General features: G+C 39.9%; 3 protein-coding genes across 3 annotated transcripts; 2 read left to right on the top strand and 1 right to left on the bottom strand.

The window, feature by feature from the left end:
* Window positions 1-4125: 4125 nt before the first annotated feature.
* Window positions 4126-9534, top strand: KCNK18 (potassium two pore domain channel subfamily K member 18). Its single transcript, XM_071564092.1, has 3 exons — window positions 4126-4342; window positions 5380-5526; window positions 8723-9534. Exons 1-3 carry the CDS (start codon window positions 4126-4128, stop codon window positions 9532-9534), a joined length of 1176 nt encoding a protein of 391 aa, XP_071420193.1.
* Window positions 9535-40156: 30622 nt separating this feature from the next.
* Window positions 40157-66782, top strand: SLC18A2 (solute carrier family 18 member A2). The gene is made up of 15 exons (XM_071563500.1): window positions 40157-40358; window positions 42009-42360; window positions 46907-46965; window positions 48730-48813; window positions 51561-51653; window positions 52038-52127; window positions 52231-52274; window positions 52350-52410; window positions 57069-57164; window positions 60613-60691; window positions 60938-60989; window positions 61422-61485; window positions 62548-62667; window positions 63224-63357; window positions 65289-66782. The coding sequence occupies exons 1-15, from the start codon at window positions 40238-40240 to the stop codon at window positions 65394-65396; spliced, it is 1557 nt and encodes a 518-aa protein (XP_071419601.1). The 5' UTR covers window positions 40157-40237; the 3' UTR covers window positions 65397-66782.
* Window positions 66783-68660: 1878 nt separating this feature from the next.
* On the bottom strand, window positions 68661-119294 carry PDZD8 (PDZ domain containing 8). Its single transcript, XM_071563855.1, has 5 exons — window positions 118296-119294; window positions 102617-102739; window positions 100152-100254; window positions 74278-74440; window positions 68661-73236 (listed from the first exon to the last, which is right to left on the bottom strand). The coding sequence occupies exons 1-5, from the start codon at window positions 119180-119182 to the stop codon at window positions 71045-71047; spliced, it is 3468 nt and encodes a 1155-aa protein (XP_071419956.1). The 5' UTR covers window positions 119183-119294; the 3' UTR covers window positions 68661-71044.
* Between the last annotated feature and the right edge of the window lie 24885 nt (window positions 119295-144179).

Raw genomic sequence — 144179 nt, 5'->3', positions numbered from 1 at the left:
GGACAGAGTGGTAAGAACAGGAGGTGTCAGGGGAACTCATATTCCAGGGGAATATGAAATATGGCATTGTGGGGAGAAAATTAGTTGCAGGGTGCCTGAAAAGCTTGTGCAGCTTATCTTTTAGAATATATACGCTCTGAACAAATGTCATGTGTCTGTGTTGGGGTTGGGCTTGGACCAGCACAGCTTCTGGGCCCCACTGTGAGCTGAAATCCCACAGGCAGAGGCCTCAAAGAGCCTCAGGGATGGGAGGGGTTTGAGTAACCATTGTAGGTGGGAGGTGGGAAAAGGCCCTTGAAAGTGGTCACAGACACTGAAAGGGAAACCTCACTGACAGTACCTCCCAGCTGACCTCACCAATCAATGTCTCAGGATCAAATCTAATGTTTACACAGCCTCGAGATTTCTTTGTTAATGGAACTATTGCTGTTACTTGTTTTTCATTGTTTTGGAGTGATTGGTCTTTTGTTTTTGCTTGGGGTTGTTATCACCTTTATAGAGAAACACTCATTTTTGGGGGGGGCTTAAGTATATTAGTGCATTCTTGAAATACTTTCCAGGGGCATACACTAGTGAAATAGATTAAATCCTCTGTGATCCTTGTTAAAATGTAAGCTCAAATGGAACACTTTTAATTCTCATTGCATGAAGTGCTGCCACGCTGAGGTCTTATCCCTCTGAAAAACAATTTCTCATCACTATCAATGCCAGATGCAAATAAAAACAAACAAATTACCCCACTGCCATATTTTTTGTGTAAAAGGATTTGTTATCCTTCAGGTAATTTTGTTTTTCTTCCAAATATGGAAAAGACATTACACTATTAAACATTTTTCAGTACAGAATGGTGAATCCAAAGGTGTTTCATGGAAGAGGTAACAGAGCAGGTCATTGACAGCAAAGCAGGTGACTTAATGCAGGGAGAGTTTTAATAATTCCTGAAAAACATCTTTCTGCCCAAACAATGACCTTCAAGGTTTAATTTTTGTAACACTGAAACATCACGTAAGGAAGGAATTCTAATACAAGTATATTTGCACTGGAATGATTTAATCTTGCAGCTCTGGTCACAAACTCTCCTTTCAGGCAGCACCTTCAGAGCACTCACATTTGCCCTAATCAAAGAAATGGAAGTTAGGACAAGTGCAGGTTTGTTGTCCATTAATGTGAATAGGAAATGCGTATTGCAAAAATGTCTCTCAATACAAGTACCAGTAACTCAATTTGGAATAACTTGTGGTTAGTGGGATTTGCTTTTAAGCAACTGAGTTCAAATATGTAATACGGCAATACTGGGAAATGGTTTAGATTAAGAAAATAATGTAAAAATCATTTTTGGATTTATTTTTATTAAATTTTCTTCTTGTCACAAGCTCAGAGCCTGATGCTGCAAATGGCTGAGAAGCCCCTGGGAATTGCTAAATACTTTGCAGTACCATGTATAGGAGGCAGCTGAGAAGATTTTAAAGCACTTTGGAGGAAAGATTGTGTCAGAATTGCCATACTGGGCAGTGAAACTCTTTTTTAGAACATCAGTGCAAAGTGTGTTGCCTCAGTCGTGGAGCCCATTTGGCCCAGTACCCTGTTTCCTCTTTCCAGCTGGAAATTATTTTCAGTTTAGGGAGGTTATTGAGCCCTGCATTGTTTGCAGTCAGTGATTGTTCTTCTAAACATTTCTCCATTCTCTTCTTTGATGTATGGAAATCCAACAACCTTTGGCAAAGAATTTTTTAGCTGCATGAGAAACCATCCTATTTTATTTGTTTTGAAGTAGCTTTCTACTTGCTTCATTTCATGGTCCTTCATTCTGGTTCCAGAAGAGACTACAGAGAGCTGATCCCTCACCTGCTCTCTCCAGACCACCTGAGAGGTTGAAATCTACTGTTATATGTTCCCTCAGCTACATTTCCCCCTCCCTGGCAAAGGGCTCAGTCATTCTTCGTCAGAAAACTGTCTATACCTTCAACCACCCTTGTTGCTTGGGAAATTTTCCCAGTTTTTGTCTGTGCTCCCTGGGATCAGAATACCAGAACCATACTGACTCCTCCAGGTATGTGCAAACCAAACATCTGTACAGTAGTATAGAGCTGTCCAAAGTTTTAGTCTCTGTTTGTAACTCGTTATTCCCAACATATGCTTTCCCTCCTCACCATCACCAGTTGTTGGGCTGATGTGTTTGTGGTCCTGTTACATTGTAGCCCCAGATCTTGCTGCTGATGGTAATGGTCAGCCCAGAGCCCATCACTTTGTAAGTGAAATTGGGATTGTTTATGCCATTTTACATGTATCTATATGACTTTTATCTGCCATTTAATTGGCAGGCACCCTCAGGTCCCCCTATAATTCCAATCTGCCCTTAGTCTCACTGCTCTGAAGAGCTCCATGTCATCAGCAAACATTGCCATCTCCCTGTTTGTCCTCTAGCCAGTCTATTTATAAATGTGTGGAGCAGCAGAGCTCCAGCACAAACCCACACATAGATCCATCAATGATCTCCCTCTGCCTTTCACTCCTGCCCTCTGATCCTCTCTATTAGCCATTAATTTTCCTCCTGTGAAGACATAGCTGTTTAATTCTCTTAAAAACCTTTGGAGAGGGACCTTGTCAAGATTTCTTTAGAAATTCAAATAATCTCTTTCAATTTATATGGCACCAGTACCCACTCTCTATAAAACTTTCCCAGCATTGTGCTTCCAGCATGGAGCACCCCACTGCCTACTGCCACTTTGCTCCTCCATCTGTCCCTTCAACTTCTCTGTGTCTCCTGATCCTCTGGTAAGGACACCAAGTATAACCTCTCAGGTAGTTCTGTTGCTTTTGATTAATTGTGAATATTAGCAGTTTTCTACCCTGTGTTTCAGCTCAATGAACAGGAAAAAAAAAAAGAGATTGACTGGAATAAGAGGATTTATAAATCTGTTGTCAAAATGCAACCCTGAGCCAATGAGGCAGATAACCAGAAAAGTAGCAAGTGCACAAGCTTATTTTTGTCTTAACCCTGAAAGCTTCTTTTCTATAGCAGAGACTTGTGTACTGATGAGCATAAAATATCTTCTGATCCAATTTGCTGAGAGATTGAACTAAAAGAAATCACTGAAACCATGTAGGATTTCTTGTAGTGTGGACATGTTGCTTATGTACAGTCAGTAGGTCTTGACTGCACAAGAATGTTTCAATTTCTAATGAAAGATGCCAAGAGATGAAATATTTAACACCTCTTTCTGTAAAGTCCAACTCCCATTACTGCCATTACAAACATTGCAAAGGGCAGTGCTACTGCTTGTTGCTCCAAGTGGTTTAGAGTGATGGAAGGAAATAGAGGTCTTATTTTTAAAGTTGGATGTAGTTTGCAAAGAACACTAACCTTGAACTGAGTTTTGAAGTTCTTACTTACTAAGGTCAGTGGGGGTTTCATAATTGAAACTTTTATTAATATAGGAAAATTTCAATTAAGTGAGAACTAGGCAAAATCTTCTTCTTAACTCTATTTTTTTTTTGAGAAGAATTTAGAATTCAAAAGACCACCTCTACAAACACTGAATGGTATAGAGAGATTCTTTAAACCCTTTGTAAGAGAATATAATTGTTCTACAGTCTGTCCAGAGGTGACATTAATAAGTGCCATCCCCTTATTTTGATTAATTTTAAATTTCTCTCAATTTCTGGGAGAAATCTTTAAAGAAATCCATCCCTTACAGTGTGTATTTTCCCTCCTGGGAGCTGGAAATGTTTCTACTGTATCAATGGGAAAATGTAGTTCAGGACAAGAAACTTTAAACATGAATTGGCTCCAGTGAAAACTGATAGAAACTGGTAATCCATGTGCATTACAGCACTGCCTAATCAATAGTAATTCAGGCATAGAGTGGTGTGGCGTCAACTGAGAAGTATTTCAAGCCTTGATTAGTTGTGCTCCTTTTCCACTGGGACTGTAGTGCAATCTTCACTTATAAAGACATGTGATCTGAAAGCCTGAGGCAGAACAATCCTTGTTTTCACAGGAGAAGCTTTTCTAGGATGCAAAAGCTTTTACATCCTTATCATTCTTTCTAAAAGCTGTGTCTCCTCCATAAAATTATATATTAAAAAGAAAAAGGAAAAAAAACCAAAAAAAGCAAGCTTAGGATGGCATCAACATCACAACCTCAGCGAGGTAAAACGGCATGTAAAAAACTATTTTGGGCAGTGTTTCCTCATGTCTGCTTTATTCTGTCTCTTGTCATCTATGCTTTTCTTGGGGCCCTCATGTTTTCCCACATTGAAGGTAACCGGAAGGTAGAATTTAGTGAAGACTATAGAAAATTTCTGCAGAATCTGACGTACCTCGCCAGAAGTTTATCAGGTATGTACTGGAATTTCAAAATCACTTAATTGTACAGGGACTCACTAATTCTCTCGTTTTTGAATGAGATTTTTTTGCTTTTGAAGACGTTCTTCAAAATACTAACAGCTGACCCTGCAAGCAGGATTTTCCCTCTGCCTTGCTAATAACTGCTGCTTTCCTCGTTAGCTGTGATTTTTAACTGCAAGCTTCCCAACCCCTGTGCTCCTGCCTGAAGTGACTTTTCCAAGGTGCCTGTGTATTCCTCTTGGTTCCCTAAGGTCCTTAAAGACCAGCTGAGATTCCTGTGGTATTTCCTTCTGTTTTCTGAGGGCTGAAGTCTCTATCTCAAAGGTCTCTCCAGTTCCCTCTGCCCTCCTCTGAGCCCCCCTCCCCAGTCCTCTGGAGATGGGATGCTCAGAGTGAGACAGGTGCAGTTCTGCATCCCAGACCCAGCAGCACTGATGGAGGGGGAGAGAGGGGAAGAGAAGGGCTATAAATTCTTCTGGATCTGTGACGGGGCTCATACACAGCCTTGGAGTTGCACTCAGGTAGCTGTGCTGACACAGAGATCTGTTTTGGGCAATCAAACCTGCAGATAACATCCTTTGAAGCAAGGCTCAGCCATGGGGAGGAGGAACAAGGGGGGCAGGCTCCGGAATTCACAGCAGGGTGCTGGGCACTGATATCCAAGCCATTCAAATCAGTTACCTGCTGTTGACTCCACATTTCTGATGCCCTTGTGTCAAATGAAGACCAATCCGGGGAGTCCAAAATCAAACGGGACGTTCAGGCTGGAAGCTGATTATCCAATCTTCCTGCCCTGCTTCTTTATGTTTATTTGTTCCTTTCTTTATTCAGCAAAGCCACTGAATCCATCTGAGTTTTTCAGGAGTGGGGAGATTGAAAGGGGAGGGTGAGAAGGTGAATATTTTTATCTTCTAAAAGAACGTGAGCAAATTCTCAGGTGGAATAAACTTTGCTGGAATAACATGCTGACTGCTCATGGAGTGATGGTCTGCAAATACTCACTGTGTCTCCTGCTGTGACTATGACAGATAACATCACAGAAAATGAAGTCAAGTTTAAGAAAGAGATCCATGATCTTCTCAACACTGCTGAACAAGACTGGTTTGTCAATCCAAAAGAAAAATGGAATTTCTTTGGATCTCTCTTTTTTTGCTGCACAGTATTCACAACCGTGGGTAAGTTCAGAGGTAAAGTAAAATCCTACAGAATCAATTGCTATTGCTGCTTTCTCTAATGTTTTTCTTCCAGAGAACTAAAAAAACTCTAAAGAAACAAACAAAAAAACCCTCCTGAACCCAAAACCCCAAACCCCTTGAATTTTTCTCCTGAATATTGATGACGAATCTGCTAGCAGTTCTGCAAACACAGGCTGCAGAGATGTAGCTGAGACACAGAAACAAGTCAGAATTTAGTAACTAGTGATGGTACACACTAATTAGCTGCATCGTTATGTGTGTACTGCAACACATACTCGTTTATGACGTGTACACAGAACTATTATATTACAGTAACAAGAAAGCTCCATTTTTCAATTCAACCTTATCCTTCCCATTATTCTGTGTTCTCTTCCCTGGAAAAGCTAATGCAAATTGCAAATATTGTCTCTCAACTGCTTCCATGCTATTTATGTCTCACTCAGCTTTGTTCCCCTATAGATCTGTAATTAACCATGGTGTTGTTCACATTTCTCTGGGTTTAACAGCACACAACAGTGTTTAAGTGGCACCTTTGAATTCTTTAATTCTGACTTCATATTTCAAAGAAGGAACTAGATCAAATAGAAACATCTACTCTGATTTTGGATCCCTGTGCATTGTTAAATACAACTTCCCATGCTCATTCCCACAGCAACTTTTATCACTTTGCTAATTATTGCTTTGCTAATCTTTCTCAAATGTTGGCAACTGCAGGAGCTGTCTATCTAAGTTTTCAGAATTAAAACTGGATGGGAAATATTCCCACAGCGTTATATCAAATTGCAAAGACATTTCTCCACTGCATTAGGATACACTCAAGGCCCCAGAATGGGTATGCATTGTAAAGTAAAAGAAAAACTGAACCTTAAAAAAGGAGCTTATTCCATACAAGGAATAGTGTGAGAGCTAATATACTCACTTGGAGCACCTGAGTGCTGTCTGAGTCACTGCAGAAACCTGAACCTCAGACTCTGATGTCTTAGATGACAGTTCAAATTCACCTTCTTGCAGCTCCTGATTTTGAAGACAGTCATCTACATGGTCAGAGACACATACTGGAGATGTGACCAGAACCCTCACCCCTGTGAATATTTCCTTGTGCAAACATAGTGGCTCAGAACTTTTGAAAGGGGATGTTCTATGAGAAAGTTTTGACTTCAGCAAACTGATGAAAAAGTGTTGAAAACATTTTCCCAGTGTGTATTTGCCCACCTCCATTAATATGGGACTTGACAAATGTCCTCATAGACACTGACCCGACATATTTATTTCTAAACTGCCAATACTTTTTTGCCTTCATAGCACTAAATATTAATGCAGCTTCCTCACATTCTGACCTGAGTTTTGGGATCAGTAGAAGGCCTGGAAGATTTGTTCCTGGTAGGTGGAAGAGGTGGAAGGTTTTGTTGTTTGCAGTGTTAGGAACTGATAAATCACCTCATGGTAGAATTAAATTATCTACCTTGAAATGTCCAGGAGAATTGAGGCTTCTAGTCTGAAGTCTGGTAGTCTGAACTGCCATCTCTTCACTGCCTGGGGATGATGCCTAGTGGCTCAGCTAGGATAGATTTCTGGATAGCTACATTTAAGCTCAGGATAAGTTTTAAGACTTGATGCTGCACAAGGTATTTTTAATGCACAGAAATTGATTAAAAGGGGAAATAATAGCACTCTGTGCAACAACTACAATAATTAATCTTCCTCAATTTCTTCAACAGTAAACATTAGCCTCCTCAGTTAACCTGGGGGGAACAGAGTGACCAAGAATAACTAATATTTCAGTGCCTCACAGCAAAGCAGGGACTGAGACTGGGTTCAGACCAAAGGCTATGGCAGCCATTTGTGAAAATGTAAGTGGATGAAGTAAATGAAGGAAACTGTATCTCAGCACATGAGCTAATAATCTTACAGGGTAAGTACTTGGCCTAGAAGATTATATAGAAAAGAGCAATGTTTTAGCAGAGAGAAAATAAATGCTTTATGTCCTTTTGGAAGATAAGGAGAAAAATAGTTGTTAAAATTTAATATCGTTACTATAATACTATTGTTTTCTCTCAATACAATGGAAAAGCACTATCTTACAATTTAATTTTCATATCCAATATATTAGAGGAAGGAAATATAAATACCCAAATAGAATTTAGGGGAAGGGCATATCTTCTGCTAAAGCCATGAGCCTGGTAGTATTTCCCTGTTTGTTGTAATTGATATTTTTAAGCTTTAGAACCTTAAAGTCAGCGTGCATTTCCTCATGTGATAAACAAACGTGTCCTCACCTGAGCCTTTATTGTTCTGAGTACATTTAAGAGATTCTGGAAACTGTGAAGTCAGTACAAACACAATGCCAATGCAACATGTGCCATTAGAGCTAGAGCTGATAAACCAGGGACAATTTCAAATTCTGTTATCCACTTACCATTCGTCACACGCAGTTTTGATTGGGAAATGAAGTTTGAGTTATGAGTCTCATTGTCCCAATCTGATCCATAGTGCTGTCCCAGTTTTACAGTTTAGATAGTCATTCAGATCTGATGGAGTTTCATTTGCAGAAAACATTTAGTCCTGCTGTAAGATCCTGGAGAGTGGCCATGAGATGACCCCTCAGATCCTCCTGCATGGTCCATTACCTTCTCCCAACACCAGCTGTTGTCTCTCTGAGCTCAGCCCTCAGTTCCAATCCTCTGTACAGGGACCCATGGGCCCAAGACCTTTCTTGTTGTCTTGCCTGTGGGTCCTCCTCAACCCAGATTCACAGGTTCCCAGGTCAGGAAATCTACATGATCACAGTCTCCATCAGGACAGAGACTGCACACCAGTCTTGGACTAGCCCAAAACTTTTATTTCACCTCCCTAAACATCCTTTTGTTTTCAGACAGATAAGTTCCACAGCTGATAATTTGCAGACAAGGTAGGAAGAGTTAATTCAACAGAAATGGCAAACTCCAAACCTCCAAGTACTTGAAGAGGTACAATCCTTGCATTAGTATCAGGCATTTGGGACTCAGAAATTTTAACAACTTCAAAGAAAAGCCAAAAAGAACAGTATGCTCTGGACTAAAAATTTGCTTTAAAAGCTGACAACAATAAAAACCTCAGAGGACACGAACACCTAATAAATCCCAATGTTGTCTCTCTTTCCCTTTCCCTTCTCTTCCTTTTCTTGTTATCGTTCAAGGTTATGGCAATACCTACCCTGTGACACGGATTGGGAAGTATCTCTGCATGCTGTATGCTTTGTTTGGTATCCCTCTGATGTTCTTGGTCCTGACAGACATGGGAGACATCCTTGCAACTGTTTTATCCAAGTGTTACAATGAATTCAGAAAACTACAGTCAAAAATTCTAGCCTCTAAACTCTGTTCTGGATCCACATGTAAAAAAAGGAACGAACTAAAATCCAGAGCACAGTCTAAAATAGTCATCAATGAGCCCCTGACAATTATGGAGGTGTTGAAAAGTCAGCAGAATGTGAAAAGGAGACCGATCAAATATCGCAATGTTGAACTTTTTGAAATGTTAATTGCCAGAGAAAAAGAACACACAAAACCAGCAAGAAATAAAAGCATCGAGAGATGGAGTTCATGCCCTGAACTAACCAGGGGAAAGACAATGTCCAGAGTAATTGAGAATTTTGACAAAATAGGGAAAGAGTTAGAAAAATTAGATGTGCCCATTGTATTAATGGTGCTCGTTATCTTTGTGTACATCTCCTGTGCAGCTGCCATTCTTCCAAAGTGGGAAAAGAATTTGGATTTTCAGGAGGCCTTTTATTTCTGCTTTATCACCTTGACCACTATTGGATTTGGAGATACACAGCTGGAACATCCCAAGTTTTTCTTGTTTTTTTCCCTCTATATTATTATTGGCATGGAAATTGTCTTCATTGCTTTTAAGCTGGGCCAAGACCGCTTAATTGTTTTGTATAAAAAGGTGGTTTCATTTTGTGCAGAGAAAAAGGTGCCATCAAAAAAGATATATCCAAAATAAGAGCAGTCATTCCTCCTTCATTTGTAAGCCACTGCAATGAGATGGAACTGTTTCTATGCATGTCTGCCTAGGGCTGGCAGGTGCCATATTTTATTATTGATTTCCTCAGAGAAATTACTGTAAAGTGGCTGAATACCTCAGGAGACATTTGGTGAAGGAATCTCCAGGGAGTACTTTCCAACAGGGTCCCATCTCCTAAACAAGCAAAGAAGATGCTGCGTGATGAGGAAGCTGAAGGCTCTCCCTACCAGTGCTCCCCAACTTATTTTTCATAGCTCTGACTTTCAGCATCTTTTCTGTCCTCCCCACCACAGCAGGTCAATTCAGGATTTTTTTTTTTTCAGTACTTTTCCAAGCAAGGCCCAGATCACCTGGCAGGTCTTGTCTCGCCACCTTCTCTGCAGCCAAGGACAGCCTGGTTGTGGCTGTGGGTACTGAACCGTGGCAGTGCTGCTGCCATCTGATCCATCATCAGAGAGCTGGGGAGGAGAGGTATGAACCCAATTGCTCCTCTGTCGTGACTGTGTGCATTGCAAACATCACACCTTTGTACAGGACAGAGAAATGCTAAACTGAAAGGAAGGACACCGAATATTTACATCTTTGTCACCTGTACAGAAACCAGCCAGAAAATGGTTCACTGGTTCAAGGCTGAATCCACTTCTTTTCCATCATGCTTTATCACAGCTGTACTCAACATGGAGTCAGCCTGTGTCTCATGATGTCCAGTTATAGAGGTGCTCATGAGTATTCTGTTCCTGAGATGGCATCTGGGGAAGGCACACAGGAAACCTGAAGGTGACTGCAGCCATGAAATTTCCATCTCTTTGCTGATAAAGAAGCACGTGTTGGTACATTGATTACAGAATTCCTCACTCCTAATCCAGATTTCACTCTGCACAGCCTGCTTAAGTTCTGGGAGCTCCTTGGTTCACTTGTTGGAAGAAAAGCAAACCTGTTTCACTGCAATGTGGGGACAATCCTGTAGTTACATACTTGTGCACATTATTATGCAAATATTGTTTGTTTCTTCAAGTTTTTGCTTGTATTATTCATATTATGAACTATTATCAATGATAGATTTTATCAGGAAAAATAATAATTTACAATAAAACTGTATAACTATTATAAAAGAAACCACTGACTTAATTGCCCACATTTAAATTGTAGATGGTATGCATGTCCATTGAATGTAAATGACATCTCCAGATAAAGAAAAATGCTTGATTAAGACAGAATGTACTTTATTTTCCTTTAGCAAATGTACCATTTGAAATTGAGATTTTCAGAATATTTATATTGCATTTTATGACTGTTATACTCCATGTACATGGTAATATGTATTCAGCCCTTATTAATAATTAGATGTAATTAAGCACTGATTATATGCAAAATACATAATGACTGATAGTATACAACAAAGTGTTTTATAAAAATAACAATAAAAAATACAGTAGCTGGAAGAAGCTCCAGTTAACTCTTTTATGTTTGCTGTGATTTTGGCTTTACACAGAAAGCCCCTCTGTTCATATTACTATTCTCATATTACTTAATTTCATGTCTTTAGATTAAAATCAGTGCAGCACTTTGGAAGTATTTGGAAATCAATGAAAGGATTTGGATGATTTAATGTTCTTTGGAACAGAGAGCTGCACTTCCTCTCCTCAAGCTTTTTCCTTGTGATATGGCAACACTGTCAGCATTTCTAAGAACTGGTCTTTGTATCATTACACTTGTTTTCTCTTGTATCAGTGAGATCTCATTTGTGGAGAGCAGTTAATCCTCAATTCCTCCCCTATAAATATCTCATTGACATAGTACTTAATACCTTCACATTTACTTTATGGATTCAGGGAATTTTGGCTGGATTTGTAATAAGGATTCTGCACCAAATCATTCTACTTATGGCCAACGGGTGGCAGTAAACAGCTTTCATTCCTATGGAATATGCCTGTTATGGGGAATAAAAATGTATTTTATAGGAGAAGAGAGAACAATTCAAATCACCATTACCTGCTATAAAACAATAATGCACCTGACTGTTGAATATAATGCATAGCTCTGGTCCTTCAGCCCCCAAAGGATATGTAAATTTGGAAAAAGATTATAGGCCTGGGTAAAGGATGAACAAAGATGGGGAACAACTTCCATAAAAGACACATACAGTAGCTCTCTAGTCTGAAAAGAGGTGAGAGACTGATGGAGAGATGTGTAACATTACAAGGGCACAGAGAAGCGAAACAAGAAATGATGGAATGATTTTTAAATGTCTTTCATTATGGGAGCTTGGGCTGCCAAATGAAACCCACATGTGACAGGTTTAAGAAAAGAAACAGAAAGAAGAGAAAATGGTGCTTCACACAACATGTAATTAAGCTGTAGATACTCCTTGGCATGGGAGGATGTGGAGACTAAAAGTTCACATTAGATCAATGGGAGATGGGACAAAACCATGAAAGAAAAACTTGGAAAACAATTAAATACAAAGATAATAATTCTGGCTCAATAATCACTGAATTTCGAACTGGCAGATGAGGAGTATGCCTCTCTGCAGACTTTATTCTCCTTGTGTTCTCCCTTTGTAACCTGCTAATTGTCAGAGACAGAATACTGGTCTGCACCATCTTGTTTGGGGCTGATTGCCACACCTGTAACACATAGAAACATATTGCTTTATATCTAAAAAACTATGCAGCAGATCTGACTTCTGAATAGATATTTAATTTCACATTTGTTAGCTAGGTAGACTAACCAGTTCAAAACACATCACCAAAAGTTGTGATTTAGTTAACACAACACAACCAGTCTGCAGTAAATGTAACATGGTTGTTTGGCTTTCGTCACACACCTAAAGAAGGGTAGAGAGCTGGACGTACCTTCCACTGTCAGGTATAAAAACTATTCATGTCTTCTGCTCAGGTGCACCAAAACATGGATCCCACTTAAACAGGAATATGTGGCCCTGATTCTCTTGTTCTCCAAGTTGGGAGCCAGTTTCCCAGATGACAGAGCAATGTGCTGGAGCCTTGTGCTGACAGGGAAGTAGCAGCTTGGTCTGTGTAGCAGGATCTGAATGTAGCTCAGTAAATACAGTCACAGACTTAATGAAAATGAAACAAAGCAGTGAGTAGTGTCTCATTTAGTGAGCCTCAGACATAAATATTTATCAGTTGACTGCTCTTATCATGGACTGAATCCTGGAAGAATTCACACTCTCTGCCCACAGAAGCTTTTATTCAGCAAAATTGACATGGAGATCAACTTTGTTTGCATCAAAGCAGTACAAAATACTGCTTTTCATATCTTTTTCCATCGTGTCCCACATGAGTTGGTGGATTTGATGTGAAGGGGTTCCTTGAAGAACTTTTCTATCAGGAAAGACGTGACTGATGGGGAAAGAGTTGCTTGATGTGTAACCCACAACGGATATGAGTTATTACAGACCCAGCTGGAGAGCTTTACAGATCAAATGCACTTGATGCTTAAGGATGCTGGATCAATCACTCCTGATTGGGCCAAGATGGCAGCTGTCACGAGCACTTAGGAAAAGGAGGAGAGTATTCCTGGTGTGGGAATTACAGATGGAAGGTTGGTGGAATGAGTGGAAGGAGCGGAAAAATATTCTCTAGGCAGAAGAGTTAGAGGGAAAAATGACAGCAACAACAGAGGATGGGGCCATTTTCTGTATAGACATAAATATGGTGAAGAGATGTTTGAGAGACTGAAAATATGGGGAGGGCTGGTGCCTCTGGCTTGGGAAGGTTTGTGCAGCCAGACTGTGGCTGGAGAGCCCTTCTTAAGCCAGCACAGTGATTATTGTTGATGGGCTCCAATACAGGTCTCACCATCAGCAGAGTCTGTGCAAGGAAGTCCCCTGAGAGATCAAAAAGTGGCAGAAACAAGATACAGGGTCTGGACTGAAAAACCATTAATGAAACTGTCAGAAATATTCCTCTTATTCTTTGTTTTGTCATTTAGAGAATGACAATTCCATCAGAAGTATCTTTTGTATGAGCAAAAGAAGATTCAGGAAATTCTTAATGGGATGTAGGACTTTTCATCTGTGTGCCAGTAGTTCAGATGTAGTCCAGATTTTAGTGGGCTCAGTGTTAGTAGCATCTGATAGCACTTTGATGGTCTTCAGGATTTTTCAACTTGTTCCAGGTGGAGATGGTCCCACATCACAAAAACAACCCCATATAATGAATGCTAACAGCCTGCATGGTGTTAGGCTCAGCAGAGGCAAAGCCTGGGGTTCCAGCTGAGAGCAGTCTCTGCAGCCCTCTTTGCTTCCAGGTTCCTTGCATGCCTTGTGATCCTTATTTCCAGACCACAGGGTGCATCGAGTGTAACATGTGTGGCTGTTGCATGAATTATGAGTGTTTTGTGAACCTAGAAAGGTGGGTATTATCTTTTCCCCTGGCTTTCTTAAATGAAACATTTTCTTTTCCTTTTTTTTTATTTTTACATTTATTTTTATGTATTTTTGTCACTATTCAACTCCACAGGCTGTATTCAGTTGTTCTGCCAGGACATACTATGTTTTAAGACCAACTCAGAGTATTTAGTTAGGCTGCCTTTTGTTTTCTTTCTTACCTTGTGCAGCACATATAAGGTAGAAAACATAGTTCTCAAGCCATCCAAAATGACAGCCTGCATTACACGCAGAGCAAGGGAAATCAAGCTGCTCAGGACAAATTTCAATTATCTTTCTTAAAGTACATAGGCACAGATGGTGACAGAAATACTAGGAATTTGCTCCATCACTCATAGCAAATAATAGCTATGTGAAGACAACAGATCTCTCATATATGAAGCCAATATTTTTAGGATGGCAGCCTGAGGTCTAAATGCAAACCCTCATGAGCAATGAAGTCCATGACTGTATTATTTGTACGTGCCAATAGCTGGTTGTCTGCATGTGGTATTCATTAGACAGTTTTAGGAAGTGCTTGAACAAATGTTAGTTGGCTTGTGTGCTTATGGGTTCACATGTGAATCTGAGCTGGATTTTTTCCTTTGAGTTAAAAATTCAGTCTCTCAGTAGATAAAATCTAGTTCTTTTGAGGTTAGTTCAGGTTTTTTCAAGCTGATGAAACCTTCAGTGTCTGGCCACAGATAGAATCCTTCCAAACATTGAACTAGTGCATACGACTTTATATCTGTGAATTTTCAGAATGCACTAGAGTCCAGAGGAAATGGAAAGAAATAGGCAAGAAGAGAAAGGAAAGCAAAGCAAGGAGAAAAGAGTAGCAATTTGACAGTGAAAAATGAATTGCTGTGTTAAGCATCAACTGATGAGAAATCAGGGTAATGATGTTGTCTAGCAACATTGATTCATTACATTATCTGCTTCCACAAAGTCCTGTGTGAACAGGAAAACTCAGAGAGAGAGCACCACAGAATCAGCATATAAAATTGCCAATGTGCTTGATGTGCTGCTGGAAGAGAGTTATTTGATCTGCTGTGCAATGCAGACTGTCATCATGCTCTCTGATGTGTGCCCTGTAGGGGAAAGCCACCTGTTTACTGTCTTTGGTCACATGTGACAAAAAGATTTGAGAAAGAAAAAGAGAAACTGGGGCTCTCGTGGTGGGTATAAGACACTGATATTCTATATTTTCCCCACTTTACACTTTTCTTGTGGCAAGAAATAGAAGATGTAGCTGCTAAAGGAATTTGGGAGTTTGAGGAATTCAGTGTGTGTATGAAACCTTCTGCTCACCAGCTTGATATTACACATGGTTTTAGGCTGTTTTTCTCTCTCGCAACCACCCAAAGTCTCAGGAGAGCACTGACTGCCTAGATATCACTGATGTTTAATGGATAGTTTTTCAAATACACTTGCCAGCCAAAAGCTGTGAGTGTTTTCCAAACTAATCTGAATTTACAGGGGGATTTTTGGTTGGACCGCAAAATGCTGATGGTTGAAAGAGGGCTTGTGAAAGGTTTTAGCAATTTCATCTTTGAATGGCTCCATGAGGTGAGCCATTCACATGGGTAAGAACGGAAGGAAATGAAAGATAAAGTTCTGTGTGATTCCTCTTTGCTGCCACTGTAGCTCCAGTTTCTCACACAGAGACAGTGACATGTCAGCAGGTCACTTTGGTTATGAGAGAGAACTGGCTTTCTCCAGGGCTCATTCCAAGTTTTTATGTATTTTCCAGATCACCAAACTCTGGTATGATCTACTTCAGACAAAGCAATGTATGGCATTCTTGATAAAAGTCTTTCTCAAACAGTTCACGTAGTGTTAAGGTATGACAGCTTTGTAGTTACTGGGAAGAGAAAATAAGAGAGCAAATGGAGGCTCCTGAAATTTCCTTGGAGTTTAAGAGCAGGACATGATTTGCTGTATTAACTGTGATTTTCTCACTGAGTCTGTAAGCAAAAAGTGCATGCTTGGGCTAACATTTGATAGACAACAGCACCTCTTTTCTAGCTGCTCTGCAAGAAAAGTTATGCTTTTACAGCAATTTGTTCTGCCAAAGAAATGAACACATTTTGTGCTTAAAGAGATTAGGGACTGGCAAGTATACATGTGTTTGTCTTACAGAAAAGCCACTTCTAAATGCTGCTTAAGAAGCAGAGGGCTGAACTCTGAACTTCTTGAAATCCATGGCAAAGCTCTTGGTGCCTTGAGAAAAATCAGATTTGGAAAGAAGTGACAAATAGAATGTTTTGCCATTTATCACTTTGATCCTGGTTTGAGAAGAGCCATTTCACGCCTAAACTGTCCTCTCATGGGAAGGTTTATTTCTACACAAAGCTGGCTACATTACTGATGGTTGTTACTTGTATTTTCTTTTCCTCATGAAAGGGCTGGCTATTTTCCTTTGCCAGCATCAGTGACCTGCAGTCAGGACATGATGACAGATTCTGGATACAGGGAAATTTCTAAATGAAATAAACCAAGTTCTTCTTGGTCAAAATCAGACAAACACTAAAATGTGCCTTATACCTACATTAGGCAGTCATGAGGTTATTAATTATTATTTTTGTGGCTGTCTTTGCTGTAGTCATTGGCTTTGGACACTGTTCCCCATCTCTGTTCCCATCAATAGTCCAGCATGTCCCTGGATCCTCAAATGGAGCCTGAGAAGTGTGAATGCTCCCTGGGACACAAAGATGCATCCTGTGATGGGTCAGAGGTTCACTTCTTCCTGGAAGAAGCCTGGCTATTCCCTCTATTGGCCTTGTTTTCCATTAAAACAGGGAAGCAGAATCAATAATGACAATGCTATAAACACAGCAACTAAGGAAGTCATTAAAATCAGTCTCCAGGTGATTTTAAAGTAGATTTCAGGGATGATGTTCAAATAAACACTTTGACTTGTGCTTAATTGAAGTCTAGTGTTTTTAAAGTCAGGCATTTTATTTTTTCAATTATAAGCTTTTACTGATGGGAACAGAAAACTGTGCTAGGAACTGTTCTCTGAGTTTCAACTGTTTGGAAAAAGGTGTCATAAAAAACATTAGGGAGTCTGTTTCTGTAAAATTCTCCAGCCTACCACTACAGAAGGATTTGAAGTGGCTGTCTTTGGTAAAAGCTGCTTTGATCTAAAAATCTCACCTGCTTTTTAGTCTGAATAGAGTCACAAAGGGGTTATTCAACCTTTCAGAGTAGCTCAATTTTAAATAAGGAGGTCAAAATATCTGGGCTCTAACTCTGATTTCACTTGCAGCAGTTTCAGAGGGAATTAGCTCTGTCAAAGTCAGAAAAAAAGATTAAATTATAAACCCAACATGAAATTGGGGTCAGACTCTTTGAATGCTGTTAATAATTATTATTTCTGGTGTTTATCATCTTGATTATGGCAGTTCCTTGGAGCATCTTAGATCAGGACCTTAAGTCACCATTATTTATCTGGGAGTTTCTCGCTCCATGCCTGCTGCAGCCTGAATCTCTGCAGCTAAAGCAGCCCTTATCATTTCCTGCCTGTGCTGGCTAAACAAGAAAGAAAAAATCTTTATGGCATGTGTACAAATATGTGCCACTGGGTGATGGAGTAGATCTGTGAAGCAGCTGCGGTGTATTTCAAAAAAGAAGAAACCCAGTGAAATAGGAGCTGTGGATGCAGAAACCTCATGGAACACAATGGCATTTCATGCATTGCTTGTCTGTCCACCTTCAGCTATGTCACTTCACCTCACCAGCTGTGGTCCAGCTTGTGGACACTTGACCTGATCAACACTCAATGCCTGTCCAATGCATTAGTTTTGAGTGTTAGTATTTGTAAATACCTTTAGTGATCTCTGCATAAACCTCTTGGATGACTCTGAATACTGAGAAAAGTGTGTGTTTGTCAGTCTTCAGACACTAATTTAGCTTTCAGCAGTGATTTGGATAGCTCTTGTTCAAGGTGCTTGAAGTTGCCTGGAAAGTTGCAAGAGCAGTGTAATCCAGCACAGCAAGAATTTGACAAGCACAGAGCAAGGAAAACACTTTTCCCCTCACCAGAATGAGGAAAGAGAAATGTGATAAATTTGCAAAATTGCAAATCATCAAGCACATTTTATGAAACTGGACTAGAAGGCATGTATGTCAGAGAAGTGCTTATTTAGAACTGTTTATAGTCGTATTATTATATTGGCAAGATTGATTTACAGTAAGAGAATCTTTATTCATGAGTCCAAGAGCATCACTTGTTCACAGACAAGAGTTGCTTTAGAGCCCAGCTGGAACAGGTGCAGAAAAGACATCAATCAGGAGAGCAACCACACTTGAATGCTTTTTATTTGGTGAGAAGGGACTGAGGGAAACCGATAGACCCTCAGAGGAGAGATCAAATGGACTTGCTTAAGGTTTCAACCTAAATGTGTGCTATTTTACATGGATTTTTTCATCTTGATATCCTACTGAGATAAAGAGCCTACATGTGTAAATACTGCACAAAAGTATCTGCTTCCATGGTCTTTGATGACAGGAGGATGGTCCCTGCTTTGCAGGTGAGCTGCTCCCTCACCTTGTCACCACCCTCATCCTCATGTGCTCTGTGACTCCCCTGCTCCTGGGCATGCAAAGTTTAACTGCTCTTCCAACAGCAATAAAAGTTGACATGTCATGGCATACTGTTGATCAATCAAAACATTTTAGCAACGTCAGACTCATTAACCTTTCATCTGAGAGACTGTTAGCACATAAGCTCTGTTGCCTCTGCCAGGTGTAGGGCAATCTTCAGGAGGACAGTCAAAACAAATATGTTATGGGAATGAGTAAGTGCTTAGATTCCTAGAAAGGCTCTCCAAGTAATTGTGTGATTGTGCTCTAACATGGCTCGAAGGCTGTTCTGAGTGAAGGATGTCATTTACAAAGAATTTGGTCCAGGTGGTTTAGCAGGTCATGTGCTTAGCTTGGAAAATAAATAGAGCCATAAATATTAATAAGTATCCCAAGTCCTTACCTAACAACACTGTGCTAGGAGCTAAATTTCTGAATTCTCTTTTTGTTCTGGTGCCAGAGGCCTTCGGTGGAGGCAGTCAGTGAGGTAGGGCAGGCAGGCTCTTTGGGATAAAAGAAATCCTGGCATGATGGCACAGTTCTTGTGTGTACTGGCAACATTTCTGGTTTGATGGCTGGTTCTTTGAAACTCATCTACGCGTGGTCACCATCAAGATGCAAATCTCAGCTATGATATCTGCACCCACTCCCCAATTTTTGCATTTCTAATTTTTCTGAGGGTCATAAATTGTTTCCTGATGAATGAAGCTCTAATTTCTCTGCGTAATATACTGTCTTGAGGAATGAATAATTTGTATTTGAGGAAGTCTATATGTATCTAATAGATATAACCTGGAACTTCACAGCCAAGTGCCTCTCTCTTCCTGGATGCTTTCCATCCTCTGATATGACTCAGTGGATTTCCATGGTGAGAGAACAAGGTGCTATTTGCAGGTAAATTCCCAAACTCAGAATGACTGACAACAATTGCAAAACTCTTATATTCTTCAAAGGAAAAAATAAAGACTTTAAATGTGACTATTTCTGAATAATGCAGTTCCCACCATTTAGTTGTACTTCTAAAGTCTTTGGAGATGGTTCAGTTCATTTCAAAGACAGTACCCTCAGTCAATCCAAGGGGATGGTGACTCAACAAAGCCTGGGAGGTCAGAGCCTATAATTGCCCTCATCTCCATAATGGTGTCTGCAGAAGATTCCTGGTGATTCCTAGGTGTGGGCCCTTCCCAAATCTGCCTCAGCATTCATTGCAACATTAATATGGAAAGTCTTTCACTGAAAAATAATGTGCAATAATAATATCATATATTTCATACAGTGTATAGATGTAATGCCCGATATTTCATGGGTGTATTTCCAAACCTCCCTCAAAGCTATGTAGATATAGTTACTTTATGAAATGGGGTGATGAAGGATGTGGAGGAGTCAAAGCTATGCCTGAGGTCACCCACAGGCAGGGCTCCCTAATCTGCCAGCTCTGGGCTCCCAGAGGAATTAGAGGTCTTCCTGCATTGAATGACAAGAGTAATCTGGAACACACTGAGTGCTGTGAGTTAGGCTGCTCTCCTGAGACTGGGGCACTGCTCCAAGCCTTTGTCTTCATTTTCAAAACAGAGGAATCAAACACTCTCGGCCTGAGTCTGGATTTCACAGAGTTACCACTACGAGCAGAACAGCTCTGCTCCAGTCTTGTTTTGTCTGGGAGATGGGTATGAATCCAAAGGACGGTGAGAGATAAAACAGGACAGGACTGTCCATACCGAAGTTTGTTCTCCAACTTTGGGTAGTGCTTTGGTTGTCTGCTGCTGAGGAAGACTGGCTTTGGCCACCTGCACCCCTCAGGGCTTGTGCCCTTATTTAGTCTGAGTCTTCACTGCTTCCCTTTGGTAGCACCGGCATAAGAAGCTGTGAAACAATCACTGACATCAGTAAATACAGAAATTTTCACACCCTTAAGGCATATTTAGGGTGGTCAAATGGCCAAACAATTGGGTTTTGTGCAGTGCTACAACTTCTAAAATGACTTGAGGAGTCCATGGGAAAGAGCTTAGCCAGCCAAAGCATCTCTCCTAATGGTCAGATATTCATACATCTTCATAGTGGGGGTTAAACACAAAAGGGGTCCCTGGGCTGCTGCTCCTACCACACAAAACCTCATCTCATTGGCATAGCACTGCTCCACCAGTGGTCCTACTTGTGCCAGGACCTTCTGAGTATTGCTGTACTGCCAGGTTTTGGCTTTGCCATGTACGTTAGCCAGATCATATTCTCCCTATCTCAACAGGGGAGATACAGAAACTCAGACCTATGAAACTTGTAGAAATAGGAGTGAAAGTATCAGAGGTAGTTACTTCTGGCAATACTTCAGGAAAAAAATACCAAGTTATTTCATCCCAACACAAACCATGCTGGTTTTGGATTATGTCTCTCATTACTGCAGTTGCCACTGAAAAATAATATAAATGTGCGGTAAGAGGGATGAGATACTCTCTCTGTAGCTTTGCTTTCACAGTTCTACTTCTCTCAGGAGGAAAGCAAAGCTGTCCTTAAGCAACTGCAAAGGAGGGATGTGTGATAATGACAATCTGACATCCATAATCTCAACCCTCAGAAGTGAGGTTGTCCTGATGCTTTTTTATTGTAATATTGTGGAAGAATTTTCCTCCTTTCCTACTTTCTAATGAGTTTTGCATTTTGTGCACTGATTTGTGGCAATATTAATTAAAATCCGTGGTGGGGTAGGGGGATGGGGGAGGGGGGGAGAATTTATTATTTAAAAATTATCCTTACAGTAGTGTAGGTAAGTTTGCTCTTTGTATTTTCTGTGTTCACTTAGAGTTATTACATGAAACAGCGAATGCCTCGTCTCTATTTTGAATTATTCAGGCTTGTTGGTGATCAGGGCTGGGAACAGAAAATCCCTCTGGCTCGGTTACCTGAAGCCACTAGATGGTGCAAGCAGACCTCGTTCCTTCGGGAGGCCCAGTACCACCAGATGGCACGGCTGAGATGGAGACAAACCCCCTCGTTTGTCCCACACTGTTCATCTGCTTTGGTAGAGAATTACCTAGAAAATTCTATGCAACGTTAGGAACAAGCTTCTTTGCACCATAACGGGAGTTGTGAGTTGGGGACTTTTAAAGAAGAAATACTTAACCCTAACCCAGAATAGTCCATCTGTTATTAGTTTCAAAGTAAAAAGTGACTATAAAGATCATTTGGTGTGGTGCTGTGCATTTATCTACATAGAGAGCATAGATTTTAGGATGCTCCTCAATCAATTATTTGAACCTTCCTTTTAGAAAAAAATATTTAGGAAATATTGAAAAATCTTAAATTTCTTAATTATGGCCATCTGAGTAGGTAAACTGAGGCACAGGAGTCTGAAAGCCATACATTAGCTCAGGGCCAGAGCCAGAACCAGCAGCTGGGTCTGCTGACTGCACAGTGGTGCTGTTCCTCTGCTTCTCTGCCTCTCCTCTTCTATTCCTCAGCAGTGAAGAAGAGTTTTCTACAGTGGAACCTGGAGGTTACTGCCCAATGCAGGGACAGAGGAGGGGACAAAGTGTCAGTTCCTAAGCCAGACCCATCTAAACTCACATGGGAGGCAGCCAGTGAAAACTGAGGTCTTTGCAATTCTTGTTCCTGTGTGAGGACAAGAAGGGAAAACCACTTCCCTCACAGCTGTGTGTGCCAGCAGGGGAAGCACTGGCTGATGGCAACAGAGCATGATCTAGAACTGGGCATTTTATGCTCTATTTTTCATTTTGCATCCCTTTGGCTAAATGACCTAAAGCAAATTATAGCCTTCCTTGGTTTTATTGCCCTCATCCATTGAAGTGTAGTAATAACACCTTTGAGGACTGTGGCAAGGCCTAATATGCTGTTTGTTCAACATTGGATAAAAGACTTAATTAACACTGGAGGAGTGACTGGATTCTAGTTCTTTGTTCTCAGAATTGATCTCTACAGGCCTTTCTAACATTAGAAAACAAACATCTCAGACAGAAAGACTTATTTGGAAGTTTTTCCATCTTGAAGTGACAAAAAAGGAATATAAAAAAGGCAAACCAAACCAACTCCCATCACACTACAATTAAAATAATGGTCAAAACAAACCCTAACACAGTCAGAACAATGTTGGCCTCAGAGTGTGTTGGAAGACAGGGAAGCTCTTGTAAGTCATGTCATCAAGCAGATCTCATGTACAACTGGTGGTGTAAGATGGGTAATCACTTTGTGAGTTCAGTGGGAAGGTGTTTGTTACTATTTCAGGACTAGGAACAGAGAAAGAAAAAAAAGATAAAAAACAATCCATTAGTACTTGATTTGCTTTTAGCAATATATTTCTTAAAATCAAGAAGCCACAGAAACTCACCCTTTCTGCTTTCTGGAAATAGTTGAGGACAAGAGTAATGTGGGTTAGGTAGGAATGTGGCTTCCCCAGGAGTTTTGTTTGGACCAGGAGTGTATTTAGAAGGGAATCTCTTGCTTTTTCTGACTTGTTGGTTTTGGATTTGCACCCCAGAGTGGGCACATGGCAACATGCCTGAAGAGCTCCCATTGTGATGGCTGCTTTTTCCACAGGTGCAAACGAGACCTAACCCAAGTAAAACCCCTGAAACAAGGACAGGGTGAACAAGAGAAGACAAGACACTGCCAGGTGTGCCACCCTACAGGCCTGTTCCTGCTGCTTGCTAAGGCAGATGTGTAGAAATTGATGCTGAATCCTCTTGGGGCAAGGTCCATGGAACTACCCCCTGAAGGTGATTGCAAATGGTGATATTCATCCTACATAACTGGAGGGACTGGAGATAGACAGAATCATGCAATCTGAGTCATGTCAAGACCTCTCTGTGAAGAGAGGACAGAAACTGTCATTTCCAACCCGTCTGTCAGCTCTGATGAGGGAGGGAGCTCAGACATCTTTGTGCTTAATGGGTGAAACCACTTGATGCACTTCTGTGCACATGTTCTAGAAAACAGCTATGCCAAGACCATGATTTGTTATTGAGAAGGGGTGAGCATCGGTACTGTGGCACTTATAGTCTTGGCCTTGCCTTCCTTGTCTTTTCCTCCTTTTCTCTTATATCTCATGACCCTTCCAGCCCATTTGTTCCCTGTGCTACCCCACACAACTTCTAACAGCTCTTCTGCTTCTGTGGCTGAGCTGGGAGCTGGATTAGGGAACTGATCTAGTTGAAGGATATCCTGTTTTCTTTTCAGGCATATCAATTCCATGTCCATTTCACACCATGCCCATGGAAACAGCTGAGGGCGAGGATGTTCTCACAACCACTCTTTAAAGCCAGTGTCACCCCTGTGCAGGGCCAGGAGTTGGACTCAATGATCCTTGTGGGTCCCTTCCAACTTAGGATATCCTATTCTATATATACTAAATATCTCATAGCAGCCTGGAGGTGAAATCTGTGTCTCCATTCAGATTCCACACTGAAAAGCATCCCTGAGATAGCCCCCGCAATGCACACAGTGCTTTTTTTCTGCTTTGGAGCCCTGGCTTTTGTTGGAAGCCTCCAAACAGCATTTTTGCTTCCTGGGTTATCTCTGAAGCAAACTCTACCATTTTCATCCCACTGCAAGCAGTGATTTTTCCTATTCTGTAGCTGGTCAATATTTGAATTGGCAGAAAGGTGGGTGTTTCAAAGGACAGATAATCTTTTATTTGTTCTCTTCCATCCTTGCTCATACTCAGCCCAGACTTCTGCTTAAATGTCGCAAGTTTCTCTTATTATTGCTATTTTTAGTGGAATTTAAGTTGCAATGGTAGAGGCCATGGGACTTGAATCAGTCCAGCTTGTAGTCTTGGTAGCATGGCTGATTATAACTCCATGAGGCAGATCTGATGTAAATACACAAAATGTCAGTTCCTGCAGAGAAGCCCCATGCTGGAATAACAATGACCTTACCACCCCTCCAAATGCTGCTCCAGCTCCTGAACTTTCCCTGCCCTGAAAACAGGAGGAAATATAATGCACAGGAAAATAGAATGGCTGCCAGCAATGACAGTCAAGAGGATCACTCTGTTGGGACTGGGGAGGAAAAGATGTTAACCAGTGGTGAATTCTCCTAAGTGTCATTCCTGGGCCATGGAGTAGACCATGTGACCTTAGGGTACCTTTCTGTGAGGAGAGGGGAAAACAGGTGCAGATTCTTGCTGATGCCCCCATGCTGCCCCTTTCCCTGTCCCCACAGTTCACCAGCACTGCAGCTTGCAGTGGTTTCTCAGTGTGTGCTTTTGAAGGACCAGGCAGGGCAGGGGCTGAGCGTGCAGAGCAAACACAGCAGCCACCATGCCCTTCCCCTGTGCCCATCCTCCCTGTCTGCCCCCTTCCCTCTCCCCCCACCTTCTCCAGGACAATTCTCCCATCAGTTCAGACAGAAATCCAGGCAGAAATTAATGTTGAATAGATCAGTGTGAAACTGCCAGTGAAGGCTTCCAAGGGGGAAAGAGTGTGACAGAGAACAGGGCAGCGTGAGCTCTGCGTCCCCTGGGCTGCTCTGCAGATCCAGGACTGCACAGAAGGGTAAAAACTGACCCAAATTCATCTTCCCAACACAGATTTATTACTCTGGGCTTTGTCAATGTCCTCATTTATGTTTGCACAAGCTGTGTTTGTGACTCCATGACTTGGAGCCGCAACAGGCCAAATTTTCCAGGCAATGGTTATTGTCAGATAAGAGTAAGAAAAAACAGAAGTGCCATTCATACACAGAGGGAGATGGTGGCTGTACGTGCACAAAAAATGAGTCCCAGTATTAATTTTGCTATCTGCCCAGTGAATGCTGCCTTTCCTATTAGAAAGGAATGACTGGAAATCACTAACAAAATTAAGTTACACAGGACCAAGGAAATTAGTTTGGTGAATACTAATTAACATTCATCAATTAATTTGTTTTGGACAAAGAAATTTTAAAAAGAGCAAGATCTGTTCCCCAAAGGTACCATTTGAACAACCTATCACCAAACCATTGTGCTTTAAACAGGAGCATATATTCATAGGCAATTCTTGGCAGTGCTTATAGGACCCAGATGGGAAATATTAACATTTAAAAGATGTATTTGTTGCTATTTAATGATCTTCTCTATATATTTCAGACCCTGTTCACTTTCTGATTCTAGAAGTTGTATACATAGAACTTACAAATAGAAACAGAAGCATGTTCTGTTTAATCAAATAGAACTAAAACACACAGAAAAGAGTTTCTAATATTATCAGCCATTTACACTGAATGGCTTGTTGTCTCATAGAGAAATGCAACTGAATTACAATATTAGGTAAATCCCAAGAAGAGATGTTCTGCTTGCACAATATACACAAGAAGTCTCAACTACAGGATATTACTTCTGCTTTTGTAAACACTTTAAATACAGCACTGCTGAATGGTTGCTAGAAGTGCTGTTTGTACATAGGTAGTCGTGCTCAGTCTGCAGTGGAACAAACTGCTCAGCTCAGGGCTGGCTAATAGAGCGGTGGTGCAAACAGTAAATCCCTATTATGTATTAGTTCCTGTATGGAGGTCTTTTGAAGTTCCAGACCAGAACTAGAAGTCTTTTATGCTCTGCACAGCATAACTAAAAATATAAAGGCAATGTCTGCCCTGAGTAGCATAAAATCTACTTCAAACAAGAGAAGCAGGGAGAGCTGTATGAAGGAGCACAAACAGAAAGTAGCATTATCTAATGATCAAGCAAGTAGCAATTTCTATGTGCCACCTGGGCCAAGATTTTTTTACTCATCCTAGGCTGAAAAAGGACCACAGAGCTTCTTTAATTCTTCTTTGGTGAATGCTTTTGGTCAAAAATAACAGAAGGGAAAGGACAATGTATTTCTTAAAAGCAGGAGACCCTGAGGACCATCAGCAGAGTGGAAGTATCCTGGTGGCACAGAACTGCTCAGGGACACACCTTCAGCCAGGCCCTGTGCTATTTGTGGTAATGTGGTTACTCTGGTATTCATGGACACAGCCATTGCACTTTCCAGCAGGTGCAGTAAATGCAATTAGTTGCTATGGATATTGATCCTGCCTTTAGAGTCTAACTTTGAAGTTGGTTTGGGTTAGCTGAAAAACAAAGATGTAGCATGATGCTTTGCCTTAACTAGGATTGCAAATTATTTCTTTTATCCTGAATTTTGCCTTTATTACTTTGCTTTCTCTCTTTTATTTATTCTTGTGAAGAGAGTCTATGCAAATATTGTCATTTGAAGACAGAGGCAATGGAGGTGGCCTGTTGAAAACTCCTTTCATGTAGATGCAGGCTCTAGGAGAGCTAAATCATAGGTAATTTTTTGCAAAAAAAGTGGAAGTACCTGATTATTTTTGACAAAGAGAAAGCATATGGAAAGCAAAACATGTAGTCTTTAACTACAGGTGAAATTTAAGAGATGTTCAAGATGCATTTAGATTCATACTGAGAATGAGAACAGGTCAGAATTCAGAAGATATCAAGCTCATAAAAATCTCAGGGGCGATTTAGAAATATCTAGATGTGAATTTGGAATTTCCAGAACTCCTGAAGTTTACAGGAGCTTGATTCCCAGATCCTTGGCTTGGGTCACCCGTCCCTTAAAGTACCTGGGATCTGCTGCAATATACTTAATGATAATCTTAGACAAAGCAAGGGGAAAAAAGGTTTTACATTTTAAAAATCAGTATTTATTTTAGGAAATTAGGAATATTTATTTTATGAAATTAATCAGTTACAGATATACAATGCTGAACAACTGTGTCCTGTTAATATTTTGGTGCTTCATATTTCTTATCAGAAACTTTTTTTATAGTGATTGTTCACAATGTACTGTTTCAAACATCCTTCATCTCCCCAAAATAAGGTTTTTAATAAGACAATCAGGAAAACTTACTGGGAAACACATCATTAAACAGAAGCCAATTAGCACCTTCTCACTTCTTTGCCTTCTTTACTGTAGACCATATAGATAGTTAATTATAGTTATAATTAGAGTTACAGATATAATTTGCAGCTTTAAGTGGATATATTTAACCTGGATTCCTAATAAAAAAGGCACAGAAAGAGAAGGGGAAAATGAATGAAGATAAACACTCCTGTTAAAATCCAGAATCTTTTTTCCCACATCAGATACCTAAATAATGAACAAACCCAGAGTGGCAGAGAAGATATTCATCCTTAGTACAAGTCAGTGTGCTGCTCATTCCAGTTTCCTTAAAATCCAGAGTATGTGCTCAGAATGGGATTTATACTTTAGAACAGCATATAATTCTTGTGTGAATCACCTGTAGTGCCTGGATTTTGTCCCACTAACTGTAGTCATTTCTGAAATTGCAGGGCCCACTTTCTTTATGTAGCAATTTCCTTTAATAAAATACAAAAAATGTAGCCTGTAAACCTGGAAGGGTTTATTATTCATAAGGCTATTTTTGTTCATAACATTTGTTCATATGATGGGACCCCCTAGAAACTACAAATCAAGAAACTCTGTGCAAATATTTGCCAGCATAGAGCCATAAAACTCAGAAAGGATCTGAAGTTTAAGGGAAGGCTCTCCTTTAATTTAACTCAATGAAGCAAACAAACCTTTGTAAAATGAAAATGAAGAAATCAGATAATGAATAACTATAAAGGCTCATTAGAACTTAGACGTGTTCCCCTCAAATATAATTATGCTTAATATGATTTCATCAAATGTCACTGAGGAGCTGGAAACTCATAATGATGAGAAACACTTTTCGTTCCTTCTGCCCTACACTGAGAAGGTCTCATCAGGCTTTATGAATATTGACAGTGACTGACTCTTCCTGCAGGGAAAGTCTGGTGACTGGAAAATGTGGATCCCTAATCTAATACACAGCCTGGCCAGCGTCACACGCCGAGCACGAGACTGAGCCTCTTGGCCCCATGTCCCACCCATCTGCAGGAGCTGCTGCTGCCTGGCTCTTGCAGCGGCACCCCTGTGTCACAGACGGTTTGCAGGTTGACCTGCCCTACCTGGGACATGAGATCCTGGAGAAGGAGAGGGACAGCGATGCTGCCCCTTGCCTCCTGAGATGTGCTGCTGGCTGGCACTTACACAGGTGGGCCCTCCAGTGATGCCCAGAGGTGGGAGGGGAAGGTCATCTCCATTCACATCTTGAGTGTCAGGATGCTAAACATTTGTCAGGTCTGAATATCCAGCTGTGGAACTTTTCTTAAATATTTAAGCTTTACTGTGATTAACTGACCAGCCTTGTATCAGAACATCAGCTGTGGTGAGCTGCTGTGGAAAGCAGAGGAACTAGAAGGATTTATGACCATGGAAATCTGTCCACAAATATTTCATGTGAGATTGGCTTTGTTCATACAGAAAAACTGAAGGGGAAATTGTATAAAACCATATAGGTTAGACCAAGTTATATAAAGCCAGGATTGTATGACAAAGAAGATATTCCACGTCTCAGAATCCTGATTTGACATAAGTTCTCTCTTTCCTTTTCAGAAAGGCAAAAATGTTATATAGAGAAAGTTTAATACCCTTAATGTTATGCACAGAGGAATCCCTTCACTCCCTTTGTAGAAAGGCTCTTCTGCTCACAGGCTGGTCCCTGGATAAAGATAGATGTACTGAAAGTTTTTAAATGCAGCATTCAGCAAATCACATTTTTCCATTTCATGGCTTCTATGGTCTTATCCATTATGTTGCATCCTGCTATATTAAAATAAAAATCTCCAGTTGCCAAACTAAGAGTTTTTCTTTCAGAGAAAGCTCTGGCTTCAACTTAGTTTTTACAGTTCATGACTTCTCAGTTTGAATAGATGCATCACTTGAGTCAACACTAGTTCCATGATTTGTAGATAACTTTTTAATATCAAAGGTCTGAATCACTCCATCCCTTGGCTCTGTGAAGGAGGTTTGTACTGATCAGTGGCTCCTAGTGACTGAGTGGAGTCTCATCTGAGAGGTGCTGCAAACTCTTGTCTCCCAAACTCTCTCTCTTTATGAACTCTTTTCCCACCTGTGTTAAGGCTGATGGAATTTTGCTCTCTGATACCACCTAATTCACACCTATGCACTCCACTTTCTACATGCCAGACACAACCAGTCAAGATTGCTTGCATTTTATCCATTAATTACTGGTTTGTTAACCATCGGACACCATGACAACTTCCCTCCTGTGTAGCATTAGTACCAATATTTTAATACAATGGCAAAAATAAAGGCATGTAAGAAAGTACAAGTGTAAAGAAACATTTTATTGAACTGCTTTCCCCTGGAAGATCCATGGAAATCCTGTAGCCCATGCACCACTGGGAGATCATCTTAGGACTCCTGAGAAGCTGTCACTGTCAGAAGACATAAGACACAGGGAAAGTTTGGGTCCTTTCAAGAGAAATGTCATGACAATGTGCAGCAACCTCATCAATGGCCAGGACTTTCTTCACATTTGCTTCCTCTTTCACTGAATATATTTAACGTGGCTGCCAGAATCAGAGTTTATTAATACCTTTCCTCTCCTTGTTCCCATGGAAAATATCAATAAAAACATCAGGAAAAGCTCAGTCAAATATGCTGCAATATAAAAGTGCAGTTGCAGTGTATACATTATACATAGTTTTTGTTAAGTAGGGTTGAAAACAAAACTACAGACCACATTTTATATATAGAATGTATCTACATGTACATATATAAGTGTTTATATATTAATGTGAATTACGTGTCGGTGTTCATGGACTCCTGAAGGTACTGTGCAAAATTATCTATCACATTAAGACTGCACAAGACAAAAGCTTAAAACACTGATAGAAAACAGCAGGAAACACAGCCAGTTTTGATGGTTTCTAACACCACATGGGAACTTTTGGTTTTCAGTTATGTCAGCACAGGCCATGCATCACATGTATGGGCAAACCCATAGCTAAGGGAAATATATCCATTAGCAGCACCAATTTATTCTGCTTTCATTTCAGGGTTCCACAAAGCAAAGTAAAATAAGAAACAAAGCAGGCTTTATGCTAAGGGAAATGTAATTTTGAATTTGAATGCATGGGTTCTGTTTTGAGGGCTGATCAGGAAAGAATAATTTGCTCTGTATTTTGGGGCCATTAGTCTGTAAGATAGTGCAGTGCAATCCAGCACAGTCTAAGTTTTCCAGTGATACTTCTCATAGAGCACAGAGCTAATTAGCCCCTCTGAAATTCCTTCTCAATCCCTTGTGGATTTCTTTCTGGAAAACCTCTGAAAGTCAATATAAATCGTCCTCTTAGTGTTCTGCATCTCTAATTAACTCTTTATTTTTCAGTGCAGGGCCAGGAAGAGTATGGCAGTCTTGAAGATTATTCACAGATTATTATACTTGCAAACATTTACACTGTTCTGGTGTTTAGTATTGCAGCCTTTAATAAGAAAGAAAAGAAAAAGGGTTTGTCCTGCTTTGATTTTCTATCGCTAAAGCCAACACTGAAGAAAAGAGGGTAAGAACCTCTGTATTTGTACCTTCAGGCCCAGACTGTAAGTACCACAAGCACATGAACTCTCGTGATAAACTTGTCATGGATTTCAGTGGCTCTTTGGGGAAACCAACAGCTCTGCTTACAACAGGGTGAATGGTTGAACACCAGATGGTTGTACACCAGAGGCCTGTTTTCAGCTGTTTCCTGTACTTACTGATTTTTCCCTTCCACTGTTCACCTCTATTCTGCCCTGCTGGCCATGCCCATCTTTTACTTCTGCCACCTCACAGGCTTTTGCTGAACAACCCTTATGAAGATCCCTCAGCCAAGGACATCCCAGACATGCGGCCTCAGGACCAGTGTTATAAAGCCAGTCCCTCACAATGATTGCTTAGCAGACTGACAACATGTTTTCTCTTCAGCTGAGCAGTACCGTGAAGCAGCTGCAAAAAATTACAGCTGTGAAATCTCTGTATTGTTCCCTCTGCTAGTGGTAAGGATCTCTTGGAGCCAAGTTCCCTTCCATATGTGTAAACTGTTCTCCCCTGGAGTACTCCAGCTAACCCCGCTCCAACCAGCCACTGTTGGATTATTTCTGGGCATTAAAAAGATTTTCTTCAACCAAACACATTTAGGATTTTTAATAGCAATTTAAACCTAATCTGAGAATGTCTGGAAGTGGAAAATGACTTCTACATGCTGAGGATAGTGTTCCATTACCAGTAATTTATTGTCTTTAAGAGCATCACTGGAACATTTATTGACACAACAAAACACAGACATTTCTGGTTTATTGTAAAATCTCATTGTCCTCAGCCATTTGTGACTAAGCACAGCAGTGCAATTTATATTGTCAGGCAGGGCTTCCTATTTTTCCAACTGTGTTTAGACTCATATGAAGACTGTATGATCCAAGGGACAAAAGAATTCTCCTGTTAAAAAACCAGTGCGCCCCACAAACACTGTTGGTGAAAGAAAATCAATTGGATCTTTAAAAAGGAATTTGGCTGAAGAAATTTACTACAGTATTTCTAGTCATATATGCAGGTATCTAAGAGTTTATGGCTGATTTGATGAAGCAAAGGGTTTCAGTCATTATAAATCATGAATCACGTTTTTCTATGTTAGGAGTTATAATTCAGCAAGATCATGTAAGATATAAACTCAGTTTGTGTCTCCTCATTGACTCTTGGAGAGATAATCCAGAGAAACATGATTTCTAATTAAAGGTTGCACGAAAGAGCACTTTACAGAAAATAATTTTTTTCAAATACTTAAATACTTATTATTATTGACAGCACACTTTAGATCCAGCCCTGCAAAGTCATATCATGAAGTCAGGGATTATACATGTGAGTAACTGTTTGGGCTGTCAGAGTATTAGAGTAGAAATCTTCCTTGACTTTCATCCATTAGCAATAGGTGAGGGAATAAGTCCATGGATGGTTCCAGGTGTCTAAGGACATCCAGAATGAGTCACATTTAGCTGAGAGATAGAATTAATATATTCTTACACTTTACTGCAATATTCAGAACAATCTCAGAACTGAATTTTGCAAGAATTTAGAGCTGTTCAAAGTTAATTTTTAACTTTCAGATATTTTAGAGACAATAGTGTATATTTATTTTGAATGTATTTATTTCTTGATACATTTGACCAATCTATCTTTCAACTTGACCTATATCCCCTTCCCAAAGGAAAAATCCCTTGGCTTTTTAGGTTTGTCTGTGAGAGGCACATTATTCCTACTTGCTGATATACACTTCCTTTGGGTTTTTTTTCTCAAGTTCATTAGAGATTTTTTGTTGTGTTTGTTGCCAGATAGTTTCAAATAAAAGAAAACAACTTGGTTATTTCAGGACATCCTTGGTGGAAGACTTTCAAAGATAACTTATATATGTTAAATAAAAAGGCTGTGTGAGTCTACTGGAGATTAGATAAGGAGTGTTACACACTTTATATTGAGGCAGCGAGTGACTATGTTGTGGTTTTGTGACTTGTCCCAAGGTGTATGTGTTGGCATAGAGAGAAGCAGCCACAGAGGGCAGTTCAGGCTTCATTACGGGCAGGCACCCTCTGAAAATGCCTGTCACTCTGTCCTGAGCTCTAAGGGAGCCCAGAAGGGAAGGAAGTGGGTGACAGAAATACCTTCCTCTGCCCTCCCATCTTCCTGCAAGACCAGGATATTTTATGTAAGGCCTTGTCCTTCTGTAAAACTACTGTGATTCCCTCCAGACCAGGCAGACATGGCCTGCACTTGTACAGAATATATTACACACAGGTCTGAAGAGATTTCATTTATGCAGCACTACAAATAAGGACATACAAAAGCTTTTTGTCTCTCAGCTTATCTAGTATCTTTGTTCCTGTTTTACTGTTGTTTGTTTTCTTGCAGGGTCTGAACGTTTCTTTGTGGTCTTATCCTGTAATTATTTCATTAGGACCCATGAGGCTGCTGCATCAGCACAGCACATTCAGCCCAGGTGTTGCTAAAATTGTAATCTATGGGAAGCAATCACAGTATTCAGCAGCCTGCAGGTCACACCTGCTCCATGTGGTTGGCTTGTTTTCCATTATGAATTTTCCACAGGGTTTATTCCAGGATAATATATTTAGATGTAGGTCTGGCAGGCAATTCAAGGATTTTAGAGTGGATTCACTTTCCATGATGGATGGGATTTGCTCTTAAGTGTTAATGAAGCAGGATAACTTTTTGGAACCTCTTCTACTCATAATGGTTGCATATTTGAGGGATTTTACCATACATCATAATTCCTTAAAATGGCAAAAGAAACACAATTTTATTTTGTTGACACTTAACTAGTCCTTTAAAAAGACAAAGTTACAGCTTGGTTTAACATTTTTACACAAGCAGAAGTCAGAAGTGCTAAAACTGTGTTAAAGAACAAGGAATGACTCCATAAGAAGTCACAGGCATCCCACCACTTGCTGAGGCAGTCCTGACATGACTACCATGCCCTTGTCATGTGGTGTGAATCGGGTGCCAACAACAGCCACCCACCCCATGGCAACTGGAGGTCCCTTTACAATGGTCCATGGATATGGCTGAGTCAGCCAGCAGGCCCTGGAACAGTTAATCTTTGCCACACTGGGGGATATTAAAGTGACCTGTCTGCCATGCAAAAAGGAAGGATGAAAATCTCACTAAGCAGAACCCCAACAACCAAGAGCAATACCAAGCCAGGATCCTTGATACAGCTTTCAGTCCCTTACAACACACTGTTTAATGTGACAGCCCAGCAACTGAACTGAAATGCCTATTCATAAGTTTTACCTATCTTTCTCTCTTTGTTTGCACACCCTTCAGTGTGCCAACAGGAGTTTTACAGTTCTATTGGAGATATGGAACCATCTTTTCACTCTTGGCAGTTTCAAGGGTACACAGAAAGAAGAGAGTCTGCCCAGGCCATCAGCTATGTCCTCCTACTGGAGATGAGCATTTCAGATAACCCCCTTCAGTAACTCTTGAGTTATGTCATGAATGTACAGAGTCATAAAATCATAGAATAGCTTGTGTTGAAAGGGTTCTTGAAGATCATCTCATTTCAATCCCCCTGTCATGCACAGGGACACGTTCCACTAGACCAGGTCGCTCAAAGTCCCATCCAACCCAGAGCTCCTTGGGTTAACTTCAAGCAGGATGTTCACTTTAACTGATTCAAGACCTGGCAAAAGTATTTCCCTGTCCAGCATTCCCACTTTATATATTTCCTCCTGTGCACCTTTTAGACTTCATGACTGTTGCTGTCTCTGAGCATTTCCTGTCTTCCAGCCACCCCACAACTGACAGGGAATGCACATCATACTTCCGACTTGCCTAGCCTCACTTTTGGAATCTCTTTTGTTTAGGAGGACCCTGCATTAATGCACTCAGCCTTGGCCAGGTCTCCAAAACTAATCAGTGCTAATGCAGGTCATGTGCTGTATGCCAGAAGAAAGAAGAGGTTGAATCCACTTTTTGATGTAGGGCTATGTTGTGGCAAAGCACTTCTGATGTTTCTGAAATCTAGTTAATCTGTTAACCAGCCAACAGATGTTAAAGGTTAGAAACTACTTAAACCAAATTGACTTGAAGGCTTCCATACGCTCTTAGTTACTATGAAGGCTGATACCTGGTCTGAAAAAGCCGGAAGGTGTTTGCCTCTGAAGCTTGGCCACCAAAGGAGAAGCTGTTGTTTCCTTTCCCCACCACCTGCTCACGCTCTGCTTTGCCTTCAGACTTCCCAGGGTGAGTGGGTTGTGCGCCATTACCTGAAAAACTGATGGACAGGGGTATCTTTACACAACCTCTCTGTTCCACCCTTTAACATATGCTTTTGTGTATATAAATACAAACACACACTGCATTCTTATTACTAACCATATTTCTTCATATATGGAGTTCACAGTTTGTGCCTGGAGGGGCTTGCAAAGCCATCCAGAAGGTGCAGACTTCAAAAGACATGTGGTCAATATAAATGCAATTTACATGCAGTGACTGAATTCCTCTAAGCTCCAGGGATAGGAAAGATTTTTTTTGTCAGATGCCTTTTAGTTTCAGACAGATTTCTAAAGAAAATAATTAGATTTGTAAAACTGAGGCCTGCACGTCTTTCCATTGATCATGGAGTTAACATTGGGCTGCCCTCAGGGTTGTGTTCACTGCAAACAGAATACCAGCTTGAAAAGAACCGATAAAATAAGGCATTATTTAGCCTAGTTATTTCCCAGCTTTTAATGTGTGTGGCAGAGCCACTTTTCTTGTCAGATGAAACGTCTCAGAGCTAGATCTCTCCATCCCTAGCCTGTCAGTAACACCAGAGCAGTTAGACAAAGCCACACAAATGCTAAAAACAGCTTCCTTGGCCATCTTGCAGTGTGATGGCTCTCCTGGACTGGCACATTAAATCCTCAGTATCATGTGGCTCCTGCTAATGTTTGCTCTCAGGAATGAGAAGTATTCTGTGTGCAAAAACCAGCAGAGAAATGATGATATTCTGGGGTGTGGGTCTGAAGGGGACAGCCTTTCCCTCCTTTCCTATCACAGGCAGGAAATAGCAGCAGAGCACAGAAAGTCAGGAGGAGAAATCAGGGTCAGTGTTGACAGCTGACCCCTTTCATCAGTTTTCATTTTCTGTAGCTTAAATTTTCAAGCAAGCCTAAAAGGTGAGGGTACACCTGGCATAACAGGAAACCATTGCCACTGATCAAGCTTTGCTGGTGTTAATTGTGCCATTACTTCAGCTGCTGTATCCACAAATGTAGACAAATACTTCCCCATCTATAGGTAAATACTCTTTTCATGCTATAACATACTATCTTTAGTATTCCAGGCCTTGGGTTTTCTCCAGGGGCTTGGATAGGGAGCATGGTAAGCAGTGGTTTTCTGCTCAACCAGTTCCCCAACTCCAGAAGCATCAAATGCTTTTGTACTCTGAATAGCAAAATAGTTTAAAAAGTGAATTTTAGAGGGGGGATGTTGTGTTGTAGAATGCAATGTCCCAGTTTTGAAACAGACAGAGAATTCCAAATTCTCACTGAAATCCTTACAATACTGTTTCCCAACCATATCAGCTCTTGGGTTTGTTTGTTTTCAGTTCACAATAGTACAGAGCAAATCTGAAGGAAAAACATCTCAGATTGCCATTGCTATTTTGGGTCAATACTGTGTGTGAACAATATTTTAAAATAAGTGTCATAACTTGAACAACTTTACTATTTAACAGGTTAAATTATTTACTGCATATAGGTAGCCCATGTCATTATGTGTTGTGGTCCAGGATTTTGCCCATGACACTTCTGGAAGTCTATAATTTTCCATAAACATTACAACAAAGCATCACCTATTTATGTTCATATCTTCATCTACTCCTCTTACACTACAGCCTTCCTACATCTCTAAAAACTTCCTGTACAGTTTCTTGGTGGATGGGGAAATTTCTGTTCTATATTCTGACATTAAATTTAACACCACTTTTTCTATGCAAAGGGGAGCAAATGATATTTTAGTTTTTCAGCAGAGGCAGATGAGTTGTGTAATCTCTCTTCTCCCACAAAACTTTTTTCCACTTTGAGCCTTTCCAGCTTTAAAAATTATCCTCTGGTAGTGTCAGATCTGGTTATCACAAATCAGTTGTTCAGCTAAATTAATGTTTAACATTATAGATAAATTGGTAAGTGATTCTCTTAAAAGCAAAATTTCTGCTTTTTCTATCTTCTCCTCTGAATATTACATGTCACAGTGAGCAAAAAAATATATATAGATATACACATTTGCACATACACTTTCTGTAGGTTATATGGCAGAGTAAAATACAATGCATACCCCTAATGGCTGGAGAAGAGAAGATGCTTTACTCAGTGGAACTGAGGACTACACATCTTACTACAGAGTAATTAGTAGCATGACTGTCGGGCATAGATTAAAAAAGTCTGGAAAGAGCTGCAAAGGGTGAAAAAGCTGACTAAGTATATTACTTGTTATTAGTAAAACATAAGCTGCCAGGTATGTCTTCCAATTTAAATTGTAAGAATTATTTATAGCAGGAATTTTCCCCAATAGCAATAACTGCAGATGATTAATTCATACAGAAAGTTAATTATGAATTACTGCAAATTAAACTTTAAGCACTAAAAATAAATGTAAATCTTAAAAAGTGACAGCTTTAAAAGGGATTATTTTTACCAAAGAACCTAGCAAGGTAGTGCATTTCTCAGCCTGGACTGTGAGAAACAGAACTATTTTTTTCTAAATTTCAGCATTTAAGGAACTTGTAGGCAAATGAGTAAAATGCCACTTCTCCTTGGTTCTTGCAAAAGAATCACAGGATCACAGGATGGTTTGGATTGGAAGCAATCTTAAAGATCATCCAATTCCAACCCCCTGCCATGGGCAGGGGCACCTCCCACTAGCCCGGGTTGCTCCAAGCCCCATCCAACCTGGCCTTGGATACTTTCAGGGATGGGACAGTCACAGCTTTTTTGGGCAACCTGTGCCAGGGCCTCGCCACTCACAGGGAAAACTTTCCTCCTAAAATCTAATCTAAACCTACTTCCTTTCAGTTTGAAGCCATTTCCCCTTGTCCTATCACTACAGTTCCTGATGAATGACATTGTGCCACTTCCCATGATGTTATCCAGGACATCTTGACTTGGAGGAATTTTCAGCTGAGGTCAAAATTTTGACTGCTAATGAATACTATTCTCCAACACAATTTCCCAGTTGGTGATCATTTGCAGTGCCATTGCCTGTGTGTTTATGGCTATTTATTTGTCTGTGTAGGTCTCTAGGCTACACAAACTCTGGCACAACAGAAGGAGTTCAGAACAATCTGCAATTTAGTGTGCCAAAGCCTGAGAGCCTTATACCACATCAAACCATTTTTCTTCATTATCAGCTTTATGATGCTCCATGTATTTAAAGCTGTGCCCTAAGGGCTTAAAGGTGTTTGACTTAGAGGTAAACATTTTGAAGTCCTCAAAAATTTTATTTCTAAATAAATATATACTTTGGAACTATATTTCAGGATTTACTTATGTTATGGTTTAGCTTGGCAAAATGCCAACTGCCCAATACAGACTCAAAGGGGCTCCTCCCAGGGAAAGGGAGTGAGGAAAAAGAATCAATATTTTCAAGAATCAATATCTTATTAATAGCCTTGATGATACTTGTCATGTGCTAGCATAACAGGTTCCATACTAAAATAATACATGGGGGACATGTCAAATAAAATGAAAACTACCTGCATGCAAATAAGAGAGATGAGCTCTCAGCACATCCTCTCCCACTTTTGATTCTTCTCAGAAACATCTGTGGATAGCCAATAACTCACTGTATTGAAAATTTACTGCCATTCCCAAGGCCTGTTAAACTTCATCCAGAGATGGATTAAGACCTAAGAGAGCAATTTAGACCATAAACAATTATCTTCTAGTGTTACTCACATTGGCAAATTTCCAGCTCAAATGTCTTTTGTTCTCAAACTGTGTGTTCACAGGGTGAAATGACTTCTGCCACAGAGGCACCAGCATAAGCACTGCTTCCTAAGGAACCTGAATTAGTAGTGAAATCACATCACAGTGAAAATGGACACCACTAAACTGATTAACATGCACAGTAGGCAATGTAGCTACAGAAATAAATGACTTGAAGTGATGATGTCATTACCTTCAGAGTGACGTTTGCATCTTGAACTGCTTAAGAGAGTCATCTCCCATTCAATGGGCTTTTCCAAAAGTGAAGCTCAGTGAAGACAGTGCAGCAAAGAACAGTTCACAAAGTGCAGCGCTGGGTTACTAAAAGAAAGTAGTGTGATATAAAAAGTGATATAAAAGACAAAATTTTTCAAAAACTCAAACCTTTGTTAAAACAGGTTTCTCAGTCAGTTCAATGTGGTTAGTTTCTTTTCTAAGTTGAGAAGAAATTGATAAGGCTGAGTCAAGCACTTGGATTGCCATGCAGAGCAGACAAGAAAAATTAAGGGGAGATCTCATCATGGTCTTCAACATCCTCATGAGGGAATTGGAGAGGCAGGTACTGCTCTTTTCACTGTTGTGACCAGTGACTCGAGGAAATGGCATGAAGCTGAATCAGGGGAGGTTTAGGTTGGATATCAGGAGGAAATTTTTCACCCAGAGGGTGGTCAGGCACTGAACAGCTCCCCAGGGAACTGGTCACAGCACCAAGCCTGACAAGGTTCAAGAGTCATTTGGACAAGGAGTCCTGCAGAGCCAGAAATTGGACTCAATGATCCTGATAGATCTCTTCCAACTGAACATGTTCTATGGTTTTATAGACTTCCTAATTTTAGGAAAAGAATCAATCAGTGGCACTTGTTCCATGTGCCTCGCCAACACGCCACACTGACGTGTGCTGAGGTGCATCAGCAGTGACTTTTCCCCACTCTGCACCTGTTTTGGCACATCTCGGTGGGCACACAGAGGTTCTGGTGAGGCCCCGCAGCCGGACCCGCAGCCCTCTGCTTGCCCCGCAGCATCCCTGCCTGGGGTGGGGAGGCAGAGTCGCGGAGGGGAGTGGAGGGGAGAGGAGGGGAGTCCCCCCCGCCCTGCGCCGCTTCCAGCGCTCCCTGGGCTCACACGGGGACCAGAGGTGCCGCCTCCTCGTCCTCCCCTCCTCTTCCTCCTCCCCGCTCCTGCCCTGCCGGCTGGCAACGAGCGGCTGGACGGGGCGGTGCGGCGGGGGCGGTGCGGCGGGAGCGGTGCGGGGAGCGGTGCGGGAAGCGGGGCTGCCGCCCGTGTCCCCCCCCCCGGCCCCGGAGGGCCCCGACGGCCTCTGTGAGTCCTCAGCCGGAGCCGGACCATGGCTTGGGGCGAGCTCGGGCTGCTCCGCTGGCTGCGGGAGAGCCGGCAGTCCCGCAAACTCATCCTGCTCATCGTCTTCATCGCCCTGCTCTTGGACAACATGCTGCTGACCGTGGTCGGTAGGTGGAATGGGCTTGGGTTTATTTTCCTCTCCCGGTTTATGCTTGAAATAATCTCCAGTGACAGATGTACTCGCCGAATGCCTTATTAATGCTCTCAAACCCAGCATTTTCAAGCACTGACTTTTTATTATTTTTTTTTAAAGACAAATAATTTTCTAGGCATTGCAATCACACCGCCGTGGACATCAAAGTCTTGCTTTATTTCCATATTAATTGCAGGATAAGGAATGTTATAAAGAGGTCCTTTTTTTTTCTTTCCATACTAAACACCACTGATACTTCACAGAATGACAGACAACAGTATTTTTAGCTCATCAACATTTTTACTCCTGTGGTCAAGCAACTGAAACAACAGGCTAGATAACATTGGAGATGTCTGTTTCCTTGTGATAGCTCCTCTTTCTCTCATATTGGTCTTAAAATGATAGGTTAATAAGAAAGCTATCTAACTGGGTTTTAAGAAAAGCACTTCTATGAGTTGGTTTGTAAAATAATGCACGTTTTGATAGAAGTTGAAGATGCAACTTTTAATGGTGTCAGCGGCATAGTGTCAAGATTCAGCAATCTACTCAAATAAAACAGCTGAACACTTTTCACTGGTAGTTTTAGGAGTCCTCATATTCAAATGTTTGTATGAATTTAAAGGAAAGGGTTGAGGGAAACCGGTGGCTCATGGGTGTGCACACACAAACACGCACACATGAATGCACATGCTTCTCTCAGAAGTGACTCGGTCTGTGCAGAGCCAGCTCTCAGATGATGCTGCAGAGTCAGCTTCTGAATCAGACTCTTGAATTTCTTGGGGGGCTTCAGCTTGGAAGCTAAAAGCTGAAAACTTATCTATTTTTAATAAGTTGATTTGGGATTTTTTTTAACATGAATATACTTCCTTTTAAAAGTTGTTACTGTTTAATTACTCATTTAGTAATATGTATGCTAGAAGCCCTAGAAACTATTATAATTTTCAGACTTGAGAGGGTGGGCTTTTTCAGGAAGAGGTGCAAGATGGGAGGGGGTGATTCTGTCACAAGTGTTAAAATAAATGAATCTGATATCTGCTTTTACAAATTATAAAGTGCTAATTTAAATTGCAGCTAATATCATGAAGCATATAAAGAAGGTTCCTTCTGACTGATCTTCTCATTGTATGTTATTAAAAATAATGAGATATGCAAATATCAACACATTAGTTCTGATTACTTAATATAAGAATGTTATTTTTCCTTCTTATGTCTGTTACTTATCAGTATTTTTGTGGTTTATTTTTAATATTTTTATTTAATAAGATTTCCAGTATGCTGCTTATCATTCATATTTTCACAATCTAATAAAAGGATTTTATGCAGTAATGAGCAACAGAGAGACTTCATATATGGGTTTCAATACTTATATTTTGCTTAATGATATCTGTACAGAAAATTTATGAAAACTGAAAAAAAAGACTAATATCATAGAACTTTTTGGTTTAAATTGCACTTCTCAGTTATGTGTGTTTTTTCCCTTGAGCAAACTTCTTTCAGTTCTAATGTGATCTCTAGAAAAGCCTAGTATTTCCTAATCAATGACAAAGTAAGCAAGAAAATTTGGTGATTCTATTTACAAATAACCTGATAGTAAGATGCCAATGTGTTTTATTTGTTTTTCCAGTGCCAATAATTCCCAGTTACCTTTACAGCATCGAACATGAGAAAAATGCCACAGAAATCCAGACTACTAAGCCTAACCTACTCTCAGCAACAATGGACAATTTTCAGAGCATCTTCTCCTACTATGACAATACAACGATGGTTACTGGAAATGAATCTGATAAGACAGGACCCAGAGAGTTGCATCAGACTCAGACAGAACAAATGATAGTAAATGTGACTCCTTCCCCGTCTGACTGCCCCAGGGATGATAAGGAGCTGTTGAATGAAAACGTTCGGGTTGGTCTCTTGTTTGCTTCAAAAGCAACAGTGCAGCTCCTGACTAACCCCTTCATAGGGCCACTGACAAACAGGTATGTTACTTCTGATACTCTACAAGTCAGGATTTTATATTGGTGTTTTAGTCCAGACTAGTATTTTGAGCAAAGTATTCCTGATTCTCCTTTGGGACTGGCTTACCAGCCCTCTCACTTTATCTGAAGGAATATATTAGTGAAATACATTTGGTGAACACTTCTAAACACTTCTGACCCAAAACATTCTGTGATTCTACAGTTTACCCCATTGCTTTTTCCCACTCTTACCAAGCTCCCTGTACAAGGCTCTGAGCCCAGCTGTGCTAACACCTTAATCCACTAGAGCCAATGAATGTCTCTGTTGCCATGTCTCTCTCCCCTTTTTTTATCAGCCTGGAAAAATATGCAGTTGTAACCTTGTGCTTATCCATATTGGCCTAAAAATCATTAAAAATTAATAGATATTTAATCATTATTTTTACACCAGCTTGACTACAGCTTTGAACTTCTTCACATGAGAAAGAGGGACTAGAATCACAAGATGTTCATGACCAAGATAAGTGCGAAGAATGAGGCAGAGAAATAAACAGCATTTGTAACTACCTGCTTACAGTTCAGTTCCTATGTAAGGTTTGCTTTCAGGTTTTGATCCCTCTGCCTGCCCTGTGCTCCAGCAGGGACCATGGAAGTGGGGAGCGCACAGACCACACACCCTGTCCCTGCTGACCCTACATATTCTTCCTTACCTTCTTCCTTACCTTCACATGTTTAGGTAAGGAATATGTTAGTAGTTCATTTGTTCATAACCTCGAGGAATATATTCTTCTTGCCATAAATCCTTCCCAGTCTTCACTGCCAGTGAAGAAGACAGCCAGAGTGCCAGCCAGGACAGGCCTAGTAAGGGCAGCTCCCAGTGGTACCCACGGAGCTGTGTGACAACAACGTTGGAATCAGTGGATTTGCAGCACTGTAATGGATAATTAGGCTCTAATAATCCACAGCTGCTAACATGGTCAGTGCAACCTTTATTTTACTGTTACACAGAACCACCAATCTGTTGCCTTACTGTAGTGTAATCTTGTTAATAGGTATAAATCACTTTCTAAGGGTCCTTCAATCTGGGGCAGATGTTGGATTGAAATGGAGTTCATTTGAGCATTCTCCATCTCCTTTCCCTCATTCAACTAATGACTCAGAGTTTTTCAGAGGTCAGAAATACTTATAAGAAGCAGTTTCAGCTGCAGGTAACTTTGGTGAAACATGCTGGACACTCCTTCAGAATTGCTTGGAGGGCTTTGAAAGGAGTGGCCAAGAAAATTACATGCTTGGGCATGATAACAAGAAAAAAGAAGAGACAAGACAGGCTGTAATATTCTTTTCTGTTGAACACATGCAGAGGAACCAAATGTAGGGATAACTGGGAGGGAGTATACCATGTTGAGTCCCAGAAGGAGAATCTGTATATTCACAAGTTTCACATGGCAAGAACATGAATGGCCCAGGACCAAGAGACAGAATCACTGACTGATTGGCTGTTACAGGTGGTGCCTCTCCTTTTTTTTTTGTTTATTTATGTTATATAGTGTAATTGTTCAGGAAAAATCCTGATCTGTGCTCTCTAATATCTGTAGAGCTCAATGAATGCAGCTGCAGATTAGACATTTGTGATAGCACAAATCCAACTAATTACTGCTGCTATTTCAGGTGCAGGCAGGGTTTGCTAAGAGGCAGAGTTTGTTGAGATTATGTAGGAAAGGACAACCTGCATAACTAACTAAATCTCAGCTGGATGTGGGTAAGACTGTCCCTGAGCAAGAGGAACCATGATTTCCAGAGGTTCAGCAACCCCATGCAGGGGTAGCACACCAGAATTGTGCATCTCCACATTGTGGGTGAAACTCCAGGCAATTTTATCATTCCAGAGGATTATAATGACTTGTTTAACCCACCACAAGTGCATGCCCAGTGCTGACCTGTAAACCTTTGCATCGTGTTGTGTGATTGATCACTGGCAACGCAGACTTTGTCTGAAATTACTCTGTACTCACATAGAGTTTAGTTCTGAAATCATTTATTTCTGTGTGGAGGAAAAGGTACTTGTTAGACCTTGGTAAAAGCATCATGGTGTGCTGGGTAGCAAGAGTAGGAGTGAGTTCTGCTCTGGTTCTGCCCTTATTACCTTTTGTTATGTATCACTTCACACCTTGCTGTGAAACTGTTTGTCCAAGGTAAAGGAAGAATAATTTCTGTGACTGCAAAAATTAACAACAATGCTTGAAGAGTATTTCACTGAGCAGTAAAAGTGGCCTCCAAAATACCTGTTTTCTTACTGCCTTCAACAACCAGAAACTTCCCAAGGGTAGGAAGCCTTTTGGAAGGTTGAAATCTCCTCTATATTGCTGGAGTATCGTGTAGAACTACTGAGATAGCACTTCTTGGTGTTTAACTTATTGTTTATGGAAGATCTCACAGCTCATTTCTCTGATTTAGTGATGGAAACATGAATGTGGGAGCCAATTTGGATGGAATTTCACATCATGCAAACAACTGAGTTTTAATTCAGTGTACTTGCAACAGAAACAAATCGCTGTCTCATGGCACCTTGGACAAGTCTAAGAATTGCTTGATTTCTATACTGAAAGCAAACTGCTCCCCCACAGTGTCCATTCCAGATACCTTTGGAATGGCCTTGACAGACAAAATCCTACTTTACTTTGTAATGGGAGAAGGCAGAAGCATATTAACCTTCTGCTTTCATACTACAAAGAAAGAGAACACTAACCACCAGCACTATCCATACCTGCAAGGTCTGGGTTTTTTGGTCTGTTCTCCTATCAGTGCTTTTTTAAATTGAAAACCTCAGAATCAAAGCAATTATGATCAAACTCTCTGTGACCTGTTCCACCTGGGAAGGGAAGTGCTCACTTCAGCTCTGAGACAGGTAAGAAGTTGGTGACAAACAATTTTTATTTCCTCATGTACAAAGAAACACCAGTTGAGACAAATATCCCATCATGTGATGCCTACTACACACACAGCAAGAGAAGAGACAGGCTTAGAAAAAGAATTCTCTTTAAATAAACAGACAAAAAAGGTAGCATTGTTCTCTTATATGCCATATGTCATGGTGCTGGGAGTTTAAAATTATTATCATAAGGCCATAAAGAAATTCTTTGATGAGGATTTAATTTGGTGATACCAGTCCAGTTAAGTGCCACATGAGTAAGTAAAGTAGTCTCTGCTGGATATTTGCAATACTACTTACAAATCTCAACTGGAAGAATCAGTGCAGTGTTTTTGTCATATTTTAAAGTAGTGATGATATTTAAGGCCAAATTGTTCTTCATTCGAGTTTTCTTTGGCATGTAGGAATGTGCTTGCTAGAATTTTTCCATTCACAAAACTCACGGAAATGTTGCAATAAGACAAACAGTGAACATTGAATCCTGCACTTCAGAGAGTTTTCCATTATTCAGAGCCCTTAATTGCATAAAAATATTAAAAAAACCTCCAAAGCTCAGAATAATTATTTTTGGTTTGTCTATGTCATGACTGTTATTATTAAAAGGGCCATTATAGGCTCTTCCATTCTTTGATTGACCCCCTTCAGCCAATGCTGCCAGTATAAATGCCCAATACTGTCAAATCATTGAAAGTTGAAATGCTTTGAAAGTACTCATTTGAAAAGCATCATCCATTGTTGAAGAATTTAGCCATTAAATAATGTCTTGTCAAATACATTTGAGATGCACAATCCTACAGAAAAAGAAGATGTGAACAAAGTGTGCTAATAGAATATACAGGCTGTCTTAAGAACTAACTGGGTTTTGACTCTAGGGTAGACTTTTAATGGTGTGAAAAATAATATATTGTGATTTTCTTGGTAGAAGCTTCAGTTTTAGCTGCCTAAAAAAAAAAGACATTTACTTTTCAACCAGAAAATTCTTTACTTCCTGGAAATGTGAAAATACTTAGAGCAACCAGGCATTTCTATAGGCTGTTTAGAGGCCTAATGAAGAAGTGGGCTGATGAAGACAGCTTTGATCAGCTTCATTTTTACTCCTAAACCCATGGAGAGCAAAAGTATTATTATCAGGCTCTTTGGGACCCTTCCAGTGCTCCTGGCTGAGGCAGAACTTCCAGAAAAGCTGATGACAAATTCTTCCAGTAAAAAAGCCATTGGATCGACTGTGTGTCATTATGGTCATTGTCTCATGAGGATGGAAACAGATGAGTATTGAAACATGACTGGGATATTTCAAAGTTCAGAATGCTCAGACAAGTCTTCCCTTGGCATATCTTTGGCAACCTTGTGGAGGCCCAGAGGGCTTTTATTGGAAACAATTAAGGCAGAACAAGAACAGAGCAATCAGATTCTAATGAGAAGGATTGTTTCCAGGGATTTCAGATACAAAGTCTGCTGTGCCAGATGAAAAGACATTTGTAACATGCACAAATATGATCATGTGTTCCACAATAAATAGTTCAAAACCTACCAAAGAACTGCAGGTTGGGTTTTTGACATGTGTGAACTCATGTAAGTATAACTCAAAACCTCAGTGGAACAACCTCAGAAATGTGAAATATTCATTTTGTTTTCCAGAATAGGCTACCAGATTCCACTGTTTGCTGGCTTCTGCATCATGTTTGTGTCAACAATCAGTAAGTGTCCACATCCTACTTGGTCTGGCCCAGACACAACTTTTAGATAAGTAATCCATAATAATTGTCACTAAGAATTCTTGTTGATGTATAGGGACTGATTTCCAAGGAAAATAAGAGTGTCTGCTCCACGTGCATGGTGGTACTGATGAGATTAAACAAGTACACTCCTATGAACGTGCTCTAAGGAATCATGACCTTTCATCCCACCTCAGTGGGTCTCTTCCTTAGCTGAATCTTTCACGTTCTTGTAATCTGGAATGGTTTTAAGAGACTGTTTTAAGAGACAGCCATGAGAGGGCTGTCAGTCATGAGAGGGCTGTCTTGTAAGGTCCTTGACATCTAGATATTGTGGGGGCTTATCAGAAAGATCGTGAGGCTGCAGTGGCTCATGAGGAGCAAATGAGTCAACAACACCACAGCGTTGCTAAACATCACTGTGGGATGTGCAAACAGGAGCACAGGCTGCAAGTCAGCTGAGATAATTTGTCTGCTCTAATGGCATTGATAAGGCTTCAGCTGCTGTTCTGTTTGGTTTTGGCCTGGCATTTAAAGCTCTGGCCCAGACAGAAAGAGTACAGATCATTAGAAGCCTGTGAGGAATGGTGAAAGAATCAGTTTTGCCTCAGAAGGCAGATGATGTAAGATATATATGAGAGTCCATGACAAAAAAAGGAAGGGAACAAACAGTTTTCCATGTCCAGTGTACATAAGAGAAGGAATAATGACAGATTGCCCAGAGAAGTTGTGGATGCCCCAGCCCTGGAAGTGTCCAAGGCCTGGTTTGATGGGGGTCTGAGCAACCTAATCTAGTGAAAGGTGTCTGCCCATGGCAGGAGGGTGGGACAATGAGATCCCTTCCAAGACTAACCATTCTATGGTCTTAAAACATCAAGGAGACTAAAGAGCTAGAGAAGGTGACCTGATCTTAACATCACTGACATCTCTGCATTGTTAGGTAAATTTTGGTTGGGATGTAGATAAGACTAGTGAGCCTAACTCGTGGCAGAGGACAGAACTGCTGATCTGTTGACATCCTTTCTTCCTTTATTTTTCTTGATTTTTCTCTGTCCATATAGTAGGAATTTTTTAAGACTTGTTGAAAAGCCCAAGAGGCACAATCCCACGGGGCAGGTGGGAAAAGTTCACATGGATCTTGTGTTTAGTTGGTGCATAACATCTTCCTGCAGCTGTAACCTGTCTGGCAAAATTCCATAGGTGGCCAACAGATGGGAGCAGAAAAAAACCTCACTGTAGATTTAATGAGACTGACCATGACATGGGCTCTACAATTCAGACAGGAAAACCTCTCACCACCCACTCACTCATTGGAGAAAACACCAGTGCATTGAGTGGGGGGGGGGTGTTACATCCTGCCTTCCCCGAGCGCCTGGAGCTCCAGACTGGGCAGCCTTAAAGGAAGCAGAGTGGAGAGGGAAGGCTGGAAAGAAAAGCCTTATTACTCCTTCTGTGTGCAGCTGAATCAGAGCAGGATGTAATCAAATCCTAAGTAATTAGTTAAAACTCCTTCAGGCTTGCATTCTGTGTTACCTGAGGCTTAATCACCTGAGAGCAATTCAACACTGACACACCTAAATGCAATAAGAGAAAATAATGCAGTTAGTATTGGAAGTGGCACAAGTCACTGTAAACACTTGACTAAACTGTAGGAAGTTTCTGTGACAGTTTCAAAAAATCTAACTTTTTAACCTAGTTAGAGTTAACCTAATTTAAAAAATTTACCTCTATTTCTTTTTTCTTTAGTGTTTGCCTTCTCTGGAAGCTATGCCTTACTGTTTATTGCCAGGTCCCTTCAAGGAGTGGGTTCCTCCTGTTCTTCAGTGGCAGGTAAGAGAAGAGTTTATAGAATAAAATGCAGATGATTCAGTCATTTTCTGAATTATATTTTGGCTGCACTTTCAATAATTGATATAAAAATATTTAATTAAGCCAATTTCATGTATTTTTTCCTGTCTATTTCATATCAAGTAGCTCAAAAGCAAATGTCTTTTCAGATTTCCTTGGTATTTGGGTTGCAGCAAGGTAGAGCTCTAAATGAACTACACTCTCCCTGGGATTTCTACACCTGTTTCTTGAACATTTTAAATTCATTTTTAGCCATTTTAAAGGTCATTGGGAACTTATGTTGGTACTTACTGCAGTTGGAACAGCAGCTCTGTATGTTACTGAAATTTCATTATAAAACCTTGTTTTCAAGGACTTCCCATGCTGGCTGCCAGTTTGTACTGTTTACCTGAAACACATTTCCAATACAAGCTTTTAATTTTTAAATGAGTAGGTGAAATGGAGTATGGGTTTTCAGCCCAAATTACTTATCCATTTTTTGAGATTGAGAGTGGAGAAAGTATGTTTTGTTCATGTTGAATGTTTCAGTGTTGGAAAAATTCCCTCTGATGGCTGTAGAAATAGAAATTTGGCTTGGGAAAGGAGGTGAATTATAGTGTTGAGTCAATGTGTCTTATGGCTTACTCAGGAAAATCCCCCCTTCCAAACTGGACTGGCCTATATCCAGGGTTCCCAAAAGCTCTGTAGAAGCTTAACAAGAATTTGGTGCCTGCATTCCTTCTGGCTTCCTTTTACAGGGATTTGCTCCAGCCCACATCTGGACAATGTTGCTTGGGACAGCTGGGGTGGTGTAACACTCCAGACTGAACTTTCCACCTGGGAGCAAAGGGCACTTTATTCTTAAGATGGGCTTGAAACTGCACAACAAGCAGTAGTTAATCAGAGAGATTGAAAACTGGATGAGTAGTGGGAAGAGGGGGATGCAGCTGAAAGAGAAGGCAGGGGCTTATATGAGGAGTCAGGGATGGGGAAGGCAAAGACAGGCAGGAAGAGTAGAGACAAGAAAATCCGTCTTCTATCTGACACAGTTAAGGTTACAAGTTAAGCTTTCCAAAGGGAAGACATGCCAGAATCAAAATGATTGTTCAGCTTTACCCAAGTTCTTGTGGAAGTGTTCACCTTGAGGTATGGGCTCTTAAAAGAGTACATGACTTTTTTTTTTCTCAGACTACCTAGAAAATAGAGCAGAAAAGGTCAAAAGACCATCTAGTCCACCCCTTCCTGAAGGCAGAATCAGCTTAGCATCTGTCATTCCTCATGCACACTTGACAGACATGATCTCAGAAGCCTCCAGAAATGCCCTCAGCATCTAGCTTTGTGCTTAAGTACCTTTACAGTCAGGAAGGTTTTTTTCTGATGTCTCATCTGAAGGCTCCTTGCTGTCATGTGAACTTATTTCTGCTTCCCATACTTGAGAGAACATGAACAATGTGGTTTTTTTCTTTATCTTTCTGGCTCTCTTTCATATTGCAAGACTGTTATCACATCTCACATCAGTGTTCTCTTCTGGTTTTAAATTGAAAGTCCTGTAGTTGTCCCTCACAGATATTTTTCTTGCTCGCCCTCACTGACTTTCTATGGATAGTCTTAAGGGCGCTCCTACCTTTCTTCAGAACCAGACACAGCACTGGGAAGAAGCTCTGTCTCCTTACAGGGAGTCATCCCACCTACCTCACAGGCAAAGGAATTTTGGTGTACTGTTGCTGCTAATCAGTCATCTCCTCCTCTGCATCTGTGTGATCATTTCTACCTATGTGTAAAACCTTGTGTTTTCTCTTTTGTATTGCCCCCTAATTTTGTTTTCCAGAATATTTCTCCAAATCTCACATTCATTGTGAATTCTGACACAGTTCTTTAACTAGCTCTCCAGCTGCTCATGCAAACAGCTTGATGTCATCCACAATTTTCAATAAACATGATAATCCACACAGGATCTTTGCTCTTTTGATGCACATGATGGATAGAATTCACTTAATGATCAACTGTGCAGTGTTTTGTTTTCTTTTTCTATGTAGCTGTTGACCTTATTTACTGAGTCCTACAAAAATCTTGATTTGAAAACATAATTATTAATTTATATGAGGACTCTTCTGCAGCATTTACATCTATAGTGTCTGAGTGCAAACACAAATGAATTAGGCTTCATGTTTCCCTTTGTGAAATGAAGGTTTGCAATCAAATGCAGAAATGAGGCATGTGAAGATAAAGGTCAAGAGAATCCCTTAATTTTGGATGCTGAACTTGAAATACTCATTTACAAAGTAATCAGCTCTGCATAAAACCTCATGCCCAGAGCACAGGTAGCACTGACCGCAATTGCAGATGAGTGGTCACCAGACCTTTGTGTCATGCACTCGGAGTATAAATAAATGATGGTGAGTGCTTGCCAAAAGCTTTGTTTCTGCTACTTGAAAAGCATCATCTAAAAGCTCTGTGACAAAGACAGGGACAAAGGATCTAGCAAATAAGGGCATTATTAAATTACCTGACTAATACTGCACAATGTAACATGGTCTTGGAGGCCATGCACCTTGCCAAGCCCCTTTTTGCTTCAAAGTTAATTCTATGAGGAGGGATTATACATATTTATGTTTTATTTATATATTATATAGACAGAAATACTTTCTGTCATTTCTGTATAATGTTTAGCAGGTGTGGCAAATGATGACCATAAACTGTAGTACACAGATGCCTAATTTTGTGTTGTGTTTTTTTCTTTTAAATTGTAGGGATGGGTTTGCTCGCCACTGTATACACGGACGATGAAGAGAGAGGCAACGCAATGGGAATTGCACTGGGAGGCCTTGCTATGGGAGTATTAGGTTAGTGAGTTGGAGGCTCTGCTGGCAACAGAAACCACTCCCCAGCCATCCCAAAGCATGTACTGCTCTGAAAGCAGCAGGAGTCTCACTGAGTGCAATGCTATCATGTAGTCTCCAGATGAGAGTGGTGGTGCATGTTAAGAATAGCTTTCCCCACAGCAGCGCATTCCTTATGCAAGTGCATGTCAAGCAACAATCTATGAGATGCTTGAGTTCTGTGAGGAATATGGTTATTGTCATGATCAATGAGCTTCGTGGGGATTTTTATCCCAAATATTTTTGTCTCTGTGTGCCAATAGCAGAATGTCCAAATGTTTGCAGGGGATGTTTATTCAGAGTCAAAGGTTTGGCTTCCCAACTATGTGCTTTCTTTTTCCCTGACAGTGGGCCCACCTTTTGGGAGTGTCATGTATGAGTTTGTGGGGAAGAGTTCTCCTTTCCTGGTTCTGGCAGCACTGGCTCTGTTAGATGGAGGTCAGTGGATACAAACAGTCAGTACCACCATGTATCCCTTTGATAATCCCACCATCCCTCCCCCTCCTTGGAGGAACATTACACTATTGATTTCCTTTCACAGCTGTTCAGCTACTTGTTCTGCAGCCATCCAGAACACAGGCAGAAGTAAGTATTCAGGTAAAACACTGTAGGCAATGGGTGACACTTTGCCTTTCCTAATCCCAAGCTTTTGTTTCACAGAGTCAGAAGGGGACACCGTTACTGACACTTTTGAAGGACCCATATATCATTATTGCAGCAGGTACAAGATCCCTTGTTTTCTCTTTAAACCACTCATTGGTGCCATTCCTGGCTTCCTGGGGTGCCTTGGGCTGAGCTGCTTTAATAGTATTGTCATTTGGTGGTTTCCTTTACATAAAACTCAAAGTGTCAGCTGGTAATACAGGATGAATATACCACTAGAAGCAAAACAGGCAGAAATTTTAAATAAATGTGTCTTTCCAGCCCAGAGGACACTGATGACTTGCAGGTGCTTGCTGAGGCAATGAGATGTGGCCAGGAAACTTTCTATGAGGCAAGTGGCCAGGGCTAGACTTTCAGAGGGAGGAATGGCCAGCACATCACAGGCAGGCATAGGGAATAACACTGAACTTTGTTTCTGTTTGAAGAGGGAGTGAGTTTAGTCTCTTGAGCATGGATTGCATTTCAGAAAAGGTCTGGGTTCAATGGTGAATGGCGTTTGGTATTACATGTATCATTTGTCTAGTAAGTCTTTTCTCTCTCAAGGGAAGTTTGTCTTTTTGCATTGCATTTTTTTGAATGTTTATTCTAAAGTCTGTAATTAAGCTTGGCCCTTTCTAATGTTGATAAAACACCTGGAAGCAGATATTTGTTTTCATAGGTTTGGTTTGTTTTTTTTCTTAGACCTAACTTGCTTGTCCAACAAAGCAATTCTTCCAGGCATTTCTTGGGTTTTCTATGTCTTGGTCAACTTAGGGAATTATCATAACCTTAACTCTGTGACTAGACACAGGGTTGAGCTGTAACTAAAGTTATAAAAATACTTTTGTTTGAGAAATTCTTGGAGCACTGAAAGACCTTTCCATGAAATAAAAGTATTTGAGGGGAAAAAAAGCAGCTAAGACAATACTTGTCATAAGAGATAAACCTATCATTGATTTTATTTGTAACTTGCCTCTTACAGTGGCCAAAGCAGGTGTTGCAAGGTGAGGTTTATCCAACATTCACCAGTTACATGCAGTCTGTGCCAAGGTTTAGTCTGTGGCAGAACTTGGTTTACACCATAAAATATGACAATGGGTACTTTGTTTGACTAAGTTTATCTGCTAAGCTCAGTCTTGGCCAAGGAAAAGAAAAGGTACCAAGACCATGGATCCTACTATTTTTACTACATCTCATGTCTTCTAAGAGCATAAATGGACTTTGTTCCTAATTTTAACACAGTGCATGGGATTTAATTTCTGCTGCTCTCCTCTGCAGCTTTTTCAGCAATGTTTCAGATTCTGAGCAGTCTCAGAGTCTGAAGTGTTGAAGAAAAATAAGTAGCCTGGACTCAGGATTGTGTGTCAGGGACACCTTTTCTGCCCTGGCTCTTTTTGCCTCCTGCTTTCCTGCATGTGCATGCACCAGTGACTCCTGGCTCCCCTTCCCATCTTTGATCCTGTGCAGCTGAACACAACAGGAGGAGGGAAAGGAAGGATGTACAGACAGGTAGAATCATAGAGACTTTCTCTGTTCTGATCCTTCCTACTCTCACCAGGCATCAGTGCCCAGGGAATGAGAGCCCCGACAATAACCCATGTGAGGGACTAAGTACAGCACCCAGGTCTCTGCCTCCCAGAACAGAGGCTGCCCAGTGCTTTGACAGTACAGATTGTGTTGATGTTCTCTAACCTCAGTTTCTTCTCCTGCTTTATTTCTCTTGCAGACCAAATTTGTTTTTTGTCAGAGCTGAATGCCAAATACCACTTCTAACTTCAGCCTATCTGGCTTATGAGTGCACATCAGTCCTAAAGCAGTTTTCTTGCTGCACCAGGAATCCACAGTTTAAATGTTAATTGCTTCAGCTCTGAAATCACTGCTTTATTTACATTAAAAAGTGTCTGAAAATTTCATTTGCTCTCCCTTACCTAGGATTTGGGTGGGGTTTTTTACTTTATTTTCTAGGATGGGAATTTCTGATCTGGATGCTAACAGGGAGGGGTGGGTAAGAGGTTGGTTGGGATGGCAACTCCATGCTCTGACCCCTTGGGGCAATCAGTCAAGTCCCATTTCCCCAAATCTAAGCCATGATGGTGTTTTCTGCTTCACAAGGATGCTGCTGGTGTAGGTGTCCCACAATGTGCACAGTGTTCAGATACAGCGATTAGAGAGAAGTTTAAAAGTCCCACTGGGTTTGAACTGCTCATTGAGATTAGAGGTTTTGAATGGCTTTTAAGGCAATTAACTACCTCATTAAAAAACTGCCTGCATCGCTAGTGAGCTGATTTGTTGACTACCAGTAAAATCCAGGGACATTAACAATGCTGCAAATGTGTTAACACTTTCAATGCTTCCTCCAACCTGGTTTAAGATACACTAATTTCACGGTAGATTCAGACTAAATCTCATGAACGTGTCTCATCTACTTGAGTCATAATTATTTGTATTCTCAATGTATAAGCACTTTCTGACCAATCTGGTTGGTCAGAATGGCAATTGCACAATATTACTCCTCAGCACAACCTGTCCTTGTGTCAAAGGTGATGCTTGGAAACCCGTGCCATCAGTACTCACTGACCCAGGCCAAAGAAATATGACTGACATGTTTTGTCACAGCCAGGAGGAGCTCAGTGAATGAGGTCAGGGACATTCTTACAGCCAGACCTCACTGACAGGGATTAAAGAAAAGTTAGGTGCTACTGGCTGACAAAGCTGTGTGGACAGACAAGTTAGTTTGAATGATCAGATTCAGAGACAGATATCACCATGGGCATGTGTGTTCTTTGGCATGTGTGTCAGCTTTTCACTGGGTACCTGCTCTTTCACAGAAAAATACCAGGGATGTCTGTGGCATTCTGCCAAAAGCTGAGTGGGTTCTTGGCTGCAGAGGTGGGATTCAGCTGAGAGGATGCAATTTTCTGGCCAATGCAGGACATTTTATGTAATTCAAAGAAGAAAAAATGTAGGATTTATGTCCTTGACACATGACTCTTTAAAGAGAGGTCAGATCCATGCAAAATAGAGGAAAAACCCCATTATCTTCTTTTGGGGAAGTTTTGCTAAGGTAGTATGCTCTTTATGGGACTTTGCCATGAGTTTGCAGAGTACCAGCTCAGGTGCTCTCTTTTCTCATCTGAGTATTTTGGGAAGCTCTGGTGATGCCTCCTGACCTAAGGAGAAGTAGATGCCACAAACATGTGCAAGCATAACTGTTTCTCATTTCTTTGTGTAGTTTGTTAAGAGTAGTATAAGACCTTTTCTATTTAAGTCATCTTTGTCAGAATGGTCCTGCTTCCTCTGACTGCACTCTGTGCAGCCTGAATTATTTTTCTAGCATCAAGGAAGCTGCTGGAGCATGGCTGATTTTGACTCTGAAGAGAACAGCCCCAAGGTGTTTAACTGGGGCTCCTCACAGACAAGCTGCTGGGAGCTTGCACCCAAGTGGAAAGGTTGGCTTTTCTTTAGGGCAAAGCAGTGCTGAACTGTTGCTCCTTGCCCTGGGAAGGGAGTGAGCCAGCAAGTTCATTTTAGGAATTGTGGATACACAGTCTAATATATTCTGACAGGTTTGAGCAAAGAATGACATCAATGCTCATTTTATTTTGAACCTTATGATGAGGAGCTTGTTCCAAGAGAAATAATGTTTCTCTGACCTCAGACAAATTCAGTCTTTTGTGTTTTGATTTTTATTATTTAGAGAAAAAGGTAAAATTTAGATTGCAAATGACTGGGAAAGTCTAGAATATTTTCCTAAATTTCAGATATTGTAAATATTAGAAAGAAAAATGGGAACAGAAATTTCAAGTTGTCACTTCTAGCAGTGACTTCCTAAAACCATTTTGTAAGCAGAGGGGACATGTCCTGTTGCCCTGAATTAAGCTTTGGCTGCCTCAGGGTCTTTTGAGGAAGTGTGAAAGGCATCTTGAATCCAGAGAAATACTGTGGGGTTTCATAATCCCTACACTAAAGTTGAGTGCACCACTGAGGATGGACAAACATGACACAAGCCCACTGGAGCCTGGATCTGCAGGCAGTGGCGTAGAGCAGAGCTGAGCTGGCAGGCAAGACTGAATCAGCACTTCCACCACTTGTTATCCTTTGTGTTTGGGTTAGTAAAGGTCTAGAAATTCAAAAGAGATCTGTAAGCATTTGAAATTCATAGGGCTGGGCTGGGCTGAGCTCAGCTCAGCTTTGCTGCATGGCCTTACTGGCTGCTGGCTACAGGATCTTGACAGAAAATTCCCATTTTTAGGGGACAGACATCTCCGTGGTTGTCTCTTGATATTTTTAGGATCAAGACCTCCACATGTGGTAGAAGCATCATCTCTCAGATGACAGAGGCACAGGGTCAGAGCCTGTGCTTCTTACACAACAGGGCTCTGGTATTGCCCCAGGAGATGAGGTAAAGACCAGAAGATTGTAGTTTCAGCTAATCATTTGTACAACAGTCAGACCTCATGAACTTTCTAAATGTCATCAAGCTCACTGCAAACTTTCACATTATGAAATAGCTTAACCTTTATTGTAGAATTTCTAAAAGAAATATATAAAAAGTTAAGTCTTCAGTGATTTTTACATTGTGTTCTACTTAATGTTAATCAGCATGTGATGCTTGACAAGTAGGTCTGTAGAAAATGTGATGTTTTATGTAAAAATGTACATTCGTTGCATAGCCTTTTGTTCATAGTCAAAATAAATAATTACTATTATTTTTTCTCCTTCCCTGCTTTCTCTAAGGATCAATCTGCTTTGCAAACATGGCTATTGCTATGCTTGAACCAGCTTTACCCATCTGGATGATGGAGACCATGTGCTCAAAAAAATGGCAGCTTGGTAAAGTACAGTTTATTATTTGCATCTCTATATTTTGTCTAATGATTTTCTCAGTTCTGGTCCTGTTAATGATTATATGCTCCAGGGGTTATTTTTTTTTACAATCTTTATATTGTCAGTGTTATACCTGCACAATTCCAAACATTGGTATGCAAGAAAAACAGATAGGGCATTGATGTTATTGCAATAGAGGCTCCAGCAAGGGATACCCACAACTAAAGGAGAAATAGTTGTAGGTAGCCATGGCATTGTGGCTGATCCAGCTCTGTTGGGAACTCCAGCAGCACATCTGGCAGAGTTGGCTGGGGCAGCTGAAGATGCCTCTGGAGCCATAGAGCCAAAACAATTTGTTTGGGCTTTTTTCCTAGAGGGAATACTTCCACAGTTCCTAGTTTGAATTGCCAGGAGAGGCAGCCACAGAAATCTGCAGCAGGTGCTCTGTGTTGGGTGCAAACCATGTTTGTGCCAGGTAAAATGCCCCAAATGAAACTGTAATTGAAGAAAGGCACCTTCATGATAACTTCCACTTCTGTTAGAGTATTTACTTTTGCCTTTTTTGAAAGTTTCTAGAAATAGATCACCTGTGAACAACATAATAAGTAAGCACAGGCTTTTGCAGTTCTCCTAATTATAATTAGCTCTTATACTTTTATACCTTTTTAGCTTTTACATCACAGATTCCTTCCAGGCTGATCCTGCTAACACGTGGGAGAAGGACGCACTTTACTTAAATGCAGTCACAAGGAGCATTTTCCCTTAAATGTGATAGATTTGATGTCCTTCTTGTGGTTACTTAGTTATTCCTTTCAACAGAAAGCAGTGGGAGAGACTTAACTTGGATCTCCTTATAACCTGTAACAGGGACAGGCTTGGGAAACCAGTGTCCATGGGCAAGCAGGGAACATGCCCTACGTATCAAGTTAGACTAAAGTTGGGGCAGTTGATATCTCTTCGAGGTGAACAGGAGAGGGAAATAAAACACCAGAAATTGGACTAAATTCCAGCGAATGTCAAACTGTGTCTGAGAGGTTGATGTGAATATTCTTAACTGGGGGGTGTCCAGCTTTCATATATCTATTTGATAAATTTAATGTCTTCTGTGCTGTGATGTTTCATGAGGGTATTTTTAATATCAGCACATGGCATTTGACAGAAAAAGAAAACATCCTTCCTGCAAATGATGTTCAGCCAGAATCTGACTAATATCCCTGCTCTGTGTTAATGTAGGTGTCCCTACACCGTATAGAAAGCATAAACCTTAGTTCTTAGTAATGCAGTGGAGATCTAGGGTGGCCATGGAGGCAGTTCTTAATGTGCTGCTGTACTGTTGAAAATGGTAGTGACTTCTAGACTGAAAATGAATATGCAAACTTTGATATTTTGAAGGAAAAATAAATATTGTTTATCTACCTCCCTCACCAGTGGTTCATATTACTGGTGCAGTGGAAATGAGATTTATAAATCTCTTTGTTGAGCAGAGGTTCCTAGAGGGAAAAATATCAATTTTAAATTAAGAGTAATTTTACACCTTAATGATACAAGTAATTGACTCCATTACACTTTGTCTGATTTGACAGCATTAATTAAAGTTTTTAAGCCTCTTAAATTCTATCTTGAACCTCAGAGTTTTAAGCAAATGATTATCCTTTGCAATTGGAGATCCAGCTGTTTGAAGCATGATCTGAAGTAAGTATAAAGGAACCTTGATCTGACCAATTAATGTTACTGAGCATAAAGCTCATTTAGACATCAAGATTCTGCTTCACTATACCACAGCTTACACACCAACCTGCAAGTCTTATTTAACAAGCCTTTGCAGTATTATTTCTCTTTTGCAGCTGTCAAGGTTTGCTTTGTTTGGTTTAACCAGATAGCTCCAAGCAGTACTGAAGTAGCTGTGGTTACACAGGTGAAAACAAAATATTTTCCCACTACCACCAGTGTAACCTGCAAGGATTTTAATCACAGGATATTGCTGTCCTAAAAATGACCTCTTGATTTTTTTCTTATGAATATCAGAGAGATAGGAAGAAGATGGATAGGCAGGAAATGAGAAAATCCATATTGCCCTGGTGAAAGATGAGGAGCAAATAGACACCTGAAGGAAACGGTTTGATTGTGTACTCCAATGTCCCAGCTGCTTTCTAAAGCTGAATTACCTGATTTAACAGAGACCAAATGAAGGGCTTGCAATGGCATGCACTAATTTGTCAGACTTTCCTAGTTTTGTCAGGTTTCCCAGTTTGGTTCTTCTTAAGATGCAAAATTTAACAGAAGCAAAATACTGTGTGTTATTTCTTTCCAGACACATCATCCATTCAACACCACTGCACAAGGATCTGGCATTAGACACAACTGCCCTGTTCTCTTTACCTCTTGGGCATTATTCATAAAAACGCCTTCTCCTCAAGGGCAGTCCCTGCCCTCAGACACACCTGCATCATCTCCTAGGTGCTCTGGAGGCAGTAGAGGCAATGGCACACCATGGTCTCCAGCAGCATTTCTGCCTTTGACATTTTGCCTCTGGCTGAGCCCTGCCCTGTCACTTTTGTGTAGGGAGAGAATGAATCCTCCAGTATAGACTAAAACTGGCTTTTAAGCCGGAGATGTTTCTGGTCACTGTGAACAATCACTTACTCCAGATACGGCTGCTGCTGTGAAAACCTCCAGGCTAGAAGAAATTACTGGCCCTGACAATATGGATGTGGGGGATGAGAGTCTGGGTCCCCTCCCCTCAGGGTCAGAAAGGATTTACTCAGGTGCACTCATTGCAAGTCATCACAGATAATTCTGTTTTGGTTTGTTTTAATTTAAACCAAAAAGTCGTTATTTAAAATTAAAAGTATGTTGTCTAATTAGTTTCTAAACAAATATTTTAAGGTTTTTACACCTTTACATCATTGATACATGTTGACTACAGTTGCTGCTTCACCAAGGGCCACATCATGGCACTGCAAACCTGCCTGCAACATGAAGCTTCATGGCATGCACAGGCTTGAAAGGTGATAGACACTTGCAAAGCCACAGCAGCAGCAGCCCTGCTGTCCAGGGGGATTCACCCACCCCTGCCCATTCTGGGCTGCTGCACATGCTGAGCACATGCTCCATAAACCCTGCAACTGTGGGCGAGCTGCTTTCCTTGACCTACCCCAAAGGTCCCTGCAGTTTGAAATAAACATTTTGCTCTTTGTTGTTCTGTCCCCTCTCCCCTTCCAGTTCTTGAAGCTGATGCTGAAAAACTCTTTTCAAAGGCACCACATCACCCCTGCATTTCACAGATGCTGCCCTTAGATTTCATGAGACAAACCGGATATTTGATTCTTTGGGCTGCACACAAAAGCTCCATTAGATGCGCTCAGATCAAAATTGCAGTGTCTGGGATTTATTAGTTTCTTCTAACACTTCACTAAAATACTTGCTGATAAAATATCTCATTCATATTTTTCAGGTGTTGCTTTTCTCCCAGCTAGTGTCTCTTATCTCATTGGAACTAATCTTTTTGGGATACTTGCACACAAAATTGGAAGGTAAGCTTCATTTAAAAATACCCATCATCTTCCAGTCTCTTCGTGTACCATTTCCAGTGTTTCCCGGGGCAGCTTATTGATAATGGAAATTATTAAAGTTTGTTCTATAGTAGTAAAATTGCTCTTTTGAACATGTTGCTACTTTTGTTTGTTAACTCAGCACTTTAGACGTGACTTTGAAACATTCAAGATCAGGTGTAATATCTCATTATCACCCATCTCTGAGTGATGTTTCTTCTTTGATAGGTGGCTTTGTGCCTTGCTCGGGATGCTAATTGTGGGAATAAGCATTTTATGTGTAAGTAGACGATCATGTATCTTTTAAACCATGTGGATGTTTGTGTGCTCATCTTCAAATACGTGCTTTTCCCTTGAGATTTTCCTGAAGTTTCTGCTTTATGACATGGTATTAAACAATGTGTAGTTAATAGGTTCCAGATCAGAGTTTTGAGTTCTTTGAAATTTCAGTGCTACAATTATTTTAAGAAAAGTGGCTCTGAAAGGAGGATGATTCTTTGTTGAGCTGTCACTCACTTTATTCTTGCTGATAATAGAGTGTCAGTGGTTTAATGGCACACTTGGCTGAAATGACAGCTCAGAACAAGGAACAAACTCGCACATCTCTACAAAGTGTGCCACAACTACTTGGAGAATTTATCTTAGAAAAAGAAACTAACCTCATTATGATGTGCAGTGTGACTTCATTAACTGCCTGAAATTTCCTTTACAGGTACCATTTGCTAAAAACATTTATGGGCTTATAGCACCAACTTTTGGAGTTGGATTTGCCATTGGTAAGAAAATTTACAACAACTTCTTAGACTGTGTTCTTTGTGTAAAACTTTTATATGAAGTTACGATTAGTTTTGTTGCCACTCTGATGTGACAGAAGTGGAGTCTGAACTGTGACCCAAACTGGTAAGTAGGATGAGAAGGACTAAAAGGCAGAGCTTAAGGAGTTTGAACCAGGCTTCTTTAGACAAGTTGGATTGCTAAGTCTGTCCAGAATTGCTCCATTGACCTAAACAGATCCTTCAGACTGTCCATGAATGTAACCATCATTTGCAGAAATGAAGCCACGCACTGCCTCAGACCCACAGTCTTGTTTGTTGTGGAATAGAATTATATAGACATCTCACAGAAAAAAAAGGCTTTAAAATTTTGTACATAAAATAGGAACTCCCAAGTCCATGTACTCTGCTTCAAGTAATGTGTGTGAACTTTGCTGGGCCTTTCAAATAGTCTGGAATGGGGACTGGGGCTTAGTTTTCAGTGCTTGGTGGGTCAGAAAATGTCCTGGGGCATCTTCTTGCATGAGTAATGTGTAGTTAGGAAAGAAGTTACAGGCACAATGACAAATCCCCAATGTCTCAGCAGTTTTGTCAGCTGCCTGTGCTGTTCTTGCAAGCAATGAAGGTGTGGCTCAAAAGATGTGATAAAAGCACCATATATAATTTGATTGACTGGAGGATAATGCCATCTCTTAGGCCTAGAGAAAGTGTAAGTTCCTGTCAAATAAATTTCCCCTAAATAAAATCTACTTGACCAGTAATGAGGAACGGAAGCCTTTGCACAGACAGCTCCTGGGAAGTGGTGGATCTGCTCTAAGCCCACATCTCTCCTGTCCTTTGGAAGTGCACATGTACAAGTCTATACATGTCCATAGATGACCTCAGACACAGCAAAGACCTCAAAAAGCAAAGATAATACAGACTATTTTTACACAAATCTTCTGCTTAGTTAAGCATCCTTCTAGCTGGTTTTGCATCTCTTCTTAGCACAGAGTTGGCCTCATTTAAAATAAGACAACAAAAGGCAGCATTTTCCTGAAATATGTTTTCCTCCCTCACAACCAGGAATGGTGGACTCCTCCATGATGCCAATCATGGGCTACCTCGTGGACCTGCGCCATGTGTCCGTCTATGGCAGTGTGTATGCAATAGCTGACGTTGCCTTTTGCATGGGCTTCGCCATAGGTAAGTGGCATTTTCCTGCCTGTAAAGCACAGTTAAATCAAGGCAATCTGCTACAATGCCAGGTGTGAATCCCAGTGGCATTTGCAGGTTTTATGAGCACAGGTTCTTATTTCCTGCAAGAAATAAAGCAGAGGGAATTGTGTTTGGCATCTGTTTCTGTTCTCTGCCATAGTGTCGTGCTCACTTCATTAGCTGTAAGAGGCTTGAAGCTGTCAGGCACTGAACACAAACAGGATATCACTAGGAAAGGGTCCTTGGAACATTTTAAACTGACATCACAGCTGTGCTTTTAATATTCTGTGAGGGAGATAACTCCCCACTGACCCCCTGCCTCCTTGAGTGGATGATACAGATGCCCTTAGGAAGATCTCTAATTTTTTCAGTGAATGTAGAGAATGGAGCCAGGAAAGTTTGTTATAATTACAAACATGTCTTTACATTCCTCAAATCAATTTATAAAGCAGGAGTTTTGTATATAAAATTACCATTTTTTAAAGTGGCTGCTGCTAATTTTGTGTCTGAGTGGTCTCCAGAAAAGGGTTTTTATCTATACAAGGTCCCTCTGCTGGTGGTGCCATTGCAAAGGCCATTGGATTTCCATGGCTCATGACAATTATAGGGATTGTGGATATCCTCTTCGCTCCCCTGTGCTTTTTCCTTCGAAGTCCACCTGCCAAAGAGGAGAAAATGGTAAGTGTAACTTCGTTTCTTTGCTTGGTTTTGTTGCTTTTTGTTTTTTTTTTTTCCAGTGAAACAAATGATAATTTTTTTCCACATCTTTGCCTCTAACTTTCTCAAAATAGGACCAGCACAGTATATTTCACCCTCACATGTCATCTTTGGAATGAACTCCCCCTTCTTTTTATGTCCAAGATTTATAAAGACAAACTTTTTATTAGTTACAGATTGCAAAGTCACAAATTTGGTTATCATGAAACAGGGTCCAGCAAGACATTCCTCTGCAACAGCATATACTATGGTGGAGTCAGTATAGAGAATGCATTTTGTTTTCCCTGAAGAGCCAGTTGAATTAACCAATTGACCAAATTACTCCTTGTTGTGCCTCAAACTGTTTTTTTCACATGGTCCTCTACAGTATATTTTACATCATATTTTTTTCACCTCCTCCTTTCTCCAAACAGTTCACTTCCCATTAATGACTTCTCTCACTCAACCTGTACCACAGGTCTTCTCTTCTTTTCAAGATAAACTTGTCAATATCTTAATTTTATAGAGCTGTCAGTGCTTCCCAGCCACTGTGTGGTGTGGGAGGAGTCATTCTTGGCCACATCAGCATCTTCCCAGTCCCTGCAGCCTGCAGGGGGTCTTTAGGGCTGAGTCTCAGATCAGGTGAACGTGTTGTGATGCATCCCTCAAACTAGAGGCTGAGAGGCCTGAATGAAAAATGACCCTGTGACTAACAGACCTTGGCAGACTTTCTGAACAAGGCTAATTTGGGTGCAAAATGTAGCTGTTAATTGTTTATTTGGGTGAAATGAAACTACTTTTGCAGGGTCATGGTTTTATTAAGCAGTGCCACATCTCTGCAAGGTAAGGACAGCACCTGCTGGATACGCTGCTCACTGTCATGGGCAGGAGCACAGGAGGTGGAAAATCCATCTTGCTGAAATAGTGGCATAGGCTAGGCCAGAGACCTGTTTTATAAATATTTGGACTGCAGAATCCTTGAGATCCAGTTAATCCCTTGTTATAACCTTTGCAGACTCCACTGGTTTAGTTTGTTTCGGGTTTTCTTACACTGACCAAGGCTGAGCAACAGAAAGAAAACAAACAAAAAAGCTGCTGCTGGTTTACTGGCTGTGCAGTTGACCCAGGAGTTTAACTTGTAACAAGAGTAACCCCTGAAGGGACAGGATCTCTCCCCTCAACTCAAACACCTCCCAGTGTCTGACACCTCTAACATATCTTTAAGTGCAAAGTAGCTTCTGTTCCCAAAGTGGCTTATAGCAGTGAATTAATGTGCCATTTCTTTCTGGTTTGAAGAGAGTCAGGAAGGTCCCAACATTCTGCTCTTTTCATAATTAATTAAAAAACAAACTTAATCACATTCTGCACAAAATATGCTACACAACTGCTCCAAACTCCTACAAAAAATTAATTCCAAAGAACATGATATTGCAACCAGTCCCCCACCATGATAATCACTTTTGGCTTGCCTGGGGTTGCATGGCAAAGTATTTGGACCACTGCTCTGAGCAGAGCTCAGGTATGGAGTTCTGGACCTCCACAGAGAGAGGAGCAGTGGGGAGAAAAGCAATACAGGAGTCGTGGCTTGAGGTAGTAGGGCTCCCCTTGACCAGCTTTTAATACATGGAGATTAAATAGGGGAGGGGCAAATTTCTATAACCAGAGAGCAGGGAGATGTATTTCAGTAATACACGGGCTGAAACACTGGTAATAGAAATTTGCTGGTGGTGTCTTTAGGGCCAAGATTGCAACTCACACAGACTTGTAGACTACATTTACTGTGACTGGAATCAGTCTGGGCTCTACTCTCAGGGAGAAGAGGTGCCTCCCTGAATAGTGCACACATGATGTCTGTGTGGTGGATCAGCCCCAGACTCAGCTGGGTAATGCTAATGCATTCTGTTTTCTTTCAGGCAATACTCATGGATCACAACTGTCCTGTGAAAACAAAAATGTATACCCAGAACAACATCCAGTCTTACCCCATAGGTGAAGAAGAAGAATATGAAAGTGATGAATAACAGAAAAGCCATATAACATATTTTGGTGTACAGAATGCTGTGGTTCATGTGAAACATCTCATCCAGAAATAGGTTTTAGTTGTACTGTACATTTAATAGTGAAATGGTCAAAAAACCCAAAGGTATATTATTCATTGCCCATGGTTATAAAGCAGACTGCTAACCGCCTTACAAGGGGGGAAAAGCTTTTATAGAGGATTTGTATAGTGTTAATCTTTGTGTATTTAATTTTATTAAATATTACACTATATTTTTATTAAATGTGTAGTATAAATCTGTATAAACGTAAATTTTATCTGTTTGGTTTTTAAAGTCAACTCATTGACAATATTTCATATTTTATTTGAAGTCATGTTGCTGTTAAGAGCCTTTATCTTTCTAATCTGATTGGAAATTTTCAAAAAGCTGGAAGAAAATCCATCCAATTTGCATCCTTTTAAATGGTACCTTTCTAAGTACATTGAGAGGAGCTGAAGGCTGGAATTCAGTGTGGACAGCACTGCTGCTTTTGTCATCAGCTTCAGGTTGTAATAATACAAATGTAAAAAGAAACAAAAGGATCACTTCTTTGCCAACTTAAAACAATGAGCTCTCTCTGAACCACTCATGAAAAGCTGGGGAAGCAGGATGTTAAACAGCTGATTGTGTTGCTATTCGTAGTGTTTAGTGCAATTTTAACAACCAGTTATGCAAGAGGAAGCCCCCCCAAAACACACCACCAGGCAAACAAGTAGGTATGAATATTCACTTCTCCTTTCCCTTAAAGGGAATGAGACCAGCATGAGCATACTTCTTTATATTTTTATCTTTTGACTCTTTTAAGGTATCTCTATTTTAGTTACATCTTAAGAGATGGGTTAAGAAAAACTGCAGTACTCCAGTATTGAGTTCTACCATGTAGTCAAAAATGAGCTGCTAACTTAAGCAGTTCAAACAAATAACTTTTACATGTATTTGCATACACATCTGGAAAGTATATTTTTTTAATTAGTTAAATTATCAACTTCACAAAAAAGAAAAAAAATTGAAAAAATAACCAGTTGGTTGCCAATCTCAACATTTGGGAGCACAGTCCAATAACCCTAACCCTGTTAGGTAGTCCCTATCTGCACTGAGAGACAACACTTGAGAAGAAAGCATTTTAAAACAACCCCAATGTCCTTCTCATCTATGGTGTATCATTTAATTTGTAAAATTAAAATCTTTATGTGCCTTCTTTCATGTAATTGCAGATGTTTTATGTACTACAGCATAAATACTATGTTTACATATAGTTTTGTAAAGCATATATACTATGGTCAGAAAATATGAAAAATAGAGTGAATCGAACTTTGAAGTATTGCTCTGTCAATAATTATGCATTCAGAACATATTAAAATAAAGTTATCTGACAGAAATTCATGATTTATTGTAATAAAGTGGAAAAAAATTTAAAAAGAAAGGATCCCCATCATCATTTGCCTTATGCATTGTGTTTTACCAACAGAGAGAAAAAGCCAACAATTCTATTTCGGGTGGTGGGAAAACACTCCTCTAAGCTTATTCATTTGTAACTCAGAACAAATATTTTCATTCCAGGCCATAAATACATGGAACTTACTTACAAATAACCGTGATACTTCCAAAATCAGTGTGTCAGGTGCCTGCTGGCCTGAGATTTAACTTTTTGGAAATGGCTAAGGCCAAAATCTGCAGTACCAGGAGACACCCTTGTGTGTTCTGTTACTGAGTGGGAAAAGTCTAAAAAAACATCCTAAGAGGCTTAAATGCTGCGAAAGGCCAAGCAGTATGTCCTGTGGCTGATTTTAAAAACCCACTTACCCATTTTTGTAGTGGTGTATTTTCAATTGCATTCTTTTGAATATATATAACAGATGGAAATCCTTTCTTCAAAGCTGAGAGGTGGAGAGAGACATTAGTACAGCACAAACCAAATTCTGTCACATGTTGAGCCACTAAGTAACAATTGTGTGGATCGATGACTGTTCTTGAGGCTCAGATTTTCCTCTGCCCCAAGAGAAGTTATTTTACTTCACTGAACTCTTTCAGTCAACATCAAATTGTCAATCCTATTAAATTTGAAACAACTATACCAATGTTAGAATTCTAAATTACTACAGGACACATCCATTTTTTTTTGCTCATTGATTAACAAATGCATTGCTTAAATTCCCAAGTATAAAAGTAACTCAAATGTAACAACTTGCATATTTTTAAAAAACACAGAATGGCTTACTGTGTGGCTTGGTTTTGTAGCTTTGAACACATCAAAATTAATAAGTGTTTTCATTAATCTGTAACATGATTATGAGAAGACCCAAGGATGGATTAATTGATCACATTCCTCTTCTGCAGATGGAGCCAGGTTTCTGCTGAGGCCTCAGGAGCAGCACCTTACCCTGAGGAGCTGAGCAGCCCCACACTGCTCATTCTGCCTCCCCCTGCTCTTGCTTCACTAGAAGTTAGACAGAATTAAGAGCCACACAGACACCCATGTTTAGACTCTCTATGCCACCTTTCCCCCACTCCCAAATAGGTATTCAGCAGTTCTTTTTGATTTCTGGAGCATAAGTAACTAAACTCTGTTTGCTGACAGTCAAGAAGAAACTTTACTCACAGAAAATACACAAAAATCCCCTTTCTCTCCTGCAATAATTTGGATTCTTTCCTGTTTTATATATTTTGATCTGTGTCAATTCAAATGTGATAAAGTCAATCCCACTACTTATCCCTCCTCTGTATTTGTAAACTTCCACAGATGCTTTATTTCAAATTTGAAAGGGGAATTACAAGGAAAAGTTGATTACATAAAAATGAGCTAGGAAGAAGTAAAGATTTCTTTATTCATTAACATTTTCTGAAGGGCAGAACCAGTCAAAATAAAACAATTTTCTCCCCTAAAGTAACTCTGTCGTAGCCACTACCACCAGTACTGCCATTAAATTATTATTTGTGCAGTGCTCAGAGGTCTTAAAAAACCCCACGAATGCCCTTATTTCATAAGTATTTCAAAAGATTCTCTAGCTACACAAAGAATCAACCGGAACCAGCATTTTGAAAGCAATCTGTCTACTACTAAACTGTGCAGAATAAAAATAAATGCATATGCAAACAGAATGCAAAAAGCCAAATTAATCCAGTAATCAGTAGTTTAATGCAAATTGTGTTTTTCTCCCCAAGATCTTTCCTTTAAGTGGAGAATTTAAATAAGCTACTGCAATAGAAATGTTTAAAAAATATTGACACAATGCGAAGAAGTTGATAATTTAGCAAAACTATTTTATTAAAGCTTATTCTCATGATAAAATAATAGCCAACAAAATCGTATTACGCAGGTCTTCTGCAAATGTGTGTAGCTGCCACCCATTCAGATATCATCAAGTCAAGATATTCTTGTTTTCTGTGGTATTCTTTATTTTCAGCTATTTACAGTCAAGCATGAAGCAAAGATTACATCAGGAATGTAGAATTACAATTTCCCCCTCGAGACTGACTGTTTATTTTAATTAATGCCAGACAGGAATTTACGTTTTCCTTCTTATCGCTAAAATACAACTATTTTGCCCTTTTCCCATTCTGTATGTTTAAAAATATTGCACTACGTTTAATTTACCTCTTACAATCATCATCATTAGCAACACTAAGTGAGGAAAACTTTATCCAGCTTTTCTTACCCACTGCATTACACGAGTCAATTTAAAACCATGAATGTGTTTTTGAAATCAGTATTTGCATTGTTTTCACAGCTCCTTCATGTGTACCAGGGTTTAAATGAAGCACTTGGATATATTTCAAAACCTCTATAGTAGTCCATAAGAGCAAACACTGATGGGGATTGAATGCAGATCGCCACCAATGGTAAGCCACTGAGAAAATGGAGTGGGGAACTCTTAATATGCATCTCAAGCAAGTACAGGTTAAATAACTTTTCGTCAATAAGGGAAGCTAATTTTGTGCGATTATTTGCTCAAGCTTAATTTCAGAAGTGTGTCACATGCCTATTTTAGCATGGATAGTGTTTTCCATACATCAACTAAGTATCAACTGCCCAGAACTCACAAAAAAGTGCAAGTAGTTGCATGAATGGAAGTCACCATTTTGTTGTAGAAGCCCACATAAGCTGTTCCATGGTGAAAACCATTGCTTCTTAATTTTGTCCATCACAAAACAAACTGAGAAGCAAATCTAAAGAGAGGTACATTATAGACGACCTCAGAAATCAAAGCAGTTAATTACCATCTTAATCTCCATTCCCATAAAGGCCTTTTTATTCTACTACCAGCGATACCAGTGATAATGATACGAGTACCTAGCACAGTATCTAAAATAAAGATGATATTTTATACAAAATTTCTATACACAGAAGATGAAACAAAGACACTTTTACAGGAAATAAATAAGAACAATGACCTTAGCCAGGATATGCTAAGATCCACAGTTTACACATAGCACAATACCAGATAGTTCTTTTCAAAAGCAGCTGGCTGAACTTCCTCATCTCTACTGGACTCACACATTGACTCAAATAAAACATGTTATATACACTATAGGACATTTTGCTAACAAAAGTGATCCTTCTCCTCAGACTGTCTGAAAAGCTGAATGTAACTTACCACTACTATACGATTACTCAAAAGTGTTGAGAGAACATGTTGAGCTAATTTGTAAATTATTTTGTACCTTAAGCTTTCCAAAATGATAGTCTGCAGCAAAATATTAAATTCTTTTTTATATGACTTAAACCATCATTGCATGCTTTTCCACAGAATGCAATGAAACTCCCAACTCCTGTGAAGAACATCTTTCCTTTATCAGGTTATCAGATAATACAACACTTAAACTTATGGTGTGGTTCTGAAAGGCAACCAGCCTCTTATCTCAAAAATATTCCAAATTATTACGAGATACCAGTATGTACTTTGATATCTAATATTATTCAATCAGGATACCACAGCCCAAGGTTCTAAGGAGGATTTATTTTAGCATAGCATTACTATATTTCATGTTAATTACAAACTATGAAAAATTTTTGTATTTAACAAAAATATGGGAAACGATATGTAATGTTAACTTCGGTATTAAGAACAGACAAAATGAAAGACATTTTGGTTGCTTTCACGATATGTTTGGCAAAAAATACACAACTACCTAGAAGACATACAATAAAACCGTGATTAACACTTTAAAGCCTGGCCCCTCAGTGACTTCTGTGTCAGTCATCAGCTTAGGCATGCAACAAGCTTTTAATGCTTTCATCATACAACGGGAACTAAACATTTTGAAAATCCTGCCAGTTTCCCATTGAAAACAATAGCTAAAAAAGGAAAAATAAGGGGAGGGGAAGTGGGGGCAAGTAATACATCAAGGAAACCATACACACTGATGTGAAATGGTAGGGTTATATAATTAGAAAAAAATAAGTTATTAAAAATAAATTTTGAATATAACCCCCAAATTTTAGTTCTAACCAGCCTGTTGAACAACAAAATGATGGTGGCTGTAGCTGGAGAAGAACCATTATTAGCAATTAACTGTGGAGAAGCAGGACACATAGATTACACCAGTGTTTTAATTTAATTTGTGTGTTTTTAGAGTCAAGTGCAAAGTATACTTTCAGTCCATTCCTTCAAAGACTAAATAAGTAAATATCAGTCTACTGATTGAGGTGGATCAACTGGTTCTTCTGATATGATGTTCAATGTTGGAGCCTCCATCAGACTGACATCTTCACCATCCATTTCTTCTGCTATACTGGATTCTTCTGAATCCTTAGTCACTCTTTTGGACTGTCGCTCTGACAACATGCTCTCCAGAGACTCTATATCCTCAATGCCTGCCCTGTAGTGGATCATGAGCAGCGTAAGGGCCTGCAGTCTCTCACCCGACTTTGCCAGTGCAGCAGAAATCAAGGCTTTTTTCCTTGTATCGGTTGTCTCTTTTTCTTCTTTAACGAGCGAATTATTATTTTCCAGCTCTTGGTCTATTTCATTCTGCAGCTTATCCAACATAAATTCTAATTTCTGAAATCGCTCCTCTGTGGGTAAACTCCTGTAGAGATCACGCCCAATTTCCTTAACGGCAATGAAGACACTGTCATCCAGGCCACCCTCCTTCCGGACCAGCTTTATCCCGGTACTTGACGCGCGTTTTGAGGGACTGCTTGGCCCACTGATTTCAGTATCACTACTTTCGTTATCAGAAGTGTTTGGTGTGTGCTTTGGCGAAGGTTCAACCACATCTGACCCTTGCTCAGCAAGGCGAGCTTTGGGCACTTGCCGAAGGTTTAACAAACGGGTGCTTGTGTTGATGATATGCCTGGTCAAACCTGTAGTTCTGTTCACAGACTTAGACTCTGAATCAACACGAGAGGACACGGCTGGGGGAGCCTCCTGTCCTTCGGCTCTACAACTTCCCACAGTTCGATCAAGCCGCTTTTCAGCTCCAACACAAAAGGGCATCTCAGTTAAACATTTTTCTTGACATTTTTTATGGCAAACATAAGCACAGAGCATGCACTGCGAAGCTGCTTTAGTCCATACCTTCTTTTTGCAGTAATCACACCAAGTTGGATTCTGAAACTGAGTATCTTGAAAATTATGCTTGTTCTCTGTAAGAACTTGTCCCAAGAAAGGATCCTCCTTCTGAAGTGCACGGGCTTCTTCTTCAAAGTGACATTCCCTCTCTTTCTCCAGAAGAACATTTGAATCATCTATTTCACCTTCTTTTAAATATTTGAACTGTAAAGTTACATCGCCATAACAAAATTTTTCATTGAAACCCTTATGGGTTGTCAAATTCCTTAATGCTGTTCTAGTGACTGCTGCTTTAGGGGTAGGAGCAGTCAGTTTAAATGTTCTAACAAATTCCATTGAGGATGTAGCTATACAATCTAAAGCAATTTCTTCAAGTTTTATGCTTGCATATCCTAAGCAGATAAAACCACCTGCTTTGAAAGGGTCTCTGCACCACAGTGCAACATTAAGGTACTTATGGTATTCTTCTACTTCAAACAAACAGGAGGATGTTCTCGTCCTTGGCCATCGGCCTTGCCGCATTTTATAGGGAATTTCTGGTGACTCCCACGTTCGATGATCATCGCTATCTTTGCACCCACGTGCATTTTCTGTAAGTCCATCTTTTACTGTATCTTGCTTTGGTGCTGTTACTACTTTTGATACTGCTGGGTCTTCTATTTGATCACTGTTTTTATTTACCTTCTCTGTAGACTTTTCTCCATTATTTGCAGGTGGAGGTGGCCTCTCTGGTTTATCAGAACATACACCTCCAGTTTCTAACATGTTTTGGCTTTCACTAGGAGGCAAAATAGGCCTGCTTTGTGGCCTGGGTGGCACAGGAGGCTTCGTACTGGATCCTTGTGACTGTTTGCCCGATTGCTGAGATGCATCTGGACCCTCACTGGTTTTAGGTGTTGCCACTTTAGCTCCGTCTTTTTGTTGCGTTTTTGACGTTGCCTGATGACCTCCTAAATGTAGTTTCCGATTCAGGATCGGAGATATAGTTCCAAGAGGTTTAGCAGCAAGTATTACAACTGAACGTTTGGGACTCAGAGTTGTTTGTGGCTCTTCTTTTTGGTCAGGTGACTCACAAGCTAAGTCCTCAAATTCTGAATCAAAATCTCTGCTATCAACATCAGTTGATAAACTAGCTTGGTCATCTTCTGGCGGTGCCAGGAAAGCGGTGTCTTCCAATTGTCCAAATCCATCCTGCAGTGCTGAACTGTGCTGATTATACCCAACAGGCCTTTCATAGAAGACTAAAACTCTGTCCCCAGCCTGTCGAATCAGCTTCAACACTTGGACAGTTGACGTGATTTTAACACCTATAAGGAAAGAAAAAAATTATTAAATTTTAATTATGATAACAATGTTAATAATCAAAAATAGCCAACAAACATTGTTGCTCAATAACACAGGAAATCAGTTATGACAGGGCTTAATTGAAATGTAACAGATGGATTATTTCAATTTTATTCATACAAATGTATCACTTTGGAAGCTGGAAAAGATTATAACCAATACTCCAGTTTGCTGTTTCCTAATAACACTGTAATCTTACGAAGAAATGTTAATTTGATATGTTAACATTTTTAACATTGGTCTTGCTATAAGTTTGGGCTTTTTAGCAGCAGATGTTTATTAAAGGACTCAAAAAATGGGCATTTTTAAATACAGTTGTAATTAAAACAGAAGCAGGCTAACAAAGCCAACAGTTCCAATGAGTTAGCAAAATACAGGCATGGTGCTACAGTCTGAGTGTGGCTGAAGAGTGAACTGAACCATCTTCCTCATCAGAACTTTCAGAATAATTTGACGTATTCTCCAGCCTATGGTAAGATTCAACAAATTACATGCACACTGAAATATCTCGATGAGCACACAGTCCAAATAACTAAAAATTACTTTTTCTTTGTTCTAAATCAATCACCAGTTACCTATTTGAAACAACTGAAAACCCTGATGAATCACTAGAGTATTGCAATGGGGATTTAGGCAGTATCTAATGAAAAGAACTCGTAGTTGTTAAGCTCTGGTCTGCAAATCCTCTCAGGTATAACCATTAAACTCCCTGTTGGCACAGCCACATGTTTTGGCTGTTTCTGGTTTTTTTTTTTAAATGTTGTTGCCAAATATTTACTCAAGTTTGTTTTAGATTTTACCTAGCAAGAAGTAAATAAATATGCAAGAAAATGAGTCAAGTGGACAAAACCTCTAAGTGATCATAAATACATAAATGTCAACTTTATTAGGAGTGCCAGGCGTAACTATAATTGTCAGGAAAGGCTGTCTAGCTGAGCTGCACACAGACACATCCTCCCAGTTTGCAAGACAACCCCTATTTTAAAAGCTGAGATGTTACTCACTGCCAATTGCCAGAAGTCTGTCTCCTCTCTGTAGATCAGCAGCTGCAGCAGGTGAGTTTGGAGTCACAGTTTCAATGACAACGTGCCCTGCATCTTCCTCCTTGGACTGTACAAGGCGGAGTGTGAGCCCAACGCTCTGAAGATTCCCTTTCACTAGTTCTGCCTAGAGAGAAGGAAGTTAAAAGTATCAGAATTGCTGCCTGCAAGCTTATTTTATTACTATTATCAGGTCCACTAATGATAATTTAAATAGAGTCATACAATTTAAATAAAATTTACATAAAATTATAGAATAGCTGTTATAAAAATAAAATACATTAGTACATCCATTGACTTTTTCATTAAGCAATTATCACCTAATAGATTAACTGTCTGCCCATTAAGTTTGCACCCTCAGATATCTTCACACAAAGCCTCAGTTCTAAAAAAGCAACAGCTAAACACAACTTCATCATGTATTTTACTGGGAAGAAGTTTTACTATAAGGAGCACTGTACCATCAATCCAGGTATCACTTTGAATACCACATTTGTGCTATAAAACCCATTACTATGAGCAGCTTTTCTGTAGTCTATACAAGAAGGTGTTTGGAGTGAGAAAGCTTATGTACCTACACATTGAACAAATCACAATTAATAACAGTCTAAGAAGTTTCTTCAAAGACTCAAATCCTTCCCTCATAATTACATTGCAAGATAAATATAATTTAAATTTTAACTCAGTAATCTCAAGTATCTTATTCTTAAAAAAAAAAAGAAAAAACAAGAAAAAAAGGAAAACTGAGGTGCAATCTCTGTGGTAGTTTCATAACACATTCTTGCGCAGCTCTTGGTAGTGGTCAATTGTTAACAGACTTCAATGTCTGAGACATTTGGCAACTTTTTTCATAATAAAAACAGTTCTTAATGAATTTAACAATATCCTTTTTCCCCCCCTAAAGCACATTCCTTCTGGAGTGTTTCAAATGACTGTCTACTATCATTCCATCAACATTTATTCTATTTGAAAGGGAACTCACATGTTTCAGCTTCAAGGACAGAAATTTAATTTGCTTTTTTTGATTCCCAAGAACAGAGACAGCCACTGCAGAAAAACCTCCATAGCAAATTCTGTATTTGGTTTCAATTTAGTGAGTTCAGGTAGACAGCCTTCTCCTCCATACCCCTGCATTTACTTTGTTGCTATTCAATTGTCAATGTTTGAACTGTCTGCAGTTGATCCTTCAGAGGATGTTCGTTTACTTAGTTTTGTGCAATGGCTTTCCACAGTGAAGTGGGTTTTTTAAGGTCAGTACATTGTTCTCTCCTTGGCTGCATGGCTTTCACTCCTTTCCTATCATCTTAACAGCACTATATCCTGGGTTTTTTGCTAATTGTTGTTCAGTTCTTTAGAGAAATCAAACAGATTGCAGTTTGCTTAAGAACAGCATCAAGTGTGAAAAAGCAGACTTCCATTAGCTTCCTAAGCTTTATCTCTTATTTTCTGCATTCCCCACAGTTACCTGATTTTTCTCAAACTTCTATTGTGAATACCCAGTAATGAATAACAAGATCATTATAAGCTTAATTGCAATTCCAAGATTCAAGATTTTTCTAGAATGCAAACAAGTAAATAGTTGCCTACTGAAACAACTGGGGGGGCTTTGGGTTGTTTTTCGTTTGCTTGTTTTAATGCCAGTCCCACTTACACCAAAAACTCTGTTACATAATTAAATTTTAAATAATAAACTCTTAAGTGTTAAGAAACAAAGTATTAGAAATGTCTGTGAAAGAAGACAAACTTTTTAAAAAATTGCTCTTCTGCTCTAGTCCTTTATTCATGTACAATACAGCTTTAAGCCAGTAATTCACAAACGTAGCATGTGTTGGACGGAAACAACATGAAGAATTACTACAATTTCAAACAATACTAGTTGAATATTTTAACTGTCAAAACCACAAATGACATGAATTTGCTGTGGCAGCACACAAATCTGCAACAAAAACAACATCCAAAAATCACAAGTATATAGCCCTGCATATTCTTATCAAACAATGAGGAAATTGTTTGATTATTTCTGAACTTTGCTCAGAGCCCAAGTACTCAAATCTCAGTTTTTCTATGATGGTTCCTTTGTAAGTCTTGCTCTAAGTGATTAAGCTTGAAAAGTATTTCCAAATCCTTGTGTTTCAATAAAGAAGAAACTACCATAATGAAGATCAGAAAGTAAACTCTCCCTTAAGGAATGCTGACAAACATGAAAATTAATAAGGGCTGAAAAACAAATTATAATGAAGTTTCCTCCTAATTTTTTTTAGTCCACTGAAGTGAAAAGCTGTTTAGAGAGAGAATTTCAGGAAAGAAATGGTTGCTTAGACACCACAGTGAAGGGAGAAAAAACACCAAGACAAAACCCCAGGTTGGTTTTCATCCCAACATTGTTATTCTGGCCATTTAATGACACTCCTTTAGGGATTCATCTGTTTTGATGATATATAGTTTCATCTGAAATCTCACATTACTTCTGTATCTCAACACCCAGAACTGGAGTGCATTAGTAACACAACATGTTTTAAAGTGTTGGCTCATCCAGGACGGACAATCTGGTTAGTTTTGTGTCACTGCACAAGGGTCATTGCTCTAAGTTTGTTTTCAACATGAGGTGAAACTCTTGGCCAGTAATTCTTTGAGGCCACTGTTAACACAGTCATAGGAGTTGCCTCCTGCAAATCTGCTACTCTCTGGTACAGTTGGGTATTTTCTGCTCCTTCCAAAGACCAGCACAAAGGGATAAGATTCCCTCAGAAAGCCACAAGCCTTAGAGAAGCCAAGAGAGTCAGAAAGAAAACCAGAGGTGGTAGTGCAGCATGGAGTGTTCTGAAAAAAGGCAGCAATGACCCCTAATCACTGTTAGTACTTGCAGTCACCAAAATGCACGACGAGCAGATAAGGAGAAAGGGCATAATTAGATAGTAAAAAGGAAAAAAAGTTACCAAAAGCTCTTTCTCACACAGTTCGTCAGTACAGACTGTCATCCTCTTGAGCATCCTTTGAGTTCCTGGACTTCTTTAAGCACAACTCCACAGTGGATGACTTAACAGTGAAAATATTCTCTACTGCAAAGGACTAGAAACCCCTGAGGTGATTCCCAGTATTTCACCCTTCCCTCCTCCCCAGGATGAGACCACATGAAAGAAACGAGGGACAGCTGGAACCAAAGATCCGTAGGTATCTCTGAACATTTGGCTCCCATGCAGGGACACAGACCGCAGATTACAACACGTATGACTCACTGATGGCAAGGAGACTTCCAATATTCCAGCAGTATCTGATGGAAAGCTGTTTTTGGAAGGAAGAGCTCCTTTGAACATAAGAAGCAAAGTTCATCTCAACTTTTGCTTAACTTTGGCACAGTCACAAGCTTTCTCACAAAGTAAACTGGTTTTATTTATCAACCCAGACCAGATGAATATTTTCCTTGATTTTTCTTTCTGGCAATTGTAAGTAATACCACAATATCTCAGGGAGGCTGCAAGGCAGGTAAAGGCTGTCCCAACCTCTCAAACACTTTCCTCCTCAACAAGTACACTCACAAACCCAAACATCTGCATAAACCCAGCACAGCTACTTTGTCTTTCTGCCTCACCCTCAAATTATGACTTGATAATAAATGTGAAGAGTCAAAGACCTATTGGAACATGCAACAACAGGAGGATGAAAATCAGCTAAATGACACAGAGGTTAGAAGAAAATTGTTGAAAATGAAAGGACATTTATTATCAAGAAAGTTTGCTGCAAGGGAGAAAAACTGACAGCTGAACCCAGGGGAAAGGGAAAATTTAACCAATTACCTATACCATATTAAAGCAAGTTTATTTTAATTTGATCTAATTAATAGTTCTGTTTTACCAGTCCCTGCAAACCTTAGTAGTTATTTCAATAAGAAGCAAGACAAAGCAGATCCTACTTGCTTGTCAACAACAGGCATACATTCAAAGTATTTTATACTCAAAGAGATAGAGCTAAACTGTGTCACAGAACTTAGAAAATATACCTTTTTAAAAATAAAGAAGTAGCTACCAGAATTTTTATTAAATACTTGTTGAGATTAAGATGCAAAAAACCAGGAATGACTATTCTAGAAAAAAAAATGAAGTAATTTCTTTAGTGTTTAATTGTTTTTTAAAAAAACCTCCAACAACAAAATAAGACAAGGGCACAAGATGTCCATTCACTTTAAAATTGATAAAACATTTCAATGTGGAGCTGTGATTGCCTGACTTTTACAGGACAAAGTCTATAAGCATTGATTTCACAGTGCAGGCTCCAGTTCATTTATATGCATCAGTGTATGAGCCTTTGCAGAGCAAAACCCCAGCGCTACTTTCAGTTCAATATTGGGCGTATGCTCTGGAAACACAATGTAGGAGAAAATTATGTTGTGTCTCAGCCTTTTCTTACCTCAGCCTCGTCCTTCTGAAAGCCTGGCAGTTGAATGTCAGTGAAAATCAATTTTTCTAAACATCTTTAAACATCATGATACCAAACTCCAGCACTGCACAGTGATCTCTCAGAAATTTACAGCTTGCTTATATTATTTAAATGGTCAAATATTTACACAAGTGTCAAAACACGATGCAGTTTTAATCTTCAAATGCCTCACTAAAATTATCAGTCTGAAATAATTTGCAAATACAATGGGATTATACATAAACATCCCTTTTATAGGCAACAGACAAATGTGATGCCACCTCATTGACAATTTGCTTCTAAAGCTGCACATACGAAGTTAGATTGTTTTTTAACAGAGGTAAGAATGTCCCCGGTGACGCTGCAGTCTCATAACTGGAACCTGAGTTAACACTGGATATAGCACTTCCATTCAGGATTTCTAAGGCAAGACCTAATAATGTCCACTAATTAATATGGACATTGCAACATCTAGAAAAGTATATGACAACCTCTTACTACTAATGCCACAGCCTTCAGCAAACCTTTAGAAATTATTACTGTATACAAAAATAGGAAGTCACAAAATGAAGCCACTGCAAGATAATTAGAACATAAAGTTTTTCTTTTAAACCAAATGGCTTATTTTCAGGAACTAAAGAGGAAATTGATTTTTTTAAAGTTTAATTTTTTACTCTGTAAATAATATTCCCTATTTGCTTAACTATTTTGTTAGCATTAACATAATAAATCTTTATTAAAATTTAGTAAGCATATATCACATTCTTTTGAATAAATGCTAAAAAAACCCTTGTTCACCCAAGCACAAAATAAGAAATCTTATTTTATTCATTTTACATCAACTACTAGAGTAATATTTTCCCAAATACTTGTTCCCTATCAGGGATATGTAACACCCTGTATGTATCAGAAACTGAACTGAACCCATGTCAGTGCTGGACTGTAGATAAAAATCTGTTTTAATCTAAACCTTTAGTGTTGCCAAAGTGGACTTAGGTATTCTTGCAAGCGTGGTCTAATGTTTTTCAAGGAAAAAGAAGAGATAATGTCTTTGAATGTCTGTAAAGTATTACACTCTCCCAGACAACCCTGCGTGCTGAGAGGAAAGGAAGGAATATTTCATGTCTAAAAAACCCAAAACATTAAAGTGCAAAATTGGGAAGCAGTTTCTTCTCTTCTGAAGACTCAGATATTTGTATTATTGAAAAAAGGTTTTTGGCATATATCTTTAAAATATGGACTTTAATATTATTGCTTTTTTCAACCCTATTATTGAATGCAGTTATTATATATGACCCGCACAGCGAAGTGATTGCTGGATTATTTACACAGGGCAAAGGAGACAGTGTAAGGAAACAGGAATTGCCAAACTCACGAAATGCTCCTTAGTAACACCAGACACAAAGAAAGAAAAGAAATTATTTCTAACATTACAAGAGTATTTCGATCTATGCTTTAGAAAAGGAGACATTTTTCTGCTCCTTGTGACACAGACTCAAAGCTCAAAAATACAGTGCCAGAGTAGCACAAGCCTTTTCCAAACTCTTCTTCAGCCTTCCTGTCCTCAAGACAGGACAACCCTGTTATGGGAGAAACTGTCAAGAAAACCACCTTGCACCGAAAGTGTCTGATGTAAACCTTGACTAAGGAAACCACAACGACAGAAACACTTCAATTTCCCAGGCATAGAGAAAGGTCCCAGTAACAGAAAGAGCAGAAAGCCCAAGAGATAACCTTGTTCCTGGGATGCTTAAGCAGCTCAGCAGTCAACAAAATACGTGCTAGTTATCAGTTTAAACTGTGTTGATACCTGTGCACACTCGCAGAGCTGCACAGAAAGCCATGACAAATTCTGTTCATAACTTGTTAAACAGGCTGTGATTCCCCAGCGTCTCCCTGGTCAGGGACAGTGCGCACTCAAACACTACAAGACAGACACAGACCTGGAAAGAACAAACCTGGAAACTGGTTACCTGACTGGGCATGTGCCTCCATCTCCTGCATCTATTTCCTTTAGCAGCTTCAGAAATGTTAAAACACGCTGACACAAGATTCAAATAAAACGCCATAGTAATACTTACAGAATAACTATACAGCATGACAAACAATGAAAAGGAAGGAAATAATCTGTAATCAAATTAACTCTATCTAGAAAATAACTTTTTTTTAGTATTTATTTTCCTCCCTGCTGGAAATAGGCATTAATTACAAATCATAAGGAAGAGGTTGAAGGTAATCCAATGCAAAAGAGAGGTACTGGCTAAAAAAATATGAGTATACACCACAGACAGAAGTAACACTATATTCTCAGAAACCAACATGTATTAGAAAACACATCTACAAATTTGGAAATTACTGATTCGTGGAATACTTTTTTCAAGTCATTAATATAAGACTGCTCAAATAAAAACGTGACATTGTTTCTGTAATAAAGCCAAATCTTAAATCTAAAGTTGTTACTATTCCAAAATTTTTATCAATAATTAACATGCTCTTTCTTCTATATGATGCTCCCATACAGTTTTAATATCAGATTCCACTGGAAATTTTAATGTACATTTCCCCCATTCCCAGGTTTACATCGATCCAGTTAATTCCAACAAACATGTTGATTTGCCCCCACCATGTTTTTTAATATCTTGACAAAACACGTTAGACAAGTATGTTGAGTGAACATATATTTGTTCTATATATACTAGAATAGAAAACGGAGGGGGGGGTGTGATTTTTTTCCCCCAAAACAACTTCATTTGTAAATACATTTAAATATACACGTATGTAAAAAACTTTCAGTTAGAAATTAAAAGAAAAATATCTGCTTATAAAAAAAAATTGTTGCACAGCAATCGTTGCACAACCCATTGTACAGCAACTACCAAATGGATATTTTTCTACCCATTTTGCCTGAAAGAAATGATTTGATAATATCATTAAAACCTTAAAATGCAAAACCAAAATAAATTGGAAAAAGCCAATAACTGTAGAATGTGCTTTCACCTTAAGTAGATACCACTAAAAATAATATTTCATGGCAAACAGGACTGAGTCAATATAAAAATATGAAAGATTTATCAGAAATCCGTTTCCACAAGGGTAATATGGAATTTATTTAGGTGCATAACCAGAGTTTCTTCATCTCTTCTATGCCACTTGGTTTGATAGTTAAACCACCTCTACCCATGTTCATTGTAGTGTTTGCAGGGGGTTGAAACCAGGCTGATCCTTCAAATTTTAGACAGTTTTAATTAACTGTGTTCTGTTTTCCTCCACTGCAGCTGTTACTCTGCACTGAAAACCCGTGACTCTGGAGGGACTTTCCTGTACTCACACAGCTATACTGAGCTTCTTCAGCTTGTTTCTTTCATTCAATATTGTCAGTTTTGCAATTTCCACATTTTTTAACATATATTTGCATTCCGTATCCTACCAGCTGAAAATGTTTGCAGACTGGAATATACATAACCCACTGAAACACCAATTATTAATCAGATACTAATAGCACTCCAACCACTCATACTGTACACAGACTTATAGCACTGGCTACACCTTTGTGTTGTTTGGAGTGTCACTGGATGGATTCTAAAATCATTACCTTGTGGGCTCTTCCTGTTTCCATGGAAGGAATTTTATAACATTTCTAGCACTATGGATTGACACAGGTGTTCATCCACCACCACCACCAGCCCTGCAAGCTTTGTGTGACTGCCACAGACTTCCTACAGGGAGCTCTGAGCACTGAGGAATCACAGTCATTTTGGAAGGAACAGTTTAAGCTGTAACATTACAAAATAAGCATTCAGAGAGAAGTTAAGAAAGAAACACAGGAGTCCTAATTAATCGCACTGGACATTTTAAAGACCCTTTTTAAGTTGTAAAAAAGACCTCAACTTCAGAAGATTTTTCTTTTCAATTGTGGTTACTGTTCTCCCACTCAGCAGATGATGCAACATGACCTACAAACCACTTTCCCTTTCTTCTCCCCTTCACTAAGAGCAATAAAACCCCAAAGCAACCAACAACCCCCCAGCACACACATGGAACACCTTTGCATTCAAAGTATTTGTTACATTTACTGGCATCTGGAAATGACCAGCAAGTTATTGGTTCTTACCCTCTCCGCTGACTAAAACATCGACATGTACATATGGACTTTAAACCTGCTGGTCTGTGTTCTGATGTCAAATTAGTCAGCAAAAGATGAATCAGCCACTCTGAATTTGATGTTGAAACTAAATTTTAGTACAGACAGGTTTGTACTGCTCAGTTATTTCAGATATATTAGTATTAAGGTGCAGAGCTGCAGTGTGGACCTGCCTTCAGCTGCTTGGAGAGTGTCCAAGATTTTAACCATTCTCCACTGCTTTTAATCTCGTCCATTTAAAATATCTTTAAGCATAACACAGGATTTTCTCCAAGCTATACTGGCAGCAGTTTTTAGGAGACAGAATTCCCCACTAGTGGGTATCTCATATTTCAGCCACACCAATTAATTAAAATTGAAGATTTAATTAAAAATAATTAAAAATTAATTGAAAAAAATAAGCCTGGAACACAATATTTAAAAATCAAACAGCATTATTAATGAAAAAGTCTGTACAGCAAATGCATCACAGAAAGACACATTGGCTTGATGGACTCTCCATCTCTGCTTTCCTACAGAGCTCTGGAATAGTCACTAGCTTTTTGTGGAACATCACGAAAAACAGATTTTTAATAACAATAAAACAATCAAAAAAATGGGAGTGGGACTTTGGACCTTTTGCTGTGAATCTTTCCAGCTATGTGAATTGTGGTCTGTGCATGGGGGGACACAGCTATCTCAGATAAATATTGGATTTTTCATGTTTGGTTTGTTTTACTTTTAGAAATAAGTATATTTATGGATAAATATCTTGATATTTTCATATTAGTCATCTTATAAAGCAAGCTAGTGGGCCTCGCTATTTTCTGTCCTACATGATATCTTGCAAAACCCAAAAATACAATTTAAAAAATATGACGGTAATTTCATTCTGAAGCAAGCTACATATTGGACCAACATCCTATTAAAAGTAGTAATTCATTAAGGCCACAACACTGCAAATGTTATGCACATGTCTAACTTCACCATCGTGAGCTATTTGTCTGAAAATAAATGTGGCAATTCATGGTAGGGAAATTAAACATCTGCATGTCTGCCTGATGAGCATTGAAAACGTTTCACATCTGCAAAATCCAGAACAGGCTCGTTACTAAATAGAATAAGGAGCTATATCTTATTTTCCCCAGTACTTCGTCAAGTTGCAGGTACTCTGATTAAGCTACAACTGAAAACTCAGAGCAGGTTGAGTGAAATGCAAAAAGCAAACTGTTTAGCAATCATCATGAATTGCTGAGGCATTCTTGGAGTAATTACAGGAGTTGAATGGAGGAGTTAAAGACAAACAAGGCAGTAGAAAACCTGCATTTAACTTTGAAGTGTCAAAAGCAGGTAAAATGCAGCTCTTCAGTTTTATGTGGAGCTCTTCTTCCTGGAGCAATAAAGTACAAACACCAATGTAGCTCTTTAAGTGCTCTTACTCACTGACATCCTCTTAGTCATTATTAAACCCAACTGTGATGATTTCCTTTAGTCTTGAAAAAATAGAAAAGATTGATTTCCCCCCCCTAATTTTATATCCCCACTTATGTCTTTGATAAGAAAAAAGCTTCCTCCAATATTGCTTAAGCATGACTCAGTCATCATATAAATAGTTTGTGCAAAATCAGGTAGTCTAATAGCAAATAAGGGTACTGATATTAAGTTCATGAGTGACATCAAACTAATAAAAAATTTACCTAGTTCATAGTTTTTCCTATATAAATTTGTTATGAATCACTGCACATTACAGGGAAAGGAAATTCATAGGAACCTATGAGTTTGTGCTCATGAGAGCAAGGTCAATGCAAGGTTTAGTTCCTCTCTAAGATGGAGGCAAAAAAAATGAAAAACATTCAAGTGTATACATTAAAAGCAAACTCTCTGAAACAGTAATTCTTGTATGCATCTTGGAAGTATCTATTCAATAGTGCTAAAACAGCTACTGTTAATCTTCATGCAATACATGCAAAATATTAGATTATCAGGTAAAAGTCCTTTGTAACAGAAATAATACACACAGTAAAGAGTTTCCTCCACACAGAGAAACTGCTCAGCAGTTTTGACTATCAGACCCAGCAGCATTAACCACCTGAACATACTGACATGGATATTGCCATCAAAACTAAAAATATGAAAAGTTATTATCTGGTGTAGTTACAGCAATATGCATCACAGATGCTGGTCTACATGGAAATAAGATACACAATATAATTTATATGCATTAGAAAGAAGTAACCCTTAGATCTTGCTAATAGGTCACATTTTCAAGGGCTTAGTAGTTACATTTTTGATGGGAAAATGCTGGTGGAATATAAGTGCATTATTTATAGGTTGATTTTATCCTGGAGCAGAAGACTTTCCTTCAGAAACACAGCAGTGCTAATTGCAGAGCTACATCTGAAGTACAATGCATCTTCCAGCATGAGCAGGAGCTTCACAAATACTCCCTGCCTGGAAACCTTCAGCAAACCCCCTGGATTTGGGAAGGAGCAGAATCGCCACTGCAGCTCTGCTTGGTGCTGGCAGAGGCAGGGGCAGGGCCAGGGAGCAGCTGCAATCCCAGGAAAGGCCAAGGCATCAGGCACAGACTGCTCTCCCTGCTCCCCCAGCCCTGCAGCCCCTCACGCTGCTCTAACAGGATCATCAGGTCACGCTTCCTACCAAAATTGAGGATATCACACAGTGTATTTTGACTTATTGAACACTCACTCACACAAGACTGTGCTAAAACTACATAAAAAACTACATCTCATAAACAAACCATTACCACTGCAGGTATTACAAATTAAACTCATCAATAACATAGTCAAAGCAACAGGGATCTCGGATGCACCCAGAACCAATGGAATTACACAATGTGATACATCACAGAACTTAAGTGAACAGTTTGTTATTTCTGCACTGCATAAACACACTGTCTTCTGGGACATTTATCATCAATATTAATGACTAGATGGCTATTAAAGAAAAGCACAAGCCTGAATAATATCCTGTGTGACCCAATGAGTGCTCAGTTTCACATTCCCACTGAACTACCTAAATCCAAAGGAACAAAGTAGATGGAGTAAAATGATTCGTGATCATAACAGCTCTCCAAAGATTAAATAAAAGATCCATCTGTATCAAAATGAAGTTCCTGTTCCACACAATCCCCATCCCGCCCTTTGCCCAGTAACACCAGGCCACCACTTTTCTTCTGAAATTCTAAATTAATGAGGCCAGAAGAAATGAGGATTTATATTCAGCTTATTCCAAATAATTGTTGCAAGAAGGCCAAAGTTTTGTATATAATAATCATTCTGTACCTAGAAAAGCAGCCAAACCACACTGAGTTGTTTTCAATTAAATTCTGGACAAAACACTGCAATATAAACACACAACTATATAACCAGCAAACATTTCCACGACCATACATCTATTTCTGGTTATTTTGTTGAACACATCACATCAAATCAATTTATTTATGGTTATAGGGCACAAGTTGCAGGCAGGCAGTGAAACAGCAGCTCAATGTCACATCTAATTAGCAGCACCAAGACAACAGCACACCTAGAAACCAGATTCTCACACTGTTACCGCTCAGCACTTGTAGAAATTGCCACAACTATTAAAATGAAAAATACTTTCACATCAACTAAGTAAAATTCTGACAATTCACTTCGCCAAAAAAAAATAATATGCAGCTGTACCTCCTTTGCAATTGAAAAATACTCCAGATTTTTCCCCCCAAACACACTTAAAGATCAATTTCTAATATATCCGAAGAACTATTTAGAAACTGAATGTTAGCTGTAAATTGGAATCAACATATGCTCTCCAACTTTGCAGCCCAGCTCCTGTAAATGCTTCATGAAAACCCAAACATCTGAATTTTTCATAGAAGGGACCTTCATGTTGCAGTTTTCTCTCCACGTAATGAATAGGATTGTAACTGTCTGATAAAAGTAGGATTTTCTTTCACTACAGTTAGATGTCTAAATGATGAGAAAACAGAATTTGTGTTACTCTGAGTTCTCCATAAACCAATTTTAGATCCCAAACCACTAATAGTAAAGCATGCAAAGAGCTAAAAGAAAAATATTCCAGAAACAGCTTATTAGGAGTAAAAAAACCCAAACAAACAAACCAAAGTTACAAAAGGAGCAGAACATTACCTATAATGGAAGTAAAAGTTCATTCCTTTTGACTTTTTTAAAGTATCTTCTGGCTCAGGGAAGTAATATATACCATTTCCCGATCTCCCAATTGTAAGGTAAGTGAAAGAATGAATAGGAAATTATGTCAAGCTTAAAAACTTCTTTTCCTTCAGCACTCACTATAACTTCATACACTCTGGTTTTATGCTCCATTATTTTTAAATTAGCAACAGATCTTATTGATAGTTGGTGAAATATATATGAAAAATACCCAGCAGATTTTATAATGCAACATCTTTATTTCCCTTTTCCCCTTCTCTCCTCCACCACCAGAAACTCAGCTTGAGTCTGTGACCAATTACCACCCCCAAAGAACTTACATCTCACTTATTTAAAATAGAACAAAGAATTAGCCAATGCCATAAAATGCCTGAATAATAGACAGAATTTTAAAAAGTCATATTGAACAAGGTGAGTATGAATAATTAAGTTTACTTTATAATTTCAATGACTTCAAAAAAAAAAGGAAAAAACCCAACAAAATTGCATCCAAGAAGTTGATGAAAACATGTGAAATAATTTGAATACTTGGTTCAGACCATGGTGCTGGACTTTGTCAGCCATTGCCACAAGGGCATTGGTGAAAGCCCAAAGAAGGGCACAGTTTATAAATGGTGTATTCAGTACTAAGTATTCAAAAGTCTGAGGTTTCTCTTTTAAATTGATACTTTTTAAAGTATTTTGTTTGAACACCTCCAGGTTTAAGAGATTAGACCTCTACAGAAGAAGCAAATGTGCAATGGGATGCAGGATGAAACACCTTGCAGTAAAACAAAAAGTAAAATCCTGAAAATTTCTAATAGCAACGCTTCAGGATACAAAATTACAAATTTAACCATCAGCTTACTCCGGATTTGTTATACACTTACCTCTCACCATAGATCACAACTGGTTCCTTTTATAACATCTGCAACACACTGAAAAGCCTAAAGCAAAAAAGTACCTGAGAAATTATCTCAGACTAGGAAAAAAAGGAGTAAAATCACAGCATATGTAGAGGAGGTTGGAGACAGGGAAAAAAAATCAGACAGTAACTGGAAAACTGCGGTTTCCAAGTCCGTGGTTGCAGTATCATGACAAAGGCTCCCAATTTCCATGATCCTGATTATTAACATCTATTTTACATCAACCAGCAAGAAACCCATAGATCAAACTCGAATTTCAATTACTTACTGGTGTACAATGTTACACTCAGGCAGAGACCGCCATGTATGTATTACAATGTATTAAGAGGTAAAGAATTCTTTTATTTTCCATGAAAAAGAAAAAAAAAGACAATCTGGGAGCTAAAAAAGTGAAACTATCAGTGCTTTATTTTTTTACTTAGCAGACTGTTAGCCTGCAATGCCAGAAGAAAATCATAATGAAGAAACATGTGTGTTCATCATGCACAGCTTGCCCTTCTTGACGAACTCCTGAAGTCCACAAAAACAGCCTGACTTACAAAATTTCACACCATTTGACCAAGTGCATCGTGAGACAATTAATCCTCAGGTAATTCCACACTGTTAAATCATACAAACACCAAAATGAATTGTAATTTAGATGTTTTCAGATTTTTCCATTTTCATACAAGGGCGCATTTCTGAGGCGAAACAGCACTTTGCATGCAAAAGGATCATAATTGGAATGTCATGATAAAATCAACTCATATGTTGCTTAGAATTATTGAAAGAGCTATGGGTTTATTACACAGCGAGTAAATGTGCCTGCTTCCATGAGGACCATGCCAGGTTTTGTAAAGGCCCATCCCCACAGCAGCTGACAGAGCTGAAAGTGAGCAGAGAGGACAGAGCGGACTCTTCAGCATTTTACAGTGCGTTGGGAGTTTGGCAAAATCAAAAAAAAAAAAACCTCTTTGCTCCACTAAATTATTTTTTGGACGTGCAGAAATGGGTGTATTCCATCCAGGACACACTTCCACTGCCTTTATAGGTGTATTCCATCCAGGACACACTTCCACTGCCTTTATAGGTTACTACTTCCAGCTGTCAAAACAAATTCAGATATAAAACTCATCTCTGTAAAATTAAATTTTGTCTTCTTAGGTAGAATCAGATTCTTGACTTTTGATAAATCTCATTTATTTTCATTCCAATTATTAGATATACAGGAATGTTGCTTTAATGACCTTTCGTAAAATTTCTTCCTCTTAACAGCTCTTTTTAAAGCCCAGGAATTAATTACAATTCATGGTTACCTCAATCATATGTGACCAAGACTGTGGTTCCTCAAGCACTTCTACACATCAGCTGGCAAGAATCTGAATGCCTTTGCTTACAACATCAGCCAAAAGTTTGTTCCTAGTTATTAAGAACATATTTTTAGAATAATGTTATTTCAGATACTCTTCCAATGGCTAAAGCGTCAAGAACTGTAGTGGAAATAGAAACACTTATCATGCTTGGCAAAGACTTTGTTTAAAACAAAAATGAATTCTTTGCTCAAATACTGTTTGCAAGGAATAAAAATCCATCCTAAATGTTCCCATGTCTTGGCTAAATACCCATTATAGCCGAAACAAAGAAATTTAATAAATGAAACAACAATACTACAGATGACATATTTTCTACTTTCTCTCTCTAGCAGGTCTGTAACCTCAAGTGTAGTCTTGATGCAACTTCATTACAGAGTTTTTGGGCTAAAACTGCCTCCAACCTGCACTGCCTGCAACACAAGGAAATCTTACTCCATCTGAAGCCACCCTTAGTGAAATAGTCCTAGACTAGTCTCAAGACTAAATCAGTCTTTCTGTGAATTTTATTTAAGTAGTCAAAAATAGATCAGATAACTCTGCTGTCCTCCCTCCCTGTGTAACAGTATAGTCTGTCATGTACTATGTAGTAAAAGCAAAAATAAAATTTGAAGGAAAAAGGCTTTTTAACAACGAGCACTGCCTGGCTGTGCTCAGGAGGAGAGTCTGAGCCATCTCAGCCCTGATCTGGGTAGAGCTGGGACCAGATTACTTCCAGAGGCCCCTTCCATTCCAGATGACTCTGACTCTAGCCTAGTAATCAAATACCTTGTCCAGATACAATTTAAATTTTATTTTGGATTACATGTATTTATAAAGAAATGCTCAAAATGAAGCCTTTTTTTTTTTCTGCTGAAGCCAGCTGTTCAATGTTTCTGATAGTACAACCACATGCTTCTTGGGAGTTTCTATAACCTACAGAAAACATACATTAATCAGGCACTTTAAAGATTCCACACTAGCCAAATATTTACAGCTACTCTACTCCCACGACCTTACTACTCCTAGGACTTTGTTGGTAGTATTATTCTTGTCATACATCCTCTGCTCTGTTGATGCAGCTGAACTCCTGCAGCTATTTACCCCTGGCCTTCTGCACAGAGCTAAGTCACTGTTTGCTTTTCCTTCCTCCTGTGCATCAGCCTCACTGCACAATCTAAACCCACTGACACATGATCCACTTCCCTGACACTCCAGAGGAAGTAAAGCTTAAACCAGGTTTCAACAGCATCTCAGTTACTTCTTTTCTATGCCCCATGAACAGAAAAAAATACTTAGTGTTGTTCGCAGATAGACCTTTGTGCCAAGGGCAAGACAGTGACTGAATAAATTCTGTAATTTTTTAGCTCATTTGAGAAACAAGAGAGGGAGGAGCAGCAAGCCAGTCAACACTGAAGATGGGAATGTGCAATATAACAGTTGCTCAGATTATCTACCTACATTTGCTTTCTAGTTCAGATCAGGCATGTGCTCTCAAGTCAGAACTTCCCATGGTCCCCACCTACTGCTTTAATTTGCATTAGGAGGTGCTCCTGGAACACATGAAGAGCATTCCCTGCAGAGGCAGCTACACATGTTAATGTGCTCCTAATGCCAACCTGTGAGCATTCCAGAAGGACAAACAGTGGAAGTCCCATCCTCAGCCCCCAGGCTGTACTGCTCACCAAGAGGGGCTGCCCAAGCACCCCACTGTCCACACTGTTTGGGAAATGCACATTCATTTTCCAAACTCTCTTTCACTTATACACACATGTACATAGAGAGGATAAATCGATCTGCAGTCTATACATGGGTCTTGGACCCCAAAATTGAGTAAATGCCTGTTGTACATTTAACAATTTTGCTACGCTGGTGTTTTTCATATTCCTCAAGAACAGGCTAAACAACTCAGATTTTGATTCCACATTTCACAGAAATACCAAGTGACTGAACAGCAATTTGTAACTTAGGTAAGTTACTAGTTATACACTTCACTAGTTCCATGAAATCATACACTCTGTGTAGTTTTGACCCTATTTATGGCATCTGATTTGAGACCAGTGTGGAAATCATGGGTTTGAAAGGGAGAGAGATTACAGTGGAGATGAACCACATGTTTGTTTGCATTAGGAAGTTATGAACACTGTAATCCTATGCTCACTTCACACGTAGTTCACATTGTTATGCAAAGTGATTGTTTTTGGTTTACAAGCTGCTATACAGCCTATTCCTAACATACACCCACAGATGTGTGATTTAACTACTGAGGAGCCTAAAAACAGATTTCTGGGATTGCCCTCAAAACCATCAACTTTGTTGCTTCCTGACTCTCTCATATATCATTGGGGTTGGAAACACTGATGAACTTCAGGTAAGTCAAGTGCAATTCCCCAATGGTCATTTAGTGCATTTACAAGTATCAACATTTTTTAATGCATGGTCAACTTGTTATCCATAATACTTCCATTTAACTGAAGTAGAACAACTGATGTTTTTCACTTTTTGTATATATATGAAGTGCATGTATTTATATATATGTACAACTTACACAAAGTGCACTTTTCTATATATTTTACACATGAAACACTTTATGGCCTCTTTTCGAATTAAAAAGACCAATAAATAAAACACGAAAAATATTTCTGCATATCTGTCTCAGATTCCTAAGGCCTAAGGGGTTTTTCTTTCCTTCAGCCAGAAAAAAATCTATAACTTCAATTAACGGTAAATGGATCTGAGGGTGCACAGACGTGATCTCTGTTCCAAACTAAGCACCTTAAAGTGGAAAGAGATGATAGAAGTATAGACCTGATTTTTGGTTAAAACATCTGTGAAGACATTCATAGTCCAAAGATCCTACTTATCCTACCCAAATTTTGATGGAGGCTGCACTAAGGGAATTGCTCCATTTTCTAATGGTGATTTATCACTGATTACTTCCGATGTGCAGGTGGTCTTTGCAGAGCATCACTCTGCTGTATCTCACCTTAATACACCAGAGTGACCTTTTAGTCATTTAATTTGTATGATGGGAATCAGCAATTCCAGTTTGATCCTCAAGGCTTTTCTAGGGCAACTGCTGTGTTGCCCACTCGTATTACTCTCATTTCTCTCTGCCATCATTACAGAGCTCTGGGAGAACACACACCACTCTTGCCTTACAACATTTTTCCTTATATATTCTTTTAAATTATGGAGAGCATTTTTCAAATGCTTGGTCACCATTAAGAAAAATGAAGCAGAATCACTTATCCTGCACTAATAATTATCTTAATATCCACTTTTGACTACAAGGCAAGATTTCACTCTGGCTGTTCTGCAGCCATAGAACAGACACAGGATTGTAACCAGTGAAAATTACAATGACAACATAAAAACATACCAAACACTGCCCTCATTCACTCTGTGTGGCCTCCAGGTGTTGAGCTCCACTCTACTAGACCTAGAAGAGACTTTTAACACTGAGACAGGCATCTAATTTCTGATTCAGCTTGTGACTGAAGAGGGAGAAAGAAAGAAAAACTGAACAGCCATTTTGAGGTAATGTTCAGTTAAATAATTACATTCTAGGAAGGCAAGGCATGACACATGTAACAACACTGCATTACACCTTGAGTCCAAGAATCTGAGGTACTTAACTCATATGACTTCATAAAAATAGGTACAATATCTAAGAATGCACTCAGAATAAGGAATTCCTCCCACAAAATTAAAGGCTTTCTTTGCAGTCAGTCAGTAATTTTTCTGCCTCTATTTCGACGCTTGAACCATAAAATTTAAAACCACTACATATCAACCATTTATGGTGTATGAAAATTTATTTCCATCCCACTGAAGGGCATCAAATATCTACATTAAAGACTAGTAGGTTAATTGTTTAAATGTTTAATATAATAATTATTTTACAGTTACATATTATTAATTAACGATTTTTTTTATAATCTCCATTTCAAATTTCTTCCTGGTATTCAAACTAATGATGCCTTTGTTTAAGCTAATGTAATTGTTAATTTAGCTGGAGTAAACCTAAAAATAAGAATCAGAGCTAAGCAGATGACATTTCTTCTACTAAAAGGAATGTTTAACTACTAATGGGAATGTATATATATATATACACACACACAGAATGTTCAAGAAGAGTTGCTTATAAATACTCATTGAAACAGAAGGTAACTGATGAAACATAGATAGCTGACCACAATTTTTAGTGTCTTAGCAGGAGCTAAGTGACTCTGTCAAGTCTCCAAACTCAATCTGCCACCTTGTGTTAAAAAAAAAAAAACAACAACAAACCAACAATAAAATTTGGGCAAAATCCTGATAAAAATAATTGATGGCTCCTGGACTCCCTTGCTCTTCATTATTTTGGGAGACATGACCATTCACGAATGAAAGTAAAACAGTTCTTAACATGCCCAGCTTGATGACATCCTGATTTGGTACAAAACATTACAACATGACTAAAATCCATACAGATGGATAAATTAGGTACAATCCAGTTACTACCTCCTTAGTAAGAATAGACCCCAATCTCTCAATATGAAAAGAAAAAACTTAGTATGCTATGAAGATATTTTTACAAGGTTATCTGAGAAAATATATTTAAAAAGTAAACTAGAAGGCTGAAGAGGAAAACAAACTACAAACCAGCTTACTATTAAAGGCAGCCATGGATATCTGTGTTAAGTCCTTCCCCTTCCACTCCAGTCATGTGCAGTGGCCTCCAACCCGCTCATCCAGCCATTCAGTGGTGCAATAGGATGTAACAGAATAGTTTAGACAGTCATTCCAGAAATACTGGATTACCCAGACACCCCTTTGTGTACTCAGGTCAATAGAAACCTGTTATCTCTCTTACAATAGGCCATACTGTTTATACAAACAAAGTTAGGCCCTCATGCATCAGCTATCTATTTATTTAGCAAGATCAACTACCACTGTAAATCAATTTCTTTGCAAATGAGAAACAGCTGCTGCAAAACCCACTTAAAACTCTTTTCTGCATTCAGTATCTGGATGTTGAACAGAGCAGATGACAAGAACAGGAAAAAAAAAATGACCAGCACCCAGTGTGGCACATCTAGTGACACACTGGAACAGTCTTCACTTTTAAAAGCATTTTTAAGGAAAATATATCATTTAGTATCTACTTAATAGTTATACATATTTAAATATGAACCTGTAAGTTGAAAAGTATCACAAGAAAAGCTTAAAACTGCCATTCAAACTGGGTACAATCAGGAGGATATGTAAAATAGAAAACTGAAAGGTAACTCACTGACTGTACTACAGGTTGGCTATTACATGAGTGAAAACACAGCAAAAATGAATGCTGATTATTAGATCTGTAAAAAGTATTAAAAGAACAGAACTAACCCCTGAATAAACTTGAAGTTTCATGTAACTTGACATGAACAGTCATACAGAGAGGTCTCAAAGGTGAATTCACCCAATGCAACCATCTAAAAGGCCACTTTCATGATTCTCCCTGATGAATCAGGAGAACAACATCCTCATAAATACCACCTTGGATCACTAATGGCATCTGCAATACAACTCAGTTATAAATGAGTTATAACGGAGTTATAATGGAGACTCAAGCTGGAATTAAGTGGTTTCAAAACAGATGTGTTTCACTACACAAAACAAGTATCCAGTTGCAGAAGAACTTCTCTTCCTGACTCTGAGCACCATGAATGAGTGTTGTTGGCAGTTCTCAAAGTAAGACTTGGGGATGTGGAAACACAAAAACATACAGAGCACTTAACACTGCTCATTACAGTCTTCTCACTCGAGTTATTTTATTACTAATCTTTTCATCTACTATTTTAAATTTGAAACTCAGCAAGTCAGTTCATTGCAAGCAGTCAATCCCTGTAACACTCCAGGGACGGCTGAGAAGGATCACAACTCAAGTCTGGACACAGTTTCTCAAGGGAGAAAAAGACACACAAGGGAAGGTACACCTGGGGTTGCACATGATCCGTTTAGTGTTGACTGCTGACAAATGCTGGCTCTGCTCTCTGCCTGCCCCAGGTGAAGGTGTGCCTAAGGATGACAGGGCAGCTCCTGAAGGACTTACAAGCAGGTAAGAAGTATCAGGTCAGATTGTGACCAGACTAATGACATCTGGTTGTAAATAACTATCTGAACATACATGAACACTGAAAACCACCAAACAAAAACCCCCTCTGTTAGTAAGTTTTGGGGTTTTGAGGTGTTTTGTTGTTGGTTTGGGGTTTTTTTGTTTGGTTGGTTTAGTTTTTTGCATTTCTTTTTCTGCTTTGCTTTGTTTTTTAATGTTCATATTCAACAGTCTCTAAGCAACAAAGAACTACAGTGCATTTTCACACAAGGTTGTTCATTAAATCACAGTAAAGCTTTCTGAAGTTCCAAGTCAAAAAGCTTAAATGTTTGGGATGAGACTGAAAAGATCCTTATGGCCTTCAAGTGTATTTGAAAGACAGATTACAGAATATTATGTAAGGCACGAATCTCAGGACTATTCCCCATTGTATTTACAAATATTATCAAGTTTTACAAGATCATGAATTTTCATAAAAAGTGACATTTTCAAAAAGCTTTTCTTGCTTTAATCCTCCTCCTTTCTTTTGATAGGATTAAATGCTGAAATGGCAGGCTGTTAAATAAGCACACTGAAATGCCAACTGTGAGGCATTTAACTTCATGTATTTACAAATTAACATTTCACAGTTGCTTTAAATTTTGACATTATAGTTTAGTACCTTCAGGCAACTAATTTCAGAAGGTGCTGGATTTGATTTACATTATTTCTCATTTTACGTTCCTATGTTATGGCACTGGAATACCTTTAGGTTCCCCTTAATCCCTGATAAAGTAAATTTAGTTTTATGAAAGGCTTAGAAATATTGCTTTGTTTTTATGAAAAGGTACCAACCAGCCTGTCTAAAGCAATTTCAAAGTTACCATTAAATTTACCCATAAAAGGCCACATCCACCAAGATAACATCACCAGAAGAAGTGGAGATCATGGCCTATGTGTGTACACATGCACGAATTCCAAGTGCAATACTGAAAGACAAGTCTTCCCCTTCAGTTACTCCAGTGCTGACCACAATATTCAGAATGAACTAGAGAAAACATCAAGCAGTGTTCCTAAAAAAAGCAGTGAGATGCTTATCTTAACTCTTTAATTCTTTCTATAATTAGGTTACTTCAGAGGATATGTGTGTGCTCCTGAGACAAGAACAGCAACAGTAAATCCTGTGGGCTACTGGATGTGGCATTTTAGATGGAAATTTTTACTTTACAGACTATGAAATGCAATTTCTATATTGCTAAATAAAATGATAATAAAACTCCCTACCAACAAAAAAAGGCCCAACACTTGCTATCTGTAGGAATATGAAACAGTGGTTATTTTTATAGCACCACCTCACACAATCCATTAGGTGAAACTGGAGTTTAAAGGTGTTTCCTCATATTTTTCTTACATTATTAACTTGATTATTTCAAGGTCATAATGATTCTCTTGTGTGCCTGAATTTCTATAAAAAATAAACACCTAAGAGAAAACCTGGAACAGATACATTTAGGTTTGCAGTTGAGCACCCCTCCCCATTACTTTAGATTCATACAACCAATAAAAGCACAAACCATTTGCAGTTTGTATATTTGTCCTGAGTGTAAAAGTATCACGATACCAATCTCTTTCCAAGACTTCCTACAATTTGTAGAAAACCAATTTACCTGTCAGTAAAATCAGTTGTAGATAAAGGAAACACAGCTACAAAGATGCAGAGCAGTCCACAAGCAGCAAGATTCTCATTTCAATACAGCAATGCTCTTGATTGTCTCTTGTCTCCAGTGCTGGAACCAGAGAACGTGCCAGTGCTGGCCATGCCCAGGCCAGCTGAGCATCCTCGGGGCAGCCCAGACACGGCACAGCCAATGCACAGGGCATGCACAGCTGCAAAGCTACCTCAGGTCTCTGCCACTTCAAGCTCACTTCTGTGTCCATTCTCTGCCAGTTCTGTGTAAGGCAGGCTTTATTTTCCTCTTATGCACAGAGGAACTTTGATTTCTGCTGAAAAAGCCTGTTATTCTTTCACAACACAACACACAAAGCACTGGCACAGGTAACGTCAGCAGCAAGAGCCTCACCAAGTGTGACAAGGCCGAGGGGTCACTCCACACAAATGGGCTCCAAGGGAAAACCAGAACAATTCATTTGTAGAAATCAGTCTGGTATTGGTAACTGGCAGTTCAGTGGACAAAACCATTCACATTTATGACACTGCCTCCACTAAATATCTACAAACATATATATCTAATTATTTAGACATTCCTAATTATTTAACCATAGAACACCTATTTAGTAATCCAATGCTGGTAATGCTAATTACTCCATCCTACCCATACATAATTAAGTTTTACATAGCAATGCACTGATTAACATTAATTAGTAGTGCATGCTGTTGGAATTAAGACATTTAAGAATGTGTACATGTTTCACATGGGAATGTGACAAATCACTTCTCTGAAGTCTTACTGGTGTTTCAGATTTGATACACAGAAGCCTCAGACACCTTTGAATTGTAACAGACACTTCAATAATGCTCCAGATATATTCAATAACACATCATCTTTTTTCAAAATCCACTGTGACATCTACTAATATTCCATAAATAATGGGATCAGATTAAAGTCTCGCCAAAATTCATTACAAAGTATTAAACCTGTCTAATCTTTTATCACTACTACTAACATAATAAACAGCATGAAAACATCACCAAGTATAGAAAATTATGAGTTTTTCTCAGAAGCATTGGAGAACATAGTCTGAATCAGAGCATGTATTCTCATGTCTTTGTGAGGCTTGTATAAATTAGACCCTTTTCAACCACAATATATTTTTAAACTTTTCACTTCCACTTAGTTTACCATGTCTCTTCCATAGTTTCTGAAGTTGTTATTCCTTCTAACAACTTCATCTTCAGCATTCCACATGTGAGCATTAAATTAAGAATTTAATATTAATTGCCATCAGCTGCTTCATGGTTAACATTGCTTAGGGCTAAAAATCACAATGAGGGATACAAGTATGTTTGTTTGGAAAAATATCACAATGTTTTTTCTTTATAAATTGCATTTAACTATTCACAGTTACAATTTCTGAGGAAAAAAAACCAGACCAAAACTAAGCTCCAGTCCTAAATATGCCAGCAACACTTCTTATTTTGTTGAGGATCTATGGCAATACTCTTGCCACTCAGTGGGATGCCCTAACATTTGTAACTGCATATTTAACTTGATTTCCTAAGGAAAAGAGATTTCCACGATTTCACTACATCTGTTCATTGTAAGTTGAGAAGCAAAAAGTAGTTCTGCAAGTTGTTAGTTTTCAGTTTTCACACTGTACCACACCAAGATTTTAAAAAGCAGGATGTTAAAACCAGGCTACCTGTCTAGTGGCCCGAACTCAGGGTGGGGGAACACAGTGAGTTCTTCAGTGACAGCTCAGGTGGAGATGCAGCAACTCAAATCAGGGAGCCTCTGCTCCCCAGCAGGGCTCCAGCAATGATTAATGAAGGACTGCAACAGATGCACAGAAAACCCTTCTGTACATTGCAGGGCAGATTTCCAAAAGCTTAGAAACTTTTAACAGCTACTACCATTTCATTTAAAAACTTGCCATTTCACTTTAGATGCTGAAACAGAAGATGAGTTCTTGAGAGTACTTGTCCACAGGTTTAGAACGGAGCCATTCCACCCTCAAACAGTTTGGTCCTACTGCCACCTGCTGCCACAAACACACCAGTGCCACTCTGTCTGCAGGGTGGGTTTTTTCCTTTCCTTTTCCATTGTTAAGAGTGTAAAAGAACATGTTCTAACAATGCTACTCAACATTATCTAAAAATAATTAGAAACTAATTTGTCCAGAGGATTGTGTTGGTAAATCAATGCACTGCCACCTTCACTGCCAGAGCATCCACCCTGCAGATCCCTGCACTGTTTCATACACTGCTTATCCCCAGAAAGGGTCACTCACAAGAGTCAGTATCAGCAGGAGAGGGTTTGGGGGGTTTGTTTTGGGCTTTGTTTGGGTTTTAACCCTGGCAATACAGTTTGCATCTGGAAAATTTTGAAATATTTATTGTTATTCTTAGGAAAGGACTAAGAACTGGTCAGAGTACTAAGGCTGAATTGCTCCTACTTTATACTTACGTGATCATGCCAAGGGGCTTCAATCTTTAGATTAGAACAAACTTGAAAGTTAAACAAAATTAGAAACTGCTGCATAAACCAGACGAAACAAAAATGTCTGAAAAGAAATTACTCAAATCAAGTGTAATAATTAGTAAAAGACTGACTTACGATACCACCAACAGTGTAACTTTCTGTATTTGCAGAGGTTTGTAGAAGTGTTTTTCTTTAGAGACAGAGTAGGATTCACATGCTCTAAAACAAAGTTGGAGATCTCTGGCAACTGCTGACATTTTCACACAACACGGGGGAAGAAGAGGAGTCTCCTGCCACCCCCTGCTCACAACAGGAGGGAACACACACTGCCAGTGAGAGACAGGTGAATCTTACTCACCACTTTCTAAACACAGCCCCACCCAAATATAATAGGACTATAAAAATGCCTGTTTTACGTTGTTGGTTGAAACCAGGTACAGTTTCAAGCACAGCTGTGATAACTGAACATGATGTCATCCATACATGCCAATTTGACAGTGAAATACTGTGGATTAAAAAGTAAGTAATTTATTTGCTATGTTTTGGGTTTTTTTATATCACCCTTTGATTCCCTAAAGATATGCTCTTAATACAAAGTCTAGAAAGAGTGTAAGACAAACTCAAATATGCAAAGATAATTCTCTGTTTTTACCGTTTTAATAGAACTTCTTGATTTTTCTTCCCAAATATTACTGCTCAGCTCCATTGTGCAATGAACATTTGTTTCTCTGTCATAGGATCCAAACATAAATAACCTGAAATAGAAAAGCCCATGGTAAGAATTGAAATACTATTACATATATCCCAGGTATCATATTATACTCACCATTCTTCATTTATACACTTATCATCATCATCATCATCATCATCAATGTGTACATATAGAGAACTCCAGACAGAACAGATTCCACAGGCAGAGCCCAACACCAAAGGAAAGACACTGCCACCCTCTAGTGGAAGAACTTCAAAAATATAAAATACAACAAAATATTTAGCTACAGTTTGTTTGAGTTGGATTTTTTTCCTGCTCTGTTTCTTTTTTTTTTAATAAGTGGTGAATCAGCAGATTAGCATTTTTCCATAAAGAACTACTGTATTATTTTAAGAAAAGCAACAACAGCTCCAAGAGTCTTTCATTTTAGCCCTAAACTTCACAATGTACTGAAGTTCTTCACTTAAGAGAGCACAAGTGTAGATTAAATTTTAATCTGAAGTTTAACAGTTTATTACTGCTTACATATAAATATTTTGGAACAACAATTTCAAACAAATCTTAGTCATTCAAAAGAGCTGTTAGATTTAAATTTCCCCTCTCAATTTTCTAAATATGTTTGACAGGAACAGTTTCTAAGCTTTCATCCAGAGTAACTTGTGATTGTGATGTGTTACACAACACTTGTGTTGGATTCACAACATCCACAGGTGGTGGATTCACCTTCCCTGGAGGTTTTTAAACTGAGATTGGCCGTGGCACTGAGTGCCATGATCTGGTAAAGGGACTGGAGTTGGACGAAGGGTTGGACTTGATGATCTCGAAGGTCTTTTCCAACCCAATCAATTCCATGATTCTTTGGATGATATGGACAAAGGCTGTCAGAAAAACATGTCAATTTTATCTGTTTATCTTGACATTGTTAAGTAAAAGTTTCTAGGTTATATGTTTTTAATCAAAAAGTCCCCAGTCTTCCAGATGTGGAGATCTGTAGTAAACATACTTTGAAAATTAAGTAAAGCTATTGAAAACAACTCTCACCAACAACTAGAAGTAGTGAAATTAAAGCCAATTCAAGGGAAAACACACAGAATCATAGAATCGATTGGGTTTTATCACTATAGTTTCTCCACTGTTTTCCATACTTAAGCAGGAGAAGCAGCAAAACTATTACCAGATGGACCACAACAAGAATTCTACTCCAAATTCTGTACAGAAGTCAAAGAACAGTTACTGCACTGAGAAAATACAAAACCTTCTGGGGCACTGAACAAAACTGAAAAACACACAGAAATTAAAGTGATCTTTATTTCTGGAATGAAAATGAAAAATTTTCACGTCCCTATGGCATATATAAGTGCAGAAGCCCTGTATGTCAGCAAGCAGTGCTGCACTGCAGAGAATTGGCCCAGGGAACCTTCACAGCAGCTCTGAGAGTGCTGATGAAAAAGGGACAGTTCATCATTGTCACTTTCGTATTTATTGTGTATTTCTTCTGTTACTACTAAAATCCTCTGTGAGTCCATCAGATTCTACCTCACCAAAATGTGATGCAAAGTAAACAAGAATATTTATTTACTCACAGAGGGAGTCTATGGACAGCAGTTGTTCAGTTCAAAAAAAGGATGGGACACCTGGGAAATCAGAGGAATTACTGTGGGACCAACAGTCAGATGTGCTGGCTGAGAGGTGTCAGCTGAGACAAATTTCAAGTGTATGCTGAGAACTTCTAAACTGCACGAAACAGATTAAGTCAGTCCCAAAGCTTAAAGACCTGACAAGCCTCCTCTCCAGCCATCTGATCAGCACCTGTGACACCTGGAAATACCCAGAGGTCAGATGAAGATGTCAGACCGAGCAATCTGCCTTCTAAAGGCCAGGAAACACACCACCACTTAGATATTGGTGATGTTACACAGTGCTCCAGACTGAGGAAAGAAACAATATTTAAAAGATTTCTCTCCAAACCAGGAGCAACTGCACACAACTTAAGGAGATTATTTTGGTTATTTATGATTAACATGAATGCACGATATGAATTCTCCCATTTCAGCCCAGTAAAGAAAGATCAGAGTTCCCTTAGTACAGCAAAGAGGAAACTCAATTTGGTGTAAAAAACTCAACTGAACAAACCCAAGCAAGTAACAGGAGGCAGGGACTGGCTTGTAACCAGGCAAAATTCAGAAGAAAGACAAATGTTTGCACCCACACAAAGCAGAAGTGTCTCAGAAACCAACTGTGACTTTCATTTGTTCATTCTTATTTAGAAAAAGTACAAGGAGTGCAATCAGCACCAAAGGTGCCACTTCATGCACCAGAATGGGCCCACAGTGACAACCCCTGGAAACTGAGGAAATGGGGGGACCTGCTTAGTCAGGAATGAGCAGAAGGGCACAAAAACGTACCTTGTACATTCGATTAATGTGACTTTTAGTCGGCCTTCTGTCAACAGAAAATCCTGAATACAAAGGTCTCGATCTTCATATTCATCAACTGGCAATACTTGAAATGGAAAAAATGGCTTGAACCTGAAAAATACAGAAGAGACTCAATTCAAAATACATAAATAACACTAACACAGAAATATAAAAAGGGGTAGTAAGACCACAATGAATCTTTAACACTCCTAAAGAGAAATAATACCATTCCTACATTGGTCAAAAGGTACAAGAAGGAGCTACTAAAGCATTTAGATTGCAGCAGATTGGACAATACAAACAAAGATTGCTTCACAGGAGCAGATGAGTTTTATTTACTAGTGCAGAAAATTTTGAGGAAGTGGGAAGCTGATAAAAATCACACAGTATGTTTATGATTGCAAACATGGTTTCCTACAAAAGTCCCTTTGCAGTAAATATCTTACCAGGTCTTTAATTTCTAAGTTCATCTGCATAAACATCAGAGCACTGAAAGGTGAAAACACACTGTGACCCTAAAGCTTATATGGGTTTATGACAGTGCTGGACTTAGAGGAATGGTGCATCCTTACAGACATTGCACTTTAGTTACACAGATTGATTCTTGTCTCACTTTGTGAAAACCTTTCACTTGCTCTTTTTAGCCAGTCTTCTTGAATTAAAATAAAGATACAGGTATTCTAAGTATTTGCCCTTGAGCTTTATTTCCCTTGTTGCAGCATGTGATTCACAGGAAAAGCAGCTCATGTCCAAGATAAGACATTCAGTGTTTTACATACATTATCTCACCACATAATTCCCTCTCTCTCTCTGATTAGAATGCACTGGGTTATAAATACCAATTTCATTTTTAAGTGATGGTGCAGCAGTGTCGGACACAGCCACGCTGTGAGGGAGGGCAGGAGGGGAGAGGCTGCACAGCTGCAGCCCCAGCACAGGGGGCTCACACAATCCCCAAAGCCAGGGCCACAGCCCTGCAGGAAGAATGAAGTCATCGGATCTGCACTACAGTATTTGAAAAAACTCTTGCTGGGTATTCCTTCTTTCTGTCCTTATTTAGTGCTCTCCTTTCCCAGCGCCGCTTTGTGCCTTGGTTTCCATCCTCTGCCGCTGTCTCAGCCTCCCAGCAGTTATTTCTGCTGAGGACACTCAGGACACTCAGGAGAGAGGACACAACATCTCAGCCTGCAGGACGGGTCTGCCATCCCATGAGAAAAGTCTTTCATAAGGACTGTTTGCTCAACCATCAGAGGCATCTGCCTGTCACATTCAGAGACCACAGTATGTTCAGGAAACAGTCACACGGATCTGAACTGAAGAGTTTCAGAAACTCAAATAAATAATGAAGGGTCCTTTAACTGTCAGCACACACTTGGGAGGGAGCTCCACGCTCCCATTCAAGACACTCTGTTTCTGTGCGAGCAACAGCCTCGTACAGAGCCATGAGAAAGACATTTCTTTTGTTCTCTTTGTGAATAAACACAACTCAACACTCCAGCTATTTTTCTGAAATCCAATTCAACTTCCAACTTTAATTTGTTTCCAAGTTTCTTCCTCATTAACTCCTTCAAGAGAAAAACCATTTTGAAATAGTTCAAGTGAAAAAAATCAGTTTTAAACACTTTATTCCAGCTTTTTTTCTTTAAGTCTTGTGCATGACACACATGAAGGTATTAAATCACCCTGGCCGTGTTTATCAGTCTACCATAAGCCATGATCTAACGACAACCATCCAAAACCCCAGTGATGGCATTTATAAGGTCTTTCCCTTATACAGACACACCATAAAACAGCCTGCAGGCTATTTAACAAGAACACAAACCCAGAGAAATTTATTTTCAGTAATAAAAATGAGAAGAAAAAAAAAAGGCAAAATAACAGACTAAAGTATTCCAGTAATGATGCAGACACATCCAACTATACAATCAAACCAAAAACATCCTCTTCAAGTAACTTCAGAACAAATACAGCACACCCTGCAAGCCTTTGCTGCAGCACAGAATAATGAAATAATCCCCAGAACATTTTCCTTGCTACATTGAGATAATGTTTACTATGATTTTGGTTTTTATTTTCAAAATATTTTTCATTAATCTAAACAACAATGAATTAAAGAGAAATTAATTCTAAAATACCAAAGCAGTTATATACAATAATACACAAAACACTTAACAGTGTATGTGGGACTTTGTGCAGCACTAAATTGACTACAAATGTGGGATTAAAAGAAGTCTCAACATCATGTTTAATTTGCAACAAGCACTTAGGTTCACATTCTTAACACTGTAACTAATTCATAAACCCTAAACAAAAAACCCAACTCCTCGCCTACTCCCACTGGAACAGGCAAAGTACAGAGAGCTGAATATCCCACACTAAATGCATTTTCCATGCTGGAGTGCTACTCTGAAACCTTCCAAATTTATATCATGGTACTTACCTATTTAAAGCAATTGACAGGGAGTTTGTACATTTCCAAATGGGATAAATTACTATTTCACATAAATTTCAATTACACATTAGAGAACTGAACTGCTGCCATACTATGTAAGTACAAGATAACCCCATTTATTTGGAAAGACTTTCCCACTGGGAACTGGTGAACTGACACAGCCCCAGACAGTGACAGTGACTCAGGGAGTAAACTTTTGAATTTTAATAAAAAGCAAAAAGACTTTGAAACTCAGAAGAGACACAACTAAAAATGGAAGTATCTTCAGCATGAGGCCACCCTGTATGCACTGCAAGTCTTCATGTTTACTTAGAAAGGCAAGGCAAGCAAAATACTGTCACAATCTAAAACTAGATGGTGTTCAGTAGACCATCAATTTACTGTTTTATAAAACAGTATCTGCTACTGTATGTGCAGATTCTGGTATCTAAAAGGATGTGCAAATTAAAACTGTCAAATTTATTTTCAGTTTTGGGAGTAATCAAAAGGTTCAACTAACCACAGAACAGAACCAAATCAATGTCATTTTTACATTGTCTTTTTCACCTAATTCATAGAAACACAACTCAGGCACTTGTGAAGTGTATAAATTTCAAAAAAAGAGTGATTGACACCAGATATTTTAAGACATGTAAGAAATCCTCTATTCTTATGTTGTGTATAATTTAAGATGAAGTTTACTTCTACAAATATTGCAAAATACTAAAATCCACTGCCAAAAGGGGCATGATCACCTTAATAAGATTTTAAAAGTACTTATCTGCTAACTTCTACATTAGGTGTTATGATGTCAACAGCTTATATCATTCTTCACATTGAAGATACAAAAATGGAACTCATCCTTCTTTTGGGAAAAAAAAATTAGCAGTACTAATTTTTTCAAAAATATTTTGCAAAAGTAATTATCCAGTTTCCACTAATTCCACAAGGAAAACGCTGCAGAACTGTGTTAGCATTCACAGTCAGGGGACTTTAATAATTCAAATAATACTCTTACTCATTATAGAAATCTACTAATTTTAGCTTTACTCACACCCATGAAAATCTGGCTTACAAGCAGCCTGAAATACATTGCAGTAAGACAGTGTTTATTTTCTAGGAAGTTTCATGGTAAACTGCAAGTGAGATCTAGTACCCCACCCACCGTGTTACAGGATGTTGTGCCACAGACACGTGGGAGGCTCTTCCACACAGTTCAACACATGAACAGCCTTTTTTAAAACAACACCTCAAACGAAAAGGCAAAGATTTTATTCCCTTTTTTCTTAAAAGTTGTTTCACACATTTCCACATTCTTAAACTTCAGTGTTCTTTCTTATTAAGTTGTCTTTCTTCCCAGTAACTCTGAGGTATATCTTGAATCAAGACACTCCAGACAAATATTTTTAAAACTCCAAGACCCATTCTACAATAGCAAATAAAAGAACCAATGAAAACAGTCAAGCAGCTCGTTCTAAAAACAATAGTTTTTTTTCCTTTTTATATGACAGAAGTCATTACAAATATAACAAGGAGAGTCTTAAAGATATGGTATTGCTGTCTGTACTGAAATAGCCACTGGTAAAAAGCAAATCCTTACTCAGGCTTACCTAAACTACTTTCTTATCAGCAAAAGTGAGATCAGTTTGATTATGTGCAGACTTTTTTGCACTTCAAGAACACCACCAGCTCCCAAAATTCTAAATTCCAGAGCTTTGTTAACTCAATGAGCCGATGTACTTTTGGCTTGGGTTTGTTTCTGGGTTTTTCTTTTAACTCTGTGTGACTTAGCTGAAGCCAACTGTTGATTCCAGTGAAGAGAAAGATCAAAATCCTGCTGTATTTCAGTGCCAGACAGGATGAAGACAAAATTTCTGTATCTAACCAGAAAGCCTGAATACTGTAGCTCTACTCCAAATGGGACAGAACATGCAGAACATGCTCGTTTGTTCACACAGGGCTGGAGGAGCAGCAGGTGGGGTTTAGCAAGCAGGTTTTAGGCATTCAACAACAGCAGCAGGGAAAAAAATCCACCAAAAATAAGCAAATAAACCCAAGCCACCCCAAAACTCTGCCTTTAGCCAGCTGGATCAGAGATTGATCCCAGTGACTGATGCCAGCCAAACACCAGCCTTTGCTCACCTCAGCAGGATGTTCTCACATAAGGAGGTCTCCAAGTCTCTACAAAGATTATGTTCTAACACAAGTCTACAATCTGAAGATGACTCACTTAGTTGAGCTCAAAGAGCTTTAATCCTCTGCTCCAAACCCCAGCCTATGTCCATATGAAACAAATGGCATCTCTTACACTGCCTAGAGAGGAAACAATGCACTGCTGTGAGCAGCCTGGGACAGCTGTAGAACAAAAGTGAAAACAATATTTGTAGCTGTTCTGAATTCTAGAAACGTTTGCTTTCCAAGGTTTATGCTCACTCCTCCAGTTAAGTTTTAAAAATGCTCCACCTACAGAAACTTCTCAATCTACATTTATCCAGTCACTTCTAACAAGACACAAGACAATCCAGTTCCCACCCTGGAAGCCTCCCCAGGTGCTGGAGATGGTCCTGAGCCTGAGCCAGACATTTCCAAAGCTCAGATGGCTCAAGCTCACCCTGAAGCTCTGGGCAGCACTCATGAAGGACCTGATTGTCAGAGCTCAGAGGCTGCACTGGTGGGGAGGGCTCTGGGGGACCAGGCCATGGCCACCCACATGCCAACTGTCCCCCAGGCAAAGGTGGCACCACTGGGAGTCACAGCAGCTCCCTAATGGGCCAGTTCTGCAAACGGGATCAAAACACAGAGCTCAGACTGGACATGACCTAGCACTGCTACTGACAACCAAATACAGGAAGGGCTTGCAAGACTAACAGAAGAACTCCTGCACTTTCCAAAGCACCACTGATGGCAAGTTACAACTGACACTTGTGGTTACCAATAAAGAAGCAGCTACTTAAATAGCTATAATCTTTTCCTACCAAACCCATTAAGAATTTGGATACTTTCTCTAATTTGCCCTTCTTTCAGAGGAACAGAGGGAAAAACCAGAATAAAAAAAAATGTGAGTTTGTGTGGTATTGTTTCAGAACAATACCACTGACTAACAGTGCTGTTCCCACCCCACCTCCCCTTGTAATCCACTGGGCTTTTTGCTTGGAAATATTAGAATTTGTTTTGTTTCTTCTAACATATTGCATTAAGTTTTGTTAGCAAGTATGCAGTTATTCTTTAAAAGAACCCCAACTGTTGAAGTTCTCAGAATTAAACAACATCATATTCTGTTTTAATTGCTTAAGAACTATTCACCAAGCCAGATCATTCACAGAGGTGGTTCAAACAGCACCATGAAGCCTCCTGCCAAGTCACTGCAAGACTGTGATCTTCCATTTTACTCTTCCTATTTTAGCTTAGGCAAACAAGAATAATGGTTTAAGCCATTTACTACACAAGTGACAGTCATGAAAAAGTCCATTTAATTCTTACTACACAATAGCTTTCCTTGAAGACAGTATATATAAAATAAACAAGACACACTATTTTTCACAGGCTTCAGTATATTTAAAGCATTTTACATATGTGGTATTAGTTATTATAACTATAAATATCTTCATTTAGATGACACTGGCAAACAACAAATTATCTAAAAAAGTAGGTCATTATATTACTACACATTTCCTTCCAAAAGGGCATTTTTCATAACTATGTTGCCATTAAAACTGATGCAAGAGAACATACCAAAGCTTAGATTCTCAGTTAGGAAACTCGGGGAAAAAAGCATATAAATGTTATGACTTCCATTAGATATCCACAGATAATTTTAAAATACTGGGCATAAAATAAGAAATAAATTTGTACATTGCACCTCAAATTATCCCTGTAAATTTTTCAGTTAAAGCAACACAAAGTTGCTATAAAGTTAAGTCCCAAATGATTATCCTAATTAAATTTTATGCTAGTAATATTTGGCAATTAATTATGTGTAACAGTCTGATTAACTGTATTATCAGCTGATCTCTGTAATACACTCTTTATTGCACACAGAGCTTTATGACATCTTGTAAGTCTTCAAAATGCCTGTTCTGTATTGCTGTGGTAGAATTGCTGTGGGTTTCATCCCATGGAACAGCCCCAGTGGAGTGGGCTGGGCATTCTGTAGCCCCAGCAGCAGCTACAGCACAGCAGTTCAGCTGAACCACAAGCTGGACAGGGGAATTAACATGTTACAAAGGTAGGTTGTTCCCATACAGTTTGAAGGAATAAATGAATTACAGCACCTACTGGGGAAACAAAACCAACAACTAAGTAGCACTCCAGAGCCCAACTGAGGGCTGAAAACAATTCCTGCTTTTTTCTTACCTCACAAAAATTGAGGTTTTTCCTCTCCTTTTCTTTCCTGCTACACCCAGCACCTCCTTGGCCGTTTGCAGAGCTGTGGGTCACAGACAGGTCTAAAATGCTGCCAGGCCCGAGCAGAGACACTCCCAAGTCCTGAGAGCAATTATTAACTCAGGCAGGCCTCCACAAGAGTTCTCCCAGAAGGGAGAGTGCTTCAGGAAGCACATGCACCCAAATGGCTTTGGGCAGGTGTGATGGAGGGGTCTGAGCCACCAAACCCAACACAGCAAGAGCCCAAATCACTGGGTACGGTAACTCAGGAGCACCTGCCTCGACAGCACCTCAGACACCAGCACTGCTCAGCTGGCTGGGCACTCCAGCTGTGCAGCAGAACTTTGTTTGCAACACAAACTTAATTAAGTCAAATTAAGTCTTGGAGTAGATTTTTTTCACGAACTTACTATATGCACTGGCTGAGATCACTGAACACCTTGGAGGTCTGAGCTCTACCCCAGATTCAACTGCCATTTGTTACAAGTCAATTCTAATGCAAAAAGCTTCCAAAACTTGTGTGGATCTTACTGGTATCTCTGAATTGAGATGAACACAATTCCAGGAGTAAGTTCCTTAAACAGAAAGTTTACACAGAAACTCAGTGACACCAGCAGAAACTACTCAAATAAGTTATTTATAAATTCTGTGTTCAGCTTAGTATCTATGTCACAATTAGCCTGACAATTTTTTATAAAATAATGACCCTCAACCTTCTTCATACAAAGTGGCATCCACACTCATTTCCAAAATGAGACTTCATCCACTGTTATGAACAAGCCTTTTTCAACCCTCAAATGTCAAAATAAACACTTCCAGTAGAGCATTTTTAAAAATTATTTGAACTATTGATATTCTCACTCATCACACAGAATAGAACTTTCTTGAAACACTAATTGCTCCCAGCTAACATTTATAATATTAGATTATTGCTTTCTTCTGGATGAAAGCAGAGTTTGAGATCATCATGCAAAGGTTTTTGTAGCTCCACAATTCATGGATTTCAGCAGATAGGGGTGGAACAAATTGTCCATTAATATCACCTACCTATGTGGGTTGTTAATTTCTCTCTATACTCATTTTACACAATAAAGCTTAAATTAAAACTTCTAGGATTAATAAAAGTCTTTTTCTTTACTCTAAAGAAAAATGATACCAAGAATAACCAAGTGTTGAAATAGTTTTAAATCAAACAAGTGTGAACACGAATTGTAAACACAGGAGCACACCGGGTGACCTCAGGCAATCTCTGCAGGAATGCAGAATAAGCCGATTCCCACAGAAACCCAGGAACATGAAAGGACAAGCTCCAGTAGGGAATCCAGCAGCCTGAGACGAAGCTTCCCCAACACTGAGCACTCCACCACAGAGGTGACTGAAACCTCCTGTCCTTGCCCAGGCTGCCTACTTAAGAGCTTTTGGATCAAGTGTCACCTGCTAATATAAAGATTAACTATTTCATGCGTTTAATATAAACAAAATGGGTTATACAAAAAACTCAGATATTTTTACATCAAATGAGCTACTGAGAGATGTATTAGCTACATATTTTTACAGGTAAATTCTGCATCTCTAATCCCTGGAAGTGACGTCCTTCAAGGAAAACGAAGCATTCAGTTTTGTGTAACAGGCAGGGAACATCAGTCATAGTGTCTGTGCAGAGCCTAAAAATCCCAGCACAGCCTGTAGAGGATGATTCAGAACAGCCCAACTCCAGTGCCTCAAAACATACCCACCTGCTCCCACAGACAGGCTCAGAACCAAACCTGGACATGTCTCATGTGTGCAGTTCAGCAATCTGATTGCCCTGTATATACTGGAAAATAAGGTACCCTTCAAAAATAAAAAGTGCTACTGCTTATTTCATACTTTATTTAAAAGAATTGAAAGCAATACAAATTATGACAACTGAACAAAAAGAGATGTATCTGTTCTCACTGAGCAGCAAGATCAGCTTAAACACTGAAGATCAAAGGCCAGATGAACAAACACCAATTACCAAATAAACTTTATCAGATTTTTCAGAGTGTTTATTCACTGTCAAGATGAAAGAAGTTCACTGCAGGACTAAAATCAAGTAATTTTTAAATACAAAGCAGCCAAAGTGTTAAATGAGGTTATTTTCTTTTCATTATTATTGTACAAAGAGTCTTAGATACACTGTTTGAAGTAAGAAAAGTCAAAGGTCTTATTTTCCTATCAAACCAATTAACCCTAATGCTCACTGGATTCCTACCTGCAGCAAATGCAGATACTAATCACCAAAATTAATTATGTCTTCATCCAGATCTCCCTCCAACACAGTTGGGATTTTTTTGTCCCTGACTGTAACTCTGATCTCCCAGTTTCTTCATTAATCCGCCTCAAGTCAGTGCTGTGTTCATTCCTCACTCTTGCAGGTAAGAAAAGGAAAGATCTGTTGACTAACCACAGGAAAAGGCTCACTCTTGGCCTGAAAAGAATGGCACCTGTACACTGGGAAATGCCTGGTATGTAGCTGGGCACTCATTAAATCTGACTTTATGAGGAACAAGTTTCAAACTGACATTGTTTCATAATTAAATCATTTCAGTGTGAAAACTCACAAAGTGCTGAAGCTGACAAAGATAACTAAAAATGTTTCAAAACCCCTAAAACCAGTGGGTTTGCACCTGGCAGCTACATAATAAGATTTGCACACATACTTTGCACCACAATTTCATATAACCTGAGCAAACATATTTAGTGATCTTGCACACACCATGTATGCCTGAGACAGAGCACTCCCAACATAAAAACAGTAAAAAACTGCCCAACAAAGACCTTCCTTCTACACATGTAGCACCCTTGAAAAAATGAAAATATTTAATGTTCTGATGTTTGGTTTTGTTTACTGTGTGTCAAGTTGTCTACAGATTAATTTATCTGACTCCTGTACGAGTAAAAAAAATTACTTGTCCGTGTACTACAAAGACAACCCTCCAAGCATGAAACTGTTGCCTGCAGAGAGATCTGCTGGTTCCAGTTATCACCACTCTGCCATCAGAAGCAAAGTCTGTGTTGGCCTCATTCAGGGCATTGTCCCTCTGGAACAGCCTGAAAACCCCAGTGCTGCTTTACCATCAATTTTTGCACAGCAGAAAAGGACTCGGATCCCAGGAGCAAAAGCTTCTTTAGGCTGGGCTGTTTTTTTGTCATTGATGAGAGAGGATTTCTACAATTCAGGCATGGAGTTCAAAAAGAGAAAAGAACAAAAAGATCTCTTCCTTCCCTTCAGCAGCAGTAAAAATGAGAACTTCAAACAGGAATGCCACATAAATTTAACTACTAAGAGAGGTTCGTACCACAACTACAGCAGAAACCCACTCAAGACAGAAAAACTCTCCCCTTGCAGAACCTTTGGGAAAGGGCTCTGTGCTGGCTGCTGATTTCTGAAGTTAAGACACACAATCCCAAGCTCTATTTCTGGTACTTCTGCATATACCTCATCATATGAATAATATATACTCTTTTTAATTTTATATTTTTTCCAATTCCTCTATTACCATATTATGAAGTAATTTCTATTATAAAACTTCAAATCAATAGCTATTTGCATCACTTCTTGGCTTAAGTTTTGCCAAAAATAAGAAACTGCTATGTAACTTTCAAATTGCATTCTATAACAGTAAATTAAAATAGGCTTGTCTAATTGTTTTTCCCAGTGAAATTCAATATAGCCCCAGCTTCCAAATAAAGCATAAAGCCATTTAACATGACTAACTAATGATCAATTCCAAGGATACTTCAGGTTGGAAGGGACCAGATGAGGTCATCTAAATACCCAGTGCAGAAATGCTAGAAGGCATTCTTTGAGAGATAACTTCCAAAGAAAATAAAGTTATTCCCCTCTGTGGTACAATGCATTAAAATAAAGCAAAGTACAGTTTCTTAAAACAAGCTAGTATCAACATAAAATATTAGCTTTTTTATTGTAACAAACTGAGAAACAAAGTATTCTTAAAATATACAGAACTGACTCACTGCTTAGGCAATACCTGCTCTACTTAAGAGTCTAAATGGATGAACTCATAAGATGTTAAATTTAGAAAAAAATAGCAGCTGTCAGATTTTTTTACATCCTTTCTTAAGAAATACCAGGAAGTTAAATTCTGGTGGGAGACCAGTCTGCAAGCACTTCCTCCTCAGCCTTTACATGCACACAAAGGGCTTTGTATCTTTATCATGGCCAAGTGTATTTTTATTGCCTGAGAAGATCCCAAATACCAAAGCTCTCCAAAATCTACACAAAGCAGGATCAAGACCTGTTCAAAACAGCCAAACTACACCCAACAGTTGAGAACAGGCTGGACACACATCACAATCAGTGTCCCTGTGTGATGGGGGCATATCAAGGTTACTGTCATAAGCAGCTTAATAAAAAGTTAATGAGCAAGGCACAGTTAATTAGAGAACTAATACAGATGAACCCATGACTTGCAACAGCACCATCAACCAAGGAGACAGACACCTGACATAGTCCTTACTATGTGTCTCCAAATCCTGAACATGCTCTGGTAACCCTAGAACTGCAGCTTAGTGCCAACCACTTTACCCTACTATTAAAAGGACATGATACAGAAAGTTAAAACCAACACAAACAGTGTATACAGCATTAAAGAACTGCTTGAGTGTTTACAATCAAAAGTCAAATAAATAAACTCCACTTTGTGCTGACAGTATTAATTGTCATTCTCTAGTACAAGAAACCTACGTGAAAAACACAGACTCAAGGAGAGACAAGTGGTTGGGAGACTGAACAAATTCCTCAGAGTGCCAGCACTGGAAATCCAGGGCCAGCCAGACACAGCTGGGGGTCAGTGCCCACCCTGCACAACATCAACAGCTCATCAAAACCAACCGACAGGGATGTCAAGGCTTTCCATGCTCATCTCAAGCTCCACCCACTGCTCCACTCGACTTAGGACTAAAAGAAGTGTAACTGAAACAGTTAATTCAAAATAGTTATGAGTATGTACAGACAAATAAATTATACCAACAATTATTCACTAGGGTTAGCTATTAGAAAAAGAAATAATATTGGCTCACAGTTACCTTGTTTCTCAACACCACAGCAGAACTCACACATATTGGAGAAGAAAAAAAGATCATATTAGATCTTCCCCACATCTGAACAGGAACAGCAACTCTGACATACCAAAATGTTTTCAGAAAAGCTGTTTGCATTTCTATTACAAAGCAACAAATACATTAACTACAAAACAGTAGTAACTGTTGCTCTTATCAACAGACTTGCAGAAATCCTTTATCAGCAATGACAAAAAACAAAAAACAACCCAGCCTACCATTCACCAGATTTTACCAACAGCCTCACACCCAGGGATTTAATCAAATTCTACTACACAAGATAGCAATTCCCATGCAATGGCAGAGCAGCTTCATAATAGGGTGTTTAGCCAAACACACATTTATTAAAGGGCCAGAGAAAAGTGATTACACCCTACTAGAATAAAACACAAATTACTACTTATTTGTTTAGACATAAAGTGCATCCCTTCTTTATCAATTAGGACACAAACATGCATAAAATGCTAAACAAACTTTAAATGCACACACCAGGCTACACTGCCTCTCCTACAGACACTCAGGAGTGCAGCAGGAACACAAGATGCCTTTTTCTACTTTCAGGCAGCAGTTAATGCACATCACACAAGGTCAGACCCAGCAATGGATGATACAAAAGATGATCTTACTAATCACTGCTCTGCTGCATAAATTTGATGCCAACTGGAAAGAACACTAAAGTACATGTGCAGTAATTTGGCTGCAGCAACAAATAGCACAAACCTGAAGATACAGTTTCTTAATAGAGTATTTAATAACTAAATAACAGGTGGGGATCTGCTACAAAAACTTAGATGATCAAAATCTACTACTGACAAAAGTCCTCTTCTTATGCCATTCACTACCAAGTAATAACCTCTATAAGTTGCCTAATACAAAAGACAAAGAAAATTGCTTTGTTTTTATTTTTAATACTAATTAATACCTTGAAACAAGATAAAACTTTTCTGTGGACTTCAATCTGCAAGCCAGAGAACCAATCTGAACAGAGAGTAAAGTGCCTCTTTCAACCAGCTGAAAAGGGAACTCCTCACATTCCCAGTGCTTTTGTTGACAAGGTTGTAATTACTGCTGTTCAAAGACTGATTTACCAAGTTACTTGAGCAGGAGTAGGAACACAACAGAAAGGTTTTGAACTATGCATGGAAGCACAGACACAGACCACAGGAAAAAATACTGTGAGAGGATAGTCACACTTCCTGTAGATGAGTAACTTTTATGCTTTAAGTAAGGCAATAGGTCATTAAGCAGTCGTGAAACTCCTGACTTTTTCCTATATATTCTTTCCTAATGAATATATTAACATACCATAATCTCAAATCCAATGTATTCTTACAAATTCTATTTAAACCTACTTAAATCCAAGTTTTGCATGTTATCAGCAGGGGAGCTGATTTCCCAAATCAGTTGTCACCACCACCTAAACCTCAATGTCTCAACTCTCAGCTCAACCACCACCTGAGAGTACATTGTTACTACTCAGCTGTTACCAAGTTTTGCTGCCTTGGGATCCACCTACCTCAACTCACCTGGCACTCGCTGGTGAGGAATACACGGCTTTAGTCTGTGTTCCACAAAACCTTGGGCTGCTGGGGACAGCCGAATGTTCCTACCTGAGGCTTTGAAGGCCACGTTCTGGACAGTGTGGTCACCAATGACCAGATATTCCTCACTTAAGAACACTTCACTAATGTGCATTAAGCTTCGTGTCCTGCCTACCTACCCCCTTCAAACAGGGAGGGTCAGAATGACATGATGAGGTCATGGCAGAAAATTTAAAGGTAAAAAACACCGTATCAGGGTCAGACACTGTTCCACTGAACATCTGCCACCCTGTGCTTCCAACTCACGATCTGGTGTGAAAACCAGCTACGATCCTGCATTTTCCTCTAGTTAAAGGAGTTGGAAATTTTTGAAATCTTTAAAGAGAACATTTTAAAGTAACTGTTAATTCTTCTTAGTTTTATAACAATTTATGCTTCATATATTGTTCTCAGTGTCAGTCACCTTCCAGCTTCACACTTCTACTCATTTCTGTCTCAGGCTCTGCACTCTGCTCCTTTCCTTATTTCCCTTTCCAGTTCCTTTAAGCGACACTGGCTCAGCCATTCTTTCTGGTGTGGAAAGTTTGAGAAATGTGGAAAACTGACTCTCTCCAACTACACGATGAGAGCACCTTACTGTGCATCTCTCACAGGAAAAATGATCACAGAGTCACAGAATATTCTGGGTTGGAAGGGACCCACAGGGATCATCAAGTCCAGCTCTGAAGTGAATGGCCCATACAGGGATCAAACCCACAACCTCAGTGTTATCAGCACTGTTAACAAGATGAGCCATCCTGTCTGTCTTCCTCAGCTCAAAGGGAGGAGCACATCATCACTGGCTCCACAGGAACCCTAAAAACTTGCCTGGGGAGTGTGAAGTTCATCTGCTGTACTTGCCCTCTCTAGGTATGCTGAGAGTTGCTGACTCTGCACCACAATCATCCTATCCCAGCCTCTGCTCAGGGCTCCTCTCCACAGGTTACAGCTTCACTCTCTTTCCAAAAAAGTATGAGAATGGAAGCAAACCTGCTCTTCACAGCTTCCCCTGCTGGCCAGGGACTTTTTCTGGAGAGCGATTCAGTGCCTCAGGATTTCAAAGGACAACCACATTACTCAAAGAAATTACTTATTGCCCTGTCAGAGCTTTCCAAATCTTAGATATTTTACAAATCCACTTACATGAGAACTCTTATAAGTTCAGGGCAGGAGAACCAGCTGAAAAGGCTTTACAAATTACATCACTACAAAGCTAATAACACTTCAAAATTCAAACAGGCATTTTCTGTTACTCATCTCTCGTGAATTTCAGGGATAAGGCTTATTGCAGAAGAATGTGGTAAACAAAAGAAAAATCCTCACACAACTCATAATACAAGCTACAAAGACAAACAGAAGAGAAAGGAAACATTGGTATTGCAAGAATGGTAAGACACAGAACAGAAACATACTACCTGAACAGTGGTAAGACATTCAGTACCCGTGGGCAATCAAAGTAATGATGCCCCTTGTCACTTCTGCTACAGAAGTATCACTGATCGTTTCATTATTTTCACTGGATAACGCAGCCCGTGCACATTTGTAGAAGAAAACATACTATCATACAAGACAAAAAAAAACAAACAAAAAAAGTCCCCCAAAGTTTTATTTACCACAGTAGTAGCAATATTTCTCTTATCAATGTTTAGACTCCCAACAACTTATTGAATTAAGCAGAACAGAAAAGAAGCTCACAGCATGTATCAAAAAATATTCCTTAGAGAGTGACCTTTACCCTTTCTCCCACCGAACAACCACCACCTCACCTACACAGGTGAGCGTAAGCCACAGGTCCTGCCCAGGTGGCTCACCAGTGGCAAAATCTTGGGAGGAAACCCCAAACCCACAAGCTCTTTGCAAAGCCATCCTTTTACCACTTCCGAAGATGGATATCATGGTCCCGTTGTCAGACACCTGACAGGATCCCCAAATTTTTCCTGCCTCCTAATTTTGCCATTTAGTTACACACAGTTCAGGGCATCTCACAACCTCACGGTGCAATGGCTTCTTCACCTGCTATAAATGGAAAACGACCCTTCCCGGAAAGCTTCTGACAAGCAATAGACAAGTGCCCCCAGTGCCAACAGAAATCTTTTACTATTAAGGGCAAAATAGCAATTCCACTGCACGCCACCCAAAGCAAGGCTGAGGACGCAGGACATCTTACCTGATTTTATAGTTGGGCAAGGTGTGCTTGCGCTTAATAACCTTCTTGAACTGGTTCACTATGATGGAAGTGAGCTGGGGCATGGGCCTGCCTTCGAACTGAGACTTCACCTCAAAGAGTATCACGGGGTCATCCATGAACGAGAAGAACCAGTGCGTGAAGGGCAGGCGCGTGAAGACCAGCTTGAGCCTCCCCATCACCCGGGAGATCTTCACGAACAGGTAGGCGGACTTGCCAAAGACCAGGTCGGCATCGATGGCCAGGTGGAAGCCCCCATTGTATTCCAGGTCCACCTCGAAGCCCAGCTCGTCGGGACAGCCCTCCTCATTGCAGGACACCGGCCGGATGAGCTTCACGGACTTGAAGACAGGCAGGACATCCCCGAGAGAGACCTCCCTGAGGCTGAGCCCCTCCAGCACCTTCCCCGTCATCTTGGCCTGGAGCAGCTCCTCGAACTCCACCTTGATCTTCTTGGTGACCCAGTCCCTGACCAGGGCAGTGTCCCTGAGCTCCCTGAAGAGGAAGAGGAAGATGGCATTGAGGAAGTGGCACGTCTCCTCTCGGGAGGAGGGGGCCGGAGGGGGCTCGGGCTGCGGCTGCTGCTGCTGTTTGGAGCCGGGCTCTGTGCCCGGGACGGCGGCGGCCGCAGAGGCCGGGGCTGGGCTGGGGGTCGGCTCGGCAGCCGCGGGGCCGGCGGCGGGCTCGGCGCCCTGCAGGTATTCCCTGAGGCCGTGCTCGGGCGCCACACGCGAGTAGACGATGCCGCCGGTTCCTCCGCCCGCGCCGGGGGGCTCGGGCGCCTTCCTGTAGAGGAGCAGGAGCTGGAGCAGGATAGTGAGGCAGCAGCCGGCGAGCGCCGAGAGCAGGATCACGCACAGCAGCGGCATCCTGGGCGCCCCCCGCCCGCCCCTCGCCGCGCCGCCCTCGCCGCCCTCACCGCGCCGCCGCCATCGCGGGGCCGCGCGCGCGCCCCGGCGGCGTCCAACGGCCGCGGCCGCCGGGGGGGGACGGGGCGGCACATCCGGGTAACCCCGCGGGGGGGCGGGGCCAGGAGACACCGAGCGGCCAATCGACGGCGCCGCCCCGCGCTCTCCACGCGGTGCTATTGGCGGAACCGCCCGGGCGGGGGCGGGGCGGGGCGCGCGCCCGTGTGGCGTCACTTCGGCCGCGTGCGCGTGCGCGTGCGAGTGCGTCCTCCACCCCGTCTTGGGCGCCCCCCCGCGCGCGCGCCCCGCGGCTCCATCCCGGGATCGGCTCCATCCCGGGATTCCCACCCGGGATTCCCACCCGGGAAACGCTCCCTGCCCCGGCCGGCCCTGCCGCGCTCCCCGCGCTGCTGTTCAGGGGAAGCTCTCCCGGCTCTGTCCCCGCCGTGCTGAGGGCAGGGCATAGGGAGGAAGAGCCCCCGCCTTCCCGAGGGGAAGGTGACCGGTGTCATACCGGCAACGGTGACAGAGAAGGGACGGGGAGCCCCTTCACAGACATGCGGGTGGATGGTGGTTGTTCCAGTAAAATTATTCTGGGGAGGCGCGAAGGGATAAAATCTCTTTTCATGGGCGTTCTGTGACCTCCTATAAACTCTTTGTTTCCTGAGATGAGAGATGTTTTCTTTGATCAGAGATACTTTGAACACATTTTGAAAAAAAACCTGCATGGATGACATGTTTTCAAGCTCTAGTGATAAGATATAAATCTGTTTCCGTCCTCTTCAGTTAAGTGCTAATGCCTAAACCAGTCATTGAATACATGAAGTAAAAACCCAACCAAACCTATGGAGGAAAGGAACAAGAAGGGAAGAAGGCCGAGAACTGCAGAACATCGTGGTGTTCCAGCCTGTGGTGTGCGTGAGATCTCTGTGGTCCTGCGGGCAGGACAGACAAGGACAAGCGTTTCTTTGTAGGACAAACTGCAGCTCCGATGAGATCAGAGAGGAGGGACCTCCCTGCCCAGGCTGCTCATAATCCTTTCAGTGGATGTGACAGATCACACCATGTGGAGACTCCTCAGAAAGAGTCGTTTTGAACGTTTTAAGATTTATCCAGAAGGCCTGTTGTATTTAAATTCGGTTTACAGAATTGTCATATAAAATAACTGTATTTTTACTGGAAAATAAAACCATACTTCAGGAAAAAACCCTGTTATTCTAATCCAGCAAACTCTTTTAAGGGCCAAATCAAAGATGTTTGTCCTGGTGGAGAATGTGCTGTGACAGCTGCACACTGTTTTTCCAGGTGCTTCACTTTATCAGGGGTAGTCTTTTCTTTCAATCTTGAAATAGTAGTGTTGTGATTTCTGAAAGACACAACAGAGACAAAAGTTACTTCAATAATAAAGGTTGTTTTCTACACCAGTTTTTATGTTTAGTTAAATACCTAGCTAAAAGGTTCTTAGATAACATTATATTTTATTAAAATAAAATGAACATCATGCTCATATTGTTGGTTGGGGAGTTTTTTCCAGCCTTCAAAACTGCTTATAAATACAAACAAGAGGAGAAGAAAATGTGAAATTTTATTGCCAAGAAGATAAAAAGCTCTTTTCTCCATCCCCCGTCATAAAGTGTGTGGGGTGGGAGGATTGAAGAGCTCTCAATGCTGCAGTGCTGTGGTTTGAAACCAGAGATTCAGAGTATGAATTTTTTATAGGTCTTGTGACTGAAAGTTGAAATGCCTGGGTGTTTAACAGAGCATTTCTATAGAAATACCAGAGAGGTCATTAGTCCAACATTTGAACTGCTCTGTTACGGGCCTTTTCCGTGGCTGATAGAGACACACACAGTAAGAATGGGAAGGTTTTGGATTTGCAACTAAATAGCTTTTCAGATAAGGACTAATATATTCAGAAAGGCAAGAGCAGCTTTGCTTTTGGGTCAGGAGGAACAGCAGGAGAATAGAAAAAAGTCATGTTGAAGAAGACTCAATTGAGTGTTTTTTTCTGTTAGACAAGCAGAATAGGGAGTTTGGCAGATTTTTGTGCACCTGATGGCAGCTTTAGGGCCTCTGAAATGTTCAGTTCAGTAATCGCTTTTCTCCTTTTCCAGGAAGATTTTCAACAGGAGCTGTGTTATCTTAGAAGACACGTTATGAAGCAAGAATCAGGCATGTTTTAGCATTTTCAATGAGAGTGGAAGAATGGAGGGAAACAGCAGCAGATGCCTTAACATGAATGCAAAATGATTGTGCAAAAGTGCTACATAACATAGATTGAAAAGAGAGAGAAAAATTATTCAAATTTGTCAGGTAGAGGAGAAAAGAAAGATTCATTTTAATACCATCTTAAAAGGGCCTTTAAGAGCATATTTTACTTTGGCTTCAATTTGGAAGCTCGTATTTGCATTTTCTGGAAGTCTAGATAAATACAAAGGTATATTTAATCTCACCAATTTCTCCCTGGCTATGCAGAGTTTTGTAAAATGATGCAGATTGTAGTCAACTATTTACTCTTTGAATAAGTGGAAATTATTAAATAGGACACAAGACATGCAAAAAACCAAAAGCCTGTTTTATATTGATTTTCTTAAAAAGTACTAGGAAATTGTTTATTAAAAGGGATATTTCCCCTATATTTAAATAAGGAAAATATTCTTTCAGTTTGCAAATCAATTTAGGACATGATGTCAACAAACCTCTAAATGTAGAACTTAAAAATTGGTTTTCAACATTTTGCAGGGGATTGTAACAGTGATAGTGTACAAAGATTGCAAAATGTGTAGAGTTCCGTAATGATAATAGAGAGCAAATAGCAGAAATTCACAGAAGGGATGTGCATGAGCAAATTCTTCTGTTCTAAGCAAAGGGTAGTGACACCCTGGGAACATCTGTCCTGATTCCTCTCAGTCATGACTGATCCAAGGATCATTTGTTTTAGGAGCATTTTAGTAACCCCAGGCAATGGGACCAGTCGAAGAGGCACAGATTTAAATTGCACCAAGGAAACAACCCTCAGTATCACAAGCTTGGAAAGCCAATTACAGATGGAGTGTTTTGTTGGGGTTTTTTTAATTGCAAAGAAGTCTAAATAGATTATTTTTCAAAGCAGGAAGTGCTGGGTTGTTTTATAATGAGTGGTTTTCGTAATTTTCTTCATCACTGGTCTGGAATTGTTGCCTTCTTTTGTAATATGTATTGGCAAAATTATTTCATTCTTTCCTGGGCCTCCTATTGTTTTTGTATTACATCTCTTAGAGACCAAAATTAGATTATCATTCTCATGGTGCTGCGTGAAACAGGATTTAGAAAGTGATTAGGTAAATTCATGAGGAAAAAAATCTGTTGAAGGCTGTTAAATACAAAGATTGCTGGAAGTTACTGTGGTGACAGACTGCTGGGGGGTGTCTTTTTCTTTTGTCTGTCCTCAGGCATCTACAGTTTCAGACAGGATATGCTACATAGACCATCCTGGTTTGATCCAATTCTGAAGATATGTTAAAAAGGAAAAAAACAAAACCCAGTGATCAGGACTGCTTCCAGTTCTAGTTCTCAGCTCTGCCAAGCACAATGTTATCTTATTATCAGGCGACTGCATTTTATTGGTGCAAGCCTCTTTAAAAACACTGAAACTTTAGATCATGTGAGATTTTCTTGATGCCATCTAAATTCCTACCTTTTTTTGAGTCTGCTGGCAAAAAGAGCACGCCCAGTCTCCATCTGGTCCCCGGAAAGACCTGTTCAACTCCCCTGGAGGAGTTTGTCTCACACCCTCTCCAAGCCCATTTCTTGCACAGAGGATGGTCCATCTCTTATGGCTCAGGATTTGTTTCTGAGTCCTTCAAGTACATTTCACTTTTATAAGCTAAGTTACTCCACTCAGAATTTGTGGAAAAAATACAGTTTGGGTGATTCAATCACATTTAGGCTGTATTAGGGCTATAGAAAACCACCAGAAGATTGTTAGCTGGAATAAATCTCTGGATCCATTGAGTTGAATGCATCCATTAATCCTACTGAAAAATATGACACCCCCCTCAACTTCTAGTTATTTTTATGGATGGCAACTGATAATTTTAGGAGGTTTTATTCCTATCTTAGAAATGTCTCACTGCAAGACCTATCTTTTCAAGATGGGAATGTGTATTACATGTTGCTCTTTGGTGAACCCTACCTGAGATGCCTAACCCTCAGTTTTCAGAGATAATGAGAAACTACAGGGTTTACTTTGGCATTGTGACTACTGTGTGGAGCAGGAGAAAAAAAATCAAACAACTCTGTTGGCTGCCCAGAGATGCGGATGCCCTAAATTGACATTCAGTTCCGAAAAAGAAGAGGTTTTTAACTTTGTGTGTAAATTTAAGGATCTGTCTCACAACAGGGGCACTCTTGTTTATGAACAACTTTGCAATCTTACCTGCAGCAAGTAAAGCACTTGAGATGGTTGGTAATAGTGGCTTTGAGCCCAACCACTTTGGATCAGAACATGTTAAAACAAAAAAGACAGTGAGGCTTTGCATCTAAGGTTTAGTTTGGCCTAAATACAAATCCAGTATTTTCACTGAAGCTCACTGTTAATTATCTTTTGAAGTAGGTTCTGCTTGTTTAATCAAGAGCTTAACATTTTGGATGTAAAGATGCTTTGGATACTTACTTCAAGAGGCTCATCATGTTCAAGCTTAAAGTATCCTGGTTCTTAATTAGGGATTTTGTTACTATCTCACACAGACCCTGGCTTTCATTATATCATGAAAAAGATCCTCCACTGAGGAACTGTAGTTCTCAGATAAGTTTTCTGCGATTAAATAAAAAATATTTAAAAAGCTATTTTAATTGTAAATATAACAAATTTGGGCTTTTAATATTACCAGTATCCAAGGCACACTGAAGATTTCCTTTCTTCCCTGCCTGCTGTTACATCTTAAGTCCAGAAACTGTTCTTTAATTCCCAGATGCAAGTGAGACTTGTCACATGTATTTCACTTCTCCCTGCATTTACTTCACTGACTCCTAGTATTCATGTAAATGCCAGCTTGCTTAAGCTTTAGAAAGTGATATGTTTGGGACAGTTATTATCAGATTTGTCATTTAGTGTTCACTCCAGTACCTTTTCCATACATATTCTGAAGCAGATTCTCCATCACTACGCAGAAGTGCAGGCAGCCTCCCCGAGGCCCTCTTGCATGCTCCCAAATAATCTTTTTCAGAGTGGAGATTGTTTTAGCTATTTTCCCTAATCCATTTCAAGTATAATTACACTATGGTCAATATGTTTTTGATGTTCCACAACCTCACTTTTTTTTTTAATACTTGGCTCACTTCCTGGATTAGTCCAAAGCAGCCTCTGGCTGATGGAGAGGCTTCGGAAAACTGCATTAAAAAGCAATTTTGGGTTTGTATAAGGATTCTATGGCTAAAGGGTTAATACACACTTCAGGGATGAATGCAGCGTTTGAGATGAGGGTCCCTGTCAGGCTTTGTGCCTCACTTGCCCTTCATTAAAAGTGTAATTCGCTGCTTCGGTCTGCAGGTAGTTCTTGGGTTCGGGCAGCAGCTGGTCACAGAGCATCTGCTCTGTCTCTTTAGCCTGCAGAAAAGCTCAGCCGCATCAGGCCGTGGAGAGAAGCTCCCTCCCTTCTGCTGGAGGTGACCACCCTGCGGTAAGGTCAGGGCTGAACACGTGTCTTTGCCGCAGCCATTTCGGTGCAGAGCAGACACTCTTTATTCGCCTTCACATCCTACATGAGGGAGGGCAAAAGGGCTGACGGTGGGGAGTGGGGAAGAACCGCCTGGCACTGCAACAGTCCAAGCCCGAGTTCACGTCCTGCTCCCAGCAGAGTGCTTATCGTGCAAATACTCGGTAATCCAATTTCAGCAGCTCCAGTCCCCGGATCAGTGACATGCCATGGCAAGTCTTGGGTTTCTGTAGCTGCCCGCGCCTCCCGCGTATCCTCATGCTGGCTCAGCTGGGAAGAAAAGCTCAGTAAGGACACAGTACAGGTTTTGAGTGAACCTGCTCCAATTCTCCAAGCTGGAGGAATATCAAAAATTTTACGTCAGATCTGTGAGTTTTCTTGGAAAAGGAAGATTCTGGGGTTTCTCCATTATTCTCTTCAGAGTCTCTGATTGCTGCTGTGTTTTAGTGGCATCAAGCCACTAAAAGGAAGGAAAGGAAGATATTGATCTGCTCCTCTGCTTTATGGAGAAGGTGTGGTTGGTGGAAGTGCAGTGGGCAGGCATGACTGTGTACTGTCACTCCGAGACTCCTTGGGCTTCTCAGTGCTTCTGGACATCTGCACGAGGCTGTACATAAAACTGCCCCTCTAAGCATGTGTAGAAGTGTTTGTGGGCTGACCCTTTCACAAATGCCTCAAGAGATCCTTTCATTTTCCCTCCTGTTTGATCAGCCTTCCCTCCCCTCAACCTAACAGTTTAAACTAAAATGAATGTAACTTGTTATAAGTGGTCAAAGATAGAACAGGCATTGTGATGTAAATAAATCTGGGTGGAAAAATACCTTTTGTGTTGGTAGGAAGCTTGGGAAAGGTAAATGGAAACATTTATTTAAATATTCTCATTTCTGTTTTTTTCCTGCTAACAGGTTTTCACAACAGACTTCCCCTGCCTCTGTTGATACTTCTATATTCAGAGAATGAAAAGATGTGGATTCCCATAGCTAATCTGTATACAATTAGTTTTATTCCCTTCACAACATATTTCTGCACAAACTCAAGTAGATTTTCTTCAGAAAATGGCCCAAAGACTGTGTTTAAGAAAACTAATAATCATTGCACTCAGATCTGAACTACATATTGTAATACATGTACATATGTGTGTATATGTAATACCATATCAATTTGGGATACATTTTTGTAATAACCTGATTTACGTTGTTTGACTACATAAGACAAATAGCTCTATTATTGAAATCTCTGTAAATACCATTATTAACATATTTCAGCTGAGAAAACATAACATTACAATTCCTGCCCTTCTCCTATTAGAGTTTATTTAATAGTCTGGTTTCATACTATGCTGTCTGCACTGCTTCTGTTCAGAGCCTTTTCAGAGCAAGGCAAACACCAGCCAAAGCCAAACTCACCCAGAAACATGACCTCATGTTTCACACTCAAAAAATGACATTTGAAAGGGCAGAAGCAATTTGTAGTTTCACAAACATTTTACAAGTTGGAAAACTGTAATAACTCTGTAAGTAACAGAGATATCTTGCCTTATCCTTTGACACTGAACCTAGGCCATAATTTGTTAACACTTTCTACCTTTTTTGCTCATAAGGCACTGCAGAGGAATGGACTAAGTGAGCTGCCTATACAGGGGAAGTAACAAAAATAAGTAATAATTAGGAAAATCAGTGTGTTGGGAAGTTGTTCTAAAATTTGAATTATCAGTAAAAATAGATAAAAATCTTTGGCAGAAATGCAGTTTTAATCAGGTTTCTTCATGTTCATTTCCAAACTACTGGCAGAACAAAAAATTCTTAACTGAAGAACAATTTTATCATTTTTGGACAAACTGTACTCTTGTAGGTTCATTAAGCCAGAAGGCAGGAGTCATGGATATTCATAGAGTTTTGAATCTGTCCAATTTGCACTCTTTTTCTCCTGGGCTCTCAGTGGTGCTGAGGATACTGCAGTGAGTAAGAAGGTGAAATTACTGTCCGCAGACTAAAATAAGTAAGGAACCTGTTTGTTGTTCTCAGTATCACAGTAGATTAGCATTTCTTCCCACTACCAGCCTATGACTTTTCAGTTATTCCACTAGTTTTAGAATCATGTCTCTAAACCCACAACTGCCCAAAATGCAGCCTATATACTTCTATTTGAATTTATGTGTTGAGCTCTACATCTCACAAATGGAAAAACTGAAGGAAATATTTTCAATATTAAATTTAAAACTTCTCTAAAATAAGCCCTAAAGAAGCTTGGCTTCTTGAATAATTTCTGCTAAAATATGTCATCTGTGCAAGGTTATTTTGTCTGAATCAATACTGAAAAAAAATGAAAATTAAAAAAAAGGCCAGGAAGATGAAACCTGTCATCTAAAAACTGAAGCTGAAGTTTTGTAAGGGCTGCATTTCCAAATAAAATTATTTTTATTGGAATGGGTAAAGCTTAGAATATGGTAATGAAAACTTGGAAGTTTTTTGCCAAGATTTTGACTTAACTGCTTTTGATCAGCAATGTTTTCTCAAAAGCTTTTTAAGAAACCAGCCTGTGTAACTACTTGAGTACCAGCAATACATTCTCTACCTTTGGTACTGTGACCTAATCAGCTCAGCTTAAAGACAAATACAATCTTTAATGCAGTCAATACAGTTTTTGTTTGAATGGCATGTATTGAAACTTCTCAGATTTAACTGAGGGAGATCCAGAGACGTGCACTGCCAGCCATATGAATGATAGCCCTTATTTTTATAATAGGATTGCTGCATTTATCACCCCAATTACAATGATCCTAAGCACTGATCCTAAGCCCTTCTGCTTTAGAAAAGACAGAATGTATTAAACAAGGGATATCTGCAAAGGCAGGAAACTGTTAACAGACTACTAAAAGTGTACATCTACAGGTTTTTAAGGGTTGAAAAACTGAGTAAGCCTACTCTAAACTGTTGTTTAGTTCCACAGCCTGTCTGCTCCTACATACCATCTCTTAACCAGTGGGAGTATTGTCAGCTTCTAGTAGTCTGAGAGAGAACTGTTACCTATGTGGAACATAATCAATGCACATCACGTACAATGGCTACAATAAAGGTCTCCGTAGCAACATTAAGAACAGTTATTTTTAAATGCTCTACCTTAGTCTTATGTTCATGTTTTTTTAAATACAACTATTAACTGTTTCCACTGCAGATGCTGCGGTGACCTAGTCATCCAACAAAACTCCTTTGTTGAGGCTTGAAAGGATGATCCCTGCCTTGTTTTTCTGCAGATCACTGCAAGCTTGCTTTCCTTTGCAGTCAGTAAATATCCACTAAATATTGCATAATTATTTATCAACACACAGCTGGTCTGAAAAAGGAACCTGTAAGAACTCCTTCTCGTTTTGGGAGGAGGAGGAAGAGGTGTGGGAATAGAAAGAATTTAACAAGGAACACTGGAGCAGGTTTTGGCTGCAGACCCACCAAACTGGTAGCACAGAAGCAGTGGAAAATCATCAAACACAAGAGTCTGAGGAGGCTCATCATGCTCAGGAGTGGGGCTGAGGGAAGCAGAGTTAGAAGATAAGGTGGAGAGAAGGAGGAGAAGGAGGAAACTGGAAGGCACCTCCTGAAACCTCCGTGAACACTGCTGCAGGTGCTGCAGTGGGGGAGCTGCTGTGGGAACAGAGCTTGATTAAGAGAGGATGAAGAACAGAAAACAGTTGGGTTTATCTCAGGGATCAGAAATTACTGTTTCTGGAGAAGGAACAAGGAAGGATGTTAATGCTTTTCTGAGAAATGAAGCAGCATGTGTGGTTTTCTTGCATACCCCTCCTTTGGACCAGTTTCCCCAGAGCTTCATCCCCTGGTGATTCCAGCATAAAGACTGAGTTAAGGCTGGTGTGGGTTCCCAGACCTTCTTGCACTCAGCATTCTAATTTGTTTTTCAGGGTACTCCTATTGCTTTCCTCAGTTTCCTTGACCCTGCAAAAGGCAAAGCAGTTTGCAAGGGGAATGCAGATTTCAGGCAGGTAAAACAGGTAAAAAGCAGACTGAGATCAGCTCTGCTTAACATGGTACTGGGGCTTCATTTCTGAAAAGAACAGAAAGCTCTTCCTTTTCACTGTTAACTTTTTAAGAGACACCCAGCAAGGAGCAATAATTGCAGTAATTTATACACTGCTGTACACAGGAGTGATACAAAAGGAATAGAAGAATGTAGTGCAAGTCTTGGATTTCATTAATAATATATAAATACACATACTGAGTAAAAAAACAACCCTCCTAAGTTTGTTAATAGACTTGTGAGATGCTTATCTTTGTTTCATTAGGTTAAGTGCTTGAAACATAGTCTGGCAATACTGTTTGTACCATGCAGAAATGATCTAATTTGGAGGGAGCACAAACCAGGGAGCATGAGAGTATACTCGTGTTAATATACACACAGTTCTGCTCAATCTTTGGAGCAGCTTGGGCACAGAGAATGTCAAAGGCAGGGGAAGGGAATCACAGGTAAACATGTATAACTTGCATGTTAAGAAGGATGGCAGGAAAAAGCTAAGTGGGGTTTTAACAACAGGCCTTGTCCAGAAGAGGGTAGGTAAAAGGATAGGTAAAAGGAATGTAGAGGTGAAAGGATTGAGCTCTGTCCCATGCTAAAGCTCTTCAAGGGAGACCAGAGGTCTTTAACAAATATACAGAGATGCATTTGTGCAACAGAATTGTCTTGGGTGGGCAGAGCTGGTGTATTTGGGGGCTCCTCTGCCTTTTGTTAGGAAGGGAGCACAGATTCCTTCAGCTAATTGCAGCTCTATTCTGAATGTTGTTTTTTTTAGGAAGATCTTCTTCTTCAGAACTATATACCCTGTTCACATACGCTGTTTTACTGGGAAAGCCTGGGAGAGAGCCTGTCAATGGCAGTTTGGCTGAGCTGCCAATATCTCGAGGAAAAGGGCAGCCATCAGCAGCTCTGTGAATGCTTAATGGAGTCAGAAGAGCCACTGGCTCGGCGGGTGGGAAGGAGGAAAGTAACTGAAGATTTAGGACCAACTGCAAGGTCTGTTCAGGATCAGTGCCAGAGAGCAGCTGGACAGGCTGCTGGCTGAGGCCTGTTACACCACCATGGTTCATAACCAAGGTAATTGTCTGTGTTAGATTTTGCACAGGAGATTTGTGGGCATTAATACTTCCTCTGCACCAGTTGCTCAGCATATCTGATGCTGTAACATGAGCCTGCCTGTTTTCTCACTAGTCATAAGGGCACCGTCAAGGACATTTACAAAGTATACACCAAGTTATTTGTGAAACCCTCTCAGAACAATGAAAATACTGCTTTTCCACAAGGCCAAGTTTTTTGATTCCCACAGTTACTCTCATCAGCACGACTTTTCCCACAGTAACTTTCTTTTTCTTGTCTTTTATTGGAAAGGTGGATTTACAGGAGGAAACTATTCACTTGACACAAAATAGGTGACATTAAGAGCAAGCACAAGTTCAAACTTAGATGAAGGAGGAGATCACAGGTGCAATGAGGTCTGTGATCTTTCAGATTTAAATCTGAAGATTTAGAAGCAAGTTATTGCTATTCTTCTTACACTATTGACTTTTCCCTTTTACTTCCTCCACTTTTTTCTTTCAGTAGAATTAGCAGTAAGAGTCTGTGGTTAGTTTATATTTTGCACTTCATTTTTCTGTTGTTTTGGATTTTTTTTGACACAAGTGTTATCTACAGAAATAAGTTTCAGTAAGAATTCATCAGCACAGCCCTGTCTTCCCTCCTTGCTCATGATTCTGGCCCTGATTCCCTGTTATTTTGTGCCTGGGCTCAAGGTGCCCAGCTTTCAGGGTGGTTTTGCTTTGAATTTGAGCCATCCCAACATTCAAGGAGGGTATTTTAATGATTTGGATAGACATGGAGAGAACAGTTGCATTAGACAGTAGTTCCGGGGTTCCCACCCAAACTTTCACCACAGACATCAGCCAAGTCCCTTCATATCTTCAGAAGGTACGTTGTCACCTGCATCCTATGAAAAGATGAGGCTTAGCTCTTTAAGCCCTGAAGTCACACCTGTAAGATCAGGATAAAAGTGTTTATCAAAATTACAAGCTAGATAGATGTGATCATGTAGGCACATTTGGGGCAGCTGGAATAAATATCCTTAACCATTATCCATACTAGTGAGCTAATATAGCTCTTGTGGGAGGCTCCAGGAAGTTGTTCTGTGCCATCGAAGGAACACGGGGTGAATGAGGATGCCCTGGTTGCTCACACTACACTTTTTTCACTGTGCTTTGGTGACTCAACTTTCACATTTCCTCATTATCCCATTCACCAACAACACAAAGCACCATTTTCTAATAGAGAAGCATTTAGAAGCACTGGGGTTTGGTTAACAATATAAAAATGACTCTTGGTAGCCATGAAGAGTTCGGGTTCATAGCTTTTCTGAGGAATACTTACCTTAATGCAAACACATCTCTTTTCCACAGCCCACTGCTTACAACTGATCACACTCTGAGCAATACCACTGATGCACTTAGTGCTTCTCTAGTCCAGAATTCTTGATAGATGGTGAAAATTTGCAATATCTGATCCTTTGCATCTGAAGATTTCATGCTCAATAAATTACATGCATTTCTTTTTCCTTTTTTTCATCTGGAAACAAAACTTTCAGTGCCCGTTCTGCAATTGCCTTGGTTCATTCTACTTTTGCTGATATTTGTTTTCTGATTTAGCTCATCTAAGGAAACTAAGTCATGCATGGGTCTGGCAAGCAGTGCATAAGTTCTTGTGTGCTGTGATGAAGCAGCAAGTGGAGAACTTGAAAAGCATTTATTTGGAAATGCAGTAAAGATACCAAGTTGTATCTTGCAAGATTTTGCTGGACATGTAGATCCAAACAGGTTATCTCTAAGCAGATACTGTAAACTAACACAGCTGAGTGCAAGAAAAAGCACATAGAGAATGGTCACAATCAAATAAAAGAGATTTTCATGTAGGAAAGAAAGGAGGGAACCTTCTGTCTTATCATATTGCAGATACTAGCAGCTTGTGATTTTCTTTTTTAAGGTTTTTTCTTTTGGTGGTTTTTTTTTGTTGTTTGTTTTTTTTTTGTTTTGTTTTGGTTTTTTTTTTTTTTGCTAAGTGTGGAATATATTATTCCAGGACATGATTTAAGTGCTTCAGGAGATAACCATGCAGAGACTTGTATCTGCATCCCTTAGGTTTCCTGTGGCATTAAAAGCCTTACCAACTAACCAGCACAATAAAAATACATTATCCCTTGAACAGCAAATTCTGGAGACAGTCTTGGCTTGAAGAGAGAAAATACAGTTCAAAGCTCCATCCTCACAGGTCTTCTGGGACATGGGGCTCTAAAACTGTTCTTTTTGAATAGCAGAAGATGCAAAGCCAGCCCATACTTTCTCCAAAACAGATCAGCATCTGCACGTCAGTGTGTAAACCAGAGCATTAGATCTTGCCAAGATTTGTCTAGTCAGGCTTCCTGTAATGTGCTATTAAATCTAGCAGGAGAGGAATACTGGGAAACCTAAGTGCAGTCCTTTCCTTAGCAGGCAATAATATGCCATTATATCTTGTCAGTTCTACTTACTGATGTTAACAGGAGAGCTCTGCAGTTGTGTAGACATACTCAAGCAATCATTAAAATGAAGATTTTCATCTTCTTCCCCCTTTTGCCCCTAGATTGAGCTTTCATTAAGCTAGAATCAGCACAAGGAGGCCTGACCTCATGCATAAAAATATGCAGCATTAGTGGCTTTTTTTTTCTAATGCTGGTGCTACAACTGCTACCTTCACCAGGGAGCACAACTTTAATTTCTTAACAATTTTTGAAAACCACAAGTACATTTCCCACCACACAGTTGAGTTCCCTCACCTGGAGATAATCTACAATTAACTCTATGAGAGAGGTCCTAAGAAAAGAGCTGAGAGAAAATAAAACACAGCCAACAAACACTGCAGTTCCCTGCATTCAGAAGAGTCTGGGAGAAGTCCAATTAAAACCATTGTTGAAACCAGTCATTAAATCTGCTCACCTTGTGGAATCTACTTGCTGTGGTGCCACCACTACCAAGGAAGTATCTGCTTCCTAGCTGCCTCAATAGCTGAGACTTTTCTGGACAAATGCACTGTATTTTTTTAGCATAACTTAATAAAGTTTTGTACCTTAGCAGTCCCTCTCTATTTGTCCTAAGTCTCCCCTGGGAGCTGGGTTGGTCCCTTTACATGGGCTGCAGGACAGTCTTAAGTTGGTGCAGTATCTGCTCCACAAGGTATATCCCTATACTCTGTATTTCCAGGGTGTAGTGGCAGACCATTCCAGCTCAGGGAATCCTGTAGGGAAGACAAACCAACAGGTCAGGTATTGTTTCACCTTCCTGAGGTGATTGGGTTGCTAACAGTTCTCTCTACTTTGCCCTGGTACTTGCCTGAGGTCAGACACTGATAGACTTTTATTGTTTCAACAATGCTTTACACAGAATGGCCTTGTCAATGGACTTGGGCAATGCTATAACCTTTTTTTTTTCGGGGTGGGGGGTTGGATGGGCTGAGGGAAGTTGCCAGGAAAGAAATAAAATTCTGTTTTTCTCAAAAAAACCTTAATTTCCAGGAAGCTCAAGGGGTTCCACCTTTATTTCTTTCTACCAGAATTAAGAAAAGCGTATGGAGACACAGACAAGAGTTGCTGGCTGTACAAATGAAAGTGTTCCCTCATCCACAGGTAGTGCTCAAATCTTGGAGAAAGACCAAGGCACCCAAGCAGAAATACACCACGCCCCAAGGCAGTGCAGCAGTGTATGACCAGTCCACAGCTGTTTTTCTTTTCAGCCAGCTGCCACCCTCCATACTTATCACCTCTTCTGCAGGTGGGTCACCTAAGGACTGTGTCCTTGCCAGGGATTTTTTGTAATATTATTAATAATAATAAAAAATACTGCAACCACCCCTTTTAAGGGTTCATTTTTTGAAATATTAATAATAGTGATAAAAAATACTCCAACTACCCCTTTTAAGGTTTCATTTCTTACTGAGCTGCCAAACCTCCAAATTTCCAACCTCAGAGAAAGCAAATCTCACTATTTGCTCTGAATTCAGCCAAGTTTAATCCTATTACTTTCTGTTAACTCCTGCTAGACTTATGCTACTTTATAAAGACTCTGCTAGAGACCAATCTTGTCACTTACTCCGTTTGTCCTTCTTTCCAACCAGCCTGCTCTGTCATCCAACCTGGCACCAATGACATAAATCTTGCCATTTTTAACTCCACCCTTGCAGCCTGATATTTTCTTAGATATGATTCTGATATCTGGTAGTGGTAATCTGTTCACTCTCTCCTGGATATGATTTGGAAAGTCATCCCAAAATTTTCTCAGGGGAACAGAATCTGGATTTTCTAAAGATACCCATCTCTGCTGGAAGTTAATATGAATGATTTATCATATGATTGTGAGTACTAGCTAAGTATAAATAGTTGTATATGCTTGGTACTCTATTGTTAAATACTAGAACCCTGCTGCCATCTGTGCCTATTTGGAGCCTTAGCATCTTTTGATCCCAAAAGAGGACTAAGCATTACCAAGTAGGTAAATGAACATTATAAGAAGTGAAAGAAGGAGAGAAATGACATTCATCCTGTCAATGACAAAACAAAAAGTGATGTGACAGAAATGTCATCATCATGATGTCCTTAATCAATGACCTTAAACAGACAAGTTGAGTGTTTTATCAGGCTACTGTCTCAGATAAAGCTTTAGCAGGATCTGGAAAGCTGGCTTGTGTCTCTGCTTTTTGGTTTCAATTCATGTGTTTTTAGACTATGTACATTTTGTCATTGAAGCATCCATATTCTAAATGTAAACAATGAGTAATGAGCAAAGGGCTGACTCCAACACTTTCCATAACTGTGAATTAAATGTTTGGATCTCTGTGCAAAATTTGTTGCTCATGTGCCTAAATATAATACCCTGGCTCAAAAGCAAATCAAGTACACCAGAGTCATAAACCAGGCCAGAGCATTACCAAAGCTCAGGGCTCAAAAATGAGTGAGGTCCTGCAGTGTAATGAGTTACTTACTGAGCATCAGTGGAGCCAGATGTTCTTGGCCTGTCTCATATTTGAGGAAAAATGTGTTCATTTAAATGTCAGCAAAAGAAGATTTAAGATAATGCATTTGTGCCACGTGTTTGTGAGAGTCTAGGACTGTGCATGTGTTGGAACCCCCAGCCTCGACTAACACACAGAAACTCTCCAACCAACAGTAACTTGATTATCCCTCCTAGCCCTGAACTGAACCACAGCAGATTAGAACTGAGCGAGAGGCACAGTGCTGCCAGAGAAGGTGTAAATTTAACTTCTTCAACTGCATGCAAATCAAGTAAGAAACAGTGTTTTACAGAGGATTTCCTTTATGGAGTCACAGCATCAGCACTTCCCTAAAGAAAAGCCTGTTGTCTGTGAGGGAGAGCTGAGCATTTCCTAGTGCACAGTTAGCCAGTAAAAAATATTCTGTGCCTAGGTCGCACAGGGCTGGTTGGTATTTTTCTAACACACTAAGAAAGAGAATCAAGGTTTTCTCCAAGCTCCCCAAATCACACAAACCAGCTGATGCACTCCTTGGTTGCCTGGTTCATAGTCCCCATTAAGAGTCACTCTGCAACACTGGCTCAGCAAGAAGTGAAGAAGAATGACTGTAGTCCAAGACAGTCCCTGTATCTAGTTGTTCAAGGTCAGGGAGTTCTTTGAGTGCTTGAAACACACACTTTGCCATATTTAACACGTTGTGGGTTGGATCATAATAATGTGATAAGAAAAGAAGCAATCATGATGTAGAAAAAAAGCCCTCCTGATGCAGGATTGCCAAGTTGAACCTGGACTACCTGGGTCTAGTGACCATTTCTAAATCTCTGGAAATAGTGCTATGAAAGTTTTGATAGGTCTCTGCACTAGGAAACTGTATTTCATACATAGTTCTCTTAAGAAAAAAATAGCATTAATAGGAGATCCCTCACTCATCATATAGAAGTCATGACATCTGTATGACTCTGCAAAGTGCAGGTAGCCCCTTTGTTTAGGCAGCATTGCCAGAAAATGTGTAAGAAGCCAAGGTCATAAACAGAAACCATCTGAGAGCCACAAAGCCCTTTGAACAAATTGATTAAACAACTTGCCAATGTGCATAGGCACCTCAGCTCCATCTGTAAAACCTCTAACTCTCTTCAAAACACCTTGTTGAGTTGATTAAGCTGCTTCTAAAGGCCAGCCTCGATGGGAGGCAACACTGTGGGTCAGAGCAGAGCAGTAGCTCCTAGAACCAGAAGCTGTTCCACTAGCCCTGAAAACGCGATCTCTGTGGATACAGTGGTTTTCGTCATTCCCTGGATGGTAATAGGTATAAAATCTATATAAATTTTTTTCATTTTTATTTCTCTCTTTTTTTTCTTTTCTTTTTTTCTTTTTTTCTTTTTTTTTTTTTTTCGCATATAGAACACTTTCAGGATTTATGTAAATAGTGCTAAACCCAGCCCACGCTGTTACAACCCAGAATTACTATGGCTGTCTCAGTTTTCGGCCACTGGATGTCGCTACTGATCCATTTTAGAGGACCAGCAGATTTTTATGAGAGTAAAAAAAATACTCTCCCAATTTGGAGAAAATGAAACATTATTTTACTTATTATTGTTTATAAGAACTTGACAGATCATTTCGCTAAGTCAGCATAGCACGCCTGTCTCCTTGTCTGTAACTGTGAAGGAGCACAGACAGAGACTGTTTTCTTGCATTGCCAGGCAACTTCTTCTAATCAAGGAAGAGATCTTGGGATCCAGGGGAAGAAACTGCAGCTTTTGGAGTGATGATGCCATGTTAAGGCCACTGTGGAGCAGAAGCACCTCAATGCAGCCTTGGCTTAAGAGCTGGGGGATGCCAGGAGGCAAGTGGGTGTGGGTGCTGGGGCCCTGCTCCATGCTGTCCTGCAGTTGGTGCTCAGGGCCAACTCATTGCCGCCCTCTTTCCCTGCCTCTTCCGTGAAAATAGTGCAGTTCTGCTTATTTTCTTGGAGTAAAAGACTCATCCTATGAATAACAAATTTTAAAAAACAGTAGAGACATAGCATCTACCAGATCACTGATGATGAATTCTCTGTAGATCCATCCCACTGTTTTGGACACTTGCACAGACATCAGGTGAGAGCTGTGCCTGCTTCTGAAGCCTTGCAGTGAAGGAGGTGGCAGAGGTGGGAGGACAAAGAATTTTGTTTTCTCTGGTACCCTTGCTTTGCTCTTCTGGCATACCCACAGACAAGAGGAGCAGTAGTCTGATAGGAACAGATGAAATGGGGAACTGGGGAGGGAAGAGAGAAGAGGACATCAAGATTTGGGTGAGAAAATAGAGTTTTATGGCAATGAAAGGCAAGTTAAGGGGATTGTGGAACAATCCCATCAAAAACATCATGTCATGAACAATCAGCCTTGCTTCCCTGATACCTCAGGACAGATCATGTGCATTTACACATGCAATTAAGTGCTCTTGAGGGTCTGACACCACTGGTGGAGGGCTCTGCTAAAGGCTCTGCAAGCCCACCCTGCACTGCCCAAGTCCCACCTCACACCAAGGTTGCTTAAGCAGTTCCCAGGAGAAGGTCCTATTTGCCATTCAGTATAGCTTCACTAAACTTTCATCATTCAAGCTGAACATTTCTGTTAGATTTCCTGCCTCAAGCTGAAAAACAAGGGAATAAAACTATTAATCTATTTCTAAGAAGGAAAATTGAAAGAGAAATCATATATACTCAGTAGAGACTTCTAGACATTAATAATTGGACTCTTCCAAGATTTATTCCCAAGGGTCCCCAAGCTATTTAAAGACCGGGTGACAGCCTGGGAGAAGGAGAACAGGAACAGAGTTTCCAAGCTTCATTACAGGCTCTCAAGGAGCACAGCATGGCCTTACAACCTCATCATCCAACCTGGGAGCCTGGTCCAGTGTGAATTACATCAGCTTGTTGAATTCCTTGCAGTGACATAACCTTACAAAGATAGTGGTGGCCAACACCCAGTTATCTAATGGAGCTGTGGATCTAACAGGGCTGAGCCAGGGCTCTCCCTGTTACCAGGTTCTGCAGCAGCTACCAACCCACTGAGCTCATTGGAAACCAGAGAAACTCCTCAGATTTCTGCTGGGAGGTTTATTTTGATTTAATCAGTCTGGCATTTTGCCAGCGTAAAAATTTCTTCCCTGAAATTTCCAACCCATTTCAGTGAGAGCTAAAGGATAACCTAAGGAGGTCTTTTGCACAGCTCCTCTTTGCCTCCTATTTCCTTACATGCAGAGCCATATTAATGCCAGGGGAAAAAACCAAACAAAAACCCAAACAACCCCTAAGGCCCCCCCCCGCCTCCCCAACCAAACCAAACCAAAAAAACCCCAAAACTACAACCAGAAAAAACAAAATGCCTTTTATTTTTGACAAATTTGCTGCATTCTTTCTGACTCTGGATTTCTTTTTGTATGCTGGGACAGCCAAGCAGGCACCAAACCTCAGTCATGGCCTCTCAGTCCCAATACACTACAATGCCTGTAGCATTAAAAACTTTTTAATACATAAGTAAAGATGGTGAATGGATATTTGGAACCAAAGCCAGTGACCTTTACATCGTGCCAGTACATCTTTTAACTCCATTGCAGTACAATTATTTGCAGAGTAAGCTCAGCCTAAGGGAGAAAACCTGATCCCTTGTTTTCCACTGAAAATGTAAACTCTGGGACAAGATAATTTCCATTTTGCAGAGTCTCAGTTTAGCTCTCTGAAGCTTGAGGAAAAGGTGACCATTCTGTAAAGCAACATATTCCAGGAAAGCCATTTACAAGTCCAAACCAGGAGACTGAATATCCACTTAAATAATCTTTTAGAATCATAGAATTATAGAATTCCTTAGGTTGGAAAAGACCTTTAAGATCACCATGTCCAAACATTAACCCAGATCTGCCAAGGCTTAAACCATGTCCCTTAGCAGGATATCTACATGACTTTTAAATGCCTCCAGGGTTGGTGACTCATCCACTTCCCTGGGCAGCCTGTTCCAATGCTGCCAGCTTATCTTTTAACACATGAGAACGACCTGCTCCTATGCCTTGAAGATTTCCTTCAAGAATGTCCAGCCTTCCTGGACTCCTTTCAGGACTGTCTTCCAGGGACTCAGTGAACCAGTCTCCTAAACAGGGCAAAGTCTGCCCTCCAGAAGATCAGCACAACAGTTCTGCTGACCCCACTCCTTACTTCTCTGAGAGTCAAAACCTCTTATCATTCTGTGATCACTGTGCCCCAGACAGCCTCCAATCAGCCCATCTCCCATCAGTCTTCTGTTCAAAACAGCAAGTCCAGCAGATGCCTTCCCTTTTTGGCAGTCAGGAAGTTTTCTTCCACACACTCCTGACACCTTCTTGAGGAGAGAAGCCCTCATTCCTACATGACCATTCTCATCTTTGCTGCTGCAGGGATCTCCATCCCTTCCTCCCCGAGACAGAAGACCAAAGGACCTCATTAGCACACCATCCCTCAAACTTTGGCATGCTGCCCCCAGGTTTGTCTCTGGCAAGCCTGCTTATACCCCTTCTCCCCTTCAAATCTAATTTAAAGCTGTCTTAGTGAGCCCTGTTAACTCCTGTGCAAAGATCCTTTTCCCACTTTGAGACAGGTGTACCCCATCTGTTGCCAGCCAGCTCAGTGTCAATGCAAACCAACCCGTGATCAAAAAACCCCAAATTCTGCTGATGACACCAGGCTTGGAGCCAGGTATCGATCTGCTGTCTCTTCCTGTTTCTTACCTCATCAGTGCCTGCAACTGTAAGGATAGAGGAGAACATTACTTATGCTCCTCATCCTTTAACCAGTTGTCCCATGGCCCTGAAGCCTCTCTTGATTGCCCTTGGACTTCTTGTTGCAATTTCATCACTTCCTACCTGAAAAATCAATAATGGATAGTAATCAAAGGCCTATACCAGAAAGCTTTCTCTTCACATCTTTAACCCAGATCATAGGAAAGCAGCAGACTTCCCTAAGAAGTGAGTCCGTTTGGCATATTGGGCCTTCTGTTCCATTCAGAACAGAGTCTCCTATGACACTGACACATTTTCATCAGCTGCATTTCACAATCACACTGTGTATTAGTCTAGAAAAGATGAATTTTCCTAACAAGGAAGCAAAGAGAGAAGGAGCTGGCCAGAGCTTTCTGAGACATATTGGCAGGATCCTTCCTTCCCCACGCCATTGCCTGGCAGATGGCTCCCTGAATTCCTTAGCACCAGCTGCATGCGTCTCCCTCTCTTCCTGGAAGTGTTACTGTGTCCTGTGGAAACTCAAATACATATGACAGTATGTAAGGAGCTCTCACTAGCTCTTTTTACGAGCATTATGAGAGATGTCAGATGATTATCTGAGGCCTTCCCATCAAACCCATAGCTTCAGGGGGCTGCATGGAGCCTGGCAAGATAGGGAAATCCTGTGGCCAAATCTTTTGGAGAGACCAGTTTCTCCTCCCACTTGCAGAGACCATACTTAAATATTTGTGGTATCATAAATATGCTCTTTAGTGTGTGCACTAATAGATCTCTGGAACACATCTGGGTTTGATGGCTCTGGACTCTTGGGCTTGTGCAAGGCAAGGTAAGAATTGTCCAATGTGTGTGTGTGTGCTGGGGGTGCCGGGGGAGCATCTGCTGGGCTTGGTGCCATTCTGTTTGATCCCATCCCGGTACTGATGCAGCCTGCCACCATTGCAGCTGTGAGATTTTGTAAATAACAGTTTTTTCCTAGCCTGGGTGACTGTAGCTTAAACATTACATACAGAAAGGGAAAGTTACTACTATAGGGAGAAAACTTGATAAAACAGACCTCTAGTGCCTTATAGTCACTTATGCGTGCATGAAATGGATATAAGATACTCTCAAATTTGATTATATAAACATATCTGATAATGCTCTGCTTACCCTCCATACAGTGATTTTATGCTAAATAGTATCACTTACATAACATGATGCTAAAGCCTTGATCTGAAGTCTTAATTCCCTTTTTCAGGCACATTAAAACTTCTCCTTGGGAGGGAGAACTTTTCCTTATGCCCTTGCTCTCCCGTGCTGCTCATGGCTTCAGAAAAGTCTCTGCAGTCTCCGAAGCTGAGGTCCTTCCTAAGAAAAGCAATGTTAAAGACATGCTGAAGGCTTTACCTGTAGCAGTTTGGTGTAACAGTACAGCAGATCCTTAGGAGCGGAAGGATTGAGGTTGATTTTAATGACTTCCTTCTTCTCAAAAGGAAAGTTTAAATAGATTCCTGTGCCTTGAATGTGAGACCAGTAAGAAGTGATTTCTGTTTACGTAGGTGTTAGAAGGTAGGAAGGAGTGTTGTAATAACAACATCTCTTGTAAGCCGAGGAAGTGAGATGTTGAATCTGTAACCAAACAAAGAGCAAACCTGAGTCACAAGAACAATTTGTATTCATAGGGCAGCTTTCACCCAGAGAATTTCAGTGTTTTACCCACCTGGAGAGCTGGGGTAAACACATGAACTTACACTTAGTCCAGCTTTCCTTGGTGGTGTCATGGTGCCAAATAGTAAAGGAACACAGAGCCAGTATGAGTAAGAGGGCAGAATTTGGCCTCTCATGCTTAACTTTCACATCTCTTTTCCCTCATAAAGTAAGCTTTCATTCCACTTTATAGATAAGTAACCGATGCACAGAGATCTCGGGGAGTTTGTCTAAAGTCACAAATTAAGGAAGTTAATGAAAAAGGACCCAAGAGTTTTGGCTTTGTGCTCTAACCCCAAGGAAAACTTAATTTGGCACTAGCAGCTGCTTGATCTTTAGGGTTTCTGCATGAACAGGGAGTAGTTTGCTTAATGAAATAATATCCCAGGCACATATGAAGAGCAATTACTTGCTCTCATATAAACTCTCATGTATTCATCTAGGAAAAATGTTCATGACTCAGTCATCTGGGATGGTTCAGGCTACTCACCCTGCAGCACGAGGCGTGGGCATTACAGTGGTGAAGTTAAAGAGGAAGACACGTGACCTCAATTACTCACAAGGAGTCAAATTATGATCTTAGATACAGTGGTATAAATCCAGAGTCCCTCCTTCCCCCCCAAAGTAATTGACATCATACTGCAGTTCTCTAGCACATGGGAAATCAGAATGCAGTGTACAATTCCAGTTTGTCTGCAGAGCTTTATTCAGACTGTGCTCTCCAGCAGTGGATGTTAAGTGATGGAGGAAAATGAGGTTAGAAAATGTACAAGATTGAAAAATGTGCCAAGCTTCCCTGTAGCAAAAGCAACAAATTACCACCTAGATTTAACAGTATACTTATCAATTATTTCACTTTTTTATCACCTCTATTTTTCATAAACAATGCAAAATAACTGACATACAGAAAGACTTCATAGGGGCCTGTTCAGTTGACCTATGTCTTGATTTCCTCTTTATTTGCTCTGGATATGACAAATGGTGAGGAAGGAGGGGGTTGACTGTTAAGGAAGGTGAAGAAAACTATGAACTTACAAATTTACAGATGGATTGTGACAGCAAACACAGATCTAGAATTAGAGACATTTCAAGTTCAGGGGAAAGATTGATTAATGTAACAACCACAATGAACTGCTCCAATGAGAGATGGGAAATCGTATTAAACTATTTCCATCAGTGCAGAACAAAGGACTTGGATCTTGAAGAGCTGGGACACTGGATTCAGCACAGCAGGAGACCACATAGCAAAATATTTTAAATAGGCCCTCCATTTATCATTTCTGAGGTTTTGATAATTGTAGTATGCTCAGTTTTTATGGTTTTAGTATTTTGGAACTTATAGATGAGAATATGGCAAACCTTGCAAGAAATGTATAGGGAAAGGATTCCACTTGAAGCACTATAGGCACTTAACAAATTTCCGGCACATCAGGCAACCCAGAGATTTAAAAAATATATTGACTTTTAACATTTTCTAAGACCACAGAAGCAGTTCAAACATAGGTTAAATTATGTTATTGGCAAATCATACTAGCAGTGTATTGAGGGACACCCAGGGGACCTTCCTTAAAAATTCTGGGTGTGCAGGAGGACAGATGGGGTGCCACTACAGAGCACCCTGCGTGCTCCTGGCACTGGGAGAAACAGAACATACAGCTATAGTGCATATAGCAGTACTTCATGGGCACATACAGCAATTTCTGGCTTGTCACCCAGTTCAAATTCCTTCCAAAAAAGTCTTGGCACGCACACCTTGTTGATATAATTTCTAAGCATGCAGAAGACATGCATGTGCACCAGCAAAGCTACAGGTCTTGTGGACTTAGGAAAGTGATACCTGTATTACGTGCATGAATGCAAAGTGGGTATATTTACATATGCATAAAATGTAGATTTTTTTATTTTTTTAATATGTGACAGCATATGTGTAATGAAGTGTAAATCAGGGTCCAGGGGTATCATTAGAAGACACATGAGTGAAGGTGATGAGGAAACTGTTTGCACTGGCACAGCTGAAACACTGGAGCCTTCTGTCTCTTTGCAGAGTGAGACATTGTAACAACTTGAAATGTTTTTGTGACAGATCCAAGAATAGTAAGCCTTTTCCAGCATCAAGTTCAGTGGAAATGACAGTTTGCAGTCGTTTGCTGTGTGTAATTAACAAGCCTCCATATCCACATCAGTCAAGACTACTGCTGTGGAACTTCCATGTATCTGGTAACCCTGGCATAGAAGTGGCACCCAAACAGCACCCAGCCCAGTGTAGCTGAGTGTGGCCAGTTGCTCTGTGGTGTTTCAGAATCATAACTGTGTCCATGTCCTGGTCTGGTTTGGGCACTCTGTATATGCAAAGGTCTAAACCAGAAAAACTAAGTACTTTAGCTAAGTATCCTTTATTACTGAAGTAATGAGTGTTTTTGAAACCATGCAGTTTTATACCCTTTCAGTTCAGGGCTGATTTTTTAGTGAAATAGTGCACCAGCCCATCCCTGCACATCTGCACTGTGTCCAATGTTATCAGCAGAGAAGGAGCTGTGCAGCAGAACAGCATACACCAACCTCCCACAGTGAGCTCATCTCACCTCTGGAGAGGCAGCTCTGCTTTTCCAATGGAGACACAGTTACAGCAGCTGCTCTTCTCCTGGCCTGGGACCCCAGTGGGAAGTGACCACTGGTCCTTTGGCTAACCAGCAGCATCCAGGTCTGTGATCCAGGGAGAGGCAGCAGGACGCATGGCACATTTATGAGGTGGACAT

This window comes from Pithys albifrons, chromosome 9 (genome assembly GCF_047495875.1).
Source record: "Pithys albifrons albifrons isolate INPA30051 chromosome 9, PitAlb_v1, whole genome shotgun sequence".
Taxonomy (NCBI): domain Eukaryota; kingdom Metazoa; phylum Chordata; class Aves; order Passeriformes; family Thamnophilidae; genus Pithys; species Pithys albifrons.
The sequence above is the reverse complement of the archived record's forward strand: the minus strand, read 5'-3'. Positions and strand labels throughout refer to the sequence as shown.

What these genes read in the sequence shown, in the direction of transcription:
- KCNK18 (XM_071564092.1), top strand. Translation starts at nt 4,126, where the DNA reads ATGGCATCAACATCACAACCTCAGCGAGGTAAAACGGCATGTAAAAAA. An exon ending in CCTCGCCAGAAGTTTATCAG is followed by an intron (nt 4,343 to 5,379) that starts GTATGTACTGGA and finishes TGACTATGACAG; the next exon opens with ATAACATCACAGAAAATGAA. An exon ending in CACAGTATTCACAACCGTGG is followed by an intron (nt 5,527 to 8,722) that starts GTAAGTTCAGAG and finishes TTATCGTTCAAG; the next exon opens with GTTATGGCAATACCTACCCT.
- SLC18A2 (XM_071563500.1), top strand. Translation starts at nt 40,238, where the DNA reads ATGGCTTGGGGCGAGCTCGGGCTGCTCCGCTGGCTGCGGGAGAGCCGG. An exon ending in CATGCTGCTGACCGTGGTCG is followed by an intron (nt 40,359 to 42,008) that starts GTAGGTGGAATG and finishes TTGTTTTTCCAG; the next exon opens with TGCCAATAATTCCCAGTTAC. An exon ending in ATAGGGCCACTGACAAACAG is followed by an intron (nt 42,361 to 46,906) that starts GTATGTTACTTC and finishes TTTGTTTTCCAG; the next exon opens with AATAGGCTACCAGATTCCAC.
- PDZD8 (XM_071563855.1), bottom strand. Translation starts at nt 119,182, where the DNA reads ATGCCGCTGCTGTGCGTGATCCTGCTCTCGGCGCTCGCCGGCTGCTGC. An exon ending in TTGCCCAACTATAAAATCAG is followed by an intron (nt 102,740 to 118,295) that starts GTAAGATGTCCT and finishes TGTATTTTTCAG; the next exon opens with GTTCAAGCCATTTTTTCCAT. An exon ending in CAAGAAGTTCTATTAAAACG is followed by an intron (nt 74,441 to 100,151) that starts GTAAAAACAGAG and finishes CCTTCTCTCTAG; the next exon opens with GCAGAACTAGTGAAAGGGAA.